At 43.7% G+C, this 144,179-nt stretch overlaps 3 protein-coding genes across 3 annotated transcripts; all 3 read left to right on the forward strand.

The window, feature by feature from the left end:
• The first annotated feature begins 856 nt into the window (after positions 1-856).
• lrrcc1 (leucine rich repeat and coiled-coil centrosomal protein 1) lies at positions 857-26,759 on the forward strand. The gene is made up of 19 exons (XM_018758762.2): positions 857-903; positions 1,599-1,804; positions 2,066-2,131; positions 2,290-2,457; positions 2,929-3,095; positions 3,535-3,702; positions 4,655-4,872; positions 7,819-7,996; positions 8,622-8,770; positions 10,863-11,067; positions 13,715-13,854; positions 14,376-14,577; positions 14,858-15,043; positions 15,126-15,300; positions 16,470-16,633; positions 17,168-17,376; positions 18,366-18,503; positions 25,490-25,625; positions 26,312-26,759. The coding sequence occupies exons 1-19, from the start codon at positions 857-859 to the stop codon at positions 26,420-26,422; spliced, it is 3,033 nt and encodes a 1,010-aa protein (XP_018614278.1). The 3' UTR covers positions 26,423-26,759.
• A 2,679-nt stretch (positions 26,760-29,438) lies between these two features.
• On the forward strand, positions 29,439-39,941 carry LOC108938285 (transcription factor E2F5-like). The gene is given in 7 exon segments (XM_029255550.1): positions 29,439-29,564; positions 30,222-30,336; positions 32,075-32,259; positions 37,719-37,737; positions 38,038-38,102; positions 38,735-38,974; positions 39,732-39,941. Coding segments are annotated over 7 exon segments (960 nt in total).
• Positions 39,942-48,338: 8,397 nt separating this feature from the next.
• Positions 48,339-56,017, forward strand: LOC108938304 (carbonic anhydrase-like). Its single transcript, XM_018758780.2, has 7 exons — positions 48,339-48,435; positions 49,386-49,583; positions 50,761-50,879; positions 51,195-51,287; positions 51,567-51,629; positions 52,407-52,562; positions 55,261-56,017. The coding sequence occupies exons 1-7, from the start codon at positions 48,402-48,404 to the stop codon at positions 55,378-55,380; spliced, it is 783 nt and encodes a 260-aa protein (XP_018614296.2). The 5' UTR covers positions 48,339-48,401; the 3' UTR covers positions 55,381-56,017.
• The last annotated feature ends 88,162 nt before the right edge of the window (positions 56,018-144,179 follow it).

The raw sequence follows: 144,179 nt of genomic DNA on the forward strand, positions 1-144,179 counted from the left end.
CGGCACTGCATGTCCCCTATACTCATTTATTTCGCTGACACAAACAAAGTTGTCGAGGTGACTACCAGAATTATAATATCAAGTCGAAATGGTTGTAGTATTATTATACTATCGTACTCTCTTCAGGTATCCAAAAGAAATATACTATTGTTCTTATATGTTTAATAGTTTAGAATAAAACTTCTGAAACATGTCAAATAAAAAAAACATATCAAGAACCGGAAGTTCTATAACACACGATGACGTAACTAGGAAGTAGAGTATGGGCGCTGAGTTCAAGCGCTGAAGTAGCGAAACTGTTTGTTATCCCATGTAAACACTGCGTTGCTGCTGGCAGCAATAATGGCTTTTGAATTTTTTTTCTTGTTTATATGCAGTGGAAATCATGTATCGTTATGAAGACAAATTCGCGGTTTATTCTTAAGAAAATTGCTATCGGAAACTTTTCGAAGTTGTTGTGAGCCACAGCGCGCCTGATTTAGCTTTTCCCGCTCCAACTTCCTGCCTCAATTATCAATGCATTCTTTTTTTTCTGAAATTTGCTGGTAAGTTCTTTTCTAGAAGCACATATACTTGAGATGAATAAAGTTGTTTCTGTCGATGAAGGGAAGTTGTTCGGGGTGCTTCGTAACTGCAGCCTTTGGCATACGGCGCAGTTTACCTCACACCTGGCTGGGAACGCCGGGGGGGGAGCTTTCACGCATGATATGATAGTATATACTTTAACTTTAAAATAATTACGACAAGCAGCAGCACAGGTTCAAAGTGACTTTCATGTAAGTTATATTCGCGTATATTTCTATTTTTTCTTTATTTTGTACCAATTACTCATAAGTGCTCTCTTTTTCTGTAGATGATGGCAGATGGTGGAGAACTTAGTTTGATTGATAAAAACATATCGAGGTAACGGTTGTTGTCTTGTGGCTTCATTTCCCTTAGTGCTCTACATTGGAAAGATATGATTTTTAGTAGGCAAATGTGTATGTTAAATCTTTTTTGATTTACTGTCATTTTATTATTCCTTATATTTAGATTGTAAGTTTGTAACAGGTGACTTACAAGTTACATGATAATGAACTTCTTAAGTTTAGGGTTTGGGGTCAACCCCAAGACTTTCCTATTTAATTTTTAAATTTTTTTTTCCTGTTTAATTTTTTTTAAGTTTAATTTTCACTGTTTCACATCAGGGTAAGTAACCTGACTAATGGCACTGCAGTAGGAGTTTAATTTATATTTGAAATATGTTGAAACAGGTGATGTTTTTATTGCATAATAACTTCCCTGATCACTGCACAACTAGCTGTTTCCTCTAGTTCTACAATGTATGTTTAAACATAGGCATCAGGTCAGGTAGCATAGAGGTCAGCCATCATTTTGAAGAGGGCCCAGGGTTCAAATCTCATCTCCTGCTGTAGTACACTCCGTCAAGGTACTTGCTCTGAATTGTTCCAGAAAATCTGCTCAGCTGTATAAATGGGTTAATAATCCCAAGTATCTTAATATACAAACGTCACAATTCAATTTGTCTTGGAGAAAGATGCAAACTGAATTAATAAATTGGTCTTTCTTTCTGCTTGTCTTATTTTTTGTCTTTTTAGTTTGTTTGAAATTCCTCTTAATCCTAGTGTCCGATCATTAAACCTTCACTGCAATGGGCTATCAAAAATTGAAGGCTTGTTAACAGCATGGTATATACGCCACTTGGATCTATCATCAAATAAAATATCCTGCATTGAAGGTCTGGAATCTCTTACATCCTTGCAAACCCTCAACTTATCATGCAATTTAATATCCAAAGTTGAAGGTCAGTACAGCTAAAATATCTGCAGTTATATTTCAGAAATGTTGCTTTAAATAGATGCTCAGCTGTTATGTAGACTAGTTGAGTTAATAAGCTCAGTGAGGCTATATTGTGTAAACAAAAGATTACTTTTTTTTTTAGAACATTACAACTGTCATGTCCTAAGTTCATAGCTTGCATTTGTTTCCATCATCTGATTTATTTTGTCATAGCTTGCATTTGTTTCCATCATCTGATTTATTTTGTCTTCTCTTCGTCTGGTAGGTCTCCATGGCCTTGTGAGCTTGAAACGTCTGAACTTATCTTACAATCAGATAAGTGACTTAACTGGTAAACCTCCCACTTGTTATGTTATTGAAAAATCTGGACCCGTGCTTTGTAAATATTGATTTCTACAATTTACTTTGTCATTGATATGTGAAACATCTGCATCAAACCCATACTGCTGTTGAAAAATCAACATATACATAGTTTTTAAATGTTTTCAGGCTTTTTATATCTGCATGGAAATGAATACAAGCTGAAACACCTTTACCTCCAATGCAACCGAGTGAACAGTATGAGCCAGCTACTCCAGTGCATGCGGGGATTGCAGAGTTTAAGAAGTGTCACATTAAACTTGGAAGGCAGCAGGAATCCAGTCTGTGATACTCCTGGTAGGTGATGCATAGCTTTTACTTTTTATGAGGTTCCTAGCACTAATGTTATAAATACTTTCTTGGTTACCATAAAGTACAAGCACAGCACACTAATAACTTAGGCAAAAGACATGGTGGGCACTGAAATGAAATTGAATCAAGTGATCTGATTAAACATAAGGTCAGTAACTCTTAACCTCAGTTGCCTTAAGGAAGAAAAGATCACAAATTTTCAAATCCTATTATTTAAATGAAGGGCTAAGTTGCATAAACTGTTTTATTGTGATCCTAATCAGACAGGAGTAGTACATAACCAGTGTCCATAAAGTATGAAATGACTACTTTTATCTGAAATACTATTATGAAATAAATGGCCTGTGTTATCAAACAAGTTTATTTAAGGATGATGTGAGTGGTAAATTAGTTTTGGGTCACACTTTGGAATTCTGTTGGCATTTAATACCAGATCCTCTTGTGTGTATCTTCAAGGGTACCGAGAAATAATCCTCCAGTCATTGCCCCAGCTGTCAGCCCTGGATGGGATGGACAGGCACGGCAACCGTGTTTACTCTAGCGACGAAAATGCCCTTGATATCCTAGGGTTGGAGGACTTTGCGGATTTCCTGTTATCAGATGTTAGTGTCAATAATGAAAAGGTGCATTTTTTCAAATCCTATTCAATGATATTCTGTGAGTTTAACATATAGATTCTACAAGATGGTGTTGTATACTAGATCTCATCTTAATCTGAATGCTCTTAATTGATATTAATTGAAAGTCCATATCTAAGTAGGAGTATTCTTTGGCTTTTTGCCAGAGACATGAAGAATGCTTCTTCTTGCATTATATTACTTGTTTCAGAAAATCAGACACTGATTTTCTGTCGGTCGCTGCTCTGTGCAGCAAAGTGAGAGGACATACTTTCCAGAATTATTTCTATAGAGGTATACTGTGTTTAGCTAGGTTTTTGGGCTGAACCAGATCACCTACTGGCCACATGTATTTATCCATTTTTCATATATGAGTAAGGAAATATGTTTGCTTGACTTACAGTACACTGTAGGTGTCCCCCTTTGTACTCCAAAAATTGATTAGGTGCTGACACGGTTCCACCAGCGGGCTGACCATGCAAAGATAAACCAGCCCACTAATATTGTTGAGGGGAAGGCTTCATCCCCCAACTCTCCAAAAAGGCTGCTAGATGCTGGGAATCTGCTCCGCATTAAAAAACTGGAGAACCAAGTTTCTCAGCTCATCCAGCTGGTGAGAGATTGTAGCTTTCATGTTCCATTTTTTTTCATGTTTGCTTTCTTCTTCTTTTTCTGTGAATGTGGTTGCCTTACTGTGTTAGGGGTCTGTCAGCTCTGGTTTTAGTTGTGGGAAATTTTTTTTCATTTACTATGGTAATGTCCTTCATGTCCCTGTGTACATTGGCTGGCAACAAGATGGTAGCATCTCTTTCATTCTTATGTTTCATACACTGAGAATTACATAATGCCATACAGTATAATATTACTATATTCTGCCACTGTAAATTTTAGAGTTATGTTGGGTTTCAGGAATTACTTCCTGTTGGATGAAAAGTAATTTTGTAGAAATTTCACAGTAACTCAGTATAAAAATTATGAACTCAGTCAGATTGAAAGACAAATGACAAAAACAGAATGAAAAATACAAACTTTAGGAAAAAATACTGACAAATGTATGGCTGAGCAGTTACTGAAAGAGAGCTGTAAAATATAGACTTACAGGGCAGGATTTACATTTATTTGCTTAACAGGTGCGTTCTCCAAAGCAACTTACAACGAACACTATGTAGTGTTACTAGCCCACACACACCTTATTCACCAAGGTGACTTACACTGCTAGATACACTACTTACAATGGGCCACTCATCCATACACCAATGGAACACACTCTCTCTGTGACACTCCCACACTATGGGGGAACCTGAACAGCATGTCTTTGGACTGTGGGAGGAAACCCACGCAGACACGGGGAGAACACGCAAACTCCACACAGACTGTGAGCAGGGATCGAACCCAGGTTCTCACATACCACCCAAGCGCTGTGCCACCATGCTGCCCACTTGTAGTGGTGAAATGGCTTAGTTGTTAAGAGGACTATGCAGAGATTGTTGAGACCCTGCAAAAATAACCAAATGTGTGTTTGTGTGCATACTTATGGAAGAAGACCTGACACATTATACCCCCAGGCTCCCAGCAGCCCCAGCTCTACCTCCACACCCACTCTCACTTCCATGGAAAAAGCCAAGAGAGACACAGATCTTACAACGGAGAGCGAGCGTGACAGTGGGAAGGAGGACAATCGCAAAGGGGCATCCCTCAGGTCACGGATCCCCACGCACCACAAGGGTTTGTTAACTTCTAGGAAGCAGTCCACTAGAGATCTGAGATCCCAGAGGTCCAACAGGTACGAGCTAGACTTCACAATCCACTTTTCCTCTTTAGTGAACTATGAATTTTTTAGCACTAAATTGTACTATTATTATTTTGATTATTATCATTATTACAGAATTATGCTCTGTTTATGTACATCTGTGGTATTGAATGGTGTTAGCAGTGAATCCTGGTTACTGTCAGACACCATAATGAAACATGGAACTTGGATTCAAGAAATATTCATTACATTGTATTTCCAGATGTTTTGTATGCTAAACAACAAAGATTTGAATCAGGTACCTTCATATTACAAGGCACAAGCCCTAACCATTGCACCACATACTGCTATGCAGTTGATGTACAGGGACATCAACTGTCTAGAGAGGGACAGCACAGAAAGCAGAGCTTTCCTTGACAGTGAAGAATAAGATTATCTTACAAACATAGATCAGTAAATTTTCTAAAATTGCTACTTTCAATTTCAATAATAATCTTGTGAGTAGTGTACTAGTGGTAGTGATGAATTGTCAATTTATAATGGCGCTCATCATTTTCTTTTCCCTTAGTGAGATCCTTTAAAATAAAGAAGGAGAAAATGATTGTATTTTGTTTATGATTGTAGGCCTTTACACAGCCGCTACTCCGGCATTGTGTGTCAGTTTGTGTACCTTATTCTTTTTAAAAAAAAAAAAAAAAAAAACCTCCTACCAAGTTTTTTTTATCAGGATTCATTTATCTTTCGTTTTATGCACCTACTCGAGCGATGATCATCGGTGCATCAAGTGGATAGTAACAAACTAGATCCATGTCTCTGCACGAATTGTATTTTTTGCTGAGATGTACGTCGCTTTGGAGAAAAGCATCTGCCAAATGAATAAATGTAAATGTATTTTAATCCATCTGGAATTGGATAACATATCTTATTGATTTTTGGCACGTTGTCTGTCAGATTAAAGCCTATGTTGCTTTGTACTTCATGCCAGTGTTTCACTGTTCACTGGTTGTTTTAATTTGCAGGTTGAAATTGCAAAATAAGCTTTTGGAGGAAAAGTCTGAACCTAAACAATAACTAAGTAGGTGAAGGAAGCTTTGCTACACTGAAACTCACATGCAGAGGTTTTCTACAATATATAATAAATATATACATATTTTTCATAACTGGCAGATGAAAATTTCCAGAGGGAAACTCCTAAATCATCTGACACTTTATCCACATAAACACTTGGATCAATTCACTGCATGAGTTTTTCATTCTCTTGTCAGGAGTACAAGAGGAGGATCCCTCTTAGCATTTTAATAGTATTTTAACATGAATCCACATGTTCGACCACCATGCTCCCACTTAGTGTGTTCAGCAGCTTGTAAAAATTTCACAGCTCATCAGTATCTCACTGCTGCAGTGTCAGCATTTAGGGATGAAAATTGATGTTAGTTTTGTAATCCAGCCATTAACAAGATGTACTAAAAATGTCTTCAAGACATCAAAAGATGTCAGGAAATCATTCATTAAAAATATGTGCAAACACTGTTTTGCATTACGTAAAACTGATCTGTGTGGCTAGAGTAGGGATGTAAATAACCGTCATGTATGTAATACTGTGGGGGCAGCTTTTAAAAAAAAAAAAAAAAATGTTTCCATAAAAGGTGCTGGAAGGCTGGAAAAGTATCTGCAATGCAAATTGACCTAAAATATGAACTTGTTGAACTTTAAAGAAATATTTTTAAAAAATTACACATGCCAATGGTTTCTGACCTAATATGACTGAATTTTCATATATGAAAACATTGCTTTCACTATTAACCTACATGTTTTCAGAATGATGTTTAATGGTAATGTAAGGCTTTAACTTAATGGACAACTTGCCAAAAATCAGAAAAATATTTTATCTAATTCCAGATGGATTAAAATAAACCATTTTCTGTTTAACTTCAAACTATCTAAGACCAGGAAAGAATGATAAACATCATTCATTATCATCACTAATGCGTTATGTTACATTATACTAATGTAACTTACATGTACTCAAAATTATATTTCTACAGTAAGCAAAATCTCTTATTTACACAAATCCTAAGTAGGGATACTTTCTATGCTACAGTTCAGACAAAGGGGTCTCATTTATCTTCACTGTGACTTTACCCTTCTGTTGCCCAATTCATACATCCAGTGTGTATGTCAGCATGTTGGTGTGATGATGGGTGCACAGACAGCAACAAACACCCTCTCCTCTCTCACAGATGAGGCAAAGATGCACAGGTAGACTTCAACTAAGTGTTTCAAATGTTTGTCTTATATCACTCATTGAGAGCAGTGCAGGAGCATTCTACAGCTCATTAATCATAAGAGTACACACAAAAAATATTCTTTGCCAGTCTAAAACAGCCATTGCTGTATGTTCAGTTTTTTTTTTTTTTTTCTCCTGTTATTCTACACAAATAGTACAAATCAACCAAACAAGAGAAAAATGTGTGTTACAAAAATCTAATTATTAATGTGCTACTGATTTCATCCCTAGATCTGGTACTTCTGCAATAGGTGGTATCATAGTGGTTAGAGCTTGCACCTGAAGGACCTTGGTTTGAATCCCTGTTCCTGCTGTAGTACCTTGAGAAAGGACTTACCCTAAATTGATACAATAAAACTACCCAATTAATACTAATAAATGGTTAAATAATTTGAAGTTCCTTTTGGGGGCATCAACTGAGTAAGTCCATGTATTTTTAGTGTGTACTAATATGTAAACATAACTGCACATACAGTCTGAGAAACTTATCAAAGCCATTTTTAGTACCCTTTCCACAGTTATAGTCTATTGCCTTTCATGGCACTTTTCTATAATATTTTCCATATTTGTCAGTTATTAAATATTCAGGGGTTTAAATACCTAAAGCGGAGGAAGATGGATGGATGGATGGGTTTAAATACCAGCAACAACTAAGCAATGTTCTTAAATGTCATTAACTTTTATTTTTACAGTAATCTAGGAGCAGCTATCACAAAATCAAGGTCATTAGCCTGTTCAGGTAAGAAGGTGGACCCTCCAAAGAAATCCCAACATGTGCAGACAGCACCACCCAGCAATACAGAAGGAAAACATGCTGCAGGGGCCAAGGATGGCAAGATTTCAATGCATACAGAGGAGGAAACATACAGGGTGTGTGATTAACTTAATGCATGAGTTTTTGTATTTGTAACTACACCGCTTTCCATTGAATTCCGCTTTGACTTTTTACCACCACCTCTATTGGGTTTGGATGGACCAGTCAGCTTGGTAATATTTGCAGTAGCCGGCAGCTCTGTGGGGTCCTGGGATTCACATTATTTAAATTCTTCCTTAATGCATTACTTTGAGTACTGAGCTCCAAACGTCTTTGTTGATGATGAAAGACCCAGTAGTGTGATAACAGGTCACTGATTATTATGGCAACATTAAATGTTATTTGAAGCTGCATAACATGCCAAAATCCCAGTCTTCTGTGGTTTCCTTTACAATGTCTGCACTGTACATTTACCTTCTAGACTGGACACATTTTTATACTATGTTCAAGATAGGCTGCCTAGCGCATGCATTTAAGCAAATCATTAAAATCATATGGTAAAACCTAGAGCCTGATTTTGGGTAAAGCATTTCAAATAAGTTATTTGAGCATTTTATATATGTTTGTGCTTCTGAACTTTTTGTTGTGCAGGTGTTCTACTCTTGTTTAATAACTTTATGGGAGATCTTGCCAATGTAGAATATTTTGAGGGAAGTAAGTATGTATGTTTTCTCCACTAAGGCGATCATTGAGGAGCGGGACCAGGAACGTGAGAGGCGATGGAAGGCTGAGCAGGCTTTAAAGAAGCTGACTGAGCAGCTACAGAACCTGCAGACCCAGGCCAGTGAAGAGAAGAACCTCCAGAACTTGGCTCTTCACACCACGGATCGGTGAGAGAGTCTCACTCTCAGAGTATTAATTACACATTAGATCGATTAGTCACAAAGCAGTAGTGGTAATAGTAGATGTGTCTGACTGCTCATGTTGCTTAAAGGCTTAATCAGTTATTTTTCCAGTTGCATATTAGTCAGTCTAGAGTTTGAAAGGTCTGTTTACATTTCTTTATTCGATTGACACTGTTCTCCAAAGCGCTTTACATAGTTAAGCTGCTTACAATGGTTAACTCATTTATACAGTTTGGTAATTTTTACTGGAGTGGTTGAGGGTGGTGGTGGTGGTGGGGGGGGTGCACGCGGTGGTATAGTGGGTTGGACCGGGTCCTGCTCTCCAGTGGGTCTGGGGTTCAAGTCCTGCTTGGGGTGCCTTGCGATGGACTGGCATCCCGTCCTGGGTGTGTCCCCTCCCCCTCCAGTCTTACACCCTGTGTTGCCGGGTTAGGCTCCGCTACCCCGTATGGGACAAGCAGTTCAGACTGTGTGTGTGTGTGTTTTGAGGGTGAGCACTTTGATTAAGGGTACTGCCACTGGAGGAGATCCTTTAAGTGCAAGGGAACGGTTTTTTTTTTTTTTTTTTTTTTGAAGAGGGTAGTTCTAACTTCTCTGCCACCTGGTGTCCCTTTTTATTTCCAGTTGTTCTGTAAATGACTGATTAGCTAATCGGGTGTAGTACATTGGCATTATTCAGGGATTTGTCCTTTGAATGAGTGCATTATGATATAATCAGTGCATGGGCTGATTTTTTCAGGTTCTGTATGTTACCGATCACCAGTTGCCTGGAGTGAGCATTGTTTTGTTTCACTGTATGATATACCAGCTGTATATGGTTGAAATGATAAAGCCACTTTGACTTTATTACAGTGCTGATAATGGCAGCTCTAATAGGCAGCTTTCCTTATGGCCTACCTACCATATACTCCAATGCTATAAACTGAATATTTTTCCTTCCGAGGAGCCCTAAGCCAGTGTGATTTTCCTACGGCACTCTGCGGGCTGTGGTATAATGAACAGCTGTAAATGTGCTGGAGATTGTAGGATTGCGACAGGTATTTATGTAGGAAAATGTCTAAATCTTGAAATGCTAAGGGTGTATCTACTCCAGTAAAAAAAAAAAAAAGTGAAAGGTTTTCTGTGGATGCCATTGTGTTAAGTGGCCACCTGTAATTAAGTTTTAGTGGTAATTGATCAGGTTACTATTCAGCATTGTCTCAGGATGCTTTTAATTGAGATGCACAATTTAACTGAGGTTCTTACTGTGAATTACAGTTATGGTAGTTTTTTCTTACTGTTTTTCTAATTGGACACTTTAATTCCTACCTATCAGTTGCCGTAAATGTCAAGAGTTCACAGAGCCTGCTTCTTTTCAACTGAAAGGAAGATCACTTTGTTTTAGAACCTTAGCGTTGTGGAAAATAGGAGAAATCAGGTGTTTCTTTTTTTTTTTTTTTTTTTTCCTCTTCCCCCACCTATAAGAATTTGGTTTAAAGTGATTTTGCATGGGGGGTGCGGTGGCGCAGTGGGTTGGACCACAGTCCTGCTCTCCAGTGGGTCTGGGGTTCGGATCCCGCTTGGGGTGCCTTGCGGCGGACTGGCGTCCCGTCCTGGGTGTGTCCCCTTCCCCCTCCGGCCTTACGCCCTGTGTTGCCGGGTAGGCTCCGGTTCCCCGTGACCCCGTATGGGACAAGCGGCTCTGAAAATTGTGTGTGTGTGTGTGTGTGTGTGTGATTTTGCATTTGGTGTTGGGGATGAAATATAATGTAGTTGTATTGTTGCTTCATCTACAAAAGACTTATCAACTTTCTGTTTTGAAATACAGTTGTTTTTTTTTCCACTTCTTTTTTCCACATCTTTTTACAATGAGATGTTTGTTACAATTACTGACTGTACGTATCTCTAAAGCAAGATGCAATAATATTCTTTTACTGGTTTTTGCCAAAAGATTACAGTACTAGGCACTGTGTATTAGTCGTGTGTAGAGAAAAATTGAAAAACGCTGGATTCAGCTTCATATCTGTGTGTGTGTTTGTTTGTGTGTGAGCGCATGCATCAGGGACGGGTGCAATATTAAATGTGTGTATGTGACTAGGCTAAAGGAGCTGTTGCTGAAGGAGCGTGCAAACTGCGTGAAGCTCCAGCAGCGGGTGGAGGAGCTGGAAAGGAGCCTTCATTCTGCTCAGGATGAGTTAGTCCAGGCTCGCAGCCAGGAGCAGCAACAACAGAGTGTGCTGCACAGGCTGCAGGACACTGCCACCCAGAACGAGACCCTGTGGGCCCAGCAGCAGGCTGAGGAGGTGAGAGTTCACATACACACGCACACTCACACATTGGTGAACAGTGTTTATTTTAATCTTACCCTATAATTTTCATTTCCATTAAATAAACTGTAAAGGTCCTCAAATGCTGATTTTGGAAACGTTACTCAGGATGCAGAATGATTCAGTGCAACATTGTAAACTGGGAGAACATGGTAGCACAAGGGGAAGTACTGGTGCCTCAGTGCACCTGGGCTGTGAGTCTGGACATGGGTTTGAATTCAGCTCAGTCTACATAGAGATTGCATGTTTGCCAGAGTTTCTTTCAGGTGCCATGGTTTTCTCCCAAGTGTCCAAGTGCATTTCTTTCAGGTGGATTGGCAGCTCTACATTGCCCTTAGTCTTTGAATAAGTCTTAATGAATGTCAGTGTTTATTTGTGGTACTCCTGTAAACAGTACCTGTGCAGAGGGTAAAATTAGTTAAGTATTAAGTAATCTGCGAGCCTGTGCAGGTTTGGTCCTGAACATGAGCATTAACAAATATGTCCAAAAATAGCTCAGTTGTAAAAGTCAGTTATTGAGCCAAGTAGCCTACCCGTAAATACGGGGCGCAAGGCGAAAGGGGGAGGAGTCACACCCTGGACAGGATGTCAGTCCACCACAAGGGACTTGAAGCAGTGCTCAAACCCCAGACCCAGCAGACACAGCCCAAACTGCTGCACCACCGTGCCCCTGCTGTGAAAGTCTTAATCACATACAACATTAACGACACAATAACAGTACAGTGCTGTATTTGCAGAGACCACAGAACTCAGTTGCATCCACACTATGTTGTAGTACACACATGTTCCATTATCTTTAATTTTTTTTATATGTTTTATTGGTTTTATGCCAAGCACAGGATCAAAAAGCATGAAGATACAGACAGTACATTGAGGAAAAGCAAATATTTTCACATACATAGAACGAGGGCTCAGGGTCAAAAGGTTACAGTTTATCACAGATATGATCATATTGCACTTTCCAATAACTTCATTGGAGTTGTCTCTCTCTCTCTCTCACACACACACATTGTCTGAAGCCGCTTGTCCCAAGCGGGGTCGCAACGAACTGGAGCCTCTCCTGGCAACACAGGGTGTGAGACTGGAGGGGGGGTGACACGCCCAAGACGGGACGCCAGTCTGTTGCAAGGCACCCCAAGCAGGACTCAAACCTCAGACCCACCAGAGAGCAGGTCCTGGCCAAACCTGCTGCGCCACCATGGCCCCCTCATTGAAGTTGTTGTATAAATCAAACATTGATTTTACAAGTGGTATAAATTTAAACACATCACTTTCCCACATGTTTACAGAGCGAACTTCAAGTGTAGACCATAGCATTAAAATACATTTAAGAAAAAATAAAAATATCACAGTAAATGTGCCCCAAAACATCAAAAAAGGATTTTGGGTAGTGATACTTTCATTGTTTCATAATAATTGCATTTTCAGTTCATCCTCAGATATACTGTCTGAAGATGTGTATGAGAGAAAAAGTTTGAGAGAATTTTGACCTCCTGGAGAGCAGTACTCTTTGCTGGGCTCTTGCCTCTTGGTTATCCAGAGGGAGTGTTATATCTGTTGAAGGCATGGCTCCCAGAGTGCTGTGCTCTGTGTTGTGGGCTATAATTACTGAGATGGGTCTGATTTTTCTTCCAGGGGCCTCTCTGCAAACAGATGAAGAGTTCAGACATGTTACTGCTTAAAAATAAGACAAAAAATAGTTCAGTGGTTAAGGACGGGGGGGCGGTTCAGTGGGTTTTGGCCTGTGCCTGCTCTCTGGTGGTTCTGGGGTTCGAGTCCCCCTTGGGGTGCCTTGCAGTGGACTGGTGTCCTGTCCTGGGTGTGTCCCCTCCCCTCAAGTCTTACGCTTTGTGCTGCCAGGTTAGGCTTTAGCTCGCTTCAACCCCGCTTGGGACAAGCAGTTTCAGTGTGTGTGTGGTTAAGGACGGAGACTTGTAACCTTGAAGTTTCCTGGTCAAGTTTAAGGAATGACCTTGCTGTTGTAACCTTTAACAAGGTGCACTTCAGTGTGCTGCAGTGTCTACATTTCTTAAATGGTTAATGTTTCTAGTCGCTTGGGTTTAATGTGTCAGTTATGTGTGGGGCGACGTGGTGGCACAGAGTAGTGGTGTGAGAGAACGTGGGTTTGATTCCCGCTCTGTCTGTGTGGATTTTGCATGTTATCCCTGTGTCTCCGTGGGTTTCCTCCGGGTGCTCCAGTTTCCTCCCATAGTCCAAAGACATGCTGTTCAGGTTCCCCCACAGTGTGTGAGTGGCACAGAGAGAGTGTGTTTCACTGATGTATGAATGAGTGACCCATTGTAAGTAGTGTAAGTCACCTTGGTGAATAAGGTATGTGGGCTAGTAACACTACATAGTATCCATTGTAAGTCACTTTGGAGAAAAGCATCTGCTAAGTGAATAAATGTAAATGTAAGTTAAGCAAGAAATTGGGCTGCCCATATAAAATGTAACTTGAATGAATCAGACAAATCCTGGGGCATTTCTAAAGCAAAACTGAACCTTGTGAGCTGCAGTATTCAGTTATAAGCCCAGCAGTCACTTATGGTTCCTCACACATCTGGTTGTGATGGCTTTGATAGACACAGACAAGGGACTCTAAACACCTCTTGTGAATGTTCAGACGAAGAGAATCCAGGAACTGGAGAACCAGGTAGCTGCGCTCAGAAGAGAGATAGAGATCCTGAGAGCATTAGCACAGCAACGCAAGGACAAGCTGCATCAGCTCCATGAATTGCTGGCCTCCAGGGAGCAGTCCCACAGGTACTGCTTGAACCTGAAGTGTTTGATACAATAATAACTTAGGGGCAGCAAGTGGTGTAGTGATTAGAGCCTCTGTGGGTCCTGGTTTGAATCCCATCCCTTGCTATAGGACCTTTGATTAAGTATTTACCCTGAACTGCTGCAGTAAAAAGTGCCCAGCTGTATAATTGGGTAAATTACTGTAAGTAGCTTCTTTGGGGAAAAAGCCTTGGAAAAATTAATAAACAACTAAACTCTACCGCTGGCTATGGTTATATAAGCCGAAAGAGAAAATGTGTGTGTTCTTACTACGAATAGCATACTGATATATACTCAAAGAAACCTAATTTAGTATTTTATACCAAAATATGTTTGTATACTGTATATGATATACTGTGCAATCATTAAGTTTTTAATTTTATTGTTCTTGAATTCTGCTAACCTCCCTGGTTTACTGTAGTGTGTGTGTGTGTGTGTTTAGCAAATACAGACATGACAGAGATGTACATCATCTTTTGGTGTTGGACATTTTCTCCTCACAGAAAAGAGCTGGAGTCATGGATACACCCCAAGGGCCCAGAGTTCCACGAGGCAGTGGCACAGGCAGCAGCCGTGTCGGAACAACACCACAGTCAGCAACTGGCTGACCTACAGGAGAAACTTACCGAAGCAAGGCAGCGCTACACAGACTTGGAGGATGAGTTCCGCATGGCGCTCACCATTGAGGCTGCCCGTTTTGCTGAGGTACCATCACACAAACTTCACTGCAATACTCATGGTTTGCAGCATCCTGCTTCTAATGCTTAGTATTTTGACTTGTCATTCTTAATAGTACTATGCATAGTTTTTGATCTATTATAAATCTTTTTTAATTTGATGTTCTCTGTCATCATTGTATTTTAATTAGAAGAACTTGTTAAACAAGTGTCTGAGAAAGGCGTTTTACATAATATTCCAAATTCACAGTCATTAAATACACTTTGTCATTTAGAGTTAAAGGCAAGTGCCTGTGTGAATCCTGCAGGTGAAAGAGGGCTTCAACCTCCAGGCTGCAGAGCTGACAGACTGCAAAGCCGCTCTGGCCATGTCTCGGCAGAAGGAGCAGCAGTCGGCTACACTTGTGCAGGAGCTCACTTCCATGGTGAAGGAACAGAAGACCCGTATTGCGGAACTCATCAAGTCCAAACGAGAGGCTGTCACTGATCTCAAGGTTTGAGGCACCGTGCCTGTGGCTGGAGGGTTGACAAGAAAAATATTTACCTTCATCACCTTTGGGTTTATCTGTTTGCCAGGCTCGAGTACGGACTCTGGAGGCAACGGTTGAGGACGATAAGCACCGAAGGCTCCAGCTGGAGCTTCTTAAGCAGGAAAAGTTCAAACTTTTATCTGAGCTGGCCACCCAGGAATCTGTCATCGATGGGTTACGGGCTGAGCGCAAGATATGGGGCCAGGAGCTGGCCCAGCAAGGTACAGGGGCATATGTTGTGGTAACCCAAAGTAAAATATTACAATTCACTGTGAAATTAACAGGTGGCCCAACAGGGAACACATGGTATGTTAACTAAAATGCCAAATTTACAATCTAGTTTCACCATATAAGCTGGTTCTACATGGTATACGAGTGTGTATAATTCAGTTTCACAGAGTGAGTGGGGGAGCATTTGGCGCAGCGGGCTTGGCTGGGGCCTACTCTCTGGTGGGTCTGGGGTTCTGAGTCCTGCTTGGGGTACCTTGCGACGGACTGGTGTCCCATCCTGGGTGTATCCCCCTCCCCCTTCAGCCTTGCGCCCTGTATTGCCGGGTTAGGCTCTGGTTTGCTGTGACCCTGCTTGGGACAAGTGGTTTCAGAGTGTTTGTCTGTGTGAGAGAGAGAGGGCTAGGCATCTTTCCTCCACGAGTACTTGTCTTTTAACTGTAACCAAAACAATGCCGTACTTGCCTTAACTTAATTTTTATTAAGGAATATTCTTTATGCTGAGTCATAGGTTTCAGGGTATATGAATTTGTTTTTCTTAAAATAAATTGTGTCTGCGAAGAAAGTGACTACCAAGTAAAACAATCGCTATATAGCAAACAAAAATTCAATTAGGCTAGAGCACCATGCTGTGGTCATTTAGACATAGTGCAACCAAGCCCAGGAGGGCTTCCCTGTGATTTTCTGTGTCTAGAGTTTACTGCAGTTGCTGAGTATGCAAGACTTCATACTTCCAGTATTTTTATAGACACTAGTTCTTCACCATATCTTTTTCACCCTGTTTTCATTTTTTAAAAAGTCATTTTCTGTATGCTGTTCATGATTATAGGTCCAGTATGGACTTCAGTAGAGATATTTGAATTGTTAAAGTAAATTCATTTTAGTATATACATTGCGAATATCACACTAAGAGCTCTGTCATCCTTATTATAGTTATAGAGATACAGGACTGTCTGAGTAACTGTTGCAATAGTCATATTTCAAAAAGGTGCCCAAAAATGAGTGGTTACTCTCCATCACATGTGATAACAGATGATTTACTCTTGGTTGTACACCCTTTGGAGAAAGGCATCTGTGAAGTTAAATGTAAATGTAGTGAATGAAAGTTGGGATACTCAGTGTTTCTCTGGTTTGACCCAAATTGCTGGCTTCTTTCCACCAGGAGCTTCTCTAGCCCAGGATAGAGGCCGTCTGGAGGCTCGGATTGAAGTTCTGAGCACAGAGGTTCAGACTCTGAGAAAACAGAATGAGAGTGACAACAAGACACTTAAAATCAAAGCCAAGATAGTGGAAGACAACACAGAGACCATCCGCAAGCTGAAAGAGGCAGGGTTCCGTTTGTCTGCACTCCATGTGCATTTGTGTGCTGCGTGGATGGGAGTAAAAATCCCTGCCTTAGTTTGTGTATTATTTGTGATTGCAAGCTCAGCAATCAGCTGGAAAAACTAATGAAATATTGCTCTCAAAAAAAGAAGTGAGATAGAATTGTTCTCATGTTTTTTCAAATTTAGTTAATGATGCTTGGATGTTTAAACATAAGTTTCCATGACCTTACTGTACATTTTATCCCTGATCCCTCCAAGTCATGTAAGACAAGCCATCAGTTAAATAAATAACAGTACATTTCAGAGAGTGGCTTTACTTCAACTGACTTTTATAACAAATAAGATCTTTAGGAGACAGATTTAGCAAGTTTTTTTTTTTTTTTTTTTTTGGAAACTCAGTTTTCATGGCATTTAAGTACAATAATATGGGACTTGTAATTCACAGAATGTTATACTATGTTGATATATGACTGTTTTGGTTCACAACTCCCACTTTCAGTTGTAGACCTACTCTTCCTGCCTCTTCCTCTTACAGGGTCTACAGGAGCGGGATGAACAGACTCGCCATCTCAGAGAGGAGAGTGTACAAGCCCAGCGGAGGTTCCAGGCGCAGCTTGAAGAAGAGACTGTACACCTGGGTGAATTGAGAGAGCAGGTGGAGCAGTTGATTGCCAGGAAGGAGGAGCTCAAGCAGCAGCTGGAGGACAAGGAGGCTGAACTGGGGGAGGTGAAAAAGGAGCACAGGTAAGGACCCATACAGACATACACAGAGAGAGGCACAGACCCAGTTGTATGCAGACAAGAGGTAAAGGATAGAGTCAAAGCTGGACAACAATTAAAATGGTCTGCATGAGTAGGGGTACAAATTTTTTTTGTTTATTTTTTGTACATACAGGTAGACCGTACATAGAGGGATTACAAATATGTCTATATGAATATTGTCTAATGTCATTAGTTCCCTCTACAGGGTATTTTTGGGGGGGAATTTGTTGATTTTAATATACTCATGTCTGTAGCCCATCATTTATAACACAACTAGAAGTGCAACAGTTCATGTAAGGTCTCTGTATAAATACCAGAGATGTGATTTAAAGTATAGGACTGGCAGTTTTTTTTTTCCTTTTTTTGTTAAAATTTAATGAATTCACTCAAGTTTTATTTTCAGAAAATATGAGATTTAACTACATTATAAGTGTAAATTCCATTATGATTTTGCAGAAATAAACTCTAATATTCACAAAATTCACAATTTTAAAATATTCACCATTGTTTGTGTTGTTAATTTTCCTGTGGTAATATTTAATAGGACTAAAAAGAAAAAACGTGTGGAATGTAATTCAAAGTGTCATTCTGAATTGACCTGTGCTGAGTACAAGCAGACCTAAAATGCACATACCCACCTTACTGTATTCTGTCATTTAGTCACGGTCTGTATTCTGCTGTTGTTAATTCTTTTTATATCTAATGGAGTATCTATCATTACTAAATACAGCGTTATTCTATAAAATAATGAATACAACAGAGATCATTTTATGAACATTTCTGCTTTATTTTAGAATCATAGCCAATGTTGTAATTTGAATCTAAATTACTTCAAAGGTTGTTTAATATTAGATTACTGCTTATTCTTTTAGGCATGGTTTTAGGCGAATGGTGCTAAGCAGTGTCATATGAATCGAGCCCCCATGCACATTGTGATGGCCCTGTTGTCCCTGTATTGAACACCTCTACAGTGTGATGAAAAGGAAGTGGAAGGACAAGGCAGAGCTACTGACACAGCTAGAGTTCCAGGTAAAGCGCATGAAGGAGAGCTTCGATTCTAAGGAGAAGCTGCTTGCAGATGAAAGGGAGAAAGCTGTGCAGGCACACAAGTAAGATGCACTTTTATATATCTACCATGTCTGCCTCCCCTCAGGATCAGTGAGCTGTGTTCTTCAGATTTTGTTTCTTAATTGCATGTATATGTTTAATTTTGTACCACATTCTATTCAGCTATGAAAGATTATACATTTATTATTATTATTTTTTTATAGAGCACTCTTCTCACGCAGTGACACAGGGCGCTTTAACACAGACAAAGGCAAGAAAAACAGATACAAACAAAGAAGACAGTCAACTAATGGCTACCATAATGAAGAACTTATTATAGAGGTATAAGTATACCTACTGGCCACCGGGGAAAGGAACAAAAACTCCCAACTGAAAGTTGAGGGAGAAAAAAACCTCTGGGGGTCCACAGGCCAGTGGTAGCCCACCCCTCCTGGGCATTCTAGAAAATAATTTGTAAGCCAGTGTTTAACAAGTAATTATAATGTTGGTGAATGGCATCTTGGATCCCCGACTCGTCATGGAACATCTCGATCGTCACGGTAGTTGGACATCATCCTCTGTCAGCATGGGATTCGTCTGCCACCACTGGCCAGCCTCCTCAGGTCTTATGTAGCGAGGTAGTGCTCAACGAGAAGATAGGACAGAGTTAGTAATTTGTTACTTAAGTAAATTTAAAATGCATTTTTGTAAAGGTGATAAAATAAATAACCAAGGCAGGTTGAATTACATTACAAGGTGGAATGCCTGTGTGAACATATAAGTCGGGATTTGAAAACAGAAACAGACGGGGCATTTCTGACAGTAACTGGTAGACTATTCCACAGTTTAGGTGTGACCTCCTACTGAGGTCTTATTGATCACAGGTACTTTAAGGTAACCTGCATCTAATGAACAGAGATATCGTCCTGGGATATAAAGATTAATGATCTCACAAAGGTAAGCCAGGGCAATGCCATGTATTGCCTTATAGGTCAAAAGTAGGATTTTATAATCAACTCTATAAGAGACCGGGAGCCAATGCAAGGATTTAAGTACTGGTGTTATATGGTCGTACTTCCTAGTTCTAGTAACAATTCTCGCAGCAGCATTTTGTCTCAATTGTAGCCTGGATACAGTCTGGTACGGACAACCCAACAATAAAGCATTACAGTAATCCAGCCTGCTGGAAACGAAAGCATGAACCAGTTTCTCAGAATCCCATCTACAAAGGAATCGCTGCATTTTAGCTATGCTTCTTAATTGAAGGAAGCACGACTTAGTCAAAGCATTTACATGCGATACAAATGACAGCTTTCCATCCAGCAGGACACCCAAATCCTTGACACAATCGGTACGCTTGAAGGTAATACCATTTGTTGTAAAGATTGACGCGATTGTGTCGAGAGTTTTAGCATCACCACCCACCACAAGTACCTCTGTTTTACTGGAATTTAGAGATAAATTACTCATCCATAATTTTCTACTGGTAAAACAATTAGTTAACGACACCACATATGATGGATCATCAGGCTTGAACGATACATAAAGCTGTGTGTCATCAGCATATGAATGGAAATTAACATTGTGCTTGCGAATAATATCACCCAGTGGTAACATATAAAGTGAGAAAAATAATGGACCCAACACGGAGCCCTGCGGCACACCATACTGAACTGTAGTAGAGATGGACGGGGTGCTGTCGTCGGATTTCAATACAAATTGTTCACGGTTTGCTAAATACGATTCAAACCACTTCAGAACAGTACCTCTTAGTCCAACTAGGTTTCCAAGTCTACTCAGTAAGATAGTATAGTCAACAGTATCAAACGCAGCACTCAAGTCAAGTAACATAAGAATAGAGATCTGACCAGCATCAGAAGAAATGATAATATCATTAACAACACGTGTAAGTGCCGTTTCAGTGCTGTGACCAGTGCGGAAACCAGACTGAAGTTTTTCAAATATATTATGGTGATTAAGATATTTTACAATTTGGGACGCTACGATTTTTTCTAGAATTTTGGATAAAAACGGTAAATTGGAGATCAGTTTATAATTACATGGGTTATTACAGTCCAGATTGGATTTCTTTAGTAGGGGACTAATAACGGCGATTTTAAGGGCTTTTGGAACACAGCCATTTAGTAATGACGTATTAATAATATTAACAATAGGTTCTGCAAGCACGGAAACTGTGGCTTTCAGTAATTTAGTGGGGATTGGGTCTAAAGGACAGGTAGTACTTTTCATAGAGCGAATTAGCACGGTAATTTCTTCTACAGTTATTACATCGAAGTTACTGAGATGGTGCGGACAACTAATATCGTCAGAAGCGCTTATGTTTGCTAAAACCGAACTAGAAGGCACTATGGATTTGCGGATATTCACTAATTTATTATTGAAAAACGACATAAATTCATCATTAGTAATGGTAGTAGAAATACATTGTTTATCTTTGTGTTTACTAGTTAAGTAAGCGATGGTATTAAACAGGAAGCAAGGGTTCTTGTGATTTTCATCAATTAACTTTGCGTAGTATTCGGATCTGGCATGAAAAAGTGCCTTTTTATATTTTTTTTAGACAATCGTACCAGGCTACATAATAAACGTTTAGTTTAGTTGAACGCCATTTACGCTCTAATTTACGACATTCTAACTTTATTGCACGAGTTGATTCCTTGAACCATGGCGAGTTTCTTACATTTCGAATAAGTTTAGTTTTTGGTGGAGCAGCAGAATCAAGGGCGAATTTTACCACCGAATTATAATCTAGAGCCATCTGATCAATATCTACACTCGTTCCAAAATCCGAGCTTATAATATGATTAATAATTTTAGCAGTAGTAGTGTCATCAATATGCCGCACGATTTTGGTCTTACTATTGTCTGACGGCACGGGCAGGTATAAATCAAAGGTTACTAAATGATGAATCAGAAATAGCCTCGTTTAAAGGAATAATGTTTACATGATGAACATCAACGCCGTAGGTTATGACGAGATCAAGCGTATGGTTACGGGAATGAGTAGGACCAGTAATAACTTGGGTAAAACCGACGGAGTTTAAGAGAGACAGAAAACTATTAGCGAGAGTATCCGATGACACGTCTACATGAATATTGAAATCACCCATCAGGATTATTTTATCATGGTTAATGACTAAATTGGTTATGAAGTTGCTAAATTCCTCGAGAAAAGAGGAGTACGGTCCCGGTGGATGATAAGGAATATCATTATATTGGAGTTTGACGTGAAATCTAGCTGTAGAACTTCAAACGACGCAAAATTATCACGATTTCTGGGTGTTATTTGTAATCTATTATTAAAAAGAATGCCGACTCCACCTCCACGACGCACAGAACGAGATTTATGGAAATAATCATATCCGTCCTTAGCGGCTTCTATTAGCGGAATAGTATCGGACTCACCGAGCCAGGTTTCGGTAAGAAAGAATAGATCGGACTTATAACTTAATATGAAGTCGTTTACTAGGACAGCTTTACTCGTTAGTGCACAAATATTTAACAGCATTTTATATTACAGTTTGGCCTCGGTGGTAAGTTGAGAATGTTTCTTTTAATGTATTTTAGGTTTCTGGTGCAAACGCTCCTATCACTAAGTTTAGTTAAATGCAGTGGCCTTATAATAGTTTGAATGTTTTGGCTGCACTTAACGCTTTTATTTAAAGTTTTTAGGCCCACACTGGACAAGGCACAAGAAACCCCATCACATGAGAAATGACTACTGATATCAGAACGAGTAACAGACCCATCAATACACAAAGCTGTTAAAGAAAATGATCCATGGACCATGAGTCAGTCCTGCAACTTGCAGGCCAAGTTCTGGGACAAAACAAACGAACCCCTCCAGTTGAGGTGTACGCCATGATGCGTGAAAAACCTTGGCCTTTCCCAGAAATCATCCCAGTTATTAACAAATGATATACGATTTGAGCGGCACCATGTCTCCAACCACCTGTTAAAAGACACCAGTCTAGATTACCAGACACTATTAGATCACGACATTTCCTTCTGGCCTTGTAACACGTAGAAATAAATCGGCTCTTTAACACCTCAGACTGTTGATAACGAATATCATTACCACCAACATGCACCATCATAGTCGACATGGCATTATCGGCCAGAGAACTGACACGAGCCGCCATGTCGGACACGCGCGTGGGAAACACTTTACATTTCGATTCCCAGGCCCCCGAACCTTAACATTTCAGACAGCCGAATCCCCCAAAATGAGCACATTATTATTATTATTATTAATAATAATAACAACAACATGTGAACTGCTTAGAGCCGAAAATCTATTTTGGGTTTGGACGGGAGAACCCGAACCAGGAACCTGTAGCTTAGGCTTCGCTTTATTTGACTTCTTACTCCGAACTGTAACCCAGTCGCCGTGAGCGCGCTCCGGTGTACCCGGCTTCTTGTTAGCTGTACTGGGGCCTGTAAGTGTCGACGCCGAGTTCGACACTACGGAGGCATCGGGACACACCGAGTCCAACCAACTCTCCGTTTCTCGTACAGAAATCAAATTCTTAATGCGCTCTTTTAAATCGCGGACCTTCCGCATCAAGTCATTATTTGTTACGCATTTTGAGCAAATGAAATGTTCTACAATGTCAGCAGGTGCAACCAAACAAAACATGTTACATGATACACAACACACAGGTATGCTGTCAGACGATACATTCAGGATAGAACTTGCGTCGAACAGGGACTTCATTCTTTCCAAAGACGCCATCTCAGCAACCGCTCTGCCTCGCTCTGGACGCTCTGCCTCGCTCTCTTGTAATATCTTCGTTCATTGGATGCAGGTTACCTTAAGTAAAGTCCTTTGTACCTTCATAAAGACACATACAAACAGTCTCTGAAGACCAGGCTGCATTACTTTACATTTTGACCCCCATTAATGATTTCTGGCTGCTTTGCTGCCTCATGGTCTGGGTGGCTTGCAGATATTGCGGAACTAATGAATTCCAGGACTTTTCAGGAAATTCACCAGCAGAATGTCAGGGCATCCATCTGAGATCTAGAACTCAAAATAAATTGGATAGTGCAACATGACAGTGATTCAAAACAGGAATAAATTAACAACTGTGCAGTTCATCAGAAATAATTCAGAATTTTAGAATGGTCAAGTCAGAGTCCTAATCTCAGTCCCATTGAAATGCTGTGGTATTATACAAAGAAGGCCGTTCAACCAAGACATCATAAAAAGAGACATGAACTGAAACAGTTTTGTATAGAGGAATGAGCCAAAATAACTCCCGCTACTGCTGTGCAAGTCTGATCAGCAGCTACAAAAATTATTTGGTTAAGGTTGTTGCTAATGGAGGAGGTTCCACTACTAAATATAAGGGTTCACATACTTTTGACCTTGATGACCTTGATTGTTTTAACCAATTGATCAGTAAAGATGTAAAATTGTGATTTTGTTTGTTGCTTGTTAAATAAGAGAAACAGATTGTCAGTAAAAATACAGTTTTCTCGTTTAGATCTGAAAAATCAACGTAAAGGTTTTTGCATTCGGGGCTTTATTTTTAGGCAAATTATAATAACAGGTTGGTTTTGTGTGGGCAGGAGAGAGTAACGCACAGGACTGGAAGCTGTTGGCTAGTATTGGCAAGCAGCTCCAGGTTCCGCAGGTCATTGCTGTTACTTCACTGCATTCAGACATGGTGTTATATTCAGAGGGTGAGTGTATTGTGTATTTTGTAGAGTTAACAATGCCGTTTGAGGATGCTATGGGGGAGGCATACAAGTGGAAATTGTTAAAGTATACAGATCTGATGGCAGAGGCAAGGGACCGTGAATGGCGGGCTCATGTAAGACCCGTAGAGGTAGGTGTAAGAGGATTTGTGGCTAAATCAGCTACGGCGTTGTTGGAGAGTTCGATATTAGAGGCCACTCGTTAAAGGCAGTGGTGAAGGAGCTGTCTGAGCCAGCTGAGAAGGCAAGTCAGTGGTTATGGTTGAAAAGAGAGCAGGGTAGTTGGAGTTACAGGTTAGAGGGAGGTGTGGTGGACAATTGGTGGCAGTTGGTGAGTAATGGGAGGCAGCTGGTGTTAATTAAGGAGGTGTGGCCTTGTTAAGTAGGATAGTTTAAATTTGTGGAGTTGTAGATTTGCAGTAGGTATGGAGGTAAGGTTAGAAGGTATGTATGGAGCTGTGGTTTAGCTGGTTGAGTTAGTGGGGTTGTAGTATTTGTTGAGGGTGAAGGATATCAAACACGTATGTGGAGTGGGGTGCGTCTGGGATGCCAGACTGCACTGTTGAGCCTTCCGGAGGTGTTGTGGGCCTAATTCAACGAAACCCCGACAAAGGGAGGTGCCCACTTGAAAACCTCAATGAAATACTCATGTTGGTACTCAGCTGGTGTAGTTTGTTGTTGAGTTAGGCTTAGTCTGTTGGTTTGGCTTTGTTGGGGTTGGTTGATGGGTTTTTTTGTGTGGGTAGGTTAGCCTTGGTTTGGTTCTTTGTTGGTTTGGTTTTGTTGGTGGGTGTGGTTTGATGGTTTTTGCGTTGGTGGGTTAGGCTTGGTTTGTTGGTTGGGTTGGTGGAATTTTGTTTTGGTGGGTGGGTTGGAGAAGTTAGTTAAGCTTCTTGGTCTCAGGTCATGAAGATGTTTGGCTATGCTGGTTATTGTTCTCTGTGGCTTTGGATTGGTGGTTGGACTGGGTCCTTGTGTACAGCCATTGAAAAAGACGCACGGGGTATAACACCTTTTCCTGTGTATCTTGAATGAATGTCATTATTGTGACATCTCAACTGCTAAGTAGACAAAATGTTACACATGATTTCACGCTTGGTTTCAAAGCATTTTTTGTGTACTAGAGTTTCGCAGCGACATACTGAAGCATGAGATAGCCTTTTTGGTTTGTATCACTGTGTTTATACATTCATATTTATTAGCTTCACTGTCTGCAGTAATTTCACTTGGTTGCTAATTGAGCTTTTATTTCTATATCTGCTCGTATGGGATTATGACAGTCGCTGTCGTGTGTATGTGAATCTGGGTGTCTGTGTGTATCCAGGGCTGCCTTGGAGAAACTACGCTGTGTGGACAATGCCTTTCAAAGGCAGATGGAGGCGGTGCAGGCCTCCCATCAAGCTGAACTCCTGCAGCTGGCCAGTGACAAGCAGAAGGAAATAGAGCTTGCAAACCATAGGGTAACTACAGTGCTTATGAATTGGACCTCTTTGTGAAATCTTTCAGTGTACAACATTTAACTCTGTGTCTGTGTATATAGGGACAGCCCCAGTTGTTTATACATTACCATTTAGAACACTGGACAGGATGGAACAGTATGTACACAGTAGCATAATTTGATATGATCTGAAGTTGGTTACCAATCTGATGTTTCCACAGTCAGTTTAGGTGATAAATACTGAACTTTCTAACCAGTAGTTACAGGACTGATTTCTGGACATGGCCTTGATATATGTAAAGCTGTGTAACTTTAATAGTGCGATAAATTTCATTATAGAGTTGTTTTTTTTTTTTTTTTTGTTGGGAGGACTACTCTGATCCACAAAACATGTGGTCTTTTGATGGGTGCAGCACATGAAGTGTTTAACCTCCCTTGGAAAATTCACTCACCTACAGTTGAATAGTATGACTGAGATGAGGTGATCAGGACAGTTTCTGGAGCAGTTATTCAGTGAAGAAGTGTTGCATATTTGTACATTGTGCCTAGTTCCTTGTTGAGCCACAGTTCAGTTTATTCAGTTTTTGTCTGCTGCCACACAATGGTGGAGTAAGGTGGTAATAGCTTCTTTTACATTCTATCTGTTGGATTCAGCTAACTTTTTAGTTTTTGACTGCTCACTTAAACAAATGCATCTGTGTTATTCAGGTGGTCCAAGTGGAGGAGGAGATGAGGCAGCTCCTGGAGGAGACGAAGCACAAAAAACGGACTATGGAAGAGAAGATGAGATGTCTGAGCAGCGTTCTGAAAGAATTCTAACTACTCTACGATTGTGTTTTCTCAAAAACATTTTTTTTTTTAATTCTCATTGTCTGTGTAATTGTGCTTCTGTAGTCAAACAGATTTTTATTTTTTATAAACCAATTATAAACATACTGTTTTTGGAGAAGTCTGTTTACTTTTAACAAAAGGTATTTTGCATTGTGCATTTATTTGACTTTATTGCATTGATGCAGTTTAGTATGCTGCTAGCACAAAGGTATGGAGTGGGTTCATATAAAATCCTATTGAATGTTATTTCCATAGTTTATCTGTATAATTTTTTCAGATAACTTAGTGTAGTTTGCTGCTAGAACACAAAATATGTCAATCTCAATTAAAATATTAAGTTTTTAATGCTTTTTATTTATTTAAAATATATACAGGTATTGTCTTATTTAAAAATTTGATTTTTTTTTTTTTTTTTTTTTTTTTAAAAATGAATCACTACTGCTTCACTCACAGTGGATGTGCAACATTTGAAACAAATACTATCTGTTACTACTTGTCCAAGTGAGCATCAGGGCAGTCTGTAGATTATCCCAGAAGCACAGCACAAGGCTAGTCGTGTGCATGCTGGGCAGGACACCAGTCCAGCGCTAGGTAGCAACTCAGCATTTCACCTGAAACAAGTTCATTTGGCCTGCGAGAGGAAACCAGAGCACCTGAAGCAAACTCACCCAACACTGAGAGAACAAGCAAACTATACACAGACTGAACTGGATTTAAACCCCAACAATCCAGATGCTTTGAGGCAGTACCCATTGTACAACTGTGCAGGCCTTAAAGCGTTCATGAATTATATGTAGTAATATTTGCAATGTCTCAGTGTACTGTTTCTCTCTCTGGGTTACTGTGCCCCAGTATTTAATAAATCTAACAAATGTAACTAGCAGTGCAAGCACTGCACACCAAACAATTGGTAACTAGACAAAAACCATATAAAACAGCTATATAATACCTATGTACATGTTATATTATTCACCTAAAGTAATTGGCATTACATACACACACACACACACAAAGTAATTTGTCTAGGGCCTCAGGTTTCAAATTTAATTGTAAGTTAGCAATCCACTGAGATATTCTAGAACTGTCCATGTAAGTTTTGTAATGCCATGGCCCAGACCCCCACTGCCGTAGGGCCAGTGGTACAACTGCTTTTTCTTGGTTGAGCTGAATAAAATATAGCTGGTCACAGTAACCATAATGTGGTTGCTAAAGGTAGTTCTTGAACTTTATATACAGTAATGGGGGGAGATAGGGGAGATGACTTTAGTACCCTTGGAAGTCTGGTATTAGTAATTCCAAATGGGAGTGTATACACTGCAAATGTGTCATAAAACCATGTGTTTATTGATCATTTAGCTTTTTTTTTTAACTTTAAATTATTATTCCATGAATTTATTTTCAGTATCCACTTGTCCTATTTCATGATTGTGGTGATCTGGAGCATATCCAGAAAACTTGTGAGGCAGACTCTCAATAGGCAACCAGTTCATTGCAGACCAATCTTTCACACTTTGTCTCACACACACATACACATCAGTTGCCATGTCTTTGGACTGTGGGAAGAAACCCAGGCGAACACCTGGAGAACATCCAAACTCCTTATAGATTGAGCTGGATTGAAATTCACAGCAAATGAACTGAGAGGCACCAATGCTAGCCACTGCTCTGCATTTTTAAAGAACAGAATACGAAAAATGTAATATATCAGAAGACAATGACATTTAAATTACATTCATCTCTCTCTTAATGTGTTTTGTGGAAGTATGTAGACTTTTTTTCATGCTGTACACTAATACATTCAGTACACTGACATTTTGGACTGTTATGTGGTAATTTTCCTTCCCAGAGTGTACTTCAATTTTGACAGACACAACAGACAGTAAAACCACACATGTTCACTCAACCCCATATAGGTTATTCATGTCATCACATTCTTGTCCCGGGTTATTGGTTCAACTGTTTTTTTTGTCCAGGATCCATTTTCCTCTATAGAAATAATTATTTCGCTCAGGGGGATGCAGTGGGCAGCGGTATTGGCTGTGTTCTGCTCTCGGGCAGGTCTGGGGTTTGAGTCCTGCTTGGGGTGCTCTGCGAGGGACTGGTGTCCAGTCCTGGGTATGTCTCCTCCCCCTTCAGCCCTGCGCCCTGTGCTGCTGGGTTAGGCCCTGGTGCGCCAACGCCGCTTGGGACATGTGGTTTCAGGCAGTGTGTGGGTGTATTTCCGTCACAACGGGAATTCGCTTCACAAAGTGATTCAATTGAACAACCCCGTCAGGCGAGGGATGGTGGTATAGAGATATGCTAATTGTATTTTAGAATAGAGCTGTAATAAAGTAATGGCAGAATCCCCTCATTTTTGCTATTATTTTTAACTGTTATCCAAACTAAATTCATAGAGATATTTTGTTCTTCTAGAATGCCTATGGTCATTTACACGGCTCATTAAGGTACTAGAGGACAGGTGTCTGATTGCCTGACAACTGTAATCCAACGTTACTTCCTTTCATTTAAATCAAAGTTTTTTGAGCCATGGGGCTCTCTGAAGTAAATAAATGTGTAGATAAATCTGAAGTAGATAAAAGTGATTCAGAATGAATGAGACTCCTTGTGGTGTCCGAAAAGGAAGGTACACCGTTTGGAGGTTTCCCTGAAACAAAGCACTGGAACACTTGAAGTGTGCAAAACAAAGAGTTTATTAAGAACAGTAGCTCGTGTCACAACCTCACTTCACACTGCGGAACGTCATCTGCGTTTTTTGCGCAAAAACACCCCCGTTATATATAGTGCCGCCAATAACGGTTCCTGCTTCTTTTAGGAACTAACCAATGACAATTACCCTTTGTCAACTTACACCCTACAGGCCGGCAGGAACCTTTCTTTTACAGAACTCTCAAGGATTCGTTCTTGGTGTAAAACACCACACTCCTGACTGTTTGCCCCTGCCCTGTGCAATGGCTAGTTGAAGTGCTGGTAGGGAAAGTACACAACACCTCTCGCTGTGCTGATGGCTCAGTCTGCTAGCTCCAGCCCTCCTGGCCCAAGTTGCCATGAGAAAAGTTTGGGTCTGCTCGCCGTTAAGTTTGTGTCGTTGCTGCAGGAAGCTCGGAACGGCCTTCTCGATCTGAAAAGGGTAGCTAACTTTTCTTTTCAATTGATTTAAGTGCTCAAATTGGTCATTTATCAGCTGACTCCTGTGAGCGCGAGGTCGTGTCGAGCATCCACGTTTGCAGAACAAACTTTCAGCACCCATCCGACCTGTGCTGTGTGGCTGTTTTTCTTAACATGTTGTTTCCCCATTACCCCCTAGCTAAGTATGAAGTTCGCTTTTTTGTGTTTTACTTGTAAACTTGTTCTTCCATGTTTTTCCCTCAACTGACTTCTTTTTTTGTTGTGAACATGGAGCTCGCGACTGAGCCTATAGTACGGGCTAAAATTTCCTAGATGAAAACCTCATATCATGATGTGGTATATGGGTGGGTATAAAGTCACACTGCCAGATGAAATATTAATGTCACATCAAACTCCAGAAACGTTCCCGTTGACACAGTTTTTACCTCAGAAAAAGTAAAATTATGATTGCCAGCATTGGGCACATTGCACTGTCCCATTGTCCTCTTACACAATGTGTTTGTGGTAATGGGTTTTTTTATATTTTGACAATGACACATCCCCATTTCCTGTTGTATGTTTACAAATTGAAAATAGGGCTCATTTTAGAGTCCCTAAAAGTGGTTTAACTCCTTATCCACGAATACAAAGGACTGCTCCATGATGTTTCTTTTGACAGGCGTCAGACAACCTGGCAGTGAGGCAGAAGAGGAGGATTTACGATATCACCAATGTCCTCAAAGGAGTGGGCCTCATTGAGAAAAAAACAAAAAACATTATCTAGTGGAAGTAAGGCATTGCACTGGTCGTGGGGACCCTAGTAAAGGGCACTATGGTGATGCATCCCCAGAGATTTATTTTTCTCCTTTTTGTAATTCATTGCCAGAAGTTTTTTGCTTTCCTCTCTTCAACTGCCACTTAGGTGGTGTCCTCATATCATTGTCTTTGTTTTTATCTTTCTCCCATTCTGTGCCACTTATTCAGTATCGAGTCACCCTCGGAAGAGTTCTTGATTTTAAAAAAAAAAAAAAAAAAATTAATCAATTGCATTGAACTTTTTTAAAAATGAGTTTTTAGCTTTTGTTTTCATGTAGTTCCTTTTGTACATTTACATTTCTTCACTTAGCTGGCCATTCCCTCTACAGCAACTTAGTTATTCATACATATATAGAGAGTATACCACTTATAGTGATTTACTGTAGAGGAGACAGAAACAGAGGGGCTGTATGTAGCTAGTGCCAGGAATGGTCAGCCCATTCATCTGTGGCACAGTGAAGTGGCTCTTTTAATTGAATCTGGGAACACCGTAGTGTCCTGCTGGAAGAACTAGGCCAGAAAAACAGTCACTAATTACAGCTCCCATTTAAAACCACTTTTAATGGGTGGCAATAATGACCACTCAGTATCCTTCTAATGTGATAATATAGTACTGTTAAAGGAAAGTATAGTGCTGTGTCCTGCCTTAAGAGAGGAACCTGCAGGTTTGAATCAGCCAGCTTTCTTATGCTAAACATACAGGACTATGAGACAGCGCATACTATTTTTTGCACTGCACTTCTGCATTTAATCATTTAGCTGATGCTTTCCTCCAAAGCAATTTGCACTGTTAAGCTACATACAATGATTTTCCTATTCATACAGCATTACATTATGTAACGATCCGGCTAAGCTAATGAGTTAGCCCAGATCCTCACGTGGATTCCAGAAAGGCGTAAAATCATATAAATCCAGATGGACACGGACAAAAGGACGCTCTTCTTTTTAATATCTTGTGGGAAACTATGGATAACATATTTCACACAGCTGTCCTTACAATAAAATAACCAACATTAAAGCAATCTCCAAAACGTGCGAGGCACAAAAGGTGTACACGGCCACGTATATCAGCCTGCGCGCCCGGGAGCCAGCATCGAGGGGGCGGAGCAACCCCTTAGTCTCCACCATGATACGTCATCATTACAATTAGCAGAAAGAGAGACATAGATGCAGATGTGTGAAGTACTGTAGAAGAGCAATTTGTTTCTTTCCACCATATGAACCAAAGTCATGACCTCTTTGAGGTCTTCAGCCCCTTTGCACTTACATTTATTTACTTGCTAGTTCTGACTGCTGCTTTGATTGGCAGCTTTGCTGTGTTATTTGTTACATTTCTATTGATGTCACTGACACTTTTATCCCAAATGAGTTAGTGGTAAGCTACTTAGTTATTTATCCATTTACTGTAGAAATTTAGGGTAAGTACCTTGCTTAATGGTATTGCAGCTGGGTGCAGCACTTGAACCCATGACCAGGTGGTCAGAAGGTAGCAGCTCTAAGCACTAGGCTACTAGCACAATAGCTACCTTCATCAAGGGTGTTACAGGGTATTACAGCAGGAGAACCTGGGTCTGTTGAGTCCTAAGGTGGTGGGTCTAACCACTACACTCCCTGCTACCCCTTTTACATACAGTAAAAAGGTCACCAAGATGGGTGTACACTCTCCCTGACGCAACCTGAAGTTCCATATCTTCTCTGTGCTGTCTCCCTCAAAAGGTGAAAGCGCAGGGTACCAGACCAAGGAGGTTCTAGAGCAGGTTCAGCTTCTGAAGACTCACATTGCAGAGTTGGTGGCTAAGGAGGAGAACCTGGATAGTCACAAGTCCTGGATGCAGCAGAGCATGAAACTCATGGATGATGACCCTGCACACAACAAATATCTTTTTTTTTTTTGTGCCTCCATAGGCAATAATACTGTAATAGCGCTGAGGGGAGTAAATGTGTAAAAAGTTGGCATTAGTGTTTATGTGTGTGTACATAGTTGTGTGCGGTTTCTGATTGGTTGTCGTTCTATTTATGTTCAGTGTTTGAGAGTGGAATTCTGGGGAGTCCCAGGGGGAACCCCTTAACCATGGGGCGCAGCAGGGGGGCTGGGAGTGACCCAGGGGGATTCTCAAGTGTTCTGTGTGACTTGTATTGTTTGAAGTGTCTTTGTTAAGATTGCTGCAAAGAGACATGTACGCTTCTAATAAAAAGCATGTTTCTTTTACCCTGAGCCGGTTTCCAGTAGCTCCATTGGGGGACACTACATTGGTGTCAGAAGTGGGATAGAGCACGGTTTGAGCGAACAGACCCAGAGAACACACCGCCGAAGAGAACATTCTCGGGAGATAGAAGACATTCGCCAGAAGACTGCGGAATTGCTGACCGCTCTGGAGCAGCTGGGGGGGATCACTGCCACCGCGCTGGCGAGAAGCTCCTCCTGTGACAGCGTGTGAAGAAAGAGGTATTCCCCAACCACTGCCCAGCATGCCAGCTTCGGGGGAAGCACTGCAGCGAACAGTGCTCCGCCTGCCGCAGTATTCGGGAACGGAGCTGTGGGAAACTTACGAGGCACAGCTCCGCCTCGCAGCGCGGCACAACGGCTGGGACGCGGCAACTACAGCAACACAGCTGGGGCTAGCCTTAGAGGGGAAAGCGCTGACTGTGCTGCTGGACGTGAGAACGGACCAACACCACGAGCTGCCCGTGCTCATGGCTGCCCTGAGATGCCGTTTTGGCCAACAAGAAACAGCGGACTATTACCGCGGGCAGCTCACAATGAAGCGACGCATCAAAGGAGAAGCCCTTGGAGCACTGGCTGCAGATATCTAGCTCTGGCGTACCCACAATACCCCGGAGCTATCCAAGAGACTTGGCGCTGCAGGCATTCCTCCAAGTGCTTGCCCCAGAACGCCTGCAGCAGCGCATCAGGCTTGCCGTCCCAGCTAACCTGAAAGAGGTTCCGTGCGAGGCGGAACACGCGGAAGCCGTCCTAAGGGAAGCGAAAGAGCCCGGTCATTCTTGCTGCTCCCTGGAGGACGTCACTGATGACGAGGCAGAGGGAGAAGTTGCATGCCAAGTCGAGGCACCCCCTGCACGCCAACCGCCGCCCATCATCTGCTGGCATTGTTGGAAGCTAGGTCACCAGGTGCGTCACTGCAGAGAGCCCACCTCCATGTCGTCTCAGGGAAATGGCAGAGGGGTTTTGCCCTGTGACTCTGCCCCCTCTTGGAGTGCACCCTCGTTCCCGGTGGGACGCCTGGGGAAACTCCGCTGCCTCCGGCTGCCCTGCCTAATAGAGGGCGTGCCCTGCGAAGCCCTCGTGGACACGGGGTCTACAATCTTGATCATCAGCACCGGGGTGCTGCTTGGAATGGCACACCGTCCCCCCAAGAGATGGACTGAGGTGTCAGCGAGCCTGTGCACAGTCACAGGAAAGACCATGGCGATGTGGGGGAAAAGACGTTTCTGCGTGTCTGTGGGCAACCAGCTACTGGAGCACGAGTTCTGGCTCGCGGAGATCCAGGATCCGTGCATTGTAGGAATCGACCTCCTAGCCAAGTCGGGGGCGGTGCTGGACCTGGGCAGACGGTCGCTCCAGCTGGCAGATGAGACCATTGCCCTCACTCACACACGGTGGTGGCAGAAGATCCTCAAGGCACGCGCCCTCTTTGCCAGTTCGGCGATGGAGGGAGAGCCCGAGGCACACAGCAGGGGCGCTGCCGGTGCGGGCCGCGTCACACAGCCCTCAGCTGCAACTCGCGAACCGGTGCAGATGCTGTGGCAGTACAGTGGGTCTGAGTTAAAAGAGAGTCAGCAATAGCAGTTGAGAGAGCTCCTGGATGCTTTCATGGACATCTTCGTGGCCAGGGACGAAGACTGCACATTGAGACGGGGCGCGGCCCCCATCTGCCTGCGGCCGCATTGCCTACCGCTGGCGAAGAGGCAGATTGCAGAGGAAAAGGTGAGGGAGATGGCAGCAGCAGGCATCATTGAGCCCTCGAGCAGCCCCTGGTCAGCGCCAGCGGTCCTGGTGCAAAAGAAGGAGGGCAGCTGGCAGTTCTCCGTGGATTATCGTCGTCTGAATGCGGTAACCAAACAGGACTCCTACCCTCTACCGCGCATTGACGATGTGTTGGACTGTATCGCGGGGTCGCAGTGGTTCAGCTCTCTGGACCTGCGGAGTGGCTACTGGCAGGTCGCTTTGGCGCCGGAGGCCCGCGAGAAGACTGCATTCATCCTGGGGTGGGACCTCTGGCACTTTACGGTCATGCCTTTCGGCCTCTGTAATGCGGCCGCCACCTTTGAGCAGCTGATGGAGCGGGTCCTCTCAGATGTGCCCAGGAGCCAGTGCATTGTCTACCTGAACGACCTGCTGGCGCATGCCTCCTCCTTTGAGTCTGAGCTGATGAATCTGAAGGAGGCGTTCACTGTCATCCGTGTGGCTGGGCTGAAGCTGTACCCCGCGAAGTGCAACCTCCTCCAGTGGCAGGTGAAATCCCTGGGCCACGTCGTGGATGCAAACGGAGTGTCCATGTACCCCGACAAGGTGCGGCAGGTGTGAGACTGGCCAACCCCAGAGAACGTGTCGGAATTGCAGAGCTTCCTGGGGCTGGCGTCGTATTATCGCCACTTCGTGCACGGTTTTGCAGACACCGCAGCACCGCTGAACCGCCTCACTGCTAGGGGCACCCCGTTCGAGTGGACCCCTGAGTGTGCAGCCCCTTTTCATCGCCTGAGGGAGGCTCTGGCGTCTGCCCCTGTCCTGGGTCTCCTGATTCCTGGGAGGGCTTTCATCGTGGACACAGACACCAGTGATCGAGGCATTGAAGCAGTGTTGTTGCAGGCGGGAGTTGGAGATGAGAGGGTGGTTGCATTCTACAACCATCGGCTGAGTTGCCTGGAGAAGAACTACTGTGTCACATGGCAAGAGCTCCTGGCTGTGGTGGCAGGGATTAAACATTTCCGTCCCTACCTCTACGGGACCAGGTTCCTGCTGCGGACCGACCATGCCTTGGTCATGTGGCTCCTAAATTTCAAGGAGCTGGAGGGGCAGATAGTGCGGTGGCTGGAACTGCTGCAGGGATATGACTTTGAGGTCCAGCACCGGCCAGGACGCCTGCATGCCAACGCCGACGCACTTTCTCAGCACCCTTGCAGCACAGGCTTGTGCAGGCACTGCGATCAGCTGGAGGAGCGGCGGGCAACTGCAGACGAGACCTGCGCTGCGCTGGCGGCAGATGCTGCAAGCGATGGGGGATCCGCTGACGACACAGAGCTGTTCCGCCAGGCCCAGGAAGCCAATCCAGAACTGGCGGTGGTGCGGGGCTTCCTACAATTAGGGCAGTGCCCGCCTTGGACTGCTGTGACCCCACACGGACCCACCGTCAAGTCGTACTCCTCACAGTGGGACAGCCTTGCCGTGAGGGGGGGCTGTTGTATTGGCGTTGGGAGGGGCCGGTTTCTGGCCAAGTCCTGTGGCAGCTCCTCGTCCCCCCGTAGCCTCAGGGAAGTCGCGTTGCAGTGAGTGCACGGTCCAGCTGGCATTGGGCACTTTGGTGTGGCGAAGACGCTGCACCGGCTGTGCCAGTGGTTTCACTGGGCGGGGTGTCGTCAAGACGTGGAGCTGTTCGTGCACTGCTGCAATACCTGCACGGCACGTAAGGGCCCCAGCGTCCGGTCACATGCCCTCCTGCAACAACTTCAGTCGCGCGCCCCAATGGAGCACGTGGGCGTGGACGTGCTGGGACCCTTTCCCCGCACTGATTGGGGGAACCGCTATGTGCTCGTGGCCATAGACTATTTTACCAAGTGGCCTGAGGCATACGCGGTGCCGGACCAGAGTGCTGTGACCACGGCGGAGTGGTTGGTGGAGGAGATGTTCTGCCATTTTGGGGCACCGGAGGAGCTGCACAGTGACCAGGGCAGGAACTTTGAGTCACAGGTCATGGAAGAGGTGTGTGACCAGCTGGGGGTGCGGAAGACGCGCACCATGCCCCTTCATCTGCAGAACGATGGTCTGGTGGAGCGTTTCAACCGGGCACTCACCACGCAGCTCTAAGTGCTCACCTCCCGACATCAAGCAACTGGAACAGACACCTGCCCCTGGTCCTGTGAGCGTGCCGCTCTGCTGTCCAGGAGTCCATGGGCTGCAGCCCCGCCCTGCTCATGTTTGGACGTGAGCTGAGGACTCCGGTGGACTTAGCTTTCGGCAGCCCGCCGGAGCCTGAGGTGAGGGGTGAAGCGGGTCCGGAGTACCTTCAGCAAGTGCGGCGGCATTTGGAGTCTGCGCACGCTTTTGCCAGGCGCCATCTGACGGAGGCGGGGGGGGGCGGCAGAAGCGCGTGTATGACACGCAGTGTCGTGGGTGCCCCCTGGCCCAAGGAGACCGGGTGTGTGTATACAACCCCCGGAGGAAACGCGGCCTCTGCCCTAAGCTCGTGGACAGCTGGGTGGATCCCTGCATGATCCTGGATCGGCTGTCAGACGTCGTTTACAGGGTGTAGATGGGACCCGGGTGTCGGCCGGTGGTTCTACACCATGACAGACTCACCCTTACCACCCCAAGGAACCTGCGCTGGGGCCTCCCGAGGCGAGTCCACCGGTTCCAGCGGGCTCATTGCCTCTCCACAGACCTAAGAGGGCACGCAGGTTGCCTCTGCGCTTCAGGGACTTTGTGCTTTCGGGATCGACAGTCGCCGGGACAGACGACTGCTAAAGGGGGGGCAATGTAACGATGCTGAGGGGATTAAATGTGTAAATAGTTGGCATTAGTGTTTATGTGTGTGTACATAGTTGTGTGTGGTTTCTGATCGGTTGTCGTTCTATTTATGTTCAGTGTTTGAGAGTGGAATTCTGGGGAGTCCCAGGGGGAACCCCTTAACCACGGGGTGCAGCAGGGGGGCTGGGAGTGACCCAGGGGGATTCTCAAGTGTTCTGTGTGACTTGTACTGTTTGAAGCGTTTTTGTTAAGATTGCTGCAAAGAGACATGTATGCTTCTAATGAAGAGCACGTTTCTTTTACCCCGACTCCCAAGCCAGTTTCTAGTAGCTCCATGGGGGGATGCTACACTACAGCAATGTGATAGAGCTACACTGATGGTCGAACAAGTGCTAAGTTGGAGAGTACTCTGGTTTAACCTTTAGCTGGTCAGTATGAATAAACTTCAAGCGTCATATTATCTAAATGAGCTGTATTTCATTGTTGTGATGCAAGTGTTCTAAGCATTAAAGCGAATTTAGTCTGCATAAACAGACTTTTTGAAATTCAAGTGATAAGCTTTTTTTAAAGTCAATATTTATACATCAAATGAACAGAACCAGTGTCAGGGTTTTAAAAAATAAAAAAAAGTCCTTAACTTTGTCCATGTTTAAATACATTTGTAATGTCTTCAGCGGTAAGTAAGCTATTTAGAATGGTATTGTAACATGTTTCTTTCAGGAAAAACAAAAAAGGCAGATCATATTCAAGATCCAAAATAAATTGCAGGCTACTGTTCATTATTTGTTGAGGTCTGCAGATGAATTTATTTTCAGTCATGATTAACTGGATTTTCTTATGACAAATACTTGAAGGCTAAAATGTCTTCATGGTGCCACTCCATATTTCTTGTTTTACAACTCCTATAACATCCATCGATTGCATGTTATTCTTTCTGCAGTTTAATGCTGAACTCTAAGTTCTCTGTTTGGAACAGGTGACAACTTATTGGCTGTTGTTGCACCATCTGGGACCCAGGTGGAGGTACCTATGCCAGAGATGGTACGTCGTAGACTTCTCTAAATTGGAACTCAAAAAATGCTTGTTGCTGACAATGACTTAGTATTTAGATCTGTTTCCAGTTGTTCGTACATCAACTTGAGTTATTTGACTAGCTGTTCAATCAATGACTTCTACTCAATTTAACTTTGAGGGATTTCAGTTTTTTTTCTATTATTTTATTGCTTAGCAAAAGCCTTTATTCAGAAATTTTACAATTTAACCCAGTTGTAATTCATCAGTAATTTTACTCAAGTTTAATTGTCATGGGTACTATAGCAACCCTCTTCCTGGATTTGATCCTTTTGGTCGTTAACTAATATTCTGCTAAACACTCTAGTTTTTAATTATTATTCTGATTTAATTCCAATAATATTCACTACGTATTTTATTCAGGTTTATCTGGTATGCAATTGCTCAAGTGTTTAGTAATCATTAAAATAATTGGTTTTAACTTTTAAAAAACGTATTTACCAATATTTTCACAGCTAGGATGGTTGTCACAATGACATCAAGTCATTTTCTTATGACTGAAATAAAATCACATTGTTGGTCCCTGTTGTGTTTCTAAGGTGAGTAGCCAGTTTACTGTTAAGTTCATATGTGTAGATGTTCTTGCTTTTCTTCTACCTCAGGTTTCTAATGGGCAGAAGAAATACCAGACAAATTTTAGGAGTCAGTCAGCACCCATCCAGGTCGTTCTGGTCAATCAAGAGACCAGTTCTTCCAAGCCAGTCGCCTTCTGTGTCCCGCCTCCTGATGACATCATGGCGCTAGCCGGAATGCAGAAGTACCCCCTAGCTGACCTCTGTATCCCAACTGACCATAAGGCCTTGAGGCTAGACCAGCAACTCAGCAGCACCTCTACAGCTGATGTACATATGGGTGAGCACTTCCTATCATCTTTGTTCCAGACTTGTTTCCACAAGGTTCTGTATACATAAATAAGTATGCATTGGTTGAAGTTTTACAGTCATTTGACAATATTTTTCCTATCTACTGTTGTAAAAGCTGAACACATTTGGTTAAATTTTTGTTTTGAAGAACTGTAGAACAAAGGTTTGTAACTGTGGTCTTAGTAAACCCTTGACTGTACTCATTTTTTGGTGTGATTTAACCATTGATTGAATGAATTAAATGCCGCAAACTACTTTGAACCAGGTGTTACTAGAGAATTTATCATTTATGTTTATTCATTCAGCAGACACTTTTCTCCAAAGGGACGTGTAATTCAGGGTAACAGTTTTTCGTCATATCAGACTAAACTGATGTTGGATAAAGAAAACGATTACATGTGTTGGCCAGCAATGTATACTTTTTTCATTCATTTAGGTTACACCGTTAATCTGTTACAATAGTTTGCCCATTTTTATAGCTGGGTAAGTTTATTTGTAATGATCTGGGTTAAGCACCTTGTTCAAGGGTACTACAGCAGATTCAATATTTGAACTTGGGTCTTTATAGTCCAAATCAGTGGCTCTGTATCTCACCAAACCATAAGGACTGTTCTGAAAGCACCCAGAGCTACACTGAAGGGAGTGAGATTTTGATATGCAATTGTAAATCAGCATTATGGTAGGTAGATGACATTTCAGCATGCACACCCATTTTGCCCTATCACTTCCTCCACAGACTGCAAACTCCAGTCCAAATCCTTGCTTGTTGAAGCCCACATCAGTGACCTGCCCAGTGGTCATCTCGGAGACTGGTGGCCAGCAGCATATAAGTGGTGGCCATGACCAGTCTGTGCCAGGCCTGGATGTGAGCAGCCTTTTAAAGCTGAACATGGTGGACCAGCTGACAGAAGATCAAGAAGGTATGGATTTATTTGTCATGGAGTAAGGCAGTATTTACAGTAGCTGGCATATATATATATATATATATATATAGAAAAAAAAAAAAAAAACCCACTCGCCCCCTTTTTTGCGGGCGGTCTTACTCCTTCAAGCTCGGGTCCTCTACCAGAGACCTGGGAGCTTGAGGGTTCGCGCAGTATCTTAGCTGTTCCTAGGACCGTGCTCTTCTGGACAGAGATCTCGGATGTTGTTCCTAGGATCTGCTGGAGCCACTCTCCCAGCTTAGGGGTCACAGCCCCAAGTGTTCCGATTACCACGGGGACCACTGTTGCCTTCACCTTCCACATCTTTTCTAGCTCCTCTCTCAGTCCTTGGTATTTCTCAAGCTTCTCATGTTCTTTCTTTCTGATGTTGCCATCGCTTGGAATGGCAACATCTATCACTACGGCTTTCTTCCTCTGTTTGTCCACCACTACTATGTCCGGTTGGTTAGCCATTACCAGTTTGTCAGTCTGGATCTGGAAGTCCCACAGGATCTTAGCTTGATTATTCTCGACCACCCTTGGGGGGTGTATCCCACTTTGATCCTGAGACTTCCAGCCCATACTCGGCACAGATGTTCCTGTACACTATGCCAGCCACTTGGTTATGGCGTTCCATGTATACCTTGCCTGCTAGCATCTTACACCCTGCTGTTATGTGCTGGATTGTCTCAGGGGCATCTTTGCACAGCCTGCACCTGGGGTCCTGCCTGGTGTGGTAGACCCCGGCCTCTATTGATCTTGTACTTAGAGCTTGTTCCTGTGCTGCTATGATTAGTGCCTCTGTGCTGTCTTTCAGTCCAGCTTTGTCCAGCCACTGGTATGATTTTTCGATATCAGCCATTTCTTCAATCTGCCGGTGGTACATACCGTGTAGGGGTTTGTCCTTCCATGATGGTTCCTGTTCTTCCTCGTCCTCCTTCTCGGGTTTCTGCTGCCTGAGGTATTCACTAAGTATCTCATCAGTTGGGGCCATCTTCCTGATGTAGTCAAGGATCTTTGTTGTTTCATCCTGGATAGTGGCTCTGACGCTCACTAGTCCTCGGCCTCCTTCTTTCTGCTTAGCGTACAGCCTCAGGGTGCTGGATTTGGGGTGAAACCTTCCATGCATTGTCAGGAGCTTCCTTGTCTTGATGTCAGTGGTTTCTATCTCCTCTTTTGGCCAGCTTATTATGCCAGTGGGGTATCTGATGACCGGCAGAGCGTAGGCGTTGATAGCCCGGACCTTGTTCTTCCCATTTAGCTGACTTCTCAGGACTTGCCTTACTCTCTGCAGGTATTTGGCGGTTGCTGCTTTCCTTGCGGCCTCTTCATGATTCCCATGCGCCTGCGGGATTCCAAGGTACTTGTAGCTGTCCTCAACATCTGCTATGTTGCCTTCTGGTAGTACAGTCCCCTCAGTTCTGACTACCTTCCCTCTCTTTGTTACCATCCGGCTACACTTATCCAATCCGAATGACATTCCGATGTCATTGCTGTAGATCCTGGTGGTGTGGATCAGGGAATCGATGTCTCGTTCACTCTTGGCATACAGCTTGATGTCATCCATGTAGAGGAGGTGGCTGATGTTTACTCCATTCCGTAGTCGGTATCCGTAGCCAGTCTTGGTGATGATCTGGCTGAGGAGGTTCAGGCCTATGCAGAAGAGCAGTGGGGACAATGCATCTCCTTGGTAGATGTCGCACTTGATGGTGACTTGCGCAGTTTGCTTGGAGTTGGCCTCTAGGGTTGTTTTCCACTGCCCCATTGAGTTCCTGATGAAGGCTCTTAGTGTCCTGTTGATCTTGTATAGTTCTAAGCATTCCAGGATCCATGAGTGAGGCATCGAGTCATAGGCTTTCTTGTAGTCAATCCAGGCGGTGCACAGGTTGGTCTGCCTGGTCTTGCAGTCTCGAGTGACTGTTCTGTTTGCCAGTAGCTGGTGTTTTGCTCCTCCGGTGTTTCTACCAATTCTTTTCTGGGCCCCGCTCATGTATTGAGCCATATGCCTGTTCATCTTAGCCGCTATGATACCTGAGAGCAGCTTCCATGTTGTGCAGAGGCAGGTTATCAGGCAATAGTTGGATGGGACTGCTCCTTTCTGGGGTCCTTCAGGATCAGGACTGTCCGGCCTTCTGTTAACCATTCAGGGTGGGTCCCATCCATTAGCAGCTGGTTCATTTGTGTTGCCAGGCGCTCATGGAGTGCAGTTAGCTTCTTTAGCCAGAAGACATGGATCATGTCAGGGCCTGGTGCTGTCCAGTTCTTCATACTTGAGACTCTTTCTTGGATGTCTGCCACTGTGATGGTTACTGGATCCTGTGGTCTGCTCTTAGATCCACTAGCCACTGGGCTTTGTTGTTATGTGATGCCTCCTTCTCCCATATGTTTTTCCAGTATTGCTCAGTCTCCAACCTTGGTGGGTCCGCTCTCATGTTATTACCCTGCCACTGAGAGTACACTTTGGATGGTTCTGTGGAGAACATCTGGTTTATTCTTCTGCCCTCTATCTCTCTTGTGTACCTCTTCAGGCAGTTAGCCAAGGCTGTGAGTCTTTGCTTGGCAGTTTCTAAGGCCTCAGGTATAGACAGCTTGCTGTATTTCTTAGACAGGGTCTTCATCACGCCTTTCTGCAGTTCCTATAGTTGGCTAACTTCCCTTCGTGCTGCCTTGATCTTGGCCTCTAGCCTTCTTTTCCATGGAGGATACTGCTTCTTATGCTTGGTATTCATCTTGTATCCAAGCATCTCAAGGATCACTGTTGCTGTGTTGTACATCAGTTGGTTGGTCTCAGTGATGGTCACAGTAGGGATTGTTCATAGTGCTGCATTCACATCTTCTAGTAGACTTTCAGTAGGTACTTCACTTGGTCTTGGCAATCGGCCACAGGGGCTCCAGGTGTTCTTCTTAGCCAAGATCTTATCTCTTAGGTCAGCTGCTCTTGCATTCAGCTTACAAGGGCTCAGTACCCAATCTTGGAGTGTGGGGATGATGTTATCTGCCCCCTGACCCATCCTGGCTCCCCCTCGCCATAACATTTGTGTTGTACCTATTTTAATCTCTAGTTGTGATAGCAGTTATTGGAACACTGAGCTACTAGTTGTTTAGACATTAGTCTTGATGTTCAGTTTCAAAGTATCCATAGGTCCCACATCCTCTTCATATAACCCCTTTCACTGGGGTTACTTGTGTAGTAGCATTCCAACAGTTCCCTATTCTCATCTCTTGTCCATGCATGCCTTGTTCTAGTTCCAGTAGCCCACTTATCATCAATATGTCCTGGTTCCCCAACATCTGGCACAGACCTTGTTAATCCAGGCAACATCTGAGCCAGCATGACTCTCTTTGTTTGTTTCACTCTCATATCCAAGGTAGGCAGAGCCAAGCATAAAGAGGTCTTGCCTAAGGACCCCCTACTGGAGGTAGGCCATGACCAGGATTCAAACCCCAGTTTTCCCATGTGAAAGGCAGCAATCTTACCACTACACTATTCAGCCACTCATTTATATATACATACATATAAAAAAATTTTAAAAAAAGTGTGTCTGTGTCTGGGGGTGCGGTGGCGCAGTGGGTTGGACCGCAGTCCTGCTGTCCAGTGGGTCTGGGGTTCAAGTCCCGCTTGGGGTACCTTGCGACGGACTGGCGTCCCGTCCTGGGTGTGTCCCCTCCCCCCCCCCTCCGGCCTTACGCCCTGTGTTGCCGGGTAGGCTCCGGTTCCCCGTGACCCTGTAAGGGACAAGCGGTTCTGATAATGTGTGTGTGTGTGTGTCTGTGTCTCATCTCATCAAAGTAAATTTCTTTTTGCCTTTGTTTTCCTAATGAGTACTGTTGACCTAATTTGCATGTTTGATATTAAAGGAGCACTTGCTGTAGTGGAAATGGGAGTTAGGCAAATCTTGCTCTTAGTAGATTTGTTTAAATTTTGTACCTTCTTGGTTAAGTCTCTTTCTGTTTGTAGAAAGAATAGCTTCTAATGTAATTGTTGTCCAGGTATGGACATTTGAAGTTCTCCTAAAGCTCTGCTTTTTAATAGTACCTCTTTATTGTTTTCTGGAACCACTTGAATTCAGTTCCAGTATGACCTGTGTGCTAAGTGGAAGGCTAATAATAAAACCTGCAGGAGTCTGGTCAACAGAGTTGGGGTCCATGATTACAAAGTAAAATGTCTTCTCTCCACCTTAGAATGTGAATAATGTGAGACTGGAATCTGCTGCCAATATTAAGTTTTATTGCCAGTCAGAGGAATGCCAACTGCTTGTTTCTCTGTGTGAAAAGCCCCCCCCCTTTCTTCAGTGTTATACATTGAAACTGCTGCAATATCAGACCACTAATTGTTGAATCTACTTTTCTTTATTTAGATTTAAGAACAAGTGTCTCCATTACAGGGGGGGCGCGGTGGCACAGGGGGTTGGACCGGGTCAGACCGGGTCCTGCTCTCTGGTAGGTCTGGGGTTCGAGTCCCGCTTGGGGTGCCTTGCAGCGGGCTGGTGTCCCGTCCGGGGTGTGTTCCTTCCAGCCTTACGCCCTATGTTGCTGGGTGGCTCCGGTTCCTCACAACCCCATATGGGACAGAAAGTGTGTGTGTGTGTGTGTGTGTGTGTGCGTCCATTACTCCTTTTTAAATATGTGAAGGATCTGATTTTCCGGGGCACTACTATGTAGAGTAACGTAGACATATGTATATATTTTTCAATGACCTAAATAGTGCCTTTTTATAGCACTTTTCTTCATCTCTTTTTCTTCACTGTGTGAGACATTGTTTTTGCACGTTACTTTATTGAACCAAAGTTTAATAAATACTAAATATTGATTTGCCTTGTGGGGGTGCGGTGGCGCAGTGGGTTGGACCGCAGTCCTGCTGTCCGGTGGGTCTGGGGTTCAAGTCCCGCTTGGGGTGCCTTGCGATGGACTGGCGTCCCGTCCTGGGTGTGTCCCCTCCCCCTCCGGCCTTACGCCCTGAGTTGCCGGGTAGGCTCCGGTTCCCCGTGACCCCGTATGGGGCAAGCGGTTCTGAAAATGTGTGTGTGTGTGTGTGATTTGCCTTTTGTGATACTGTTTCTGCAGATCTGAAAGTTTGGGCTCATTGTAATGTGAATACTGATATCATAGAATGACATATTTGGACTTGCAATGCACTGTGAATTAAGGGCCTGTGACTGTTTCTGCGTGTTTACCTAAGTGTAAAATACTCAATGTGTAAAGGGACTTAAATGGAATGGTGTGCATGCACTGTGAAAACCAGTCAAGGGTATATTCACAAACTACACAAACCTAAACCTCACTTTAGAACTGTCCACAGAAGGGTAAACCATAGTTACTGCAAAGTGGATTTCAATAACTAGCAGAAATCAAACATGTGTGAATTGCCCTACTTCTATTCCACCATGGTCACATCTTTTTTGGGAGACATTCGGAACATATTGTCAGCAACTACTTTTCCGATGGCATAGGTATGGTGGTAAAGAACTTCTCCCAGCCTAGGTTATGAGGTAGGGTACATCCTGAATCCTTGTTCATCATAAGGCAATTAAACACATAAAATTCAGTCATCAGTCAACTGGAAATACTTTACTGCACTGTGGGAGGAAAGATGAGGAGGGAAAATATTTAAACTCCACATAAACTGAGCTGGATTGAAACCCACAACCCAGGAGACGTGAGGCATCTGCATGATCCATTGCAATACTGTGCCTCCCTATATTTGGTGCTTAAGCAATGATCCTATGCTTTCAGAACAAGTTCAGTCTTCCCTGGGATCTGTTATAGAAGTTCTGAACTGTCTGTACTAAGAACTGGACCATTTAGTGTGAAAGAGATCCTTCAGTTCTTTCTGGAATGAAGTCAGCAGAAGATCTGTTTGGCACATTTTGTGTTTCAGAATATCCCATAAAAATTCAGTGACCGTCTCAGAAGGCAGCTCACAAGTAAGTTTAGCTGGTTAACTAGATAACTTTTTAAGTGATGGGGAATTGTTCAGCAGGAGAAATATTCTCTTGTATTTACAACTGTAGTCTGTGTTTGTCATGTTTATCAAAGTGTTCCAACTAACTAATATACCTTCAGGTGTTCATAAAGCCACTCTTATACAAGCAACAAGACTATATATCAATCATTTTACAGAGATTACATTCATTAAGAACATTAATGTTCTTACAACATTAAACTGGTGATTTGATTCATGTTACTATTGAAAGAACCAAACATGTTGTGTCCTGCTAAGACCTCATTGAATTTGTGTCCAGACAGGAAGAGACAGGCAAAATATCTCAGAATGGATCACACTGAGTCAGGCTGGAATGAGCACACCTAAAGTGACTCAGCCAGCTCGACCCACTATCTCTAGTGTTCTCCCAGCCCAGTCCCTTAACCACCTTGACCCCATTGTCAAGGGAGCCTCACCACCCTTCTAGCCCTATGCAAGTGTGCAGCCCACATGGCCAACATGAACAGTACACACGCCACAGGTGTACATGATGATAATTATAAACTGACATCATTCACATGAAAATGAATATAGACTTTTCAGCAGTCATTACATTTTGAGTTTACCTCATATGTAACATGCAGGGACCAAAGTATCTATCACAAGGACTGATGTTAAAATTGCACATACAGTATATCAGAAGATATTATGTTAAAACCAGTCAGTATTGGAACTTTGAATACTGGAGATTAAATAAATTATTTTCATCATGTATTTCAGCTTTCAGTTGGAGAAATGGCGAAAATGTTATTCCTGTTGTTATTACAATTAGAAAAAAATTCTGTTAGCATTGTTAATAGAAACGTCAAATACTCCTTGTTAGGGCACGCACTCACTGACTCACTGACTCACTCAGCCAGCCAGCCATTTATTCATTCCCATTTTTTCCAATGGCAGTGTCGGACTCTCATTGTCAAAAGTTTCTCATCAAAATTCTGTGATGAGTTCTGTGCTTTTTAAAAAATATGCCGCGCGATGTCGCCCGAGAGCTGCTTCACAAGTATGTATTATTTTGGAACTTTAACTTCACATACATGTAGTTTTGCACAATATCACTTGTAATGATAAGAATTAAATTTGACAAAATGGACATTTTAAATGACGCTTTAATTATCTTAATATCACCTGATAAGCATGCATTTCAGATACTTTCATAATTTAAAAATATGTAGGCCAGCAGCAGTATATACTATACCACCAGTCTTCCACAATCTTTTCTGCGATAACACATTGAGTTATATTTCTCACAAATATAATTAAAATTGAATTTAACTACATGATCCACAATCTGAGGTTGTCGGTACATTTAAAGGGGGTTACGGTTTTATTGATTCTTCGACTTGTTTAGAAACGTATTTCGGATGACTTACGTAATACCTACCAAACATCTTTTTCTTTTCAACTAAATGTATCTTGTTGCTGAAAATACGAAAATACGTAAATACGTAAAATTACACGAATAACTGAAATACCAGTAACTGAATGGCATATCAGAATAGATTTTGGTTACAACATACCGTATAAGATTCTCAGACATGCAGTGTCTAAGAAATTCTTAGATAATTCTTAAAGAATTCTTATTTAAATTCTTAAAGAATGTCTCATTTTTCTTTAAAAAAAATGTGCTCCCCGTTGACTTCCTCTTCTTCCAGAAGATGGAAGCAGAAAAACACCATTCTGTAAACTTAACCTTTCCTTCGTTACAACATTTAAAAATATGCTCTACACACGTTTCGTGCATCTGTATGTATTTTTCGGCGCCGAAGCACTGACGGGACCCTTACAGCGGCACTGAAGGACACAAACACTCGTCGTGCCAATCCGTTCCTCCAAAACTGGTTATTTTAGACAGAAGTAATTTTTTAGAGCAGACAGAGCGGAACCGCAGTAGCACCGCGTGCCCTGCCGGCCTTTCGGTGCTGCTGGTGCCTTGACAGTTCGCGCACGGCAGTGAGCAGCACCACCAAAGACGTTTTTCTACGTCTCCAAAACAGTGACTTTCGACGCGGGAATTACGAGTAAAACACAGGGATGTATCCGACCTTCTCTCATATACTTGGGATGACATCAATTCTCCGTGTATCGGAGAGCTAACAGCACCCCCGGCTCTACGGAACAGCTAGTAGTGTCGTGGTTAGCACTGTTGGTCGGAACGTCGCCAGTTCGATTCCCCCTATTCAGCTGTACTAGTACCCTCGAGAAAGGTATGTACGCTAAATTGCTCCACTAAAATTACCTGGCTGCAGAGGTACATAATTTTAACCTTACAATGTTAGTCGCCTTGGAGAAAAGCGTCAGGTAAATGTAATGTACAGGGACGGACGGGTCTCTCCCTCTGGTCTTTAACTCCTCCTGCCGCTGGTGTGTGGGTGGGAGAAAGAACAAACGACAGAGCTCGAGGCCAAACCTCCCTAACAGGGATCGCTGACCGGGGGAGGGTATATAAACGGTATACGCAGGAAGAGGCGCGCATTGGTCGGCACAAGCAGCGCTCAGTAAGATGTCTCACGGCTGGGGGTATGGATCGCACAATGGTGAGCCTCTCTCTCTGCACCTCTTCCACTCCCATTTGCGATGACACAGTGTGTGAGCGGTTCCCTGCTCTGTGTCCAAGGCGCATCTCCAGAATGTGTATTCTGTTCTCTGCGAGTCCTTGAGGCGGCTGCTGAAGGGCAGCCCAGGAATTCCAGCTGTGTGTGTGTCGTTTCTGTCCGACCAGGTTGTTGCTCAACTTGTTGACCGTTTCAAGTGTAAATTCTGAGTTTAATTTTTAGGTTGTGTTCCAGTCGAATCTGATTCATTTGCAACTTTTATGTGTCATAATAAACGTGGTTTCTTTCATAAGGCTTTATGACATCCTAGAAAATGCACATCTGAAAGCATAAAATTAATTGCCTCCAGTTTTAACAGAATTGTATACTTTTGTTCACATTCTGTCTATCTGTGATGTGTCTGATCAAATCTAGTCAGAGAAGAAATTTATGGGCAAGAAAGTAAAGAGCAAAGAGTATGAAATGTATCAGATGCTAAACTCAGAAATTCACAGTCACACACACACCAGGATTCACGATCACTTCAGGTAAATTCTATAGAGCATAAATTCCAAAAAGTGTAGAACTGTAGAGGTGTGTTAATGACCAGGATTGATTTTGGTTAAAAGGAGTAACACAATAATAAGTCATAAGCTATGTTTTATAATAGCTTTATAAACTATTAAAATTGGCTGCCTTATTTCAGATGGGAACACCATATAGGAAGGTGTCTCATTGCACGCAACCCAAGGGTTAACAGGTTTGACAAAGTGAGTGGAAAACTCAACAGACTGAGAAAAGATACCTACTGTATTTATATTGTGACCTAGGTTTTGAAAAAGGTGGAGGGAGATTTCTTCATGTGGTCACCTGAGAATTACGCTGTTTATGAGAAAAATGTGTTTCAGATGAAGAGCAATGTTTAAGGCACTGCCAATGTGTTTGTGTTTCAGGCCCTGACCAGTGGTCAAAGGACTATCCTTTGGCCAGTGGACCCAGGCAGTCTCCCATTGACATTGTACCTGGCCAGGCACAGTACGACGCAGCACTAAAGCCGCTTGCCGTCAAGTACGATGCAAGCACATGCAAAGGGATTCTGAACAATGGCCATTCCTTCCAGGTGGACTTTGCTGATGACACTGACAGCTCTGGTTAGTACTGAACGCTTATTTCCTGTCTGTATATGTTCAACTGAATACTTACAGCTTTTTGGTCCCCGCAACACTATTTTGTTTCAAGTTTTTAGGCCACTGAGAGGGACAATAATAGTGACAGTAAAAATTCTGTAATTATATGATAAATAAGTAACAGTTGTACAATGCTATTCTTCTTGTTTCTGAAAATGTGTAGCATTTATTGTTAGTTCAGCACAATTATTGAGATTGGGTGTGATTGTTCCAAATGACTATAAGCTCTGTGTTCATATTCTGGGCTGGTCTTCTGAGTCTCAGCGCTCCATTATTCTTTTTCATATCTCTGACATGGAATTAAAAAATGCTTTGATCTTCTCTGACCTTGGTGTGGAAACATTTTATCAGTGTATTTAGTGATAGCTCTCATGTGGAATTACATTTGAATTTGTTAATAACCCAGGTTATTATGGTAAATTATGTGTAAAAAAGTGCTTTACAATTTAAAAAATCCTTGGCTGTATGCTGCACTAGATCAAAAGGGTGTATGAAGTCTTAAGTTGGTTAAGCAGTAAATCAGCAGCCAGCCACTCCAGTTTAGCAGATACTGCTTGATTGCTGTGGTGTGATCTCACTGCTCAGTGTTTGTGTTCCGGTTACACTCAGCAAAGTAACGCAATACAGAGCAGGAAAATGGAGACACTCAATACCTCAAAACTGTTGATACGGTCGTATGTTGCCGTGCAGCTCTGGGTCAGGCTACCTCTACTGTAATAATGATTATGCCATCCAGTGCCATATCAACATTTCCCTCGATATGACAGACCTTCACAAGAGGCTCTTGCTGAAACTGTCATCCTTCATTCACATACATACATTTATGTTAATTTAATTTTTCTTTTCTCCAAATTGACTTAGCGTTGAGTTATTCTTAAAAATGTATGAATTTACATAGCTGGGTGATTTTTACTGCAGCAGTTCAGAGTAAGTGCCTTGATAAGTGATGGTACAGCAGGAGTTTCATACAAACCCATGGCCTTTAAATGCAAGGTGGCAACTCTAATCACTACAACCCCTACTAGAAGATCATGGGAATCTTTCTCTTAAAGATGAGATGAGAACAAATCAAGCGACATTTAGTTGATGCTATGGCCATAAAACATGTAATAACATATGTCTTGTGTTGATGAAAACACAGCAGTTACTGGGGGACCTCTTTCTGGCACATACCGACTGCGACAGTTCCACTTCCACTGGGGTGCCAGCGATGACAAGGGCTCTGAGCACACTGTGGGAGGGACCAAATATGCCTGCGAGGTATTGACCTGCTAATACAATCCAAAGCACCTCATTGTTTCTTTTTTAACCAGTAATCTTAATGAGAGAGAAGTGCCAGATTTTATGCAAGTAAATCACTTCAAATTTTGAGCTAAAGTTTTTAAAAATAATTAGCGTTCCACTTTACTTTTTTTTTTTTTTAAATTCTGGGGAATATTACGTATGAGTATATGATCACACAAAGTCCATTCGTGCACAGGTGAACCTTACTTCAAAGTAGGGTACAAAAGCAGAACCCTTAGTAGGGATTTGGATCCCCAGAATAGCACTTTTATGTGATACCTTTATTTGCAGCTCCACCTGGTTCACTGGAACACTAAGTACCCCAGCTTCAGTGACGCCGCCACCAAACCTGATGGACTTGCTGTTTTGGGAGTTTTCCTCAAGGTGCTTTTTATCCTTGAATCGAACACTCTTACGACATTTGCACAGTGATGTGATGCAAAACCCACAGGGTCTGAGACATTAACAGAGGGTCTGGGCATTTGTATAGATGAACTAATAAAGCCGCCGGCCGTGCCAGGCTGCACACTATATGGGACGTGCGATAATACCAGCTGAAATCCTATAGTTCTGTTCCACATTTGAACATTAGCACGATGACAGACTTGTGTCACTGTGAATTCTCACCCTGAATGCCCTGCCCCTGGGTGTGTTTGCCTGCAGGTGGGAGCAGCTAACCCCCAACTGCAGAAAGTGCTTGACGTTCTGGATGCCATCAAGTGCAAGGTAAAGACATGCTTTACTGATTGCTTGCGTAAGCCACATTTTGCAGTAGCCTTCCGTTACAGGGAAGAATTGCTAATTTCAAGGAAATTGTGTAAAGTTGTGTAAATTGTGTAAAAATGCTAATATTTAAACAGTGCTTACTAGTGAAGCATCCTCTTATATTAAGTCGCTTAATATGACTGCATAATAGCCATTGATGTGTAAAATTTTAATGGATGGTTCAAATTCAGTAATATAAGGCAGAGTTGAGTCTACATACATGAAACACACTTTAATGATCTCTGACCTTGGTATGGAAAGACATTTTATCAATATGCTTAATCACAGCTGTCATATTCTTAAAAACTGTGCAGCTTTCTTTTAAATAGCCCAGATGTTTGCAGTAAATGACACACACACAAAGTTATATGTATGTTCATGTAATATACAGAGATATATATATATATGTGCATGTATATATATTATATATATATATATATATATATATATATATATATATATATATAAAAACAGCTGTGCAGATGACACCACCTCGACTGGTGGTGAAAGGTGTAAAGGAAATGCCAAGCTTACTGTTCACCTAATAATCACAATAATCGTCACAAGTCAGTGATCTTTTGACTTATATGTAAAAAGGTCAATTACCATGTCATGAAAAACACTTTTCCAAGGCAAATGTCATTTTCTGATCAGTCTTTCTCATCCATCAGTTGAATTTCATATTTTATTGTGTATGGGCTGAAATCAGCAGTCACATATGATGGTTATCCACACCAGGGGAAGCAGACAACATTTTCAAACTTTGACCCCAAAGTCCTGCTCCCTCCCTGTCTGGACTACTGGACATACGAGGGGTCTCTGACCACACCCCCTCTGTTGGAGAGCGTCACGTGGATCGTGCTGAAGCAGCCCATCAGCGTGAGCTCCGCACAGGTAGCGTCCACCTTGCCCCACTCCAGCCCTCAACAGTCAGATCGCTTTCCATCTCTCCCCATGGTGTTTTCAGCCTCGCTTGTCAGGTACACTGCAGACGCTTAGGCCTATTTGAATATGACCCACCTGTGTAAATGACGAAAACTGTAATACACAGAGACACTTCTCTACATATCCTACGCACTGCTAGCTATACATATAAAGATGTTCCTATCTTTTAAAAATAAGTTGGTGTCACCTGTGTATGAACCTACCATATCGAAACATTTACACTAATTGCACGTTAAATGCAAATGATCAAAGTCAAACAAAAGATCTGTTGTATTAACTTAAAAACTGCATTTGTATAAATGTATAAGCTTTTGCAATATTTCTCTCGCTGATACGCTTGACAAGCTTTTTTTTAGCTGTTGGTCTGATCATTTCCATCAAACACGTCAGACTAGAAATACAGGGAATTCTTGGGCTGAGTTATGTGAAGCAAGGTGTGTTTCACCTGTAATTTAAGATAAAGGCTGTTGTGTAAGTACAGTCATTTTTGGCACGCAGATGAGCTTTTTATGAACGTGAGAATGTGCTTCACATCATTAAAGTTGGGAGCCTAGGCTTTCTAGTTTTGCCCTCCTGCATGTAACTAAATGTTAATAATAATTGTCTTCATGTATCTGTAACACTGTTCACCTGTTTTGGATGCTAGCTGTCCTTTTTAATAGTGGATTAAATTAAGAAAACCTGCAATCAATAACATGGTATTACATCATTGCCAGGAAAACATAAGGTATTGTCCACCTCTGAAAAATGTGACCATCAAGGTCTATTTTTATTGTTTTGCGGCTTTGCGTGGGCTTCTGCATTTCCTCGTGCTTCAGTAACTTAGATAATAGCTGTCCGACAGCAGCCTGCTTCCCATGCCAGCCCAGCATAGTCCTCTAATTAAGTCCAATTTAGTAGTTAAAGAAAAGTTTTTTTAAAAAAAGAAAAAAATTAACAGTTTCTAAACTGTCTCCAGTGTGACCCAGCTCAATACATTTTTCATTTTTCCATTTTTTAATTGTAGTTGTGGCTAACATTTTATTGGACATGTAAGGCAGTTTAAATTTATATACTCAAAAATGCAAATCCTGTGACACTCATTCAAACAGCATATATTGTGATTATTTGCCGCATCCAGACGTGAGTCCAACAGGGACGTGTAGGGAAGTATAATGACCCCACGTGCAGAGTGTACTTCTAAGTGCACACTGCAAACAGGAAAATACAGTGCGGATGTGATATAATAAACACAGAACAAAGACACGGACGTGCAAATTAAGAAAAGAAACATTGTGATTAGAACGTAGAGGTTTCATGAAATACAGGACTGGAACACAGGAACTGGAAAGGTGTACAGAATGACTCAGGCAAGAAAGAACTCGGGACTCAAACACAAACACCCATGGGACAGGACTTGGGAAACCAGTGAATGAACAAGAATTGGTAGGCTACCACAAGAAGGGCAGTAGAGTGCTGATTAAGAATCCGTTCCTTTCTTTATTGTTTTTACAGCTATCGATTGTTGAGTGTAAGATTATGAACACGTGTGAGAGTTGGGCTGATGAGATAGAGTTACTCCTGTCATCGCAGGGGTTATTGCTTGTCAGACATGACATTATTTTGTATATATATTATCTTTTTCTCTCAGCATGGAATGGATACACAGTATAATTTCTAAACTTTCTATCTGTAGTCTAACAATCCAACAGTCAAAAAGAAGAGTTGAACTGAATCCAGAAATAAATCATTTTGAAGGGAAAAAATTTTAAATTTTCTAATCTTGAGAGAAATCAGGTTCACCTTACCTCATTTATACAGCGTAGTGATTTTTACTGGAGCCATTTAGGCTAAGTACCTAGCTCCTACCTAGGGTACTACAGCAGTAGGGAGGATTTGAACTTGCAACCACTTTCCACTACACTGTTAGCTGCAGCATTTAAAATGTATACAATGAAACAGAAGCATTTAATTTCAGAATTATCCAATTAAAACACATTAATGTGTCCCTAAGGAGATTGGACCACTGCAGATTTGTGGAATAAATACACAGATTAATCTTTGCCTCCCTCCAGTGTTGTTGTTTATTCATCAGACCTAAAGTAGCTGGGACAGCAACTGAGATAACAACAGTGGTAGTTCAATAGTAAACAACTCTGAGATTTTTTTTTTTGTTAATGGCCATTTAATTCTATCAAGTTATGAGGAGCTGCCATTGCTGATATGCAACATTTATTATTAAAACAAGTTTTTGCTGTTTTGCACACAGTCTGTTCTCAGAGAACATCATCTGCACTCTTTGGGGTCTGTTCCTTCTCACCCCTTACACAAATCTCTCTCCCTCTCCCAAAGTGGTCACCTTGCTTTCAGTTTTTTTTAATACTCTTCTCTCTTCACACCCTCGCCTCCCACCTTCAAAACACTTGTACCAGCACACATGCACAGAGTTATACTGTATTTGTCATAAAACACAATGGTAGTTGCCCAGTATAAAGGATAGGTTGATGGTGTAGTGCCTCGGAAAGGAGTGTGGATGGTATAAGGCTGTTTTGTGTTTGGCCTCCAGCTCTGATGAAGGTGAGAGAACCAGGAGGAAGAGGAGGAGGTCTGTAGCATGCTGGTGTTGTGCCACTCTTCGGTTCTGACTTCCTATTCTTCCCCCCAACAGATGGCGAAGTTCCGCAGTTTGCTGTTCAGTGCTGAAGGGGAGCCTCCATGCTTCATGGTGAATAACTACCGCCCGCCGCAACCCCTCAAAGGCCGCAAGGTTCGGGCCTCCTTCAAGTGAGGAAACTCTGGTCCAACATCTTCCCAGTTGCTCCCAGCACCTCCCTCCATTCCCAATCCCCTGAGCTGTCTCTGAGATTTGCCATGTGTAGTTTTTGCAATTTTAGAATAAATTAATCTGTAACCTCTGGTGGCCAGTTTCAAGACCTCAGGAAAAAAAAGTCACTCAGAAGGCCTTGTGGCCAACACCAACCTATGCATCTGCAGTACTGCCGTTCTCGAGCTTACTTTAGCCTCATGTCCTGCAAAATGTGGGCAAATATTTTTTGTTTTCTTTCAGACATTATGCTATTATCTAGAATCTGATTGCTAAATTAGTGTATCCACTCTCAAGAAAAACTAATTTTCTGTGTATGTTATGTAAGGTTTTGCTGTGCATTTGAAAGCCATGCATTGTCTAACAGAGAATAGGAATTGTTTGCTACCAATGAAATTTAAGCATAGAAGTGCTACATCTTACTAGATTATCCTGCAGAAAAATTTGCATCCATAAAAATAAAGGGACCAATGGAATAATATTTTAAGTGATTTTTTTTAGCTTTTTAAATGAGTAAAAAAAGAACTTAAGAAATCTTGTATTCATATTATGTTTTAATAAGCCTTATTAAACAATATTATTGTTAGATCACTCTGGGTGTAATGGTTTTGCAATCCTGTCATATTGGGAAAAGAAAGACATTTTATCAAGTAAATAAATATATTTTATGACTAGATCTGTTTTTTATGTCTTCATATGTCCTCTGAGTGTTTTTAAGTTTAAGTGTCTCCAGGAAACAATTCATTTTGGAATGCCTCCTCTATTAAGGAAAATTATTAGGCATATCTCACACACTGTCTGAAGCCACTTGTCCCAAGTGGGGTTGTGGCAAGCTGGGACTTAGCCCAGCAGCACAGGGTACGGGGCTGGAGGGGGCAGATATGCACCCAGGGGTGCCAGTCCGCCACAAGGCACCCCAAGCAGGACTCAAACGTCAGAACCACCGGAGAGCAGGACCCGGTCCAATCCACCGCGCCCCCACACTGCACAGATGCAATACACTAAACAATCTAGTGCAAGACCTACAGACTTGTCACCCCTTGTTGGACAGTTCAGTAGTCTTTTTCCCTTACAAAAAGCCCCTCCCCTCCCATTAGCAAAGGGGCATCGTGTGTGGATTGATAAGGTCAGAGAAGCCTGAAACTTATGTGCTGTTAAATTGATGTGGAAAACATAAGGGTTCACCAGAATTAACCGTACTCTGATGATGTCACAAGTGACAAGGCCTGAAAGGGAAGTGTCCACAGTCATTTTTGTCGACACGGACGCGCATGCATTGCTGTTACGTGCGAACACGGACGAAAAGTAAAATGACCCCACGTGCAAAGTGATATTAGAAATGCACTGTGCAAACTTAAAGCGCTTGGTGGAGGTGAAACAAGAAACGCAGGACAAAAAAACACACAGTGCTCATACTAAGTAGCACATGAACAATGAATGAAACGCTAATCTGCGAGTACGATTTGAACCCAGAGACGTGATGAAATAACGGACAGGAACACTGGACCAGGACTGCAGAACGAGAAGCCGACAGAACGGGCACTCAGGACTGGAACATAAACACCTACGGAACAAACTGAGGAAACGAGACCACTGATGAAGAATCCACAATCGGTCCTCCGCCGCTTGCTCCTTATACCTCCGCGAACTATGCAATTGTGAACAGATACGTGGGTCTTGACTAGCGGCACTGAGTGGCGCCTCCTCTGGCCAGGAGGGGTATTATCTTCGTGGGTCGTGACATCATTGTTTCTCTTGACAATTTTTTAAAAAAAAAAATCACTATAAACCATTTACAATGAACAATGGTTATACCAAACAATTGTATCCTCTAAAGAACCCCACCCTTTCCATACCTTCAACCCTAACCCACCTGGTAAAATAAAATAAAACCTTAAAAAAGAGTGATGCTGTGTATGTTATCAAAATACATTGGTGGAAGGCTTTTCTTTAATGACAATTTGTAAGTCCGTTGCAAGGCACACCAAGCAGGACTTGAACCCCAGACCCACCGGAGAGACCCCCCCGTCCCCATCCCCACGCCACCGTTTCCCCGGCATCAGTACATACAGAAGAAATTCATCTTTTATCTGGATAGGAGTGGAAATCAGAACGTACTGTATGTGGCCAGCATCTGTCCTTATCCTTGTATTATAAAACTGAAGACTATTTTGCAGGTGTAACAGAAAATAATAATGTTATATGATTAACTGTGGAGAGAAGGACAATTTCTGTTTGAATGTGTATGGAAAAAGAATAGGAAGATAACTGGCATTCAGATTTGCATGCTAATTTCTTCTACTATCCTTATGATTAAGATTCTAAACATCTGGTTAAGTGGCAGTACTTACTGTATCTACAGAACTCTTCTTCAAATAAAATCATAAACATTCCTGACACCTTAAAAACTAAACAATCACTAACAGCCCAATGAGTACCACAGCAAAAACAACAACAATAATAATAATAATAATAATAATAATAATAATAATCTGAGATTCCTGGCAGGGTTCAGGCATGGAAACAAGTGGACTTCATGCATTGATGTATTAACTTTGTACAATAAATGCTGTACAATAACAGCTAATAAACAGATATTGTATGCGTACTTATTCAAAATATTTCAATGCATTTAAAAAACACATTAAAAATATCTTTTAAACCTTTTTTTATTTAAATGTATTTAAACTAAAACAAAATATTTTTTAGAAAATTTTAATTAAAAATCTAATTAAAATTACATTTTTCATTTTTTTATGAAACCGCCTCCAGTTATACTTCAGTGTTGATTTAATCAGAATGACATTTTTTGAGAGTTACGCATGCTATAGTCTAAACTTAACATATTGTACGAAAAAAAGAATATGATGCATAACCTAGAGAAAAATTTTGGCAGAAGGCATTTGTTTTTTACAGTGTGGAAAGATGCAGTAAAGCTATTTTGAGTGACTTACAATGACTTCATTCTGAGATAAAACTAACTTTTAAGCACAAAATGGCCATGTTGTCAACAGTAATTCTGCAACAAAAAACTATGTTTTACATAATTCACACAAATTACAAGGTCACAAAACAGCATCTTAATTGCCTTTGTAAGAGATTTCTAAAATACATTTCTTCTTCTTTTGTTTTTAATGCAATAAGTATTGCAACAATGAAATTGCTCTTTTGCTGAAAAAATTATAATTAAAGAAGGAAAATGGCTGATTGACTTTTATGGTGTTGTTGCAACAGGGTTGCAAGCTCTATAAACATGATGGAGACTTCAAACCGTTAGGGTTGTGGAAGGCTCTGGAAGGTTTGTCTAGGGTGAAACCCTGTTCAACTAAACAAAACATTTCCCTTTGAAGAACCCTTTCTTGTTCTTTCTAATTAACCTTGCCTTATGCTTATGTTTGTCGGCAGTTGTGCCAAGGAGCACCTGGGATGAACTTTCTAGCCAGTCCTAAATCTCTCCTGTATGAATTTTTGTTTGAGTTGTTACCATATATTGTACTTCTTAAATGTTTTAATGTTTCACAGTCTTTCATGAGTATTAGAAAATTATAACAGACCATGTTTCCAGTTCTCAAACTTTAGCAAAGTTTTTTTGTTTTAAATCTAATTGGTTCCTTAACCCCAACCATACGGTGGACATGGGCCTCTCTGGACATAAATGTCTGTCCTCTTCAGGGTGTACCTTGGTACACTTTGTGACTTCCTACTGATTATAATATTCTGTGTAGCACTTTGACTGAATCTTGATTGCAATAATATTTTACTTTATTCATTGCAATGTGACCCTGTGCAATTGTATATGCAGTATGTAGTAGATGAGATGGTGAAAGGCAGGCTGATTCCTGGGAGGTGCCCCCTTAGTCACTCTTCATAACAAAATGGTTATATCAATGGTCTAGTGCAGGGCCACAGCGGTCTGGTGTCTATCTCAGAAGCATAGGCAATTAGACAAGTCATAAACCTGGTTGGGGTGCTATGGTTGCCAGACACACACAGACAAACATAAACACACAATGACTAATGCATAATTTAAATAAAACAGGTTAAATGTAATGTGTTTAACTAAACCATCCATATAGTCAAGAAACCATTTTTTATAGAATAGATAATAGATAATTCAATTCTTATAAAATTATTTTGCCACTTAAAATGCAAAAATGAAAATTTAACTAATCAAATCTTGTGCTCCTGAGACCCAGACATTCATTTTTGTCCACTCTGGAAGACATATGTTTTTAAGTGTGCCTCCTAAACAATCCAAATTGCAATTCTGGGAACTTACTAGACTTTTAAATGATCCCAACTGTCTGGAGTGGGGCTTGCATGTTGTATAATTCCTAAAAAAAAAACTGGATTTCCAGAAGTTAAAATTCATATACTGAACTATATGATTAGCATAAAACGGATGGACATTCTGGTTTCAGTGAGAAGTTTGGTTAAGGCAAATCACAAAAACTACTATTGCAGTGCTTTGCTCTGAATGAAATCAAAAGTATTGCCTTAGAAAGTAAATATTTATTGTAAACCAAGTAAAGTAAATCTTATTTCTCTAAGGTAATAATGGCTATTTTACTTCAGAGTTTAATGGTTACGGGGGTGCGGTGGTGCAGTGGGTTGGACCACAGTCCTGCTCTCCAGTGGGTCTGGGGTTCAAGTCCCGCTTGGGGTGCCTTGCGACGGACTGGCGTCCCGTCCTGGGTATGTCCCCTCCCCCTCCAGCCTTATGCCCTGTGTTGCTGGGTAGGCTCCGGTTCCCCGTGACCCCATATGGGACAAGCGGTTCTGAAAATGTGTGTGTGTTTAATGGTTACACTTTAATCTGTATGTAAATATGCATGCAGCAGTGCGTTTTATCATTTTTCTGATATGCATTTAGATAATAACCAAAAGATGGTCATGCAGCGGAGGGTGTGGTGGTGCAGCAGGTTTGGCTGGGACCTGTTCTGTGGTGGGTGTGGGGTTCAAGTCGTGCTTGGAGTACCTTGTGCTGGACTGGTGCCCCGCCCTGGGTGTATCCTCTCCCCTTCCAGCCCTGCGCCCTATGTTGCTGGGTTAGCCTCCAGCTTGCTGCAACTGTACTTGGGACAAGCAGTTTCAAACAACGTATATGCTTGTGCATCCATTTGCATTATTTAAAGTTACAGTGGAAGATGGTGGAGGGATTTAATTTCTCTAAAAAAGTTTTTGCAAGTGTATCAGTTATGCTCAACACTTTAGTGTAATAATGACACGCACTCTTGTGTTCATGTAATCTCTACACAGAATGGATCACTAAAACTCTCCTGTAATCTTGTGGCTCTGGTAGGTTTACATCCTACAATATGTTTCAAGCATTTCACTGATCCAAAGCCATCTAGATACTCTTTATGCAGGCTCAGTCACTATTTATGATGGGCTCTTCCGATTGACTGTGATACCCAACATACTTTAGGCTCTATATAAAGGCTTCTCTGCAAAGCACCTGCAGCCTTCTTCAGCTGACACACACATTGATCTTGGGCCTTTTGAGCTGCACTGCTCCACCAGTTCCTCGTACCTCTCCATCTTTCTTTCATTAGCTTATTCTGTCTTCTCTTCCCAAGGAAATGTAAGCTCCAACAAGATGTATTTTGTCTTTGTTCACTCTGTTGCTGTGTGTTTACTTTGTGTTGTTGTCTTAAAGAAAAAGCAGACAGGTAAACACATCGGGTGAGCTACATATTGAGCATGTAGGTTTCAGCTGCCTGTCTAGACGGATGAAGAGGTGAGTGGCACCCTTTGCATTTCTGGTTTCTGGTAAAAAAAGTAAGTTAGTTTCAGCATCCTAAATGCTGAAGACTGTTTTGTTTTGTTTCATAAGTTCTTTGCTTTGGCAGTGTCTTAGTTCCTTTTTCCCTGTCACGTTCCCCGCAGCCGGCACATGGGCGACATCTGCCGCTCCCTAATAGGAGCGGCTATAAAGAGGGAAGCCGAGGAAGCCCAGACGCGGAACCTTGTTTTGCCTCCTTGTTTCCCTGCGAGCCGTGTTTCCAAGAACCTATTCCGACATCGACCCTTTGCCTGTTTATTCCCGACCACGCTCTTTGCCTAGCCCTTTGCACTACATTTGCTGATCGCCTGACCCACGCCTGCCCCTCGACTTTGCTTTTGGATTCCGATTCGGCTTCATTGAACATCGGTACGAGAACTCTGCACTTGAGTCCGTCCTCGCAACGCGCAACCATGACAGAAGGTTCCGCCTGCTACCAGGACTCAGCAGAGTATGCGCAACTGCTTACAGCGCTCACCAAGCAAGGCGACTTTTTGGGAGCGCAACACCAGTCTTTGCAGCGCATGCAAGAAAAGATCGACAGGTTGATCCAGGTTCTCCTGGCCGGAGGCATTCTCAAACCCGACTTCCAGGGTCCACCCGCGACTCCTGCTGAGCCTGCCCCGCCCACATCACCCGAGGCATCTGTGACGGTCGCAGGGATCGCGACCCCAGAGAGGTATGACGGTTCGCCCGATCAATGTCAGGACTTTCTGATGCAGTGCGAGTTGGTCTTTGAGTATTCTCCCCGCATGTATCAGACGGACGTGGTTAAGATCGCTTTCGTCTTGTCCTTGTTGACCGGTCCAGCCCGGGCGTGGGCAGCCGCTGGGTGGCGCACTCGCCCAAGAACTACCTATGACATTTTCCGCGAGAAGTTCGAAGTGGTTTTTGACCACCCGCACGCGGGGCGCTCGGTGGGTAATTGTCTCATGTGTCTCACCCAGGGAAGTAGAAGCGTGGCTGAGTACGCTCTTGAGTTCAGACCCCTCGCGGCCAAGAGTGGCTGGAACTCCCCTGCCGTCCCCACCTGCTTCTTCAACGGGCTGAATCCCCGGATCCAGGACGAGCTCACGTACAGGGGTGAGGAGGGGGACTTCGACCGGTTTGTGGAGACAGCCATCGCCATTGACAACCTTGGCAGGAGTCGACAACCCCGGGGGGCCGGCCAAGCGGAGGACCGGCTCAGGAGAGAAGAAAGGAGATGGCGCCTGGTAGAGAGACTGTGTCTCTATTGCGGTTCCCAGGAGCATCTCCGTGCCGCATGCCCAGTGCGACCACCTCAAGGGACCTCCACAGGCACGAAGGTGAGTCCAGGGGAGCACCGGTGACAGTTGCGGCTGCCAGTGAGTATTTCCTGGGGGGCAAGCCGGGTGCAGACAAGCGCCCTCATAGATTCAGGAGCCGCGGGCTGTTTTATGAATGTGGGCTTTGCCAAAGCACACCATGTCCCTCGTAAAACATGTGACGTCACCCTGAGTGTGAAAGCCCTGGATGGACAACCCTTGGGAACTGGAGTAGTTGATACCCGGACGGCACCTCTCCTGCTCAAAACAAGCGCGTGTCACCACAAGAGACTAACCTTCTTTCTGCTCCGAGCTTCAGACACCCCAATCATTTTAGGTTACCCCTGGTTGGCACGTCATGACCTGGTCTTCAGATGGAGTACCAACAAGCTGGTCTCTTGGGGAGGGTCCTGCCACTCGTCTTGCCTCACCCTTCCGTGTCGGGCCACGTCGGTGGAAGGGGTAGAGGGCCTTCCTCCACCGGACATACCCCTGGACTACGAGGACCTACGAGAGGTCTTCAGTAAGGTCCGCGCCGCCGAACTGCCTCCTCACAGGTCCTGGGACTGTGCTATAGACCTCTTACCAGGTACCACACCACCTCGGGGTCGGGTATATCCCCTGTCATTGCCGGAACAACGAGCCATGCAGGAGTACATCAGGGAGGCCCTCGAGGCTGGGATGATCCGGCCGTCGACGTCGCCGGTGGCGGCAGGGTTCTTCTTTATCAGTAAGAAGGACGGGGGACTAAGGCTGTGGATTGATTACCGGGGGTTGAACGCCATAACAAGCAAATACCCACACCCACTACCATTGATCACCTCGGCCCTGGAAGGTATTCATGGGTCAACCTGGTTTACCAAATTAGACCTCCGCAGTGCGTATAACCTTATTCGGATCCATGAGGGGGATGAAAGGAAGACGGCCTTCTCCACTACACTAGGTCACTATGAGTACAGGGTCATGCCTTTTGGCCTAGCTAATGCCCCCTTGGTATTCCAGGCCTTTCTGAACAACGTGTTGGGCGATTTCCTTAACCACTGAGTCATCGTCTACCTTGACGATATACTGATCTACTCCAGGACCCGAGAGCAGCATATCCAGCAGGTCCAGGCGGTCCTCAGGCGGCTTCTACAACACCGACTATATGTCAAGACAGAGAAGTGCCAGTTTCACCAACGCCAAGTCTCCTTCCTGGGCTACGTCCTGAGCGAGGAGGGAGTCTCCATGGACCCCAGGAAGGTGAGTGCAGTGACCTCCTGGCCTCGACCCACCACGGTAAGGGCGCTCCAGCGTTCCTTGGGTTTGCGAATTTCTACCGGCGTTTCATACGGAATTTTAGCACAGTAGCCGCACCCCTTACCGCACTAACGGCTAGCAAGGACCGAAGACTTCCGTGGGGGGTGCAGGCGGAGAGGGCTTTCCAGGATTTAAAGAGACGGTTCACCTCTGCCCCAGTGCTGAAACAGCCGGACCCTTCCTTGCCGTAAGTGGTGGAGGTAGACGCCTCCTCGGTAGGGGTGGGTGCGGTCCTGTCCCAGAGGCAAGGGGACCCTCCGAAGTTGTATCCCTGTGCCTTCTTCTCCAGGAAGATGACCCCTGCCGAACGCAATTATGACATCGGGAACTGGGAACTCCTTGCTATCAAGCTCGCGCTTGAGGAGTGGTGTCACTGGCTGGAGAGTGCTGTCCACCCCTTTGTGGTACTCACGGACCACCGAAACCTTGAATACCTGGAGACCGCAAAGAGGTTGAACTCCTGTCAGGCCCGATGGGCCCTGTTTTTCACCCGTTTTCACTTTACTGTTTCCTATTGCCCAGGTACCAAGAATAGGAAAGCCGATGCTTTGTCGCGGATCCATGACCCAGAACCGATGCCCCCCAACCCAGAGGAGATCCTACCTCAGGGATGTGTGGTGGGTCCGGTCCACTGGCAACTCCTCCAGGACATCCAAGAAGCCCAGGACAGCGAGCCAGAACCACCCGGGATACCAGCAGGCCGTGTGTACGTACCCGTTTCCTTCCGCACAGCAGTGCTGAAATGGGCCCATGAGGCTCCGGAGGCGGGGCATCCCGGGATTCGACATACCCTCTCCCTGGTACAAGGACGGTTCTGGTGGCCCTCACTGTCCGATGACGTCAGGGACTTCGTCCAGGCCTGCACCACCTGCACTCAAACCAGGACCGTACCCGAAAAGGCAGCTGGTCTCCTACAACCCTTGCCTACGCCGACCCGACCCTGGACCCATGTAGTGCTGGACTTCATTGGTGGACCTACCGGTCTCAGAGGGTAAGACCGTGATCCTCTCTGTCATAGACCGGTTCTCCAAGGCCTGTATACTGGTGCCCCTCCCAAAGCTGCCTACAGCTCTCGAGGCATCGGAGATCTTGTTCGAACAAGTATTTAAACTAAACGGCCTCCCTGAAGACATTGTTTCAGATCGAGGACCCCAGTTCACCTCTCAGGTATGGAAGGCCTTTTGGGACCGACTCGGAGTAACGGTCAGCCTTACATCTGGATACCACCCGCAGGCCAACGGCCAAGCTGAACGCTTACAGCAGGATGTAGCAAGGTTTCTCCGAGCCTAGTGTTCCCAAAGACCGCACCACTGGGAGCGCTACCTGGCGTAGGCAGAGTATGCCCACAACTCCGCGCCTCATACATCCACAGGTATGTCGCCCTTCCAGTGTGTGTTAGGCTACCAACCTGTCCTGTTCCCTAGAGAGACCACTCCGTGTCCTGTTCAGGCCGTGGAGACGTGGCACACCGAGAGCACCCGCGTCTGGAGGACGGTCCGGTCCCACCTGCTCTGCAACCGTCAGGCGGACCGCACCGGCGTACCCTATCGTTCCTGCCAGGGCAAAGAGTTTGGCTATCCAGACCTTAACCTGAAGGTCCCCTCAAGGAAACTGGGGGCCCACTACATCGGCCCCTTCAAGATAGTGCGTCGTGTCACACCGGTTACTTACTGCCTTCTGTTGCCTCCTGACCTCCGAGTACACCCTACATTCCATGTCTCTCTCCTGAAGCCAGTAGGGGTGTCCTTGCATCAGCCACCAGTAGACACCGCACCACCGCCGGCACTACCCCTCGCGGGGGACGATACCTATCTAGTTCGGGCCCTGCTGAACTCTCGCTGACGGAGAGGTCGGTTGCAATATCTGGTGGACTGGGAGGGGTACGGCCCAGAGGAGCGTTCCTGGGTAGCCGCCTCGGACATCCTGGACCCCGACCTGATTGCCGCCTTCCACAGGGACCATCCAGAGTGTCTGGCCCCGCGCCCCTGGGGGTGTCCTCCTTCTCGGCCCAGGGCGTCCGGGGCCGCCCGTGGGGTGTTGGGGGGAGTACTGTCACGTTCCATGCAGCCGGCACATTGGCGACACCTGCCGCTCCCTAATAGGAGCGGCCATAAAGAGGGAAGCCGAGGAAGCCCAGACGCGGAACCTTGTTTTGCCTCCTTGTTTCCCTGCGAGCCGTGTTTCCGAGAACCTATTCCGACATCGACCCTTTGCCTGTTTATTCCCGACCACGCTATTTGCCTAGCCCTTTGTATAACGTTTGCTGATCGCCTGACCCACGCCTGCCCCTCGACTTTGCTTTTGGATTCTGATTCGGCTTCATTGAACATCGGTACGAGAACTCTGCACTTGAGTCCGTCCTCGCTACGCGCAACCATGACATTCCCCTGGAAAGTGTCTTTGTGTTCTGTAAATAGTCACCAGAATATCTGCACCAATTAGCACAGTAAAAAGAACTTGCACTTAAGCACTTCCTTGTTGTAAGCGTGATATTGTTGACCCCTTGTTACCACGAGGAACCATTCACCTGATGCTGCACCCTAGTCACCCAGAGACGTTTGGGGTTATAACATTAATGTGGCTTATTTTACAGATACTTTAAAAGTTTGCTAATACGAAAGTGGTGCTCACACGCTGACACAGATATAGACTGGTGTACTATTTATCAAATTGTTATTGTAACAAAATATCAACAACTAGTGCTGCAGTTGGTGCATGATTATCAGTGGTCTGGCCATTTGAGTGTTATATAAAATTAAAACACGATTGTCAGACAATTTTTCTGACCTGACTTTAAAGCAGATGTGGCAAAATTCTGTCACCCGTGTCATGTTTGTTAGTGACAATCTCAGCTGCTCCACCCCTGAGTGTGCATATCGGCAACACAGAGCTGAAAGATTTGGACTTCTTCAAGTACCTGGGGAGGATGTACTGTTCTGATGGCTCTCTGGATAAGATTGCAGTTTGAATCATCAAGGCCAGCCAGGCACTTGGACGACTCTGATCCTTTGTGATGAACAACCACAACATCAAGTTGTCTACCACGATAAAAGTGCCCCAGGATGTAGTGCTCACCAGCCTACTGTACGGGTGTGAAATATGGACACTGTATAGAAAGTAAATCCAGCAGCTTGAAAAATTCTGCATACTTTACCTGCGCTCTATCATGAGGATTCAATGGCAGGATAGAATAACCAACTCAGAGGTGCTGGACAGGGTTGGGCTCACCAGCATCGAGGCCATGATCATGAAAGCTCAGCTGGGTTTGTCTGGCCACATCATCCACATAAATCATTCATGCTTGCCGTTTCAAGTCCTCTATAGTGTTCTGGCACAAGGAAACAGGAATCCACCCCAGGAAACGCTTCAAGGACTGTGTCAAGGAGCACCTCTGGTACTGTGGCATGCCTCCAAAGGACCTCAAGGTTCAAGGCAACAACAGAGTTGGTTGGAGTGCAGTCATAAGGAAAGCGGTAGCTGACTTCGAATTCAGCTGACAGAGCCGACTTGCCAGTTTCAGGGAGAAGAGGAAAACAGAAGCTCAGAACCTTCCCACACCAGCCTGGCAGTGTCCCCACTGTCTCCATTTGTGTTACTTTCACATTGGTCACCAAACTCACCAGAAATAAAAAAAGGCTGCACAACTTGCTTTTGGTGCGTGTGACGGGCTACTGATATAAGTCCAATATAGATTGAGAAAAGACTTAATTGCTAGGCTTGTTAGTGTCCCTCTCTCTTATTGTTTTTGTAATGCCCTTCCTGTATTAGCACTATACCCTAGACTAGTTCTGGAGGACAGTGTAAAAGGTTTCTGTGAGGGTATGGATGACGGATGGAGGCAGCAGTGGAGAACTAGCTGGACCAAAGTAGCTGGACCAAAAATGTTTATTTTTCTTTACTTAAAAAGATGATCTTCAAAAACACTTTAACCCCAGCCAAATACAAAAAACAAACAGTGAGTTGCAAAAGAAAAGGCCTATGAGCCATGGGCTTAAACCCCTTGTACCAACAGCAATACACAGCTCTCCCATTTGCTATGTGAGTGCCTGTGTCTGCATGAGTCTCATGACTATTGACCAAATACAAGCTTTATAGCAGTAACTCCGCCCTCCTGGCTACACCATAACAGCCTCAACAACTAATTCCAAAATACATATTCCCCAAAAATAACACCCAAGATAAATACAAAAACATACAAGACATACAAAACATTTGTTTGTTATCAATATCCCTATCTTACAATATATAAAAACATTTATCCAATTGCACAGTAAAACATGCCTATCAAGTTGGTTGTGCCTAAGGACTTCCACCTAGAAATACCCGGAGTGGTTCACTCCATCTGGTTTGTAATACAGGCTAACCAGCACAACAAAGATTAGATTGAGAATTGCTGAATGGTAGGCAAAAAGATTACAGAAATGATTTTTAAAAACTGCAATAAATGTGTTTACTTTTAACAACCAACTGCATGTACTTGTCCGACTTTAATAAAAGAAATGTTAATAGTTAATGACAAACGGCTACCGGTAGGCCTTTCCCGGCACCCAGCCTGGTTCAAACAAAAAATGTTAAGTGAAATACTGGACCAAAACAACAGTGTAACAGTACAAAGTGAAATGCATGTAAACAGGCAACAGCAACAACAAGATTCAGTAGTTCATTGACGGTATTTTTGCCAGCATCTTATTGATTCCTTGCTACCAGCATGCTGGTCGCAGCTCAGTATGTGACAGTTTCTCAAAAAGCAGTCTGGCAGTTTTTTCCTAGATATTGAAACTTCTTTGTAGTTGTGTCAAAGACTAAAAAAATGAAACCAAAAATGTTTTTTTTTTTTTCACAAACTGCATGTGCTTTTGAGGGGGTGTGGTGGCGCAGCAGATTTGGTCTGTGCCTGCTTTCTGGTGGGTCTGGGTTTCGAATCTCTTGTCTCAGCTGGGGTGCCTTGTGATGTGTATGTGCTTTTGAGGTTTTTCAAAGATCAGACCTGGGATTATCCAAAAGTTAATATCATCCTAAGGGGGTGCTGTGGTGTGGTGGGCTTGGTCTGTGCTTGCTCTCTGGTGGGTCTGGGGTTTGAGTCCTGCTTGGGGTGCCGTGTGATGGACTGATATCCCATCCTGCGTGTGTGTCCCCCTGCCTCCAGCCTTGCACCCTGCATTGCCAGGTTAGGCTCTGGCTCAACACGGCCCTGCTCGGGACAAGCGGTTTCAGTCTGTGTGTGTGTGTGTGTGTGTGTGTGTGTGTGTATGTAATATCATTCCTCAAGCATAATCACTAACCAGTCCATTTGTGTTTCATGAATTAAGCTATAACTTTATTAATTTTATCCTGTTGGGGTGTCTGAAGTTAAGGTCATGTTGCCAGACGCACTGGTTTCAGATATACGTGGCCTGGTGTAGGATGTCAGAAACTGGCTGTTTGCGTGTATGTATGAATCACACACTGGAGACACTCACAACCTCATAATGCATACCCAAAGTCCAAGATAAGCTCTCTCTATGGTTTTGTCAACTAATTAACATAAATTTACTCTAAATTACACTTGAATTACATGTATGCATTTGGCAGACACTTCTGCTGCAGTAAAATGTAAACAGAAACAAAAACTAAAACAGAATCACTGTACTTGGGGTTCAAGTTCCAGTTCAAGTTGTTTTTATTGTCATTCCTCTGTATAGCTTGTACACAATGGAATGAAATGTCGTTTCTCTGGAGACCATGGTGCAACACAGAACAGGAGTACAGGACAGTAAATACACAGGACAAAACAAAATGGGCTGTACTGAAGGCAGTTTGCAGTATATGGAGTCATGCTGGGTTAGCTGTTTGACTGTGCCAGGTGAGCGTTGGGAGGTAGCAGGGTATTGAGTAATCTGACTGCCTCAGAGAAGAAACTGTTGCGGAGTCTGCTGGTAGTGGCATGGATGTTTCTGTACCTTCTGTCAGGCAGCAAATGGGCGAAGAGTCCTTGAAAGGGGTCATCAACAATGCTGGTGGCTTTGCGGATGCAGCGGTTGTTGTAACAAGGTGTTGATGGTGGAAACTACACGTAACATGCACTATATCTGAGGACCTGAACTCCCCGCTGCGTGCTACTGTGCCACCATTTTCAGCTAAAGCCCAAACTTTGCACTTGTAAACAATTACTCTTTTGTTCAATGTTCCCATCTGGTTTCATATGACATCAGAATACAGAGTGCCATTATTCCTTGTTGACGATACTACCATCATAAGCCTCATCATTAACAATGATGAGACCAAAATATTCCTGCACAAGTTGTTTGACCTGCTGAAGCATTCCCTTGTATCTTCCATCCTTGTGTCTCTCTAATGACTTCCTGTGGCTGCTTGCATCAAGTTAAAGATTCTGGTTATTCTGGATTCAAGATATCAGTAAATCTGCTCTGCAATATCTTCAGAACTTGATTGCTCCCTACACCCAAACCGCTACAGTCCTCCATCTTTGGGCTCATGGCAGTCTCACACAAAAATAAAATGGTCCACAATCAAAAGCCTAAAGGTTTTCAGTTCTGGATCCAATGAGGTAGAATGACCTCACTCTCTCATTTGGAACTGCTGAATCCCTCTCAACATTCAAGAAGAGTCTTGACATTAATTTCTTTGAAACCCACCATTCTCCACATGTCCAGTCTGTACCATAAAATTTCACTACATTATATACATTTACACTTTATTCATTTAGCAGATGCTTTTCTCCAAAGTGATGTACATCTCAATAATCTCATTATCTTTTAATAAAAAAGTGAAAACACAGCAATTCACTCTAGGTGCACTTTGCTGAAAGCTCAGGTTGTTTTACTTATTCTGTTGTTTTTAAATCTGAAACTTAACTTTAAACTTACCATTGAAAAGCCCATACCAAACAGATGTATGCCACCATTATTTGCTTTGCTTCTAGTTAAAAGTTAACAAGTAACTTGACTACTTGCCAATGAAATCACCGTGTCAAACTGTCAACTCAGCTTAATTATCTATAAAATTATTTATCATAAAATTACCATGAAAAGGAGTGGCACAGCTAAAGCTGTTTCTTATACAGTGTATCAGGGTATGGTGTTGGAAAATAGTTACACATTAACTTGCGTTTATTGTGAAAGGCATACCATGGGCCTTTTCATGTGCGTGGTAATATTTGTAAAAGGGATCAGCCACAATTAAAATTTAAAGGACCAGAATAGTTGTATTTGTATTATATTTCTAACATAATAACACAGAACTGTGTTTGACTTACAGTGTGATTTGTTGGTCTGAAAGAATTTACATGGAAATTAAAGAAAATTTTTATATTTTCCAAGTCTTACTAAAAGTTATATTTTTCTGGTTAATTTTCGATTCTTAAATTTTCTGAAATTATGCAAAGAAAACAAAGGAATTTATTTTCGCCCTTTCAAAAGTGCATATCAAAGGGAAACAGGCTGACATACTGTAATTCACTGTACTAAATGTTCTGTACTGTACTGCATGACTTGCTGTTAATTTTCGATTCTTAAATTTTCTGAAATTATGCAAAGAAAGCATAGGAATTTATTTTCGCCATTTCAAAAGTGTATATCAAAGGGAAACAGGCTGACATACTGTAGTTCACTGTACTAAATGTTCTGTACTGTATTGCATGACTTGCTGTCATCCTGCGTCAATGGACTGTGATAGCAATCTCTGGCACGTTCTGTTTCTAGGGAGTCTGCCACATTGACAAGGTCTCTATGCCACATCTTGGGGAATCAAATTCTCCTGCCTTGATTAGGCTTTTACAGCAATCAACCACACAACAATCAATTACATGGTTACATGGTCAATATTATTCAAGATCCCCTCCATAACATGTCATTTTGCCTGTTTATACCACTAGATCGGGGAGTGCGATGGCGCAGTGGGTTTGGCCTGGGCCTCCTCTCTGGTGGGTCTGGGGTTCAAGTCCTGCTTGGGGTGCTCTGTGAGAGACTGAGGTGCTCTCCAACAGATGGGCGTCCCATCCTAGGTATGTCCCCCTCCAACCTTGCACCCTGTGGTACTGGGTTAGGCTCTGGCTTGCCATGATGCTGCTCAGGACAAGTGGTTTCAGTCAATGGGTGTACCACTAAATCAGAACTGGAGCAACAGTATTCCTTCAATCTTTAATCTGCTTCCCAGTATCCATCAAAGAGCTGGATCATGTTACATCATTCTTAAGTACGGTTTACTTAAATGTAATGTATTAATTTCCAGCTTCATCTGGAATACAATTTGTTTTATACAGATTTAAAACTCTTCAAAATACAGGAACTGATAAAGCTTTAGTGCTCAGTGCTTTAATCTAGATACCCTATAAGTGTGTGATTCAGGAGCACTGTCACACCTGCCTCAGCGCAACGAGGATCACCGGCTTTGGATCAGGGAATGACCACAGAAAAAGGCGGTCCGGAGCATGCTTGAACACGGAACCTTGTTCAGCCTTTATCATAGCGAGTGTGCTTCCCGAGTTCTTACCTCTCCTGTTCCACCTGTCCTTAGCCCTGTTCTCCCGTCTCCTTTCCCTTCTCTCGTTAAGATCCTATGGTTTTCACAATCTCCTGCTTGACTCACGGATTATGGATTTCAGTTTGTCCCTTTAATAACGTTTGTGCATCGGCGACCCTCGTTTTGTCTTGTGACCATGGTTTTTGGATTCCCCTTTGAACCCCGACGCTCCGCGCTTGGGTCCGACATCTTCCTTCTGGAGTGACACCATGACAGGTTACATTTACTTTTACAAAGACTTAGGGCTAAGGTTAAGGTTTGAGTTAAGGTTAGGTGTTGGACTGATTTACACACAACAGCCAACATTTTGATGCACTAACACTCTATATTTTGGAGCATCTACAATACTCATTGTAGATCTCAGATGGGGTGCAGTGGCACAGTGAGTTTGGCCTCTTCCTGTTGTGTGGTGGGTCTGGAATTTGAGACCTGCTGCAGACTGGCATCCCATCCATGGTGTGACCCCTCAGCCCTCTGCCCTGCATTGCTGGGTTAGACACTCGCCCACTGTGACCCCACTTGGGACAAGCAGTTCTGAGAATTGCATCGGTAGGGTACGGTGGCGCAGCAGGCTTGGCCTGGGTCCTGCTCTCTAGTGGGCTTGCGGTTCAAGGCTTGCTCGGGGTACCATGCAACGGACTGGTGCCCCATCCTGGGCATGTCCTCTCCCCCTCCAGCCTTGTGCCCTGTGATGCTAGGTTAGGCTTTTGATTGCTGTGACCCCACTTGATGAGCAGTTTCAGACTGTGTGTGTACAATACTCAGAATGTTTTCTCTCCACAGAGAACATTTTTGAATTCACCATCCTTTTCTACAAAGCACTGGCCAATAGATGCTCTCTCACCGCATTCTGTGAGACATAGGTTTTCCTAAAACAGCCCATTGGCATTTAACAGCCCACTGACCTCACCCACTCTGCCCTTAAAGGATGGTTCATAGACCTTTTTATCATGTCCTCAACCATGTTTTGTAGTCCTGCTACCTTCTCTGTCTCAGGCATATGGGATGATACATTTGTTTTTGGTGCAATTAAATTATTGCCAGGAACTGTCACAGTGATTTCTCATGCATGGTGACTGAGAGGCACGTTATGTGTATTGAATTGATTTGAATTGAAGACTTTATTGTCATTGTACTGCTGTGCAATACAAGGAAGTTACAGTGGTATTCTCTGAGTTCTTTACACAGCTACAGAAAACAACAATATAAAACACACATTTAAGCAAACATTTTTTACTGAGATGCATGTCACCTTGGAGAAAAGCATCTGCTAAATTAATAAATGTAAATGTAAATATAAGTATAAAAATTGAAAATTAAACAATTTAAACAAGATAATACAGGAAACCAGTAAAACAGTAGGAGAAAACAACAATACAAAACACAAGCACAGGCACAAGCACACGCACTGTCTGAAACTGCCTGTCCCGAGCGGGGTTGCAGCGAGCTGGAGCCTAACCTGACAACACAGGGCACAAGGCTGGAGGGGAGGGGACACACCCAGGACGAGATGCCAGTAGGTCGTAAGGCACCCCAAGCAGGACTCTAACCCCAGATAGCAAGACCCGGCCAAACCCGCTGTGTCACTGTGCCCCCACTAAAACAGAAACACTTAAGCATAAATATAGAAATTCAATAATTTAAACAAAATAATACAGTAGACCAGTGAGACAGTAGGACAGACAATAAAGAAAAATAAATAAAAGACAGACTATAAAGTGCATGTGTAGTTGCATGTTTTATGTATTTATTCGGGACTAAAAATCAGGCAGTGTTTGGCTGTTTCACAGCTCTAGGACAGAAGCTGTTTTTCATCCTTGTGGTGGGTGAGTGACAATCATGTGAAAAAGAAAGTACACCCTCTTTGAATTCTATGGTTTTACATATCAGGACATAATAGAAAATCATCTAGTCCTTAGCAGGTCTTAAAATTAGATAAATATAACCTCAGATGAACAACAGCACATAACATATTGCAACATAACATAACATAAAGCACATGACGTGTTACATTGTGTCATGATTTATTTAACAAAAACAAAGCCAAAATGGAGAAGCCATGTGTGAAAAACTATACACCCTTACTACTTCCATAGGAATTAAGAGGGTAAGTAGCAGCCAGGTGCTGCTAATCAAATGTGCTTGATTAATTGATCATCAGCAAGTGTGACCACCTCTATAAAAGCAGAAGTTTTGGCAGTTTGCTGGTTTGGAGCATTCAGGTGTGTAGTAACACAAGGCCAAGGAGGAAAGACATCAGCAATGATCTTAGAGAAGCAATTGTTGCTGCCCATCAGTCTGGGAAGGGTTATAAGGCCATTTCCAAACAATTTAAAATCCCTCATTCTACAGTGAGGAAGATTATTCACAAGTGGAAAACATTCAACACAGTTGCTAGTCTTCTCAGGAGTGGACGTCCCAGCAAATTCACCCCAAGGTCAGCCTGTGCAATGCTGAGAGAAATTGCAAAAAACCCAAGAGTTACATATCAGACTCTACAGGCCTCAGTTAGCGTGTTAAATGTTAAAGTTCATGGTAGTACAATTGGAAAAAGACTGAACAAGTAAGGTTTGTTTGGAAGGGTTGCCAGGAGAAAGCTGCTTCTCTCAAAAGAACATGGCAGCATGGCTTAGGGTTGCAAAGTTGCATCTGAACAAACCACAAGATTTTGGGAACAGTGTCCTTTGGACAGACGAGACCAAAGTGGAGATGTTTGGCCATAATGCACGGCGCCACGTTTGGCGAAAACCAAACACAGCATATCGGCACAAATGCCTCATACCAACTGTCAAGCACGGTGGTGGAGGGGTGATGATTTGGGCTTGTTTTGCAGCTACAGGACCTGGGCACCTTGCAGTCACTGAGTTGACCGTGAACTCCTCTGTATACCAAAATATCCTGGAGTCAAATGTGAGGCCATCTGTCCAACAGCTAAAGTTTGGCCGAAATTGGGTTATGCAACAGGACAATGATCCCAAGCACACCAGCAAATCTACAACAGAATGGCTGAAAAAGAAAAGAATCAAGGTGTTGCAATGGCCCAGTCAAAGTCCAGATCTCAACTCAATTGAAATGCTGTGGCGAGACCTTAAGATAGCTGTGCATAAACAAATGCCTGCAAACCTCAATGAACTGAAGCAAGGTTGTAAAGAATGGGCCAGAATTCCTCCACAATGATGAGAGACTGATAGTCATACAGAAAACGATTACTTCAAGTTATTGCTACTAAAGGTGGTTCTACAAGCTATTGAATCATAAGGTGTACTTAATTTTTCACACATGGTTTCTCCATTTTGGCTTTATTTTTGGTATATAAATCATGACATGGTGTAATGTCACGTGTGGTTGTTCATCTGAGGTTGTATTTACTTAATTTTAAGACCTGCTAAGGACCAGATGATTTTCTTTCTTATGTCCTGATATGTAAAACCACAGAATTCAAAGAGGGTGTACTTTCTTTTTCACATAACTGGAATTGTCCTGTATCGCCTGCCAGAGGGGAGCAGTTTAAAGAGGTGGTGTGCAGGGTGAGTGGAGTCCCTGATCATTCTGGAGGTTCTGCTCTGACATCCGGACAGATGGATGTCTTCAACTGCTCGTGCCGATCTTTTGAGCTGTCCGGATGACCCGTTGCAGCGCCTTCTGGTCTTCAGTAGCATGTAGACTCCAAGTACAAAAACCATACAGAATTTCCAAGGGAGATGGAAAGGCCTGCACTTCACCGTAACATGGGAGTACAGAATCTGTCAGTGATGATTGCATTCGTGCACCAAGCATTGTTCACGTATATGCAAAGTCTACCTGTTTTCTTACCGGCAGCAGATCTCAGCAGGTGTATGGTCATTAGTCACCCCGATTTATGATGCTTAATTTGGAACATTGGAGCTGGTGGTAGTGTAGTGGTTGGCACAACTGTCTTTTGACCCAAAGGTATCAAGTTCAACTCCCACCCCCAGCTGTAGTACCTTTGAACAAGGTATTTACTGTAAAATTGCTCAACTGTGTGAAGGGGTAAATGGTTGTTGATAAAATTGTTAGTCACTTTGGAGAAAAGCTTAAGCTAAATGAATAAATGTAATGTTACTGTGGTGCAACCTTGGTGACTGATGGGACATAAGTAGACAGTTGCAAGACCTGAAAGTCACCTGTGCATCATAGAAAGAAATGAGAGCACTAATAAAGTATTACAAACAATACAACAGATACTTGTCACATACACTCACTGGCTGCTTAGGAGCACCTGTTCACCTGCTTGTTCATGCAATTATTCATTCAGCCAATTATGGGGCAACACCTCAGTGCATAAAATCATGCATACACAGGTCAAAAGCTTCAGCAAATGTTTTTCAGTCAAACACTGAAATGGGAAAAATTATGATCTTTGACCATGGCATAGTTGTTGGTGCTGGAGGGGGTGGTTTATGCATTTCAGAAACTGCTGATCTCCTGAGATTTTCATGGACAATAGTCTCTAGAATTTACACAGAATAGTGTGAAAAACTAGAACATTCATGAGTGACAATTCAGAGGATAGGTGCCAAATAGAAGAGAGTTGCAGTAGTCCAGGCAGGATATCACCATAGCCTCAACATGTAGTTTACATTTATTCAATTAGCAGACACTTTTCTCCAAAGAGACTTACAATGGATACTATGTAATGTTACCAGCCCACACATATCTTATTCACCAAGGTGACTTATATTGCTAGACACACTACGTACTCATCCATATGTCAGTGAAACACACTATGGGGAAATCTGAACAGCATATCTTTGGGAGGAAACCAGAGCACCCAGAGGAAACCTACAGAGACATAGGGAGAACAGACTGAGTGGGGATCAAATCCACATTCTCTTGCACCAGCCAGGCACTGTGTGACAGCAGCGCTACTCACTGTGCCACTGTGCCACCCAGTTTTTGTAGAGTGCATTGTTAAATGGGATGAATCCTAAGCATGTTCTACAGGATGTGTCTGCAGGCCTGAATTGTGGCTTTGATGTGCTAAAAGAGAAGATATTGAGTCAATTGTTAGTCCTAGACTCTCAGCCGAGGAGGCAGGCAAAATCAGCGAGTTATGCAGTTTGATAAAGAGTTCATGACAGGAAGATGGGCCAGCTGGGAGGTGAAGGATCTCTGTTTTGGAGAGGGTGAGTTGGAGGTGGTAATCCAACAGCTGGAGATGTGTGAAGCGATGTCTAGACTGGATGCTTTCTGGATATTGACCCATTCAGGTGGAAAGGAGAGGAAGCGCTGGGTATCATTAGTGTAGCAGTGGTAATTGAATCCCTGAGAGGAGATGACAGGCCCAAGGGAAGATTGAGAAGAGTAGGGGACCCGGTACCAAGCCCTGTGGGACACCAGATAGAGGCTGAGGAGATGAACGGGAGCACCATCAGACCACTTGGTAGGATTTGCCTGATAGGTGGGGCTCAAACCATTTCAGTGTAGTTTTTTTGATGCCAAGCTGTCCAAGAGAGGAGAGCAGAATCTGGTGGTTGACAGTATCGAATGCTGCAGACAGGTCAAGGAGGATGAGAACTGAGGAGAGGGAGGCTCCTTTAGCCGACTGGAGGGCATGTGACACTGCTAGGAGAGCAGTCTCAGTGGAATGTCTACCTTTGAATCCAGACTGATATCCATTGAGGAGATGGTTCTGGGTGAGGAACACATACAGCTGATCAAAGGTTGCCTGTTCCAGAGTTTTTTGACAGAAAAGGGGGGAGAAAGACTGGCCTGTAGTGTTGGACTGAGTCAGGATCAAGAGTTGATGATCTTTGAAAGTGGAGAGCTGCGGGGAGATGGTCTGTAGGAGTATCGATGGGATTGGCTCAAGGGAGCAGGTGGTGGCTCTGTGTGACAGGAGGAGGTCAGAAATTTCAGTTTCTGACAGGGGCTTGATTTTGGAGAAAGTGACTTTGCGGGGGGGGGGGGGGGCGCAGTGGGTTGGACCGGGTCCTGCTCTTCAGTGGGTCTGCGGTTCGAGTCCCGCTTGGGGTGCCTTGTGACGGACTGGCGTCCCGTCCTGGGTGTGTCCCCTCCCCTTCCGGCCTTACGCCCTGTGTTACCGGGTAGGTTTCCCGTGACCCCGTATGGGACAAGCGGTTCTGAAAATGTGTGTGTGTGTGTGTGACTTTGCAGGGAGGTCCAGCATAATCAGGGCAGGCAGATGCTGAGAACTTGTCAGTGATTGTGGTGACTTTGTCTCTAAAAACAAAGCAATATCATCAGCAGTGAGAGAAGATGGAAGAGGAGGTGGAGGAGGGCAGAGTAGGGATGAGAAGGTGGCAAAGAATCTGTGTAGTTTGTTAAAGGCAGACTATTTTGTTGTGGAAGAGGGTAGTTTAAGCTAGCTTTAGCTCTGAGAATTGTGGAGCAGAACGGAGATAGGCTAGTGTGGTAGAGGCAAGGTAGGAGGGTAAGAGAGAGATTTTAGGTTGTGGTGGATGGTGACAATAGGTCTGGAAGCAGGAGAGGGATTAGTAGCAATCTGGGGGTTGATAGCTAAGGATAAACCAGGTTACTCTAGCAGAAGGAGCATCTGGGTTTCTGATGACGGTGATGTTGCACAGTCAGGCGAGAGTCAAAATCAAAAACTACTCTGTGTTTATAATCAAGACAAACAGAACAAAGAGGGCTGCACGATTAATCTAAACTCCTGAGTGACACCTGTCACACTGAAGAGTTGGGACACAGAAAGATGGACCCAGGTGTGGGATCATTTATCAAACGCTGTACCAGGGAAGACCTGGAGACGTGGTTGAAGAAACAAAGCGAAGGTCGTGGCTGTGGGAGACAGGATGCGGGGACAAGAAAACAAGCAGGGGACCAAAGAGGGAAGATACAGGTCAGGTAAGGCGAGTGGAAGGTTCAGGAGCACAGAGGGGACGGTTGTCTTAACAAGATTCCGCAACTAGGGAGCAGTGGAGTGGTGCCCTTTATACCCCACTGTGTTGATAACAGCCAGGTGGTTGCGGCTGAGGTGAGGGCGGGAGCATGACAACACCTACTCTACAGTAGGGGACATAGTTCAGATTTCCACACATTCAAGTACAACTACATGATAAGAATGCATGTTGGAATACAGCAGTAGCAAAACAAACTTACATGCATCACGATGAACTGCAGTCGTGATTCTCCAACTTGAATATAATGCACATATTGTGTAATGCTGTGGAGAATGTTTTCTTGGCACACGTTGGGCCCTGTAATACCAGTCAAGTGTTGTTTCAATGTTGCAGCCTATTTGGATGCCTCTGTGGCTATAATTTATCCACCTTTCAATGGCTACTTCCAGCAGGGTAATCCATCATATCACAAAGCACAAGTCATCTCGGACTGGTCCCATGAACATTGCAATGAGCTCAGCGTAATTTTATGACCTCCCCAGTCACCAGATCTGAATCCAATACAGCACCTCTTAGATGTGGTAGAATGGGAATTCGCAGCATGATAAATCTTCAGCAAATTACATGATGCAATCATGTTTGACTAAAATCACCGTTAGTGGATAAACAGTAAACACAAAATGAAACAAAAATGATTAGAAAATGACAATGAACATCCATCCATCCATCCATCTTCCTCCGCTTATCCGGGACTGGGTCGCGGGGGCAGTAGTCCAAGCAGAGCCCCCCAGACTTCCCTCTCCCTGCACACCTCCTCCAGCTACTCTGGTGGAACCCCAAGGCATTCCCAGGCCAGCTGGGAGACGTAGTCTCTCCAACATGTCCTGGGTCTGCCCCGAGGCCTCCTCCCAGTGGGACATGCCCGGAACACCTCCCTAGGGAGGCGTCCAGGAGGCATCCGGAACAGATGCCCGAGCCACCTCAACTGGCTCCTCTCGATGCGGAGCGGCTCTACTCCGAGCTCCTCCCGGGTGACTGAGCTCCTCACCCTATCCCTAAGGGTGCGCCCAGCCACTCTGCAGAGGAAACTCATTTCTGCCGCTTGTATCCGCGATCTCATTGTTTCGGTCATGATCCAGAGTTCATGACCATAGGTGAGGGTAGGAACGTAGATTGACCGGTAAATTGTGAGCTTCGCCTTACGACTCAGCTCCTTCTTCACCACAACAGACCGGTACAATGACCGCATTACTGCGGACGCCGCACCGATCCGTCTGTCAACCTGCCGCTCCATTTTTCCCTCACTCATGAACAAGACCCCGAGATACTTAAACTCCTCCACTTGAGGGAGCAACTCCCCCTAACCCGGAGGGGGCAATCCACCTTTTTCCGACTGAGGACCATGGCCTCGGATTTGGAGGTGCTGATTCTCATCCCCGTCGCTTCGCACTCGGCTGCAAACCTCTCCAGTGCACGCTGCAAGTCTTCATTCGATGAAGCCAACAGGACCACATCGTCCGCAAAAAGCAGAGACGAGATCCTGCGGCCACCAAAACAGACACCCTCCGTTCCCTGGCTGCACCTAGAAATTCTGTCCATGAAGATAATGAACAGAATCGGTGACAAAGGGCAGCCCCGGCGGAGTCCAACATGCACCGGGAACAGGTCTGACTTAATGTCGGCAATGCGAACCAAGCTCCTGCTCCGATCATACAGGGAACGAACAGCCCGTAGCAGCGAGCCCTGAACCCCATAATCCCGAAGTACCTCCCACAGGATGCCACGAGGGACACGGTCGAATGCCTTCTCCAGGTCCACAAAACACATATGGACTGGTTGGGCAAACTCCCACGAACCTTCCAGCACCCTAGTGAGGGTATAGAGCTGGTCCAGTGTTCCACAGCCAGGGCGAAAACCGCATTGCTCCTCCTGGATCCGAGGTTCGACTATCGGTCGGATTCTCCTCTCCAGTACCCTGGCATAGACTTTCCCAGGGAGGCAAAGGAGTGTGATCCCCCTATAGTTGGAACACAATCTCCGGTCCCCCTTCTTAAAAAGAGGGACCACCACCCCGGTCTGTCAGTCCAGAGGCACCGTCCCCGAACTCCACGCGATGCTGAAGAGGCGTGTCAGCCAAGACAGCCCCACAACATCCAGAGACTTGAGAAACTCAGGGCAGATCTCATCCACCCCCGGAGCCTTGCACCGAGGAGTTTTTTGACTACCTCAGCAACTTCAGCCAGGGTAATGGACGAGTCCCCCTCCGAGTTCCCGGCCTCAGCTTTCTCTACGGAAGGCGTGTCGGAGGGATTGAGGAGATCCTCAAAGTACTCCTTCCACCGCCCGAGGACATCCTCAGTTGAGGTCAGCAGCGCACCACTTCCACTGACGGAACACTGCTTCCCCCTTCTGAGTCGCCGGACGGTTTGCCAGAATCTCTTTGAGGCCGACCGAAAGTCTTCCTACATGACCTCACCGAACTCCTCCCATGCCCGAGTTTTTGCCACGGCGACTGCCAGAGCCGCGCTCCGTCGAGCCCGCTGGTACCCGTCAGCTGCTTCAGGAGTCCCATGAGCCAGCCAGGCCCGATAGAACTCCTTCTTCAGCTTGACGGCATCCCTTACCTCCAGTGTCCACTGCCGTGTTCGTGGATTGCCGTCGTGACAGGCGCCGGAGACTTTATGGCCGCAGCTCCGAACTGCCGACCCGACAATGGAGGTGTGGAACATAGTCCATTCGGACTCAATGTCCCCAGTCTCCCTCAGGACCTGGTCGAAGCTCTGTCGGAGGTGGGAGTTGAAGACCTCTCTGACAGGGGCCTCTGCCAAACGTTCCCAACAGACCCTCACTATGCGTTTGGGCCTGGCCTCTCACCCTGGGCAACGCCAGAATAGTGGAGAGTCCACCCTTGATCGAAAAGAGTGGTTCCAGAACCCAAGCTGTGAGTGGAAGTAAGCCCGACTATATCTAGACGGTATCTCTCTACCTCCTGCATTAGCTCAGGCTCCTTCCCAGCCAGTGTGGTGACATTCCAAGTCCCAAAAGCCAGAGTTGGCGCCCGAGGTTTGGGTCGGCCGGGCACTCGGCCCCGACCACCGCCCAAATCACAACGCACCTGCCCCTTACGTCCTCTCGGTGGTGAGCCCACCAAAGAGCGGCTCTACGTCTTGGCTCCACGTCTAGCCCCCCCGCCAGGCCTGGCTCCAGGGTGGGGTCCCGGTGACACCATACCGCGCGGGGTGAACGAGATCCTTGATTTAATAGTCATAAGGGGATTTTGAACCGCGCTTTGTCTCGTCTGTCACCCAGGACCTGTTTGCCTTGGGAGACCCTACCAGGGGCATATAGCCCCAGGCAACATAGCTCCTGAGATCATTCAGGCACTCAAACCCCTCCACCACGTTAACGTGGCGGTTCGTGGAGGGGCGGTTCGCAATGAACATTGCATGGTTAAGTGTCATCAGATTCCATTAACAAAGATTTCATTTTCGTATTATTTTTACAATCTTTTCAAAATGCTAAACATTAGGCAAATTAGGGAGTAGATGTTTAAACAGGAGATTCACTGAACTCAGAAAATTTTATGCGTACACAAAGATTATTGCAAAGTCACACTCATTCAAGTTTCAACTCATATTATCTGTATAACATGTTTTGGGGGAAGCTGCAGTTCAAATCAATAGCAGCAAAAGCAGTGTAGCACTCTCTTTCTCACACTATGAGCAATTTGAGAGTTACCAATTCATTTGAAACACACACCATTTGACAGTGCAAGGTAACCAAAGTGTGTGCGTGCGCGTGCGTGCGTGCGCGTGCACGCTCTCACTGGATGAAACCGCTTGCCCCAAGCAGGGTTGCTGGCAAGCCAGAGTTTAACCTGGCAACACAGGGGGCAGGGTCGGAGGGGGAGCGGACACACCCTGGACAGGACGCCAGTCCATCGGTAACCAAATCACTCAGAAAAAAACCACATATAAAGAGAACATGTAAACCCCACACTAACTGAACAGCGATTGAACTAACATTGCTTCTCATTGCCCAGGTGCTGTGATACAATTTGCTGTGTCACCAAAACAGTGATTTGTTTTCAGCAGACACCGTGGTACAATGCTACACACACTGCACCAAATTCCCTTCAGTCATTCAGACATGGGCAGAGATGCATGCTCCTTGCTTAGAGTAACCAATTCACCAAGACCAGTGCACCCAGAAGAAACTAACGCAAACTCCCTATGAACTGAGCCAGGTTCAAATCTTTTACTGTACCCACTGGCCAGGAGCTGTGAAAGAGCACCTTTTGGACAAAAGAAGGATAGGCTGAGGAAAGGAAAGCATATTGCACTGTATCTTTTAACAGGTCCAATTTTTTAACTGGATTTTATTTAGACAAGAAATGCCCTCTATGGTGGAAGGTTGTGTATTCTCAGCCTGAGAGCCCAATAGGTGGGCAAGAGATGATACATTTGCTCTGTCACTTTGGTTGAAATTGCAATTTCTCAACCATCTCAGCCTACATTTTCTTCCCTTTCCTCTTGTACTTGTGTTATTAGTAAAAAGAGAATTATACTAACCTAGAGACTGGCATGAAAAAAATGTGTGTATCTGTACATTTCTGCATAATATCACATTTAATTTTTTTTGTATTCCATCTTTATGTAAAAATTATTATTAGAAATTATTCACTGTCTGCAAAATCATAGCATTTCACTCAAAGGGCCCAGTTTTAAATCCTGCTGCTGCAGCAAAATCTTTCAAAATGATACTCACACCAAGTTGACAGACTTGCCCATTTATATAGATAAATGTGTAAAAATGAACTCATTATATAGGTCACTTATAATAAATAAAAAAGATTTTATCATTAGATATAATTGTTTAAGTATATATCATTATAGCTATAGAATGGATAATTATATACATAAAAAATATATAATTATATCTATATGGGTGGCATAGCGAGTAGCACTGTTGTTTCACAGCACCTTGGTGGTATGAGAGGACATGGGTTCAGTCCCTGCTCGGTCAAAGGGGAGTTTGCTTGTTCATCCATTGTCTGTGGATTTCCTCCTACAGTCCAAAGACATGCTGTTCAGGTTTACTCATAATGTGTGAGTGACTGAAAAAGTGTGCTCCACTGATGTATGGATGAGTGATCCATTGTAAGTAGTATACAGACCTAGAATTGTACGTCACCTTGGTGAATGACCTTGTATTTTCCCGCAACTGTGGCTGTCCCGTTCTCTTTATCACGCTGCTGCATGTCTCTGACCACTTCTTCATTTCCTTTCAACCCTCCCTCACCACTAACTCTTCGTCTCTTCCTGCACCCGTTGTCACCTTTTGCCATAACATAAAATCTCTCTCACCTTCCTGCTTTGCCTCTGCTACTCTGGCCGCTCTCCCTTCTGCTCCACAATTCTCATATCTATCTACAGATGATGCCACTAACACTTTCCTCTCTGCCCTATCTTCCACCCTTGACTCTCTCTGTCCTCTGTCTTCTAGACCAGCACACCCCGTTGCTAATGGCTGTCTGATATGTTATGTGCTAACAGGACCAAACTGCAGAGCGAAGATGACGTAAATCCAAAACTCCATCAGACCTGGATGCTTACCAGTCACTCTTAGCTGCTTTTCAGTCTGCTGTCTCTTCAGCTAAAACCTCCTTCTTTCACAACAAAATACAGTCAGTCCGTCCATCCATCCATCCATCCATCCATCCATCCATCCATCCATCCATCTTCTGTCCTGCTTGTCCTAAAGGGTCGCGGTGGCAGCAGGGAGAGCAGAGAGGCCCAGCTGCCCCTGTCCCCCACAACTTCCGCCAACTCAAGCTGGGGGATCCCCAGCCGTTCCCAGGCCAACTGTGAGATATAGTCCCTCCAGCAGGTCCTGGGCCAACCTCGTGGCCTCGTCCCAGTTGGCCGTGCCTGGTATACCTCCTAAGGGAGGCATCCAGGGGGCATCCTTATCAGATGCTCGAACCACCTCAGCTGGCTCTTTGTCAGCTGCTGGATGGTTATCCAGAACATCTTTGAAGTCGACCGATAGTCGTTTTCCACGGCCTCTCCAAACTCCTCCCATGCCCGGGATTTTGCTTCTGCAACCGCAGCCACTGCTGCCTTTTTCTCTTGCCGGTACCTGTCTGCTGAGTCAGGAGTCCCCAGAGCCAACCAGGCCCTAAAGGCCTCCTCCTTCAGCTTGACGGCTTCCCTCACCACCGGTGTCCACCAGCGGGTTCTCGGGTTGCCGCCCTGGCTGACACCAACAAGCTTTTGGCCACAGCTGTGCCTGGCTGTTTCCACAATGGAGGTTTTGAACAGGTTCCATTCAGACTCCATGTCCCCTACCTCCTCCGGGACATGGGAGAAGCTCTACTGAAGGTGTGAGTTAAAATCATTCCGGACAAGGTCCTCTGACAATCGTTCCCAGCACACCTTCATTAAATGTCTGGGCCTACCGGGTCTGTCCATCAGTTTTCCCCGCTATCTGATCCAACTCACCACCAGATGGTGATCAGTTGACAGCTCAGCACCTCTCTTCACCCGAGTATCCAGAACATGTGGCCTCAAGTCAGAAGAAACGACTACAAAGTCGATCATTGACCTTTAGCCCAAGGAGCTCTGGTACCAAGTACACTTATGAGCATCCTTGTGTTCGAACATGGTGTCTGTTATGGACAAACCAGGACTAGCACAGAAGTCCAATAACATTTCACCATTTGGGTTCAGATCAGGCAAGTCGTTCTTCCCAATCACCCCCCACCAGATTTCCCAGTCATTGCCAACGTGAGAACTGAAGTCCCCAAGCAGGACTATGGAGTCTGTAGCTGGGGCCCTGTCCAGAACCCCTCCCACCTTCTCCAAGAAGGCCGAATACTCTGAACTGCTGTTTGGTGCATAAGCACACACAACAGTCAAAGTTTTCCTCTCTGCGACCCTAAGTCGCATTGAGGCGACCCTCTCGTCCACCGGGGCAAACTCCAGCTGTACGGCAGCCAGCCGGGGACTTGTGAGTATCCCCACACCCGCCCGGCGCCTCTCACCTCGTGCAACTCCTGAGTAGGAGAGAGACCACCCCTTATCGAGGAGTTTGGTTCCAGAGCCAACACTGTGCGTGGAGGTGAGCCTAACTATATCTAGTTGGTATTTCTTGACCTCCTGCACCAGTTCCAGCTCCTTCCCCCCAAGTAAGGTGACATTCCACATATCAAGAGCCAGTTTTCGTCGCGAGGGGCCGTGACACCATGTGCCACCCCACCCCCTCCCGCCACCAGGTATACATAGCACTGGACCCCCATGCTGGACCTTGCAGGTGGTGGGCCCACATGGCCCCCCCACGATGCCTTTTCGGGCTGAGCCCGGCCGGGCTACGTGGGCTGCCTGGCCACCAAGCGCTCGCCTAGGAACACTACCCCCAGGCCTGGCTCCAGGAGTAGGTCCCGGTGACTGTATTCTGGGCAGGGTAAACGTTCTCTTGTTTATTTTTTTCATGAAATACAGTCTGCATCCAAAAAAACCACACCATCTCTTTGCCACCTTCTCATCCCTTCTGAGTCCCCCGCCACCTCCTCCTCCCTCTTCTCTCACTGCTGAAGACTTTGCTTTGTTTTTCAGAGACAAAGTCAAAGCAATCACTAATAAATTCTCACCATCAACCTGCCCAGTTCGCGCTGGACCTCCCTGCAAAGCTATCCTCTCCAACTTCAAGCCTCTCTCCAAATCTGAAGTCGCTGACCTCCTGATATTGCGCAGAACCACCACCTGCTCGCTTGATCCGATCCCGTCATCACTCCTTCAGAACATTTCCCCGCAACTCTCCTCCTTCAAACTCTGCTCTAATTTCACCTCTGTTAAAAAAATCCTCCTTGATGGTTATCAGTCTGGTTTCAAAGTTGGTCACTCCACTGAGACCGCCCTTCTGGCGGTATCTAACGCCCTCCAGGCTGCTAGAGCTGCCTCTCAGTCCTCATCCTCCTCGTTCTGTCTGCAGCATTTGACACTGTAAATCACTGGATTCTACTCTCCTCTCTTAACCAGCTTGGGATCAAAGGTGTGGCACTCAGATGGTTTGAGTCCTACCTATCTGACAGATCCTATCAAGTGGTCTGGTGGAGCTCTCATTCTTCTCCTCTGCCTCTCTCAACTGGTGTTCCGCAGGGCTTGGTATTGGGTCCTCTTCTTTTCTCCATCTACACCTCCTACCTCGGTCTGGTCACAGCCTCCCATGGATTCAAATACCACTGCTATGCTGATGATACCCAGCTCTTCCTCTCCTTCCCACCTGGTGTGTCAGACATCTCCGCACGCATTGCTGCCTGCCTGTCGGACATCTCTTCATGGATGTATGATCTCCAACTCAACCTCTCCAAAACAGAGATTCTTTACCTCCCAGCTGGCCTGTCCTCCTGTCGCGACCTCTCGATCAAACTGGACAACTCACTCATTTCGCCTAGCTCCTTTGCTGGGAGTAACGATTGATGCAAGTCTGTCATTCTCTCAACATATTGAAGCCACAACCCGGTCCTGCAGATACATCCTGCATAATATTCGTAGGATCCGTCCCTACCTCACTACTGATTCCGCCCAACTACTTGTCCAGGCCATGGTGACTTCCCGTTTGGACTACTGCAACTCTCTTCTGTGTGGCCTTCCTGCTAATGCCATCACACTCCTGCAGCTCCTACAGAATGCTGCTGCACGAGTTGTGTTTGATTTGCCAAAGCGCTCCCATGTATCTCCTCTACTCACCTCTCTGCACTGGCTTCCTATAGGTGCCCGTATCAAATTCAAAACCCTGGTTACTGTGTACAAATGCATCAATAGAACTGCTCCTGGCTATTTACAGGACTTGATCAACTGGTACACCCCAGCCAGGCCCATTCGCTCATCTACTTCTGCTAGCTTGGTGGTCCTGCGCACGAAAGGCAAAGCTCGGAGGTTCTCGGTTCTGGGTCCCTTGTGGTGGAATGACCTTCCCCTGTCACTCAGAACTGCGAAAACTGTTTTCATGAAGGATCTGAAAACCCACCTTTTCAAGATCCACTTCACCCAAGATCTCTTCAGATCGTCTATGGTGTAACTGTTCACACATAGTAACTCCAGAAGCATCCACAGATACAACCTTTATTCAGCCATTACTCTGGTATTGTACTGCTCATTTGTGTATCTTATAATATTTCATGAAAAAAATGGTGTGGGTATCGGGATTTGTCTGTCTTATGCACCTAGTTGAACGATGAACCTCGGTGCAGCAAGTGGTAGGGAACAAACTAGGTTTACTTGAGACTTTCATGTCTGCAGCTATGTCTCCTTCTCTCAATGTAATGCATAAATTGTACTTTTGCTGAGATGTACGTCGCTTTGGACAAAAGCATCTGCTAAATGAGTAAATGTAAATGTAAATGTATAAGGTATGGGCTAGTAATACTACACAGAGTTTCTTGGAAGTTGCTTTGGAGAAAAGCATCTGCTAAATGAATAAATGGATATAATATACTTTCTCAGATATACAGAATTTTTTTAATGAGTCATATTATCTAGATGGTTGTCATCTACAGGAATACAAAATACTGAGGGTTCTGAGTGCCCAAAGGTGCAACAGACAGTATAAAAAACATTTTCACATGCTAAACATTTTTCATCATGTCTGTTGCACCTCAGCAATGTTTTAACACACTAAACTGCAATAAAATGCATTGCTTTTCTTCATGCCCTGCAGTTTAAAAAACAGCAATAAACACTCACCAACAAACATAGTGTCTATTTTCTTTCTAAACACAAACACTAAACATAAAATAATGTACTAGATATGACACTGGATCTGATCTACCTGTGAAATAAACAAAAAGGACAGAAACCTCAAAACTGTACTGAGAATAAGAGAATAATCTGTGTAAAGCATAACCATATGTGAATCACAGCAAAACAATATTTCACAATATCTTCTTTCTGTTCATTGGCATCATGATCATGTACATGTATCATGTGTCATATATTGCATCGCATAACTATTCAAGCAACAGTTCTAATCAACAAATTATAATTTATTTAGTTATTATTATATAAATCCTTTTAAGTTAACATGACAAAGTAAGTGAACTGCTTTGACTCAAGGTTGCCAACCCAACCCTACAAACACATAAAAACTGAATAAAGCCTTAAGGACAGTGTTGCAGCTGTAGAGGGACATAAGGAAGCATGAGACCCAAGAGCATGAAAGTAGTGAGCAGCATATGCAGTGAGCCTGGTGACATTATTATGTGATGATACGAGGGCAGTAGGTGAATGAAGAACATAGTCTAGAGAACTATGGAGAGTGGATGCAGATACCAAGTAGGATGGAAAGTGATAGCAGTGAGAGAACATGCCCTGCAGTCTAATAAGCCGTTAGACCACACCCCAATCAACTTGACTTTTCATTTTACCTCTCTTCCACAGATAGCTATAGATAAAGCAAAATTAATAATTGAAATAACCTAATCTTATGGTTATTGACAATATGTAATGGAACATGGGAGATGAGGTGTGTGTGATAGGGCAGCAGGTTTAGCAGGTGCCTGCTGTGTGGCAGGTCAGGGGTTTGAGCCCTGCTTGGGGTGCCTTGTGATGGACTGGCATCCCATCCAGGGTGTGTCTCCTCCCCCTTCAGCCTTATGCCCTGCGCTGCCAGGTTAGGCTCTGGCTTTCCATGATACTGCTTGGGACAAGCAGTTGTTGACAAAGAAAGAAGAACATGGAAGATTCAGTATGGTGTGCCGCAGGGCTCCGTGTTGGGTCCATTACTGTTCTCACTTTATATGTTACCATTGGGTGATATTATTCGCAAGCACAATGTTAATTTCCATTCATATGCTGATGAAACACAGCTTTATGTATCCTTCAAGCCTGATGATCCATCACATGTGGTGTCGTTAACTAATTGTTTTACCAGTATAAAATTATGGATGAATAATAATTTTTTATCTCTAAATTCCAGTAAAACAGAGGTACTTGTGGTGGGTGGTGATGCTAAAACTCTCGACACAATCGCGTTAATCTTTACAACAAATGGTATTACCTTCAAGCGTACCGATTGTGTCAAGGATTTGGGTGTCCTGCTGGATAGAAAGCTGTCATTTATATCGCATGTAAATGCTTTGACTAAGTCGTGCTTCCTTCAATTAAGAAGCATAGCTAAAATGCGGCGATTCCCTTTGTAGACGAAATTCTGAGAAACTGGTTTGTGCTTTTGTTTCCAGCAGGCTGGATTACTCTAATGCTTTATTGTCGGGTTGTCCGTACCAGACTATATCCAGGCTACAGTTGGTACAAAATGCTGCTGCGAGAATTGTTACTAGAACTAGAAAGTATGACCATATAACACTGGTACTTAAATCCTTGCATTGGCTTCCGGTCTCTTATAGAGTTGATTATAAAATCCTACTTTTGACCTATAAGGCAATACATGGCATTACTCCGGCTTACCTTTGTGAGATCATTAATCTTTATACCCCAGGATGACATCTCTGTTCATTAGATGCAGGTTACCTTAAAGTACCTGTGATCAATAAGACCTCAGTAGGAGGTCGCACCTAAACTGTGGAATAGTCTACTAGTTACTGTCAGAAATGCCCTGTCTGTTTCCGTTTTCAAATCCCGACTAAAGACTTACATGTTCACTCAGGCATTCCACCTCATAATGTAATTCGACCTGCCTTGGTTGTTTATTTTATCACCTTTACAAAAATGCATTTGAAATTTACTTAAGTAACAAATTACTAATTCTGTCCTATCTTCTCGTTGAGCACTACCTCGCTACATAAGACCTGAGGAGGCTGGCCAGTGGTGACAGACGAATCCCATGCTGACAAAGGATGATGTCCATCTGCCGTGACGATTGAGACGTTCCATGCCGATCCAAGATGCCATTCACCAACATTATAATTACTTGTTAAACACTGGCTTACAAATTGTTATTTTCTAGAATGCCCAGGAGGGGTGGGCTACCACTCGCCCGTGGACCCCCAGAGGTTTTTTCTCCCTCAACTTTCAGTTGGGAGTTTTTGTTCCTTTCCCCTGTGGCCAGTAGGTATACTTATAGCTCTATAATAAGTTCTTCATTATGGTAGCCATTAGTTGACCGTCTTTTTTGTTTGTATCTGTTTTTCTTGCCTTATGTCTGTGTTAAAGCGCTCTGTGTCACTGCGTGAGAAGAGCGCTCTATAAAAAATAAAATAATTATAATAATAATAAAAAAAGATAGTCCAAATACAATGCAAGTTATTACAGTGTGCTGGCTCCATTTATCTTCTGATGTAATAAGGGTGTGAAGTGCCTTCACTCATATCAGCTCTGTGCAGGGGGATCTGTAGAACTCTCTGGAATCGTGTGACTACTGTGATACTACTCTTGTAAACACATTCACTGACACAGGAAAAAACTTTTCCAACAATAATTCTGAGAGTGAAAACTTAGGCTCAGCATTCTCAGATGAAGTTAATCAAATGTGGTTCCCTGAAAAAATTTACTTTAGTATTATATTCAATCCAAAATATATTCAAAATTGGGTTCCTTGTCTTTAGTCTTTGATCTCTTAGAACACCTATTGTCTTGTTTGCACAGTCTATAGAGTTGACTAGATAACATTTCACTACAGGTTGTATGTGTGTATAACTGTGTATGTGACAAAATCTTGAATCTTGAATCTTTAATCTAAAATGTAAGTAACATCGCTGATAATTAAACATGTGAAATGAATCCGCTGACCTGAACTGAACCACAAACACAGTCACAATAAGTTCTTAATCAGAGGATGGCAAAGAGTGCGATGTAGCTCCAGCACTACAGGAAGCAAGTTCCTGTGAGCCATAAGTCGGATCTGTACAAGTGGGACATGAATGTAGTGTGATAACTGTTTTGAGAAACTGGCTGGTTTTACACAATCACTTTAACAGTACTTCCCTTTTCCCTTGTTTCATTCTCACACAAGAGAGCACTGCGGGTGTTGTGAGGGATCTGAGAGTAGCCCTTATTTACACTATGATATTATGCTATCCAGGGGGTGCGGTGGCACAGTGGCTCAGTAGGTTGGGCCAGGTCCTGCTCTCTGGTGGGTCTGGGGTTTGGGTCCTGCTTGGGATGCCTTGCGATGGACTGGTGTCCTGTCCTGGGTATGTCCCCTCCCCCTCCTGCCCTACGTGCTGTGTTGCCGGGTTAGGCTCTGGCTCCCCACAACCCCGTATGGGACAAGCAGTTTAGACAATGTGTGATGTAATGTATTATGCCATCCATCACCACAGATAGAAACTTCTTAAATGGGATGTGTTCCTTGTTGCGTGTCCAGTCTTTAAGAATCTGCAATAAGATGAAACACATCTGTTGTTGCTGGTTTCTACCTGCTGAGTTATCAAAAAAACCCAATGAACTGTCCATGGTTTGCACTCTGATGGGCATCAATGTGGGAACACTGACAAACAGTCTGATAAAGTGTAATTAAGGAGATCAGTGTTTCAGAGTTCCTTCAGTCTCATCCAGTTGTCCAAAACACACATATTAAGTTACGCATAACAATTTTTTCAGCATTTATAATTATATTTATTTCTGTTGGTTGTATGTAGTTCATTGATTTATCCAAATTAACAGCTGCAGTTGTAAAACAAACAAACGTTCATCAATGAGGCGTACCAGGTTCTGTGAACATTAATACAGCACCTTCCAGGACAGCTGTGTGTTGCATGACACAGTCATAAAACTGCAATCTAATTGCAGGTCTACAAATAGGAGTTTGACACAATAGACCATGTGTGCTGTCATGTTCTGCTTGACTGTTGTTTTTGTGCACAGAACTGAGATATGTTATCACAGCTGCAAGTATGACAGTTAAAAGGCAATCTACCCATTTGTGCTGTCAAAGTGAATTTGCACACGAACGAGCATGCTATTTTAGAAATGTTGAAGGAGCCATCCTATGAACTCTGCTAGACAGCCACAAGCCACATATATTATGCAAGAGGAGCATGGTGGGTATTCAGCAGATTCTAAATACTAATTATGTTCTGGGGAAATCCTCAACTGATTGTTTGAAGCTAGCTGGAAAAGCTAGCTGTCATCTATATTTTATTATCAGCAGATGAGGTATTTCCATATATATTATATGGAAATATATAGCAAAATCCAAAAACTAAGATTAATAGGTTATTAAACTACAACAATTAAGACAGCAACAATAATAGCAAATAAATGTATGTCAATTTATTTTTGTCCCATTCAGTGTCTGGTTTGCCCCGAGAGAAGGCAACACGTGGTGTAATGATCAGAGCACAAGTGACTACTGTGACCGTCAGCTGACCCCTGAATCCAGTACAGCTCATCTATGATGTCCACACTTGGTTTATAGAAATGTGGGATGACGGGGGATGCTGAACCTTCACTGGTGCCAGTTGGGTGGAGGCAGGTGGGGCCACCTCAAGACGCTAATCCTTCCTCAAACACAGTCTGCCTGGTCCCGATAAAGTGTTTGCAAAACAAACTCTTATCAGTTGATGGGGGTACTGGGGATACGCTCACTTATCAGGAGGAGGAGTGCAGGCCTGGGTGCCCATGACATGTGTTCATTTGCTCTTCAGTGACCCCTGCTGTGCTCTTGCCCACACTGCAGCCCAAATGATTAAAGCTGCGTGCAAAAGGCTTCACCTGAATGACTGATACACTCTGCTCTTATGTTTCATGCTACTAAATTTAATACAATTTCCTGATACTTTTTGTGCCCCTGTATGAATTTGTTTTAAGAAATGTCAACACTGTATCTTCTGAAGCTTTCACTAGTAAATCCACAAAAAAATTGAAAAGCTAATGGTTTTATAAGAGGATTGGATCCACAGTAAACTGAACCCCAGAATGCACAGGGATGAGGTGAAGGACTGAAAGCCTTACGTGAAAGTAAGACACCATCCCCTAGGTTCAAATCTTTATATAAATCCTGCTTCTCAATCAAGCTGCATTCAGGAGTATTTATTAGAAAACATCCTTCACAGTGGTAATCCCAATGCAGACTTCTTTTTTTTTTTATTTTGTGTCTACTGTAGATGATTGTTATTGCAGATTCTTGTGTATTCCCTTAACAGCTTAAGCCTTAGGAAAGATTTGCCTGCTAGGTCAGGACACATGTGATGTAACTGCCCTCCTATTTTTGTTTCCGTTAGTTGGTGTTGCTCAGCTACACTCATCCATATGTAAAAAAAGAGATGAGGAAGAGATAAGACTCAAAGGGCATAAAATCATGGACTGCAGAGTTTTCCCTGGTGCAATTTCAAAAAGTGGAAGATCATAAACCAGTGGTTGACAAATCCCTGCTTACATGTATGTATGTGTATTTCTCTTTATAGTTTGCATAGATACATATGATATATATGAGTGTAAGAGGAAAGAATCATGCAGCCTATAATAAAGGCAAATGTTTTGTTTTTCAAATTTCTTCTCAACCAGCTTATTTGTATAACTTTTTATTCTGAATGCTTTATATTTTAGAAGTTGAGGAGATATACATGTTGTGAAGTGGTAGAAAAGGCTATTATTCCAGTTGTGCTAACTGTTGAAATTGCACCTGTCCCATACTGTACCATGTTTGACAATTTCCTGTTTCTGCATTCCATTGATCCCTTGATGGACCTGAACTTTCAGTGTACATTTCTCCAAGACTGCAACTCACAGTGACATCATAGTCTCCTGTCTTGAGCAGTCTTTCTCCATTTTCTCCTGAAATCTTTGATTAAGGGTCCAGCTGGTCTTCTGGTTGCATTACACTGTCTTAACACATTCACATTCATTTGTTTAGCTAACAATTTTTTGTTGCAAAGTGACAGAAATATAATGAACTAGTTACCTCTATACAAGGTGACTTACAATTCTAGATGCAGTAAAAGGATAGTAGAATATATCCAATAATTTTTTCTATCTATTTAGTTCAGGGTTGTAGTGGCCCACGTTGTACCCCCGGAGCATAGAGTGTGAGGCTGATGAACACCCTGGATGGGATGCCAGTCCATTGCTATCACACTCACTTCTCCACTTACACTCTCAATACTACACTTCAGTCACCAATTCACCTGAAACATATTTTTTGGACTGTGGAGAAAACCAGGGCACCTGGAGGAAACTCAAAGTAAAAAGAAGGTGAACTGATTAGTGTTGAGAAGAACTTAACAGATTAATTATTTAATAGATTGTACAGTCCCAGACAAAAGCATGAGCCCAGTTCCTGGAAACAATGTTTTTTCTCCAGGCTTAAAAAAAACTGAGCAGGAAATGAGCCATCACGTCTCTCCAACTCCTCTGCAGTAGTTCCCAGAGATGTACAAAATCTGGGAGCTGCCTTTGCTTGTTTGGTTTGTCCCATACAAGTGTTGCCCAAATGGCAAAGGTGTACTTAGATTTTTTTAATTGGTCCAGTATTTGCTGTACTCATAAAAGTAGCATTTTTTTAATTGTAATGGATTTGCTACATCTGTATATCCATCCATCCATCTTCCTCCGCTTTTATCCGGGGCCGGGTTGCGGGGGCAGCAGTCCGAGCAGAGTCCTCCAGACTTCCCTCTCCCCGCACACCTCCTCCAGTTCCTCTGGGGAAACCCCAAGGCATTCCCAGGCCAGCCGGGAGACATAGTCTCTCCAACGTGTCCTGGGTCTGCCCCGAGGCCTCCTCTCAGTGGGACAAGCCCGGAACACCTCCCCAGGGAGGCGTCCAGGAGGCATCCGGAACAGATGCCCGAGCCACCTCAACTGGCTCCTCTCGATGCGGAGGAGCAGCGGCTCTACTCCGAGCTCCTCCTGGGTGACTGAGCTCCTCACCCTATCCCTAAGGGTGCGCCCAGCCACTCCGCGGAGGAAACTCATTTCTGCCGCTTGTATCCGCGATCTCATTGTTTCGGTCATGATCCAGAGTTCATGACCATAGGTGAGGGTAGGAACGTAGATCGACCGGTAAATTGAGAGCTTCGCCTTACGACTCAGCTCCTTCTTCACCACAACAGACCGGTACAATGACCGCATTACTGCGGACGCCGCACCGATCCGTCTGTCAACCTGCCGCTCCATTTTTCCCTCACTCGTGAACAAGACCCCAAGATACTTAAACTCCTCCACTTGAGGGAGCAACTCCCCCTAACCCGGAGGGGGCAATCCACCTTTTTCCGACTGAGGACCATGGCCTCGGATTTGGAGGTGCTGATTCTCATCCCCGTCGCTTCGCACTCGGCTGCAAACCTCCCCAGTGCACGCTGCAAGTCTTGACTTGATGAAGCCAACAGGACCACATCGTCCACAAAAAGCAGAGACGAGATCTTGCGGCCACCAAAACAGACACCCTCCGTTCCCTGGCTGCGCCTAGAAATTCTGTCCATGAAGATAATGAACAGAATCGGTGACAAAGGGCAGCCCTGGCGGAGTCCAACATGCACCGGGAACAGGTCTGACTTACTGCCGGCAATGCGAACCAAGCTCCTGCTCCGATCATACAGGGAACGAACAGCCCGTAGCAACAAGCCCCGAACCCCATAATCCCGAAGCACCCCCCATAGGATGCCACGAGGGACACGGTCGAATGCCTTCTCCAGGTCCACAAAACACATATGGACTGGTTGGGCAAACTCCCACGAACCTTCCAGCACCCTAGTGAGGGTATAGAGCTGGTCCAGTGTTCCACGGCCAGGGTGAAAACCGCATACATCTGTATAATTGAACCTTAAAACAGCTTTGTTGAAAGGCATCAGATAAATTAATAAATGTAAATACAAATTTGCACTTGCATTTTAAATTATAGCACAAACTGTGAGACACATGAAGCAGACTTTGTGATTGTTCCCTTCCTTCCTAAATGAACCTTGCGTTGTACATGACATGCCCCAGTGGCTCTGCCTACTGCACATACAGTTAATCCAAGAAGGAATAAGAGACCTTGGATCCTAAGTGTCCCTATGAACCACACACACACACACTTTCTGAACCGCTTGGTCATGATACAGGGTCACGGGGAACCGGAGCCTACCCGGTAACACAGGGCATAAGGTCGGAGGGGGAGGAGACACACCCAGGACAGGACGCCAGTCCGTCCCAAGGCACTCCAAGCGGGACTCGAACCCCCGACCCACCGGAGAGCAGGACTGCGGTCCAACCTACTGTGCCACCACACCCCTCCTCCTTATGAACCACTTTCCTTCTTTCTCATATCCCACCCAATTCCTGGTTTTGCTCCAATAAACTCTGCACATGCTTCCAGACACCAGCTCTGTCTTGTTATAATCCATGACAACACAACTATTTAAGAAATCTAATGGGGCACGCCTGCTGCTTAGGGCTGGGTGTTGCAGGTTGTACAGCTGTCTTTCAATTACGTACTGGAGCTCACCTGTAACAGGGACAGAAGGTGGAAAACTTGTTGCAGGCCTGAGCAGAAGCCATTTGAACTGAGAGTCATTAAATTTCAAAAAAATATATATACTGTATATCTGTTACATTTACATTTATATTTATTCACTTAGCAGACGCTTTTCTCCAAAGCAACTTACAATGGATACTATGTAGTGTTACTAGCCCACACACCCTATTCACCAAGGTGACTTACACTGCTAGATACATTACTTACAATGGGTCACTCATCCATACATACATCCATACATTAACCATCATACCATTAAACTCACCCCCTCAAGAGGTAATACACTACTGTTTCAACAGAATCAGCTCTTACCAATACAGTTTAGAGTGAATTCCATTTACTCTTCTCCTCCTTAAATGATTCTGAGCAGAAAATATGCTTGAATAAATTATAAGAAATAATAGTTCAAAATAAATACTGCAATTGCTTGTTTATATTCAAAAAGATTGTCATGGAAAGACTTGTGTACAGTTCACACATGGATGTCAAGTTTCTCTCATTTCCTGCCAGGAACTACAGATAAACTGTGTCTGTCACTTTTTTTTAAGCAATTTGACACGTTTTAAGCATTTCATGACGTCTTTGACTGCTTCTTAATGTAAGGCATCATGGTGGCACAGTGGGTAGTGCTGGTGGCTCACAGCTGCAGGTTATCAGGTCAAACTTGCATTAAAACCTAGCTCCTTGTGTATGGAATTTGCATATTTGCCTTGTGTTCTTGAAGGTATTTTTCACGAGACTCAGTCATCTATTTTGTCCGTAGGTCTGTGACTGTACAAGTGCGTGTCATCTGATAGCCAGGGGTTCTGTCTAAGGTGCACCTTGTCTTTTTCCACATGACTCCTGAATTAATTAGTTTCTGAAGTTGAAAAAATGGAAGAATTGACAGATGCCAAATTTCACTGCAGCCATATAAAGTAGTAATCTATTAAGAGAGTTCTGCAAGGGAACCACTTGCTGAACTTTCCTTGAACTACCACTATGTGGTTATCTAATATTTACTGTATACACCACAGCACATGTATACAGTCTTCAGATCATAGATACTTCCGAGCCACAAAAAAGAGAAAAAGATTACTCTCAAAGTAAAATCTCGTGGCGATGATCTAAAAGTTGCTGTAGCCAGCACAAACACTCCCATCGTGTGAAGTCATGACATAAAGGACTTGTTACTCATCTGATTGCCATCTAACTTCCTGCTGGGTCCTTGGGGTGTATGTCATGTTGTTCCTGAAGGTCATGGGGGGTGGGGGTGGGAGTCATTCAGTGGAAGACAGAGAGTGTGCAGTGTATAAGAGAAACTGGTGAACAGTGCTAAACCATGAAGTTACAGGTTGAGTGTGAGGGTATGGACGGCGGATGGAGGCAACAGTAGAGAACTGAAGTACGGTAGTTGGACCAAAAAAAAAGGTTTATTTTTCTTTACTAAAAGGTGTTCTTCAAAACACATTAACCCCAGCCAAATACAAAACAAACATTAAGTTTCAAAGAACATGAGGCCTATGAGCCATGGGCTTAACCCCTTGTATCAACAGCAATGCATAGCTCTCCTACTTACTGCATGAGAGTCTGTCTGCATCAATCGGCAACTTCCACTAGTAACCTAATACAAACTTTTATAGCAGTAACTGCAACCTTCTGGTTACACCAGAACAGCCTCAACTATTCCAAAGTACACACACATTTTCTGAACTGCTTGTCCCATGCAGGGGTCACGGGGAACCGGAGCCTACCCGGCAACACAGGGCGTAAGGCCAGAGGGGGAGGGGACACACCCAGGACGGGACACCAGTCCATCGGAAGGCACCCCAAGCGGGACTCAAACCCCAGACCCACTGAAGAGCAGGATCTGGCCCAACCTACTGCACCACTGCATCCCCTATTCCAAAGTACATTTCCCGAAAAATTACATCCAACATAAATACTAAAACATACAAACAATACAAAACATTTTATACTACAAATATCCCTACGTTACAACTTATAAAAACACTTATCACATTACATAGTAAAACACCCCTGTCAAGTTGGTTGTGCCCAAGGACTCCCACCAAGAAATACCTCAAATGGTTCACTCCATCTGGTCTGCAATACAAGGTACCAAACACTACAGAATGCCAGATAGCTGAATGGTAAGCAAAAAGTTTACAGAAGTGATTTTTTAAAACATACACTTTTTCAGAACCACTTGTCCCATATGGGGTCACAGGGAACCGGAGCCAACCTGGTAACAGAGGGCATAAGGCCAGAGGGGGAGGGGACACACCCAGGACGGGACGCCAGTCCATCGCAAGGCACCCCAAGCAGGACTCGAACCCCAGACCCACCGGAGAGCAGGACTGTAGGCCAACCCACTGCGCCACCGCACCCCCTGTTTTTTAAAACAATAAATGCATTTACTTTTCACAACCAATTGCATATACTTGTCATACTTTGATAAAAGAAATGTTAGTAGGACATCACTGGACCCTTGCTGGACCCCCTGCAGTTTGCTTACTGAGCAAACAGGTCTGTGGATGATGCAGTCAACATGGGACTGCACTACATCCTGCAACATCTGGATAAACCAGGGGCATATGTGAGAATCCTGTTCGTGGACTTCAGCTCAGCCTTCAACACCATCATCCCACACCTCCTCCTGTCCAAATTAACCCAACTCTCTGTGCCCACCTCCATTTGTCAGTGGATCACCAACTTTCTGACAGACAGGCAGCAGATAGTGAGGCTGGGAAAATTCACATCCAATACTCGCACAATCAGTACTGGCGCCCCCCAGGGATGTGTGCTCTCCAAACTGCTCTTCTCCCTGTACACCAACGACTGCACCGCTAAAGACCCCTCTGTCAAACTCCTGAAGTTTGTAGACGACACCACACTCATTGGCCTCATCCGGGATGGTGACAAGTCTGCTTACAGACAGGAGGTCCAAGAGCTGGCTGTCTGGTGTAGTCATAACAACCTGGAGCTGAACACGCTCAAAACAGTGGAGATGATTGTGGACTTTAGGAGAAACACCTCAGCATTATCCCCACTCACCATCATGAACAGCACTGTGGCAACAGTGGAGTCATTCAGGATCCTGGGCACCACCATCTCACAGGACCTGAAGTGGGAGCCCCACATAGACTCCATTGTGAAGAAGGCCCAGCAGAGGTTGTACTTCCTTCGCCAGCGGAGGAAGTTCAACCTGCCACAGGAGCTACTGATGCAATTCTACTCCGCAGTCAATTAGTCTGTCCTCTGCACCTCTATAACTGTCTGGTTCGGCTCAGCTACGAAGTCAGACATCAGAAGACTACAGCAGATAGTTCGGACTGCTGGAAGAATCATCGGCACATCCCCCCCAGCTCTCCAAAAACTGTACTCGTCCAGAGTCAGTAAAAGGGCTAGCAAAATCATTCTAGACCCCTCACATCCAGGCCACTTCCTCTTCGAACCCTTGCCATCTGGCCGGCGCTACAGAGCACTGAGCACCAGGACAGCCAGACACAAGAAAAGTTTCTTTCCCCAAGCCATCTACCTCATGAACAGCTAAATCCCCCCCAGAGAGTAAACCAGTGCAATACATAATGCTATTTATATTTATATTTATAACTTTTTATCACATCATATCTCTTACTCACACTCCCTTGCATTTGTAACTAGTGACTATTTTTGTATATAATATTGGGTACTGTATATTTTTATAGGGGGCGCGGTGGCGCAGTGGGTTGGACCTGGTCCTGCTCTCCGGTGGGTCTGGGGTTCAAGTCCCGCTTGGGGTGCCTTGCGACGGACTGGCGTCCCATCCTGGGTATGTCCCCTCCCCTTACGCCCTGTGTTGCCGGGTAGGCTCCGCGACCCCGTATGGGACAAGCAGTTTGGAAAGTATGTACTGTATATTTTTATAAATTTTCATCCCTTATTCACATACTCTTATCTTCTCACCTGTCTTGTCACTGTCATTCTGTCTGTGCTGTGGTAGTTCCTGTCACCAAGACAAATTCCTTGTATGTGCGAACATACCTGGCAATAAAGCTCGTTCTGATTCTGATTCTGATTCTGATTATTAGTTAATGACAAACAGACAGATACCGGTAGGCCTTTCCCAGCACCCAATCTAGTTCAAACAGAAAGTGTTAAGTGGAATACTAGACCAAAACAAACAGTGTAGCAGTACAAAGTGAAATGCATGCGAACAGGCAACAACAGCAACAAGGTTCAGCACTTCATTGATGGTATTTTGCAGGCATCTTACTGATTCCTTGCTACCAACTTGCCTGTCACAGCTCAGTCTGTGACACCGAGGAACAGAAATCAATAAAAGACACGTTTCAAACCTAAAGTGCATCCATTGTTCCATTCCCTATTTAGAAAAATGTATGCAATTTGTTGTTAAGGTGGTCCAGAGCCTTTCTTGGGAAGGACAGGGTATGAGACAGAATACACCCTGGGTGGGATGCCACTTATACATTCACTCAGACAGACCCCAAGGGAGCTATAGATATGTTCACCTGAAGTACATTGCAGGAATGTGGGAGGAAACAGAGCACCCAAAACAAATTTACAAAACACTGAGAGAACTGGCAAAGTGTCCAGACAGTGAGATCTGAACCTATCTCCAAGTATTTCAACTGAGTTTTGTTATTGTATACGTACAGCTTATGCACAGTGGCACATGACAATTTAATAAAGCAAACCCTTCATTTAGTTAACCTAAAAAGCAAATTATAATGATAGTACAGCCTGGCTGTGTTTTTAGGGGCAATTTAAGGTCAGTACCTTATTCAAGAGTGAGAGAGAGGTGGGATTCAAACCTGGATCCTTTCCCTCCAATGGAAGAAACTGAAACTGTGTGCTGTAGGTCACACCAAAGTCCACTTTAGCATTGTATTTTAACTGCCGAAGGCACCAGGCCATGAGATAATCCTGGGTGATAATCCATGCCAACAGTAGAAAAACAGCCAAAGTGACAAGGAAACAAAAGCAGTGGTGTGCCCTGTTTGCTGAGGGAGTGTATTGGTCAGCTCGGACTGCACTGCATCCCTGCACTACTGGCAAAGTGTGTAAATATCACGTGACTTGTGTGTGAGTGAATCGGCAAGTTCCACACAATCTTCTGAAGGGGACATGTAACACCATTCTGTCTTGGTTAGTTATTGTAGTAATTTAATCTATGGCCTGTGTTTTATTTGTATTATGTTTCTGATCCTTTGTTCAGGGCTCTGTGACACAATGTGACAAGAGTACAATATAAACATAAATTAAACTGAATAATATTTTCATAAATCGGTGTATATCATAAGAGTATGAGGTTTGGAAGTTCAACATGTTACAATTTTACTGTCATATTACGTCTGTGAACAAGCTACGCTTAGTTACAATACTATCTATGCCTCGCCAAAGAAGAGGTATTTTGCTAGAAATTTCACATTGAGATTTTGCCAAGAAATGGCTGTGCTAAGGCTACCATACTCATACAGTACTGTTGTGCCTGAAAGCAAATGACAATATTGTCAACAGAAATTGTAGAAATGTAGAATGTAATTACTCAAGAGAATGAATGGAGCATCCAGAGCAAGGAGTCGAACACCGGTAGCTGAGACTGCATCTGTCACGCCCCTGGGAACGAGCAAAGCAGCAACACCTGCATCCCATCAAGAATACCAGGGATAAAAGAAGCTCTGTATCCATGCCCGGCTGCTGATTCTTGCAATCACCCTAGTGGTCTTGCGGTTTCAGCATCTTGCCCATCATGTCTTGTCTGTTTACTGTTCCCAGTTCGACTGGTGCCTGTTCTTTGACTTCTGAGTTGGATTTCCTGCCTTGCCACATTCGCCCTTGGAAAGACCCACGCTTGTTCCTGACCTTGAGCTTGCTTTGCCCTTTGAACCTGATTCACGAGAATAAAAAACAACCTGCAACTGGGTCCACAACTCACCTGTCTTTGGTTGTCGTGCTTGACAGTGTCTTATGAAAGAATGGAGTATCTTTTTGATGTAAGTTCTATTTTGAATGTATCATCATATGGCATACCCGTGTGTTGTGTATCATATACTGCTTAATTGCACCTGCTGAAATTGTGGAACATTTAATTTGCTCAAAATGCGTGACAAATAATGACTTGGTGCAGAAAGTCCACAATTTAGAAGAGTGCATTAAGAATTTGATTTCTTTCTGAGAAATGGAGAGTTGGCTGGACTCAGTGTGTCCCAGTGCTTTTGTGGTGTCAAACTCGGCATCGACTCTTACAGGCCCCAGTACAGTAAATGAGAAGCCGGGTAACCTGGACCGCTCTCAGGGTGCCTGGGTTACTGTTCGGAGTAAGTTAAATAAAGTGAGGCCTAAGCCTAAGGTTCCTGGTCCGGGTTCTCCCATCCTAACCCAAAATAGATATTCGGCTTTAAGCAGTTCACCTAAAAATAGTAATATTAATAATAAAAATAATAATGGGGGGTGTCATGGTGGGTTCAGCTGTTACCTGCTGCATGGTGGGTCTGGGGTTTGAGCCCTGCTTGGGGTGCCTTGCGATGGCTTGGCATCCCATCCAGGGTGAGTCCCCTCCCTCTCTGGCCTTGTGTCCTCTGTTGCTAGGTCAGGCTCCAGCTCTGCAAACCTTGGGACAAGCCAATGTTGCCAGTTGACGGATGGATAGATGGATCATAATAATAATGTGCTTATTTTTGCAGATTCAGCTATCTGAAATACTACAATTCGGGGCCCTGGGAATCGAAGGGTAAGGGTGATGTGTTTCCTACACGCACATGTGTCCGACATTAAGGCTCGTGTCAGTTGATAATGCCGTGTCGACTATTATGGTATGTGTTGGTGGTAATGATATTTGTTACCAGCAGTCTGAGGTGTTAAAGAGCTGCTTTATTTTTATGTGTAATAAAGCCAGAAGGAAATATCAGAATCTAATAGTGTCTGGTACTTTACCCAGACTCTTCATGGGGGACATAGTGTACAGTAGACGGGTATCCTTTAACAGGTGGTTGGAGACATGGTGCTGCTCTAATCACATTTCATTTGTTAGTAACTGGAATGATTTCTGGGAAAGGCTTAGTTTTTTCACATGTGATGGTGTACACCTCAACTGGAGAGGATTGTTTGTTCTGTCCCAGAACTTGGCCTACAAGTTGTAGGATTGACTCAGGCATGGGTCATTCCTTTAGCAGCAGTGTGTATTGATGGGTCTGTTACTCGTTCTGGGGGGTGTGGTGACTCAGTGGGTTTGGCCCGGGTCTGCTCTCGGGTAGGCCTGGGGTTCGAGTCCCGCTTGGGGTGCCTTGTGACGGACTGGCGTCCCATCCTGGGTGTGTCCCCTCCCCCTGCAGCCTTACGCCTTCGGTTGCCGGGTTAGGCTCCGGTTCCCCACAACCCCGTATGGGACAAGCGGTTCAGAAAGTGTGTGTGTGTGTGTGTGTGTTACTTGTTCTGGTACCAGTGGTTGTTTCTTGTGCTGTGTCCAGTGTGGGCCTCAAAACTTTAAAGAAAAGTGTTAACTGCAGCCAAAAAATACAAATTATTATAAGACCACAAGGTTTAACTAGTCACTTAGTAATTTGAGGACTTGCACTGAAAACCTAAAATACATTAAACCAAATACTCTCAACTTCCCACCGATCCCAAACTGTAGTACACAATGCTGCCTGATAAATATTCGCTCATAAACAAGTAAAGCTGCTCTAGTAATCAACTTAATATTTAGTTACAAGTCCGATCTCTTCTTTCTTTGCGAAACCTGGCTTGGTGAGTCTGATACGATTCCACTAATAGAAGCCGCTCCGGGCAGATCTAATATAATTTCCATAAATCTCATTCTGTATGTCGTGGAGGTGTAGTCAGCGCTCTTTTCAATGACAGATTACTAACAACACTGAAAAATCGTGATAATTCTGCCTCATTGAAGTTCTAGAGCTAGATTTTAAGTCAAAACTAATTATATTCCGTACCTTCCGTCCACATGGACTGTACTCCTCTTTTCCCTAGGAATTTAATAACTTTATAACCAATTTAGTCATTACTCATGACAAAATTATCTTGACGGGTGATTTCAATACTCATAGATGTGTCATCGGATACTCTCACTAGTTTTATGTCTCTTAAATTCTGTCGGTTTTACTCAAATTGTTAACGGTCCTACTCATTCCTGTAACGATACACTCATCATAACCTACGGTGTAGATGTTCATCATGTAAATATTGTTCTTTTAAACAAGATCATTCCTTATTAACCTTTGACCTGCTGGTGCTGTCTGACAACAGTAGGACCATAATCATGCAATATATTAATGAAAATACTAATGCTAAAATTATTGATTACATTAGAAATTCTGATTTTGAAATGAGTCCAGATATTGATCAAATGGCTTTTGAGTATAATTCAGTGGTAAAATTCACATTAGATTCTTCAGCTCAACCAAAAACTAAGCTTATTTGAACTATAAGAATCTCGCCGTTGTTCAACAAATGAATTTGTGCAATAAAATTAGAATGTCATAAATTAGAGCATGAATGGCGTTCAACTAAACTGAACGTTTATTTTGTTGCCTGGTCTGATTGTCTAAAGAATTAAAGAAAAGCACTTTTCATGCCAGATCCTAATACTACGCAAAGTTAATTGATGAAAATCAGAAAAACCCTTGTTTTCTGTTTAATACCATCGCTTACGTAAGCGCAAAGATAAACAATGTATTTCCTCTTCCTTTTACTAATAATGACTTTTTGTCTTTTTTCAATAATAAATTAGAGGATATCTGGGAATCCATTATGCCCGCTAGCTCAGTCTTATCCAGCACAAGCGGTTCTGATGATAATATTAGTTGCTGTTTGCACCAGTACCTTTGATGTACTAACTGTAGAGGAAATTACCGTGCTAATTCGTTCTATGAAAGGTACTACTTAGACTGATTCCCCACTAAATTATTTAAAGTTACAGTTTCTGTGCTTACCTGTTGTTAATATTGTTAATACGTCGTTACTTGATGGCTGTGTTCCAAAAGCTAAAGTCGCCGTTATTAGACCCCTAGTAAACAAATTGGATCTGAATTGTAATAAACAAAGTAATTATTGACCCATTTCCAATCTACCATTTTATCCAAAATTTTAGAAAAGATCGTAGCTTCCCAAATATAGCTAAAATATAATATAAATAAATAAAAATATAAATAAATAAAATATCTTAATCATCATACTATATTCGAAAAATTTCAGTCTGGTTTCTGCACTGGTCACTGCACTGAAACAGCACTCATGCATGTTGTTAATAACATTCTCACCTCTTCTGATGCTGGTCAGACGTCTGTTGTTATTTTACTGGACTCGAGCGCTGCGTTTCATACTGTATACCATAGTATCTTACTGAGTAGACTTAAATCTGTTTGGGCTAAGGGGTACTGTCCTGAAGAGGTTTGATTCATATTTAGCTAACCGTGAACAATTTGTTTTGAAACTGGATGATTGCACTCCCACCATCTCAACTACGGTTTGATATGGTGTGCCGCAGTGCTCTGTGGTGGGTCCATTACTGTTCTCACTATATATGTTATCATTGGGTGAAATTATTCGCAAACACAATGTGAGTTTCCATTCATATCCCGATGACACTCAGCTATATGTTTCGTTTAAGCCTGATGACCCATCACATGTGACTTCTTTAGCTAACTGTTTTAGCAATATAAAACTATGGATGAATAAACATTTTTAATCTCTAAATGCCACTAAAATAGAAATACATGTGGTGGGTGGTGATGCCAAAACTCTTGACACAATCACACCAATCCTTATCACAAATGGTATTATTTTCAACTAATTGGAGTGGATGGAATCTGTTGGATCTGTTGGATGGAAAGCTGTCATTTGTGTCTCATGTAAATGCTTTGACTAAGTTGTGCTTCCTTCAGTTAAGAAACATAGGTAAATTATGGTGATTCCTCTGTAGGCAGGATGCTGAGAAATTAGTTCATGCTTTTGTTTCAAGTAGGCAAGACTATTGTAATGCTTTATTATGGGGTTGCCCATGCTAGACTGTGTCCAGGCTACAGTTCGTACAAAATGCGGCTGCAAGAATAGTTACTAGAACTAGGAAGTACGACCTTATAACACCTATACTTAAAATTTTGCACTGGGTGCCGGTTACATTTCGAGTTGATTATAAAAATCCTACTTTTGACCTATAAGGCGGTGCATGGCATATCTTCGGCTTACCTTTCTGATGATTATTGTTTCTTATATCTCAGGACGATATCTTTGTTCATTGGATGCATGTTACTTTATGTGATCAATAAGACCTCAGTAGGATGTCGTGCCTTTAGTTATAGAGTACCTAAACTGTCGAGCAGTCTGTACCCCATCTGTCTCAGTCTTCAGTGTTTACTCAAGCATTTCACCTAGAAATGTAATTTCACTTAGCTGTGTTTCTGTTTTTCCTACCTCTAGACCAAAAAAAGAAAGAAATACAAGTTTTTTTTTTTTTTCCCCCACCTTTGTAACAAAGCAAGCAGCCTGGTGCAGCTGTGCCCAGAAGCTTGTTGGTGCCAGTCACAGCAGCAACCCAGGAACCTGCAGGTGGACACCAGTGGTGAGGAAAGCGGTCAAGCTGAAGAAGGAGGCCTTTAAGGCCTGGTTGGCTCTGGGGACTCCTGACTCAGCAGATAGGTACTGGGACGAAAAAAAGGTGGAAGCAGCTGCAGTTGCAGAAGCAAAATCCAGAGCATGGGAGGAGTTTGGAGAGGCTATGGAAAATGACTTTCGGTCAGCCCTAAAAGAGCTTCTGTTGAACCATCCAGTAGCTCTTGCCGAGCACAGCTTGAGCAAAGCCCCTCTGACCCCTCCTGAGCTGCTGGATGGTTCTCCACATTTGCTATGTGGAAAAACTCTGACCTCAAATGAGGACATTGTTGAGAGGTGGAAAGAGCCCTTTGAAGAACTCCTAAACCTGATATGCCTCCCTTACAGGAGTCAGGGCCAGAGGCTTCCATGGTATTAGAGTCCATTTCCATGGTGGAAGTCACTGAGGTAGCTGGAAAGCTCCACAGTGGCAAAGCACCAGGGGTGGATGAGATTCGCCCGGAGCTACTTAAGGCCCTGGATATTGTGGGGCTGTCATGGCTGACATGCCTCTGCAGTGTTGCATGGACCTTGGGGAAAGTCCCTTTGGATTGGTAAAGTAGGGTGGTGGTCCCTATTTTTAAGAAAGGGGCCCAGGCAGTGTGCCAACTATCGTGGTATCACACTTCTCTGCCTCCCTGGTAAAGCCTATGCCAGGGTGTTGGAAAGGAGGCTCCAGCCAATAGTTGAACCTCAGATTGAAGAGGAACAATGCGAATTCCAACCTGGCCGTGGAACAGTGGACCAGCTTTTTACCCTCTCACAGATAATTGAGGGGGCATGGGAGTTCGCTAATCCTGTCTACATGTGTTTTGTGGAATTGGAGAAAGCCTATGTCTGTGTTCCCCAAGAAATTCTGTGGGAGGTCCTTTGAGAGTATGGGGGTGCTGGGGTCACTACTGTGGGCCATTTGGTCTCTGTACAATAGAGCGAGAACTGTGTCCGCATACTTGATATTAAGTCAAGCCCGTTCAATGTGGGTGCTGGGTTCCGCCAAGGTTGTGACTTGTCTTCACTCCTGTTAGTGCATTTCATGGACAGGATATCATGGTGCAGCCGAGGTAAAGAAGGCATTCTCTGTGGGCGCTGGAAGGTGATGTCTCTGCTTTTTGCAGATTATATTGTCCTTTTGGTACTGTCACATGTATGCCTCCAGCATGCACTGGAACGGTTTATAGCCAAGTGTGAAGTGGTTACTATGAGGATCAGCACCTCCAAGTCTGAGTCCATTGAAAAAGATGGCATGCCCCCTCCAGGTAAGGGGAGAAAGTTTGCCCCAGGTGGAGGAGTTTAAGTATCTTGGAGTCTTATTCAGGAGTGTGGGGAGAAGGGAGCATGAGATTGGCTGCAGACTGGGAGCACTGGCAGCAGTAATGCAGTCACTGTAACGGCTTGTAGTGGTGAAAGGGGAGCTGAGACATAATGCAAAACTCCATATGTACCGGTTGGTCTACGTCCCTACCTTACCCATGGTCATGAACTTTGTGTAATGACCAAAAGAATGAGATCACGGGTACAAATGCCTGAAATGAGTTTTCTCCACAGGGTGATAGTACTTACTCTTTGTGATAGAGTGAGGAGTTCAGCCACCTAGGAGGAACTCAGAGTAGATCTGCAACCCCTCCACATTGAGAGGAGCCAGCTGAGGTGGTTCGGGCATCTGGTAAGGATGCCCCCTGCATGCTTCCCTCTTGAGGTATACCAGGCACGGCCAACTGGGACAAGACCCTGAGGTCAACTCAGGACCTGCTGGAAAGATTATATCTCCCAGTTGGCCTGGGAGCGGCTGGGGATCCCCCAGGTTGAGCTGGAGGATGTTACAAGGGACAGGGATGCCTGGGCTGCTCTGCTCTCCCTAGTGCCACTGCAACCCTAATGAGGGCAAGCGGGCAAGAAATGGAGGGATGAATGGATATACCAAAGCAAATTAAATTAGCTTGTTTAGGTTCCATCCATCCATTGTCAACCACTGCTTGTCCTGAATGGGGCTGCTAGGCCCTAGATCGCAAGGCACCCCAAGCAGGGCTCAAACCCCAGACCTGCCACACAGTGGGCACCAGCTGAACCTACCGCACCACCATGACCCCCCCCCCCCCCCCCCTTTGTTTAAGCTAATAAATTACTAATTATTACTGTTCTGATGTATTTGTTTTTTTGCGTTATGCCTGTGTTAAAGCATTCTGAGTTCTATAAAAATAAATTGGCTTGAATTGAATTGAATGAGTTGCTGCTCCTGATTTAGTCTACCTGGGGCAGCAGGGAGTACAGTGTTGTGTAGTGGCGCTGCACTCAAAAGACTGAGGATTGTATCTTACTTATTGCCTAGTACCATTGATCAAGGTACTTACCCTGAACTGCTCCAGTAAATCTTGATCTAGATGTATTGGTGTATAATCACTATAAGTAGTTGAAAAAGTGCAAGTTGCTTTACACCAGCTAAATAAATACATGTAAAAGGACAGCATGCAGTGTCTTACAGTCCTGTATGTTCCACTCTAGAAAGCTGGTTGACTGAGACCTGAAGGTTCCTCCCTTGAGGCCAGGACGCAGTGATACACTGTCCCTTTACAGTACTGCATTATCACATTAGAAGGATACTAAGTGATTGTTTTTGTCTCTCCTTAAAGGGGATTGAATTGGAGCTGTAATTATTTCTGGCCTAGTTCTACCAACAGGGCACCATGGTGCTCTCGGAATAAATCAGAAGAGCCACTTCAATGTGCCACAGATGAATGGGCTGACCTTTCCTGACACTGGCTAAGTACAGTCTCTCTGTTTCTGTGTCCATTCTCTTTCCTGGGTCAATTGAAAGGGTTGCCCTGGCAACTCCAAATTGGTCTTTTATGAGGAGTTTAGAAAACATTAAGCAAATATACTAGAATGGAATCATTGTTGTGCTGTAAACAAGGGGTTCTAAGTGATAATTGGCATAGTGCCTTTTTCAAACTTAAATTATTAAATGTGCATTTGTATGACTTCTGTGACTGTATCTCATAAACTGTACAAAATTTGTTGTCCATCAACCCTGTATCCTGTTTACAAAGAATCCCAAAAATTATTTAATATAACATAGGTTATAGCTTCATTGTTTCAGGAATAAGGGGGTGTGGTGGCGCAGTGGGTTGGGCCACAGTCCTGCTCTCCAGTAGGTCTGGGGTTCAAGTCCTGCTTGGGGTGCCTTGCGGCGGACTGGTGTCTTGTCCTGGGTGTGTCCCCTTCCCTCTCCAGCCTTCCGCCCTGTGTTACCGGGTAGGCTCTGGTTCCCCATGACCCCGTATGGGACGAGTGGTTCAGAAAGTGTGTGTGTGTTTCAGGAATATTTTTCCCCTTACTGCACCCTGTGCTCTTCCAGTAAAAATTTAGTGGAAAAAATTGTGGTAGGCTGTAAATGAAAATGTAATCTCTGCATTTTATTTGTGGTTGACACAGGGTCTTACATGCTAATATCCTCTGCATTTTGAGTACATTTTATTTGGTCTCCTTTTAGAAGTTCAGCACTTATGTGTTGTTATATAAAAATGAACCTCAGATTTTCAGGACAGATTTTATGCCGCGGGGTTTTTTCAAGGAAGGGATGAGCGACATACTAATCTAATATGACAGTTGGTGTGGAGTTGGACGGATCATGCCCTGACTGCCTTTGCTTTACTGCTGTTCCTATGAACATGCTGACACCTACGTGTACAAAGACACTTAAAGACAGAATTTATTATTCTATTGCACATGGGATTCATTCAGATGTAATGTTAAACTACTTTTAACAGGTGTAACAGAATTTTTGAAGTAGATGTACTTCTGAAATATATCTCACATTATTATTAAAACATATATCTCTTGAAACATAATGAGAATATAATTTTTTCAGAGGAAGTACACCCCAGCCAGACCCCTTTGTTCGTCTACTTCTGCTCGCTTGGTGGTCCCGTGCACAAAACGTAAAGCTCGGAGGTTCTCGGTTCTGGCTCTGTTATGGTGGAATGACCTTCCCCTGTCACTCAGAACCGCGGAAACTCTGTCTACATTCAAGAAGGGTCTGAAAACTCATCTTTTCTGTACCCACTTCGTCCAAGATCTCTCCAGCTCATTTACAGTGTAATTGTTCACACACCGTAACTTCATGAGCATCCCCAGATACAGCCTTTATTCAGCCACTACTCCGGCATTGTATTTGCTTGTTTGTGTATCTTGTAATATACAAAAAAAAAAAAAGTTATGGTGGGAGGGTATCAGGATTCGTCTATCCTGTGTTTTATGCACCTACACGAACGATGAACCTCGGTGCAGCAAGTGGTAGGTAACATGTTACGTTTACTTGAGACTTCCATGTCTGCAGCTATGTTTTTGTCTCTTAATGTAATACATAAATTGTCCTTTTACTGAGATGTATGTCGCTTTGGACAAAAGCGTCTGCTAAATGAATAAATGTAAATGCAAATGTAAGTATGTCACCAAAGGGGGGTGTGGTGACTCAGTGGGTTTTCCCCGGGTCTGCTCTCGGGTGAGCCTGGGGTTCGAGTCCTGCTTGGGGTGCCTTGTGATGGACTGGTGTCCCGTCCTGGGTGTGTCCCCTCCCCCTGCAGCCTTGCACCCTGTTTTGCTGAGTTAGGCTCCGGCTGCCGTGACCCCACTCGGGACAAGCGGTTTCAGTCTGTGTGTGTGTGTGTGTGTGTGTGTGTGCGTGTGTGTGTGTGTGTGTGTGTGTGTGTATGTGTATGTCACTAATGACATCACTTTTCAGGGGATGCAAGTCAAAATCACAGAGTTTAAAAGAGGGGACCACTTACAGTTTACAGCAATAATAAATGATAAGAAAAATATTGAAGATAATAATAATTGTCATCATCACCATCATCATTGCTATGATAATCCAGCAGGATACAGGAATTGTAGCTGAGACCGTATATCAAGTTTCACTTGATGTTGTATATTAATATCACTGTTAACACAATTTCTTTAGGTTTGGTGGAAGCTGGCCAGCCAAGGGGTCATTATTATTATTATTATTATTATTATTATTATTTTCTCTCACACCTTTGTTCAGGTAGCTTACAGAGATGGGTGTACTTTGCTCCTTTCTAGGTTCATGGGAAGTTCGAAAACCAAGAAGCACTTTTCAATTTCAGCACTCCATCTCTCATTCTTCGCCTGTCGTTTACGTGTTAATTGCTGTTACATAGTGGTAAGTTTGTGTCATGTTTTTCACGATACTGCCTCCCCCAGATATAAACTATTACTTCAAGGGAATGGCTGCAAATATTGACAGAGGGTTCTGACCTAGTTGCAAGTGTCTGCTTCAATGGTATTATGGAACTGTGGTAATTGTATTGCTGATCAGGGCATATCTGTATAAGCAGAACGTACTGGAATGATTTACAAACTTTGCTTTTCCCACTGTTTTGGTATCTTACTATGCTTGGCCAAGATAGAGGCTTGTCAAATCTACAATATATGGGTCTGTTAAGTTTCATGTAGCCAGTTTCCTGCAACCATATAAATAAAAGGTCACCTTTTCACTAAAGCAGTTAAGGGAACTGTAACAGTGAACTGCAGGGACTCAACCTTTTCCCATAAGAATTATGCTACCAAATTGGTCATCGGGAATGCTAATAAAACTGTTGCCTTTATGTTGCTCTGTCAGAGAACTCACTATCTTGCTACTACACTAGCACTCAAACACTAAAAGTGTCATTCTATTTCCATGGCAAACCCTTTAGATGACAAAAACATGATACATTTATTTTTCAGAAAAAAGAGGTTCTTGTTCTAAATATCTAAAAAACTAAGAAGTGTACAAAGTATGTTTCACTTTAAAACCACCCTGTACATTGCTGGGATAATAGTAATTGTTCAAAATTGTTCTTAAAGTAATCAAGTGAATAACATTATTTGAAAAAGTAAATTTTACATTCACGAAAATGTAATTCTGACATATTACTAAACAATCACCCACATTCTGAAAATAATTTTTCTCTAGATTTTCTAAAAAACATGCAAATCTCAGTGTATTACCTCTAACCAACCCATTCATGGTTTGTGAATAAAGTACATGGATACTTCCATAGAACTTGCGTTCATCAGTAATAGCTTTTGGCCTTATAAAGTTAAATAATTGTTACGCAGCAACTGTTGGGCACTCAGGCCAAAAATCTGCCTGATGCATATTCCTTCTTGTAAAGTCTCTGAAGTACTCACATACACATATTCTCAGTGTCAATGGTGTCTTAATGTTTTTTCATAACACACACAAAAGGATAAGAAAAAAAAACAAAGGTCAGCTTCAACAGAAATTAGTCAGTAGACCTGTATCATTTAGTCACAGGCATGCACAGAATTTGTGTATAAAGTCACATTTTTGAGACCCATTGACAGGGCAGATATACTTTGTACAGAAGGAGGTTTTTCAGTGTTTGGTATACTGTAACCCTTAATATTAGTTTATACTGTAGCCCATTTTGTATTCTCAGTATCTCTAGCAGTATTGTCAAATATAATCATTTTTATTAAAAACAAGTGTAATCACACACACACACACACACATTTTCAGAACCGCTTGTCCCTTACGGGGTCACGGGGAACCGGAGCCAACCCGGTAACACAGGGCGTAAGGCCGGAGGGGGAGGGGACACACCCAGGACGGGACGCCAGTCCGTCGCAAGGCACCCCAAGCGGGACTCGAACCCCAGACCCACCGGAGAGTAGGACTGCGGTCCAACCCACTGCGCCACCGCACCCCCTAAGTGTAATCTTGCTGGGAATTTAAAAAAAATTGACAAAACAAGTAATAACACTTCAGTGATTCAAGGGAACTCCTTTGGCAGTTACTGTCAAAACATTTTAAACAGCAGTGCTGAGCAGTTTTGCAATTATCTTGCATAATTCAGGTGCACATGGCCCTTAAAAAAAAACACACACACACACACACACACACACACACTTGCTGGGAATTTAAAAAAAATTGACAAAACAAGTAATAACACTTCAGTGATTCAAGGGAACTCCTTTGGCAGTTACTGTCAAAACATTTTAAACAGCAGTGCTGAGCAGTTTTGCAATTATCTTGCATAATTCAGGTGCACATGGCCCTTAAAAACACACACACACACACACACACACACACACACACACACACACACACACACACACTTTCAGAACCGCTTGTCCCATACGGGGTCACGGGGAACCGGAGCCTACCCGGCAACACAGGGCGTAAGGCGGGAGAGAGGGAGGGGACACACCCAGGACGGGACGCCAGTCCGTCGCAAGGCACCCCCAGCGGGACTTGAACCCCAGACCCACCGGAGAGCAGGACTGCGGTCCAACCCACTGCGCCACCGCGCCCCTCCTTAAAAAAACAGTCCCTGCTCAGTATGACCTAAAATGAAATGACAATTATTTTCATTAAAATGGAATATCCTGCATAAATCCCTTTATACCCTCAATATTCTGAGGCTTTTATAGCTCTGTGCAGCAGATGAACAACTGAATACAGAGAGTGAATGTGTGTATTGTGGTACACAGTGTTTAACACAAACCTGCAGACTCAGTTTTCCTCCTTGGTGTGGGTGCCCAAATACAGCAAGCTTCACACTCCCTGGGTCTCTATACACATCCTCACATTTAACAGATTCATATTCATTAATTAAATTAAAATTCATCAGCTCTGGTTTAACATCCCTTAATCAAACAGAATACAGTGCTGTCGCCTGCCACATGTTTAGACATAATCTGTTCTTTAACCCCTGGAAAACCACAAACTTTGGAAATATTTAAACTTTCTTACATGTTACAACTTCCAGCAAATAATAAAACCGAGGATGCATTAGAATTAGTTTTTTATGTACTGCAAATTAAATGTATTAATTGCATATATGGTGCAACATGTTGAAGAAACAGATAGGGGTAGTAGCAAAGTTAATTACACTTAATTAAAACACCCAGCAGAAAGAAGCCATGTCCCTTTGCCAAAAAAAAAAAAAACAATGACATGACATGACTGGAAAATAGTGTTTGCTCAATTTCCATGTTTGCCAGTGGAACAGAGTTGTGTCATCAGTACTGTCTCCATTCAGGACAGTGGTGTCTGATTTATGTGTGGGTCTGTTGTCTTGAGCAGAAGTATGTGTAAATAAATTCAGTTTGTAGTGCATTTTGATGCCACAATAGAGACTTAAAGAACTAGGTAAGGCTAAGGCATGGCTTAGATCATTGTAATTACACAACAGGAGACATTCTGAAAACTTATATCAGAATTATTCAAGAACTATCAGAGGAGGGAAACTTGGACAAAGACCTAGCTAAATAAATTATTTTTAGTAACACTGAATTCAGTTAGAGTTAGTCCACAGAGACAAAGCTCATAGAACTAGAAACTGATTGATGGATGCCTTTCTAGTACTAACAGAGACTCTAAAAGCAATTTTGGGTCATCAGTACATCTTTGTAACCCTAGAGTAAAGATAAACTTATATTGTTAGCTGAAGCGCAACTCAGAATAGAGATTTTAAGCAGCTGCATTAATTATTGATTCACCATGCCTTTCAGGATAAGAATTAGCAATTAGGATGTTTTTTGGGTGTTAGGACAGATTCAGGATTGACTGGGAGCACGATCAGAAAAACAAAAGAAGCACATTTCTAAAAGCTATCAAATCTGAAAAGCTAATTAAGAACCGTTTTTGTACATATTTCAAAAAGAGAAACAGAACAAATACAATCTCTTCCTGAGATAGTGTCAGAAACTCCAAATACATTTGCAGCCTTATTGATAATTTCTGAAGGTCTAGATACTGTTGGAAGAAAAAAAAAAACAGCTAACAAAAGAATATAAAAAGAATTTTGCCAAGGTGTTTGAATTTTTAGTAGAATTTCAGAAGAAATTATATTCCATGGATCTTATTGTTAATTAAAATGCGTCTAGAAATGGTGAAAACTTCAGCCTCCACAGCAGAGCTGTTGTTATGTACTATTATGAAAGTAGCAGTGTGCCAATGGCCAATGTTTGAGTAACACTGTTCATAGAGTCACACTAGCATAGAATTGAAGCTCTGGTCCAGAACGGTCATCTCTACAAGGACCCAACAACAGACACCAGTAAAGAGATCACAAAACCCTTGCTGTACATTTAGCGTCGCCGTTTTTGGTACTCATTCTGATAAAACTAGTTAACAAGTAATGAAGCTGAAAATATACAGAGAAATCTATAATCTATGTGACGTGACAACCATATATCTACATTCAAACCAGTTAATTTTGAGACTACAGCACTTCATCACTTCACATCCCTTCAGCACTTTATTCAAACAACAATACATGTTGTTTTATTATACTTTTTGTCAAAAAAGATCATGACCAGTTTAATGGTAGGTTAGTGGTGTGAAAAGTTTTCAGCTATTAGGACAATCAAAAAACTATTATCCAGAGAACTCATAGGTGTTATGAACAAATACTGGAGAGACATGTTAACCTTGGCTGAACATTCATTTGACACGTCCTGCTCTTGTTACAACGACGTGGATGGTTATGGTTTTTGTAAGAGCCCCTACTGATGTTTCCTTTAAATTGAGCCGTTTCTGAAATGTGTAAAACTAAAAGTCTTTTCTTGATTTTGAACACACCCCATGAGTAAAATCTCTGTATAGGTGCACCCCTGTCTATGCCAGCACTCCTACACTTGGCTTTTAAAGCACCAGAGGGAGAAGAAAAGATAGATTTATTAGGATATACTTTCTAAGTACAGTAGACCAAACTGCAAGGGGATTTCTTGCTCTTATCCCACTCTAAGTAAATAAACACATTAAGTCATGAAAAATCACTGACTGCTTCAAAATTTTTTAAAATCAAGTTTTAACTCACTTTTGATAGAAGTGAGAAGGATAGATTTAATGAAAAATCAGTTTTTCTTGAATACTAGGACCTGGGTTCCATTCTTCACCCTCTTGGTATTCTTCACAATGGAACATCCCACAGTGCCGGTCTTGGCAAGTGTGGACAAATAGATAAAAGTGTTTTAATTGAAACACTTTATAAAAATTCACTAAATATTTAAGAATGCTCAATGAGTAGTGTCCCATAAGGACAGATATAATTGAAAGAACCTCAGCAGAACATTTAACACCATAAAATAAAAGTGCATTTCTTCTCTACCTTTTCCTTTTTTCATGCAGATTACCCCTCCAGATAAATAAATCCACCATGGAACACTGCAAAATCATGAAATTCTCAATTTATAAAATTAACACATTCCACACTGTACATATATTATTTCAATTCAATTCAGTTCAACTCAAATTTTTTAGAGCACTCTTCATACACAGTGACACAGAGCGCTGAGGAAAGGGATAAGACAGATCATATAGTTAGCTATATACTAAATTGCTATATTATCCATACGGTTATTAAAGCTGTAAGTGCACCTATGTCACGAATGGTAAAAAAACAAAAAACGTCCAGACAAAAGTCATGACAAAAAGAAACCTCTGGGGTCCAAGTGCCAGTGACTGTGTCACAACCACGCGTGCACTGCAAACCAGCAGCACCTGCCTCCGATTAAGCATCTGTCAGCAATCAGAGCTTTCGTCTATAAAAACTGTCCCCGGCTCTTTCTTCGTTGTGGAATCTCTTAGAAGACAACCGGCCCTCCAGCATCCATGAATTCTGGCCTCCTCCGAGTTCCTCACTCCCTGTTCCCTCGCCTGTCTCCTCATCCCTGTTCCTGTCTTCCATGGTATTGAACCTCGCTTTGCGTCCTCGAACACATCTACGGATTCTCCTCTCAGACTACGGTTGCAGCTTGGATTGAACCACACTTTCCCCCGACTCAGAGTATTGCCTAGCCCCAAGTATCTTTATAATAAACGATCCCAGAATTGGGTCCAAACACAGGTCTCCGGTTTGCCCTGTGTGAGAGGCTGCCCACCCCTCCTAGACATTCTAGATAAAAGTTTTTTTTTAAGTCAATTTCTTAAAGACAGATAATAATAACACTGTAGATGAGTGTTAACTTGATGTCCCAGTTCACATAGGCACGTCTTGTTCATTATGGCAGGCTTCAGTCAGCATCAGTGCCATTATCACAGTTGGCCAGCCTCCTCAGGTCTTATCATAGGGCAACAATGCTCAAAAAGAAAGACATTGTTAGTTAATGATGACTTAATGAGGTTAGAGAAGTCAAAACAAATGGAAAAAGGCACAGCCAACAAGAATTTCACTTCGATATGCCAGAATGAACATGTAAGTCTTTAGCGAGGATTTAAAGGCTGAGACAGATGGGGCACTCCCGACAGTAACTGGCAGTCTATTCCAGAGGTTAAGCACTCTATAGCTAAAGGCACGCCCTCCTGCTGAGATCTTGTTGATCACGGGTACTTTAAGGTAATCCTCATCCAATGAATGAAGACACCGTCTTGGAATATAAGAATCAATAATTTTGCTCAGGTAAGTCAGAGCAATGCCATTTACTACCTGAAGTAAAATTTTATTACCAGATCTCAAAGGTATTCTGTTGAATTCAGATCTGGTGAATGGGAAGGCCACTGAAGGTCACTGAAGTCATTGTCATGTACCAAGAAAACATTCCTGACACCATTACACCGCTGCCATCATCCTGGACTGTTGACACAAGGCAGGTTGGGTCCATGAATTCATGTTGTTGACACCAAATTCTGACCCTAGCATCTCCGTGCCTCAGAAGAAATCGAGGTTCATCAGACCAGGCAACATTTTTCCAGTCTTCAACTGCCCAGTTTTAGTGAGCCTGTGCCCAATGCAACCTCAGCTTTCTGTTCTTGGCTGAAAGGAATGGAACCCAACGTGGTCTTAAGCTGTTGTAGCCCATCCACCTCTGACGTTGGTTCTGATGTTTTGTGCATTCTGAGATACTTTTCTGCTCACTACAGTTGTTATTGAGTTACTGTAGATTTTCTGTCAGCTCAAACTCGTCTGACAATTCTACTCTGACCTTTCTCATCAACAAGGCATTTGCATCCACAGAACTGCTGCTCACTGGTTTTTGTTTTTTGCACCATCTGAGTAAACTCTAGAGACTGTTACAAATACATAAATATTCCTGTATAGCCTGTCTGACACCAACAATCTTGCCACTGTCAAAATCACTGGGATCACATTTTTCCCATTTCTTTGATGTGAACATTAACTGAAGCTCCTGACCTGTATCTGCAAGATTTTATGCATTGCACTGTTACCACATGATTGGCTGATTAAATAATTGCATGATCTCAGCTATTTATCTTCTCTTACTGGTGGATATTCAAAGAGATGAGGGTGATGTCAGAGGACCTGGAAAGTTGATTTATGACTAACGTGGGGCCTGGTGAGCTATGGTCTTTAGGTGTTAAAGATTAGAAGCACTTTTGCCTGTGTCTGTCACTCAAACAAGAGGTCCTGGAAGCCCAGTCCTGTCAAAGTGGTGCAGTGCAAGAGCAGGGCTTCTATAAATAGCTGAGATCAAACTATAGCAGGCAAATAGAGGTTTACCCAATCTAGTCATTGAAGCATATCAGAAAAGCAGAACACTATATGAAAACACACAGTGTAGTTAAAAAAGGTAGTGTGGTGGCACAGCTGGTTTGGCTGGGTCCCACTCTGTGGTGGATTGAGTCCTGCTAAGGGTGGCTAGTGATGGACTGATGACCCATCCATTGTGTGTCCCCTCCAGCCTTGTGCCCTGTGTTGCCTGGTTAGGCTCTGGCTCGCCACAACCCCACTTGGGACAAGCAGTTTCAGACAGTGTGTGTAGTCAAAAAGGTAGAACAAAAGGGGCCAAATTATCACTATAAGTAACACAAAAATTTTAAGATATCATATATTTATATGTATCTATGACAGGGTACCCCGCTATGATCTGAACATTGCATTTTCTTTATGTATTAATTGTAATAATTTTTTGGGTATTTTCTTTTCCTGGTGTTTTGGTGTAAAACAGGAGTACTCTTGACGTACTGTATTTGTCTGTCCCTTAATTGTATTTGCTCCTACAAATACACTCATTACAGAAATGCATCGGAAATATCCATATGTAATAAAACATACATATGTACCCATCTGTCCATATGTTACCGCACTGTTAAGCACTTTGGCTGAATCTTGATTGCAATAATGCATATTTTACTTTATTAGTTGCAAGAGTCCTTGCTATCCTAAATGCAAGACAGTGAGACAGTCGTAAGATGTAAAACATGTAACCATTCTATTGACAGACGCATATATACAAAGCATTTATATAAACCCTGATTTTTAAGACTGCAAAAGATAAAATTTCTCTTGTGAAGTAATTAAAAACTGTTTTGACAAAAATCATGTATTATCTTTTTTTGAGTCAAGTTTTTTGTCTGAATTTCACAAGACTGAAAGAATAGTAATTAAGATGGTATGCACCAGATTACATCAATTTTTCAGGTATCAAAAATAACAAGGTCTGGAAAATGAACTCGGGGAACTGAAATAATATTTGACAGCTGTTCAGCAGCAACTCTGGAGAAAAGGGCGAGGAAGTAATTCCAGATGTGAGAAATGTTTATAACTAATGGCAGCGGGATACTGGGTACTGGCTCCATTAAAGGAGACCTTTAGCCTCCAATCATCAACAAATGAAATGGTTTAGGAATGATTGAAGAACAATTAAAAGAAAGACAGAAATCCACTCTTTGAATTCATAGTTTAAAGGAGAGTTTAAAAAATTATTTTGTTGCAGATGCTAGGTTTGATTATGCAGTAGATTATGGATGACTGGAAACAACAATTTATTTAAGCCTGCGGTTGGATTTGTCCATCATAGATGGACACAAGTAATTTATAAATAAATATATAACTGTTTGTGCATGTCAAAGATTTATTTATCTGAACTCCATGGACATCAGAAATAAATATTTAGTGTATGGTACATTAAATTCATAGCCTAAAAAAATAAATGGGAAAATACATCTAATAATGCAAAGAAAGGGCAGCATGGTTCCAACCATTACAGCAGCTAGATAGGATGAGAGAACATGGGTTTCATCCCTGCTCATGTTCTCCCCATGTCTGTGTAAGTTTCCTCCCACAGTTCGTAGACATGCAGTTCAGGTGGATTGGTAATGTTAAATTATTCTTAGTGTGTGAATGGGTTAGGCTACCCTGTGATGGACTGTGTTCAGGGTGTACTCCCTCAGCCTTGTGTCTTATGATTCTGGGATAGGCTCTGGTTCACTGTGGCCCTGCCCAGGACAAGTGGTTATTACTTAGATGCCACAGCCGGTCCTCTGTTCTTGATCAAAACACACACACACACACACACACACACACACACACACACACACACATTTTCAGAACCGCTTGTCCCATACGGGGTCGCAGGGAACCGGAGCCTACCCGGCAACTCAGGCGTAAGGCTAGAGGGGGAGGGGACACACCCAGGACGGGACACCAGTCCGCCGCAAGGCACCCCAAGTGGGACTCGAACCCTAGACCCACCAGAGAGGAGGACCCGGTCCAACCCACTGCACCACTGCACCCCCCTTGATCAAAACACCTTATCTGGAAATGATTACATTTGTAAGACTAAAAAGGCAAAGTTGTTATATAATAGGAGGCTTGGTGCTCAAAGGAATCTGGAAAGGCCCTAATTGCTTGAGAGGCCACTGGGAGAACAGGCCACACAGTGGGGCACAGACTAACTGTGGCTTGAAGGGAACATTTGCGACTTCAAAAAGACCTTGTATGGGCCGCTGAACCTGTCTCCAAATGCCAACGTGTGAGCGCTGAGACCTCAGGCTCCAAAGTACACAAAAACACATGACATGTCAGAAACACTTAGACGGTCAGAGGAGAGATCAGAGTTGTGGCAGCATCAATAACCCCTCAGAGGTTACAGACTGGCATCTACAAAAAGACTGCTTCTGAGAAATCATGCTGGCAAGGATATGCTTTTAAGTAAAGAAAGAGAGAACAGGGCTTCACTTCAAATTTAAATGTTACACAGTATTCAGTCTCAAACATGGCTGGGCCTGAGTGATCATTTTTGCTCTGTTGGTCCCTTTAAACAAACTCATAATAGCTTGTAACTTTTCATTTAAATAAAAATGACAGCAATGAAAGCTTATCATAAATAGTAATAATGTTATTTGAGATAAATTGCATATTATTCACATATGGTTCATGAAAACCTTGATTCTGACAGTCACAGAGTTCTGAGAATGGTGTGAAAAATCATCAATCAGCCAGAAGATGGCTATGCAAAATATTAAAAAAATAAACAAACGTATTAAAATGTATTATAATGTATATGATATATATTATAATATAAGGTGAAATGCAAACCCTAAGACACTTGACACACAGCACTCACTCACTCACTCTGTTTTGTAAACCACTTGTCATTGTCAGGGTTTTGGTGGTCTAGAGCCTATACCAAAATCACCCTGGCAGGACACTAGTCCATCACAGGGGATAAAATGCAACATGCAGGACATGACAAAATTAACCAAAAGGTTACAGATGTGTTGTTCTCTGGAAATGTTTGAGGGTTTGGATCACTTTTATATTAAACGACACAGTCAGATTTACTTATGTGAGGAACCAGGTGGCACCGTGGTTAGAAGTGCTGTCAAGTACAGCCCCTGCTGTAGTACCTATGAGTTAGGTGCTTGTTTTGACATGGTAAAAAACTACCCAACAGTGCAAATGAGTGCTAAAACTGAACTTAATGATGTTAGTCACCATTGAGAAAAGTGCCAGCAAAAATAAATGTATTGAGAAAATAGAAGTGTCACATGTTGTTAACACAGGGAAATCTCCTTCTCTCTCTCTCTCTCTCTCTCACACACACACACACACACACACACACACACATACTCCAAGACAGCAGAGAGATTCCACATTACAGTGTGAATTCCTGAAAGTTTCCCTTTGCGCCATGGTCGATACACACAGACACACAAACACACTCAAACATGCATACACACTCACCACAGTAGTATTGGCCTTTTCAGCCATTGCTTATTTGAGTCCACTTCCCGCCAAAACTGACTGCTGGACACCGTCAGCCTGCAGCCTAGTCCCTGTGATGTCTCTGTCCCTTCCTGCCCATGGTGACCCTTAGGTACTCCTCCCTGTTGGACCTGCATTTGTGATGCTATCTTACTTCCTGTGCTTACTACACATTACCCATTTTTATTTGAAAAGGGCAAAAGGTATAAAAAAGAGTCTTTTAGATGCATCAGTTTTATCTAAAGAATCTCCCTTACCTTCAAAATCCCCTTATGACTATTAAATCAAGGATCTCGTTCACCCCACCCGGTATGGGGTCACCGGGACCCCACCCTGGAGCCAGGTCTGTGGGGGGGGCTCGCATGCGAGCGCCTGGTGGCCAGGTCTATGCCCACGGGGCCTCGCCGGGCTTAGCCCGAAGCCAAGACGTGGAGCCGCTCTTCAGTGGGCTCACCACCTGCTGGAGAGGCCGTAAGGGGCCGGTGCATTGTGATTTGGGTGGTGGTCGGGGCCGAGTGCCCGGCCGACCAAAACCTCGGGCGCCAACTCTGGCTTTTGGGACTTGGAATGTCACCTCACTGGCGGGGAAGGAGCCTGAGCTAGTGCAGGAGGTTGAGAGATACCGTCTAGATATAGTCGGGCTCACTTCCACTCACAGCTTGAGTTCTGGAACCACTCTTCTCGACCAGGGGTGGACTCTCCACTATTCTGGCGTTGCCCAGGGTGAGAGGCGGCGGGCGGGTGTGGGCTTATTAATAGCCCCCCAGTTCAGCCGCTATGTGTTATGTGTCCGCTACCCCGGTGAACGAGAGGGTCATCTCCCTGCGCCTTTGGGTCAAGGAACGGTCTCTCAGTGTCATTTGTGCTTATGCGCCTAGCGACAGTGTAGAGTACCCAGCCGTTTTAGAGTCCCTGGGGGGCATGCTGGAAAGCGCTCCCACTGGGGACTCTGTCGTTCTACTGGGGGTCTTTAATGCCCACGTGGGCAGCGACAGTGATACCTGGAGGGGCGTGATTGGGAGGAACGGCCTCGCGATCTGAACCCGAGCGGTGAGTTGTTATTGGATTTCTGTGCTAGTCACGGTTTGTCCATAATAAACACCATGTTCATGCATAAGGGTGTCCATCAGTGCACTTGGCACAAGGACACCCTAGGTCGGAGGTCGATGATCGACTTTGTAGTCGTTTCTTCTGATCTTCGGCCATATGTCTTGGACACTCGGGTGAAGAGAGGGGCTGAGCTGTCAACTGATCACCACCTGGTGGTGAGTTGGATTCGATGGCGGGAGAAAAAGCTGGACAGACCTGGCAGGCCCAAACGCATAGTGAGGGTCTGTTCGGAAAGTTTGGCGGAGGCCCCTGTCAGAGAGGTCTTCAACTCCCACCTCCGACAGAGCTTTGACGAGGTCCCGAGGGAGACTGGGGACATTGAGTCCGAATGGACTATGTTCCACACCTCCATTGTCGGGGCAGCAGTTCAGAGCTGCGGCCATAAAGTCTCCGGCGCCTGTCACGGCGGTAATCCCCGAACACGGTAGTGGACACTGGAGGTAAGGGATGCCATCAAGCTGAAGAAGGAGTTCTATCGGGCCTGGCTGGCTCATGGGACACCTGAAGCAGCTGACGGGTACCAGCGGGCCAGACGGAGCGCGGCTCTGGCAGTCGCCGCGGCAAAAACTCGGGCTTCGGAGGAGTTCGGTGAGGCCATGGAGGAAGACTTTCGGTCGGCCTCAAAGAGATTCTGGCAAACCATCTGGCGACTCAGAAGGGGGAAGCAGTGTTCCGCCAACACTGTTTACAGTGGAAGTGGTGTGCTGCTGACCTCAACTGAGGATGTCCTCGGGCGGTGGAAGGAGTACTTTGAGGATCTCCTCAATCCCTCCGACACACCTTCCGTAGAGGAAGCTGAGGCTGGGGACCTGGAGGGGGACTCGTCCATTACCCTGGCTGAAGTTGCTGAGGTAGTCAAAAAACTCCTCGGTGGCAAGGCTCCGGGGGTGGATGAGATCCGCCCCGAGTTTCTCAAGTCTCTGGATGTTGTGGGGCTGTCTTGGCTGACACGCCTCTGCAGCATCGCGTGGAGTTCAGGGACGGTGCCTCTGGACTGGCAGACCGGGGTGGTGGTCCCTCTTTTTAAGAAGGGGGACCGGAGATTGTGTTCCAACTATAGGGGGATCACACTCCTTTGCCTCCCTGGGAAAGTCTCTGCCAGGGTACTGGAAAGGAGAATCCCACCGATAGTCGAACCTCGGATCCAGGAGGAGCAATGCGGTTTTCGCCCTGGCCGTGGAACACTGGACCAGCTCTATACCCTCACTAGGGTGCTGGAGGGTTCGTGGGAGTTTGCCCAACCAGTTCATATGTGTTTTGTGGACCTGGAGAAGGCATTCGACCGTGTCCCTCGTGGCATCCTGTGGGAGGTACTTCGGGATTATGGGTTTCAGGGCTCGCTGCTACGGGCTGTTTGTTCCCTGTATGACAGGAGCAGGAGCTTGGTTCGCATTGCCGGCAGTAAGTCAGACCTGTTCCCGGTGCATGTTGGACTCCGCCAGGGCTGCCCTTTGTCACCGATTCTGTTCATTATCTTCATGGACAGAATTTCTAGGTGCAGCCAGGGAATGGAGGGTGTCTGTTTTGGTGGCCGCAGGATCTCGTCTCTGCTTTTTGCGGACGATGTGGTCCTGTTGGCTTCATTGAATCAAGACCTACAGCGTGCACTGGAGAGGTTTGCAGCCGAGTGCAAAGCGGCAGGGATGAGAATCAGCACCTCCAAATCTGAGGCCATGGTCCTCACTCGGAAAAAGGTGGATTGCCCCCTCTGGGTTAGGGGGGAGTTGCTCCCTCAAGTGGAGGAGTTTAAGTATCTCGGGGTCTAGTTCACGAGTGAGGGAAAAATGGAGTGGCAGGTTGACAGACGGATCGGTGCAGCGTCCGTAGTAATGCGGTCATTGTACCGGTCTGATGTGGTGAAGAAGGAGCTGAGTCGTAAGGCGAAGCTCTCAATTTACCGGTCGATCTACGTTCCTACCCTCACCTATGGTAATGACCTCTGGATCATGACCGAAAGAATGAGATCGCGGATACAAGCGGCAGAAATGAGTTTCCTCTGCAGGATGGCTGGACGCACCCTTAGGAATAGGGTGAGGAGCTCAGTCACCCAGGAGGAGCTTGAAGTAGAGCCACTGCTCTTCCGCATCGAGAGGAGCCAGTTGAGGTGGCTCGGGCATCTGTTCCGGATGTTCCGGGCATGTCCCACTGGGAGGAGGCCTCGGGGCAGACCCAGGACACGTTGGAGAGACTATGTCTCCCAGCTGGCCAGAGGAGCTGGAGGAGGTGTGCGGGGAGAGGGAAGTCTGGGGGGCTCTGCTTAGACTACTGCCACCGCGAACTGGTCCCAGATAAGCGGAGGACGATGGATGGATGGATGGATGGATGGATGGATGGATGGATCTCCCTTACCTGGATATTTAATGAAAGCAACAAACGTAAAGCATCCTGCTCAAAGTACGGTGACAATATTCCTCATCATATTGAACATGATCCTTTCTTTAATTAAGTTTTTTCGCCAATATTTCACTTTCTCATCCAAATTAATAAACATTAGGGAAATTACTTTTTTTAATGACTTAAAGATTGAAAATGAATTTCATGTATTTATCATAAGCTTATGTATTGGATTCTTTTGTCATCAAACCCCCCAGTCTCCAGTTTCTGGGGTATTTTCTGATGACATGCATAGATGCAGAGCAAAAACATAAAGAAAGATTAGTGTTTTCTTTTTATTCTTACAGTGCAGACAGTTTGCTCTTACTGTACAGTCAGTATTCTGGACAGTCACCATGGCTGTTGATGTAAACTGCTATGAGCAATTCATCAGCTGATGAGCAGTCTGGTCAAAGGCACAGAGGTGTCATGGAGACACAATCAATGCAACAGCACCTAGGATCTCAATAAGACACAAAAGGTCATGGGAGGACCGTGGCTTAGACAGTGCTCCATCTCACTGATTTTCTCACTACACCCTTGTGATTGATCCGCTCATATGATTTTAACAACTTCTTTACTACAGAGTTACAAAGGAGGCACTTTGATTTATGGTACACAGTTATGGTATGCAAACAACTGGGAGGCTCCTGAGTTATAGGCACCTTTCTGTGTCATGTATCATTGTGTACTTTGTGGTTGGCAGTTTGAATGCAACTGTGGAACAGTATTTATGCCATGTCAGTGAGTTAAAGAAAGGACAACTCTCACTGAGATACGGCAGACGAGCCTCACAATCCTCACAATCTGGCACTCAACTCCTTAATCTTGGCCTCAGGTCACATCTGTTTTCAAGATCTTCTGAATCACTTCCATGGGAGTGATACAAGACGGCACGAGCAACACCCATTGGAAAAATGGGTAACTATCTGCTCTGGACCAAGAATGTCATGCTGCAATGGCAGCAGCCAGCACGTGTGCATTCAAAGCCAGTGTGTGCCTCTGCACAAGGAGTCATTATAAACCGATACAAAATGAAGTGATGGACAGCAAGAATGTGGACATCACTAAAATCTTGAAATTGTGCAAATAACTCTTGTTTTATTAAAATAGTACATTCACTCAGTTAGGTAATGCATTTCTCCAAAGCAACTTACAATTATTTACCCATTTATAGAGAGAGAGGCTAACTGCAAACTGTACTCCTGTTACAGGGTAGTAACCATAAATAACATACTTACTTATACATACTTTCAGACACTTTTAAAAACACTGAAAACAGATTGCCAACGTGTCCGTTACAGTTGGTATATTTGTTGCCTAAAGCACAGTCATATTTAATTTGACTACATAGTGAGTGAACTGTGGAGCCTTACCAGTATTTACAGAATACGCATAAGTCAGTCAAGGCACCAACATTGAACAGTGATTAGTGTACTACATCCTGGGCCAGTATAAACTGCACTGTTATAGCCCTGAACAGGGCACAAAAAAGAAAATTAAGGGTACACTTGCAAAAGATGAAAGCATTTTAAATGAGCTAAATAAATGTCGAACGCTACAGTGACAGTGAAACCACAGCTGATAACACTAGCCAAAGTTGAAAGTGTGATGATAAAGTTCTATGAAGTTTTACAATGAACAAATCAATTTGTCTTTAATGTTCTCAGAATCATGTGCAGGAGATAAGCAGGATTACTTGTTAATTATGTATAAAATCAGCAAATATGTTCCATACGTCCTCTTTATCCTTTAAGGAAGAGGAAGTGGGTGTGGAGACAGAATCAGCTGTTGCTCACAATGGGAAAAAACGCATACTCACTGACAACACCAAGTTTCTCCCCAAATTAGAAAGCCTTGTTTCAACTGGATGATTATATCCCCAGCCTGGATTGTTCTCTACTGGTGGTGGGAGGAAGGAAAAGCTTCAGCTTGACCACCTGAGTCCAGGCAAGGACTTCCTGAGCTGGCCTGCCATTTGCACACCACATGAATTGTGGTGAATTCCGTTACTTGAACACATCACTTGGTTTTAAACAGCTCTATGTAAAAAGGTGCAAATTGTTGAATAGCTGTTTGTGTTGTCTGTGCTGTTTTGATTTTGTGATTGTAACTCAATATGTGATTGTACACTCTCATCAGCTTACTGTAGTTTTCAACTGTGTGACCAGTTATTTTTTCTATGTATGTATTTATGTATGTATGTGGCACGGCGGCACAGCGAATAGCGCTGCTGTCTCACAGCACCTGGGTGGTGCAAAAGAACATGGGTTTGTTCCCTGCTCAGTCTGTGTGGAGTTTGCCTGTTCTCCCCATGTCTGTGTGGGTTTTCTCTGGGTGCTCCAGTTTCCTCCCACAGTCCAAAGACATGCTGTTCAGGTTCCCCCATAGTGTGTGAGTGACACAGAGAGAGTGTGTTTCACTGATGTATGGATGAGTGACCCATTGTAAGTAGCGTATCTAGCCGTGCAAATCACCTTGGTGAATAAGGTGTGTAGGCTGGTAACACTACATAGTATCCATTGTAAGTTGCTTTGGAGAAAAGTGTCTGCTAAGGAAATAAATGTAAATGTATGTATGACAAAGGGTGACAAGCAATCAGAGGAAAGAAACGGAAGTTTAACGTAAGATTCTCAGTGGGTGCCTCAATAGTTCAATTCTGCCACCTACTGGAAACTCAATTTCTGCGAGAGTTTGGCAAAGGAATTACATCCACTGTTGGGCCTTTTCACGATGGAGTCAATATAAGTGCCACAGTTCAGGTCCTCGGAGATTGTAGAACCCACGGCTGACATAGTGCTACTGAGAATGATGAGTGGTGGGGGTGCAGGAGGCTTCCTCCTGAAGTCCACAATCATCTCCACTGTTTCGTGTGTGTTCAGCTCCAGGTTGTTTTGACTACACCAGCCAACCAGCTACTCAACCTCCCTCTTGTATACAGACTCGTCACAATCCTGGAGGAGGCCGATAACTGTAGTGTCATCTGCAAACTTCAGGAGCTTCTTAGAGGTGCACATCCCTGGGTAGTGTCAATGCTGCCTGTGCAGGTTCTGGAAATGAATTTCCCCAGCCTCGCCAGTTGCTGTCTGCCTGTCAGGAAGTTGGTGATTCACTGACAGATGGTGGTGGGCACAGAAAACTGCATCAGTTTGATCTGAAGGAGATCTGGGATGATGGTGTTAAATGCTGAACTGAAGTCCATGAATAGGACCCTTGCATAAGTCCCTGGTTTGTCAAGGTCTTGCATCATCCACTGACCTGTTTACCCTGTAGGCAAACTGGAGGGGATCCAGCAGGGGTCCAGTGATGTCCTTCAGGCTACAGATGTCAAGGCAACAGGTCTGTAGTCATTTAACCCTATGATCTTGGGTTTTATTGGGACTGAGATGATAGTGGAGCATTTGAAGCAGGAGTGGACCATGCACTGATCCAGTGATCTTTTGAAGATCTGGGTGAAGATGGGTGACAGCTGGTCAGCATAGACTTTCAGACAGACAGGTCAGGTTTCAAACCTGCGGTAAAACACATTCAGGTCATCGGCCAGTTGTCGATTACTTACAGAGTGGGGGGATGGAGTCTTGTAGCTGGTGATCTCTTTCAGGCCTGTCTACACTGATGCATGGTCGTTAGTTGAGAACTTTTTTTTTCAGTTTATCAGAGCAGCTTTTCTTAGCCACTTCTATCTCCTTTTTCATGGCGTTTTGGGCCTGATTGTACAAAACTCCTTCCCTACTTCTATAGTCTTTCTCCTTTGTCTGACAGAGCTATTTGAGTTTTGCTGTGAACTATGGTTTGTCATTATTGCATGTTAAGCGAATCCTGGTGGGAACGCACATATCTTCACAGAAACTGATATAAGATGTCACAGTATCAGTTAGCTAGTCCAAGTCAGTGGCTACAACTTCAAAGACACTCCAATCAGTACAGTTGAAACAAATGCGTAGTTCCAACTCTATTTCCTTGGTCCATGTTTTATAACCATCTCTTATCATACAACATCAATGTTATTTTTAGTTGTAAACTGGCTTAGAAGTCTTGTTTAATCTAGAATGCCCAGGAGGGGTGGGCAGTCACTGGCACTTGGATCCCCAGAGGTTTTTTTTCCCTTAACTTTCAGTTCTGAGTTTTCCTCCGTGGGCAGTAGGCATACTTATAAGTTTGATAAATGCATTCATAATGTACTATGCTAGCCTGTAGCCAGCTGTCTTCTTTGTTGTATTTTTTGCCTTATGCCTTTGTTCAAATACTCTGTGTCACTGTGTGAGAAGAGTGCTCAACAAAATTAAATTGAATTACATTAAGCTGAATGAATCTTTTCTCTAAAGCAACTTACAATTTTTTACACATTCATATAACAATTTTACTGAAGCAATTTAAGGTAAGTACCTTGCTTGTGGGGTCCCGTAGGACAAAACCCCATAGGACAAAACTCGCTTAGGACAAGTAACTAAAGTAATTCTAACATAATGTAATTCTTTGTGGGGGGTGCAGTGGCGCAGTGGGTTGGACCCGGTCCTGCTCTTCAGTGGGTCTGGGGTTCGAGTCCCGCTTGGGGTGCCTTGCGACGGACTGGCGTCCCGTCCTTGGTGTGTCCCTTCCCCCTCCGGCCTTACGCCCTGTGTTACCGGGTAGGCTCCGGTTCCCCGTGACCCCCTATGGGACAAGCGGTTCTGAAAATGTGTGTGTGTGTGTAATTCTTTGTAAATTCTGAATTCTGAAATCTTCTGAATTGTAAAATACCATATTTGTTATGTAATGAGACAGCAATAAGGATGGTATTATAAGCATTGTATTGTAACATACATTAAAACTTGCATTATAAATTATATACACACATATATATTACTCAGCACCTTTTATAAATGTATATGTATATATATATATATATGGGGGGGCGCGGTGGCACAGTGGGTTGGACTGGATCCTGCTCTCCGGTGGGTCTGGGGTTCGAGTCTCACTTGGGGTGCCTTGCGACGGACTGGCGTCCCGTCCTGGGTGTGTCCCCTCCCCCTCCGGCCTTACGCCCTGTGTTACCGGGTTAGGCTCCGGTTCCCCGCAACCCCGTATGGGACAAGCGGTTCAGATGTGTGTGTGTGTGTGTGTATATATAATATATATGTGTGTAAATATATATATATATATATATATATATATACATTTATAAAAAGTGCTGAGTAATTTATGTTACATTACAGGAGTAGCTGCATGAATGTTTATCCATAGTTTAACTGGCATGATCTCAAAGTTATAATGCATGAACATTTATACATTACATGAACTTAAAAGATCATGGGCAGTTATGAGGTGAAGGATCTCTTTTTTTTTAGAGGCTGAGTTGTGGATGTTGATCAGACATTCATACAGAGCTGTCCAACAGCAATGGATGCAGAGATATCTGATGCTCCATGTGGAAATGAGAGGAAGAGCTGAATATCATCAGTGTAGCCACCTGTAGGCTACACCTATCACCAACTGTACGGTATATGCTGTTCAGAGGTCTTTTTATGGGCCTTACAAAAAGCATTCCAGTTCCTCTCAGCACCTTTCAAGTACTGGCAGTTTTGAATTCCAAAAAGACAGAATAGGGAAAAAGCACCACATTACAGAGTGAATGAAAAATAACTTCCCCAGTTAATAAGCCTGAACAGACCTCCTGCAGATACAGGCCATTTTGAATCTGTCCTTGGCATAATGTGGAATACAAAGAAAGTCTTTGTAGGAGATGACCTGTAGACTGAGCTCAAATCTCAGGGGAAGAAAGAACACATACCTGATGTAATCTGCAGTATCTGGCCAGAGGCACATGTACTGCACCGTACAGCATACTTTCTGGTTGAAGCAAACCCCCTGGTGTGATGACTCGACAGTTCACCTGGCAGTTTATTTTTCCCTTGCTCACACACAATTATCAAAGTGTTTGCTTATAGGCCACAGTCTGGCAGTCGACCCATGTGTCCATTCATCACTCCATCTATAACTGTTTTTCTGAAGCAGAGACCCAGTGGTCCAAAGTGGATCCTGAAAGCATAGCGCATCAGTCAGGACCAAATTCCTTTTGTGTTTTTCTCTACGCCATTTTGTATAGTAAATATTTTCAAAATATTTCACTTTGTATTCAAGTTGTTTCACAATTTTGTCCATTTCTACGGTTGAGTATCTTACTGTAATAATTCATCTTATGAACCTTAATTAACCCTTGGGCTCTGTTGAAGAGAGCTTTCTGTTTTTGGTGTTTTAATGACTTAAAACCAGGTAGCCATTATAGCTGTCTGTAAAGAATTTATGAAACACAAATTATCACATATTGCTGTGTGAGACTATCAACCAACTTTACTCCCGGTCATTATTACAGTTCTGTACTTTTCGCTGGAATTTATAATCTATAGACCTCATTTACCTGAGTCAATTCCACTTGTGTGCATCTGTGTGTGTATGCACGTGTCTGAACTCCTGCATCTGGAATTTGATACTCTTTGCAGTAGCCACTCATTATTATTATTATGACGGGACATACCACAGATGTACAAAATTTGAGTAGAACATCTAAAATTCGATTAAACTGGTCATAATTAATTTTATATATTCAAATCCTTATGATAGAGGACGTCATGAAGCCTTATGGCAAACAAATAAAAGAAACCATATTCATGATACAGAAAAGTTGTGAATGGGTCCATTTTTACTGAGACGCAACCTAGTCAATGAGAATCAGACTATATTATGAACTGGTAGTATAAAATGAAGAGTTCCACACTGCTGTGTCTTCAGTAGACAAGGAAAGCAGGAGAATTATTCTTCCAAAATGTTAATAAGGAAAACAAACAAGCATGGAACACACCAAGTAAACATCACCACGTGCACACACTCTCTCTTCTTCTTATCTCTCTAATTGCAACGCAAAACCTCAAACGCCAACTAGCGGTAAGCCAATGCAAAAACACCACATACACATTCTGTTCCAGGTTGTTTAACTTACAAACCCCATTTCCAGAAAAGTTGGGAAACTTTCTAAAAATACAACAAAAACTAAAAACTGTAATTTGTTCAATCACCTGAACTTTTATTTAACTGATAAAAGTACAGAGAAAACATTTTCAGTGTTTTCACTAACAAAGCTAATTGTATTTTGTAAATATAAAAAATAACAGAATGTGATGCCTGCAACACACTCAAGAAAAAGTTGGAACAAAGGCAAAACAAGACTGAAAAGGTTACAAGTAACACTGTTCTGGAAGGTTCCACAATTAGCAGTTTAACCGGTAACAGGTGAGGTTATCAAGATTGAGTATAAAAGGAGAATCCACCAAAGGCTTAGTCTTTGAAAGCAAGGATGGGTTGTGATTCACCACTTTGTATCAAACTTTGTGAGAGAATTGTCAGTCAGTTCAAAGATGGTGTTTCTCAGTGCAAGACTGCAAAGAATTCAGGTCTTTCACTATCTACAGTTTATGATATTGTGAAAAGATTCAGGGAGTCAGGGAAAATCTCGGTGTGTAAAGGCCAAGGGCGGAAACCGCCGCTGAATGCGCGTGACCATCGAGGACTCAGGCGGTATTGTTTGAGAAACTGTCATGGTACCGTGATGGACATAGCCACATGGGCTCGGGAGTACTTTGAAAAATCATTGTCACTCAACACAGTCCGCTGCTGCATCAAAACATGCAACTGGAAATTGTATTATGCAAAGAGGAAGCCATTTATTAATTTTGCACACAAATGCTACCGAGTTCTCTGGGCCTGAAGTCATCTGAAATGGACCGAAAGACAGTGGAAATGTGTTCTGTGGTTAGACGAGTCTACGCTTTAGCTTGTTTTTGGGAAAAACGGACATCGGATTCTATGTGCCAAAGATGAAAAAGACCATCCAGACTGTTACCAACGAAAAGTGTAAAAACCAGCCTCTGTGATGGCATGGGTGATCTGTATATATGTGAAGATACCATTGATGCAGAGGCTTATGCTGGAATTTTGGAGAGAGATATGCTGCCATCAAGACGTCTTTTCCCAGGAGCTCCATGTCTATTTCTCCAGGACAATGCCAGGCCTCATTCTGCATGAGTTACAACAGCATGACTTCGGAGGCATAGAGTGCATGTGCTTGATTGGCCTGCCTGCAGTCCAGATCTGTCTCCTATGGAAAATGTATGGTGCACCATGAAGAGGAGAATCAGACAACGGTGGCCACGGACTATTGAGCAGCTCAACAGTCTTGCGTACAGCAAGAATGGGCTAAAATTCCATTTGTAAAACTGCAACAATTGATTTCCTCAGTTCCCAAATGATTACAAATTGTAATTAAAAGAAAAGGTGATGTGACCCAGTGGTAAACATGCCTCTGTCCCAAGTTTTGAGTGTGTTGCAGGCATCAGTTTCTAAATTTATTTATATTTAACAAATAGAATTAAGTTCAGTGAAAATACTGAACATCTTTTTTGTCCTTTTCTCTGTTAAATAAAGGTTCAAGTGAATGAACAGATTACAGTTTTTGTTGCATTTTTAGAAAGTGTCCCAACTTTTCTGGAAACGGGATTTGTATGTATGGGGTTTATCTGATCTTAATAACAGCATTTAATCAACAATGTCCTCCGAGCTCACAAGGCTCACTAACATCTAATCTCTTTCTGCCCTCTCAAGGCCACATCCTGTAAGTGCATGGCTGAGCTGAAACACTGCTGTGGGCCTATAGAACACCTTTCACTCGATTAGAGCCTAAAGCATTTGCTACAATATTAGACCCTAACCTCATAACTTTCCATGTATAATTTTATCCACACGCACACACACACACACACACACACACACACACACTGGCTGAAGCTGCTTGTCCCAAAGGGGGTCGCGGTGAACCAGAGCCAAACTCGGCAACACAGGGCTTAAAGCTAGAAGGGGAGGGGACACACCCAGGATGATTTTTTTAGATATCAACAATGAACATCAAAAATCTAGTTGCAGGAGCAGTAAAGTGAGAATATATTTTCTGGATAAAAGCAGCTACAACATTTTACATTTTGACTGAGCTGATACTCTTGTCTGGACCCACCTACACAGTAAAATCTGCTCCATTAAATCAGTTCTGATAGAATATCAATCCTGAATGGTAACAGCACATTTCTGGGGTTTGTCAGTGTTTGTAATCAATACCAAAATGATGACCATTGCATGTGCTCATTTAATCTACATGATAACAGCTAGCACTGAATAGAAGTTTGAGGAGACAAGATGTTTTCATCTTGCATACAAACCTGTTCAGTGTCTAATACCATATAAGAAGTGACTGGATGATCCAGGTAAAATAACAGTTACGCAGAAGGTGCAATCTTAGGGTCAACCCCTTTCACCTTTCTTGTCTGGTTTTCATCTCCTGCAGCTGCTTGGTTGTCAGAGCTTCCAGTTACAAATGCAGACTTTGCCTCCTTCGTGTTTCAGATAGGTCTCAAACACCTCCACTGTGGAGTTCTCTGCAGGTTACAGCCAGCCCTTGACTTGACCTAAAAGTCCACCCCCTGAGCCAGTACAATGGAGCATATGAGGAGAGGGGCTTAAAATGGGTAGCTGGCCTCTTCCCCATACTATCCTTTACTGGGGACCATGACTGCTAGGGATGCTATGAAGGAATTTACACACAAAGGGTGACATTTAAAGCAAAGTTCTGTCAGTGGGTTGTGGTCAGAGGACTGAGCAGAACAGCAGGAATGAACGCAGGGGCTGAAGTCAAGTTCCCACTTATGAAATTCAGTTCCTGTAGGACAAGACATTTATAAGATAATTAGCAAAGACCTTTGTGGTTACGGTTAAGCAGATGGCTGTAGAGTGCAACATATTGTACCTCATTTCAAAACCAAAAACTGCTGAAAAAACTGCAGTCCATGCTTCTGTCGTCATCTCTGACCTTGATTGTTGCCACTCAATCTACCCAATCCCATCGGGATTTGATTTTTACTGTTGAATCGTTTTCTTCACTTGCACATCACCTTTGTGATCTAAAATTCTTGCTGCTATTTTGCACACACTTATGCCAGATGATATTAATCTGGGTTGCTACTGCACTTGGCCTAATGAATTACAGATTGTGGAATATTCAAGATATTTTGAATCTCACGACATCACAGATTGGTTGCTGTACAAGTGACACGTTTATCAGTTTGTCACTCAGTTTTCAAATTCAGGCAGCTTAGGTTTTTTCATATGGTTTTCCTAGTTCAAACTATCCATTTATATATATGCTCGAACTACCTCAACTGGCTCCTCTCAATTCAAGAAGGATTTCATGATACTTGTACACGGGACTTGTACCTATGACAACAAAACTTGAAACTCAATGTGGAGGAGTAGCGACTCTACTCTGAGTTCACCCCAGATGACCGAACTCCTCACCCTTTCATGGAGAGTGAGTTCCACCACACTGTGGAGAAAACTCTTTTCAGCTGCTTGTATCTGTAATCTTATCCTTTCGGTCATTACCCAGAGTTCATTACCATAGGTGAGGGTAGGGACGTAGACCGACTGGTAGATACAGAGCTTTGCCTTATGGCTCAGCTCCCCTTTCCCCACTGCAGTACTGCTGTCGCTGCTCCCAGTCTGCAGCCGATCTCACGCTTCCTTCTCCCCTCACTCATTAATAAGTCCTCAAAGTAATGAAACTCTTCCACCTGGGGAAAACTTTCTCCCCTTACCTGAAGGGGGCATGCCATCCTTTTTCACGAAAGGAGGTGCTGATCCTCATACCAACCACTTCACGCTCAGCTGCAAACCGTCCCACTGCATGCTGGAGGCACCCATGTGACGGTATCAAAAGGACATCATCATCTGCAAAAAGTAGAGACATCACCTTCCAGCCCCCACATAGAATGTCCTCCTGACATCAGCTGCACCTTGATATCCTGTTCATGAAAACCACAAACAAATGGGGGACAAGGCACAACCTTGGCGGAGTCCAATACCCACATTGAACGAGCTTGACTTAACGCTGAGTATGAGGACACAGTTCTCACTCCATGTGTACAGCGACCAAATGACCCACAGTAGTAGTCCTGGCACCCCATACTCCCGAAGGACCTCCTACAGAATATCTCGGGGGACACAGTCATAGGCCTTCTCCAAGTCCACAAAATACATGTAAACTAAATTAACAAACTCCCATGCCCTCTGAATGATCTGTGATAGGGTGAAAAGCTGGTCCACTGTTTCACGGCCATGTTGGAATCCGCATTGTTCCTCTTCAATCTGAGGTTCAACTATCGGCTGGAGCCTCCTTTCCAGCACCCTGGCATAGATTTTCCCAGGGAGCCTGAGAAGTGTGCTACCCCAATAGTTGGCACACACTCTCCTGTTCCCTTTCTAAAAGATAGGGACCACAACCCCAGTGTGTCTATCCAAAGGCACTGTCCCCAAGGTTCATGCAAAATTGCAGGGGTGTGTCGGCTATGACAGCCCCACAACATCCAGGACCATAGGCAATTTTGGGCGAATCTCATCTATCCCAGGTGTTTTGCCACTGTGGAGTTTTCCAATTACCTCAGTGACTTCCACCAGGCAAATCGACTTTGATACCTCGGAAGCCTCTGGCCTTGTAACAGAGGCATATCTCTCGGGTTTAGGAGTTCCTCAAAGTTCTCGTTCCACTTTCTGACAATGTCCTCATTTGAGGTCAGAGATTCTGCACCTTTGCTGAGAACAGCTTGAGCAAAGCTCCTTCGACCCCTCCTGAGCTGCTGGATGGTAAAGGCCTTCTTCTTCCGCTTGACGGCTTCCCTCACCACCAATGTCCACCATTAAGTTCTTGGATTGCTGCCGTGACTGGCACCAACAAGCTTTTGGCCACAGCTGCACCTGCCTGCTTTCACAATGGAGGTTCTGAACAGGGTCGATTCGGACTCCATGCCTCCTACCCTCTCCGGAAGTTCTCATGGAGATGGGGGTTAAAATCATTCTGGACAGGATCCTTTGCCAGTCGTTCCCAGCAGACCCTCACTATGCACTTGGATCTATTGGGTCTTTCCATCAGTTTTCCCCACCATCTGATCCAGCTCACTCCCAGATGGTGATCGGTTACCAGCTCAGCACCTCTCTTCACCCAAGTGGTCAGAACATGTGGCCACAAGTCAGATGAAACAACTACAAGGTCTTTTAGCTCAAGGAGCTCTGGTACCAAGTACACTTATGAGCATCCTTGTGTTCAAACATGGTGTTTGTTATGGATAAACCATAGCTAGCAGAGAAGTCCAATAACATTTCACCATTTGAGTTCACCCTGTTGAACAACTTTTAATCACTCACACACACACACACACATTTTCAGAACTGCTTGTCCCATACAGGGTCACAGGGAACCAGAGCCTACCCAGCAACACAGGGCATAAGGCCAGAGGGGGAGGGGACACACCCAGGACGGGACGGGACGCCAGTCCGTCGCAAGGCACCCCAAGGGGGACTTGAACCCCAGACCCACTGGAGAGCAGGACTGTGGTCTAACCCACTGCGCCACCGCACCCCTAATCAGAGAACAGTGTTTTACATTTACATTTGCATTTATTAATTTACATTTATTCATTTAGCAGACGCTTTTCTTCAAAGCGATGTACATCTCAGCAAAAATACAATTTGTGCATCACATTAAGAGAAAGAGACATGGCTGCAGACATGTGATTCTTAAGTAAACCTAATTTGTTACTTTTCACTTGATGTACCGATGTTTATCGCTCAAGTAGGTGCATAAAATGCAGGATAGATGAATCCTGATAACCTTTCTACAATTTTGATTTATTTATTTTATTTTTTTAAAGAAGGTACACAAACAAACATTCACATACAATGCTGGAGTAGTGGCTGTGTAAAGGCTTATTTGGGGATGGTCATGAAGTTACAGTGTACGAACATATACACCATACATGAGTTGGAGAGATCTCGGACAAAGTGAGTCCGGAAAAGGTAAGTTTTCAGACTCTTCTTGAATGTAGACAGAGTTTCTGCAGTTCTGAGTGAGAGGGGAAGGTCATTCTATCACAATGGAGCCAGAACCGAGAACCTCTGTGCTTTACTTTTCTTGCGTGGGAGCACCAAGTGAGCAGAGGTAGATGAGCAAAAGGGTCTTGCTGGAGCGTAGCTATTGATCAAGTCATGTAAATAGTTGGGAGCAGTTCTATTAATGCATTTCTAAACAATATCTAGGGTCTTGAATTTGATCCGGGCAGCTATAAGAAGCCAGTGCAGAAAAATGAGTAGAGGACATACATGGGAACGCTTTGGCAAATCAAACACAACTCATGCAGCAGCATTCTGTATCAGCTGCAGAGGTTTGATAGCAGTAGCAGGAAGGCCACACAGGAGAGAGTTGCAGTAGTCCAGATGGGATGTCACCATGGCCTGGACAAGTAGTGGGGATGGATCCTATGAATATTATGCAGGATGTATCTGCAGGACCAGATATTGTGGCTTCAATGTGCTGAGAGAAAGACAGACTTGAGTCAATCGTCACTCCCAGACTCTTAGTCGAGGAGGTAGGAAAAATGAGTGAGTTGTCCAGTTTGATAGATAGATCGTGACAGGAGGACAGGGCAGCTGGGTGGTGAAGAATCTCTGTTTTAGAGAGTTTGAGTTGAAAAGTTTTAAAGCCTCTGTCTATTGCTATACCTTTTCCTCAGTCATAAATGTGTTAGAATAGAAACTAACTTTTGAACTTTTAACTTTTAAACTAGTTTTTGGTGTTAAAACAGGGTCAAACGCTGAATGTGTACCAGCTGTTAGAACCAGGTTTGGAGGGTTCCAATATGATTTTTCATAAATACAGCATTCCACAGCTTAAGTTAAAATTATTTTTTACTCTACAGATTTCAGACCACGATTGTTACCAACAAGTGCCAACCCATTTGAACACTCTCTAGATGCAGTTTTCGGCGTAAAACAGAGTGAAACGTTGTGAGTGTTCTGTTTGTGAGAAATGTTGTAAGTTGTGAGTGTTCTGACATTTTTCATAAATGCAGTGTTCCACAGTTTAAGTTAAAATTACTTTTTACTCTGCAGATTTCAGACCATGATTACTACTAACAATTGCCAACCCATCTGAACACCCGTGTCCCCTCTCCCTCTCCAGCCTTGCACCCTGTGTTGCCGGGTTAGGCTCCGGCTTGCCGCAACCCCGCTTGGGACAAGCGGTTTCGGGCAGTGTGTGCGTGCGTGTGCACACGCGTGCTATAATAGCACATCCTCTACTAAGTCTGGGCACTTCCATGAGGCAGTATAAAGCTAGTTCAAACCCATTTCTTCTGTTTTGTAGTGAGGAAACAATAAGCAACACTCCACAGAGGTGGTTTGGAAATGCACCAGAGACAAAGGAAAGTAAGTTTTCGAGTACGACAAATGTACATGGTTACAGAGACAGTAATTGGATTTTTTACCCACCAATAGGAATTTTTTTTACCTAAGTTACTGAAAGTATCAGTAGTAGCAACATGGCCTAACACTGTGTGTGTACACGCAAAACACCATGTTGTGAACTTGAACTTGAAAATGGTTCTGTGTTCCTAGAGGACTATGTAAGTGACATAGGAACAGATTTTTGCAATGTACCACCTGCTAGAACCAAGTTGTGAAGGTTCTGGCATGAGTCAAAACTGCTTTTTACAGGTATTGACTGCAGGTTTTTGACCAGGTTTGCTTTGAAAATAGGATGAAATGTTGCATGTGCCCCACTAGATGGCACCAAGTCACAAGTGTTCTGACATGATCGCTCAGGAATGCAGTGTTCTAGACTACAGCTTAAGATCAGAATCAGAATCAGAATCAGAACGAGCTTTATTGCCAAGTATGTTCGCACATACAAGGAATTTGTCTTGGTGACAGGAACTACCACAGCACAGACAGAATGACAGTGACAAGACACAGATGAGAAGATAGAGTATGTGAGCAAGGGATAAAAAATATTAAAAAAATATAAAGTACCCAATATACAAAAATAGTACAAAAATAGTCGCTAGATACAAATGCAAGGGAGTGTAAGAGAAATGTGATAAATAGTTATAAATATAAATAGCATTATGTATTGCACGGTTTACTCTCTAGGGGAGAGATTTAGGTGTTCATGAGGTAGATGGCCTGAGGAAAGAAACTTTTCTTATGCCTGGCTGTCCTGGTGCACAGTGCTCTGTAGCGCCGGCCAGATGGCAAGGGTTCGAAGAGGAAGTGGCCTGGATGTGAGGGGTCTAGAATGATTTTGCTCGCCCTTTTACTGACTCTGGACGAGTGCAGTTCTTGGAGAGCTGGGGGGGATGTGCCGATGATTCTTCCAGCAGTCCAAACTATCCGCTGCAGTCTTCTGATGTCTAATTAAGATAAGGCTGCTTTTGACTCTGAAAGATATACCCATAATTTTCACATATAATGTGAGATTTAATGAATAGACTGGATTAAACCATGCACCTGACAAATTCAATGTCATTTAAAAGGTAAACTGTGACAAAGAATAATTGTGTGTTTGTGTGTGTGTGTGTGGGGTGGGGGGTCCTGCCTCATTTTCAGGTGCCAGGACAACAACTTGTCTCTAAATGTCAGTAAAACTGAGGAGCTGGTGATTGACTTCAGGAAACAGGATACGGTTCAGGCACCCATCTACGTAGGAGGGGACATGGTAGAGAGGGTCAACAGCTTCAAATTCCTCAGGATCACCCTCACTGCCAAACTCACATGGACTGAGCACACAGCATCGACCATCAAAAAGGCCCATCAACACCTCCACTTCTTCAGGCGTCTGAAGAAAGCCAAGGACATCCACTACAGTCCTCACCACTTTCTACAGGTGTGCTGTGGAGTCTGTCCTCACAGGGTGTATTACATCCTGGTGTGGCAGCTGCTCCATACAGGACAAGAAAGCCCTACAGAGGGTAGTCAAAACAGCTGAGGAAATCATCGGCACACAACTACCACACAGTCGAGGACTCCTACACCACACGCTGCCTCAGAAAGATGATGTGCATCATGAGAGATCATAGTCACCCCGCACGGCAACTTTTCTCTTCCCTGCCATCTGCAAAATGGCTTAGGTCTATTTGAACCTGCACAGCTAGGCACAGGAACAGCTTTTACCCCACTGCTGTAAGACTATACAACACTAACCAATGTGCCACCTTTAGTAACTGGAGTCGGACTGCTCCACCCAAGCGCATTGGTAAATTACACTGTCACTTCAAGCATTCTCATTCTCTTGTTCTGAGTTCTCTGACTGTTACCATTATTGTTACTACTGTTACCATTATTTATTGTTAGTGCAGTCACTGATACTATTGTTATTTACTGACATTGACACTGTTTTGTTTGTCATTGTTTTGTTTGTTCAGAATTCCTATTGTCCTTCCCATAGTCTGTGGAGAAGCATTCAGGAAGATTTTCATGATACATGTACATGGTACTTGTATCTATGACAATAAACTTGAAACCTAACTTAACCTGTTCCCCTATAACTTTCAATTTGAAATTTGAAATTTAAAGCTTTGAGCAGATTTGTCCATAAAATAGGGTAAAAGGTTATATGTCTACCACCTGCCGGAACTAAGTCATGGGGGTCCCAACCTGA

This window comes from Scleropages formosus, chromosome 10, assembly GCF_900964775.1.
Source record: "Scleropages formosus chromosome 10, fSclFor1.1, whole genome shotgun sequence".
NCBI classification, from domain to species: Eukaryota; Metazoa; Chordata; class Actinopteri; order Osteoglossiformes; family Osteoglossidae; genus Scleropages; species Scleropages formosus.

Bases quoted from the DNA above. Each gene is read 5' to 3' on its own strand.
- LOC108938304 (XM_018758780.2), top strand. From the start codon at position 48,402: ATGTCTCACGGCTGGGGGTATGGATCGCACAATG. The intron at 48,436-49,385 runs GTGAGCCTCTCT...TTTGTGTTTCAG, and splicing joins GGGGTATGGATCGCACAATG to GCCCTGACCAGTGGTCAAAG. The intron at 51,630-52,406 runs GTAAAGACATGC...TATCCACACCAG, and splicing joins TGGATGCCATCAAGTGCAAG to GGGAAGCAGACAACATTTTC.
- lrrcc1 (XM_018758762.2), top strand. From the start codon at position 857: ATGGCAGATGGTGGAGAACTTAGTTTGATTGATAAAAACATATCGAG. The intron at 11,068-13,714 runs GTGAGAGTTCAC...GTGAATGTTCAG, and splicing joins CCCAGCAGCAGGCTGAGGAG to ACGAAGAGAATCCAGGAACT. The intron at 16,634-17,167 runs GCAGGGTTCCGT...TTCCTCTTACAG, and splicing joins CCATCCGCAAGCTGAAAGAG to GGTCTACAGGAGCGGGATGA.